Genomic DNA, 122,043 nt, shown 5'->3' with positions numbered 1-122,043 from the left:
TCGCCGCGAATAGCCGCCTATTTTCAACATACAGACGAACAACATGTTAAACCTAAATTATGGGAGGGAAGAAGAAAAATTAAGCCTAAGTCTACCTAAAAAAACTACAAAAAACCTAAAAAAATGGAAAAACCTAACAAACTTCTAAAACATCCTAAACATTGGTACCTACAAAACCTAAATATAGAAGATAGGGATGGGGGACTTACCCTCCGCAGGGCGGAGAGCGCATTAATCCCTGGGGGAGAGGCTTCTTGGCCGCGGGCTCCGTCCCCTCCCCCAGGCCCGGGAAGAGGCTTCTTGGCCGCGGGCTCCGCCCCTTCCCCGGGATCAGTCCCCTCACCTAACACGCCAGGTCCTCCTGTGGGATACAGGATCGGGACCCCTCCCTATTCTAAGCTAAACTAAGCTAACCTACCCCTGACTGCTATCCTAACCCTAACCTCATTGGAACCCTATGCCTAAACCTAACCACCCACGCCTAAACCTAACCAAGGCCCCTAACCCTAATGGGCCCTAACCCTAATCTTTGGCCCCTACCCCAATTGGACTAAACCCTATTGGTACTAACCCTAATTGGCCTTAACCCTAATTTTTGGCCCCAACCCTAAATTTTGGCCCCTACCCAACCCTAATTGGCCCTAACCCTAATTGGCCCTAACCCTAATCTATGGCCCTAACCCTAATCTATGGCCCTAACCCTAATCTACGGCCCTAACCCTAATCTATGGCTCCACAAATTGGCTAACCCTAATTTCAGAAAAATAGCTCATTTGCATATAAGTGAAATAACACTAACCCTAAATTTAACTAAATATAAGCCTATATAAGGAAGACACACACTAACAGAACATCACTTTGGCTGGGGAATTCAAGGGAACAACAACATTATAATTGAATACTTACCTGTATGGGGGGCTAAGCCTGAAGAAGATCTCATTCCAGATCGAAACGTCGCCGCGAATAGCCGCCTATTTTCAACATACAGACGAACAACATGTTAAACCTAAATTATGGGAGGGAAGAAGAAAAATTAAGCCTAAGTCTACCTAAAAAAACTACAAAAAACCTAAAAAAATGGAAAAACCTAACAAACTTCTAAAACATCCTAAACATTGGTACCTACAAAACCTAAATATAGAAGATAGGGATGGGGGACTTACCCTCCGCAGGGCGGAGAGCGCATTAATCCCTGGGGGAGAGGCTTCTTGGCCGCGGGCTCCGTCCCCTCCCCCAGGCCCGGGAAGAGGCTTCTTGGCCGCGGGCTCCGCCCCTTCCCCGGGATCAGTCCCCTCACCTAACCCCCTAACCCTAACCCTAACCCTAACCCCTAACCCTAACCCTAACCCTAACCCTAACCCTAACCCCCCTAACCCTAACCCTAACCCCCTAACCCTAACCCTAACCCATTTTGGCCCTAACCCTAACCTCGATTCTAACCCGGATCATTACCTAACCCTAACCAATACCCCCATTTTGGCCCTAACCCTAACCCTAATTTCGACTCTAACCTTAACCATTACCCGGGTCCTAAACCTAACCATTACCCTAATTTTGGCCCTAACCCTAACCTCGATTCTAACCCTAATCATTACCTAACCCTAACCATTACCCTCATTCAGGCCCTAACCCTAACTTGGATTCTAACCCTAATTATTACCTAACCCTAACCCTCATTTTGGCCCTAACCCTAACATTGATTCTAACCCTAACCACTACCCTTGTCCTAAAACCTAACCCTAACCATTATCATCATTCTGGCCCTAACCCTAACCTCAATTCTAACCCTGACTACTACCTAACCCTAACCCTTTTGGCCCTAACCCTAACCTGGATTCTAACCCTAACAACTACGCTTGTCCTAAACCTAACCCTAACTATTACCCTAACCCTAACCCTAACCACAACCCTAGTCCTGACTCTAATTTTTAAGCTCATGGACTACCCTAAATTTAACCACAATTTGGCCCTAACCCTAATCGTTATTTCAACCCTAATTTTGTCTTATTCTAACCCTACCCGTACACTTTTTCTAACCCTAACCCTAATCCCGGTTTTTAACCCTAGCTTGACTCTAAATTTTAAGTCAGCAGGTTGTGGGATTTCATTTGACCGTTTTAAATTCATTAAAAATAAATAAATAATTAAAAACACATAAATATTTTAATTGATTAATAATATTATTACAATTTCATTATACATTATATATTTCATGTTTATAGGGTTAAAATGGTTGATGGACTTAATTAATAAGGGTTTCTATCTTAATTCATTAGAGGTATAGTTAAAAACAAGGGAACACTGACATAGGGATAAAAACTTAAGTTAAACATTCACATTAAAAACAGAGGGTATAAAAGCAGTGACACAGGGGAAAGAGCTCATAATCACTTCGACCAGCAAAGGATGCAGAGCTCTTTAGCCAGCCAGACAGTTTTTTTTGCTAGCTTTTAGTTTTTAGTGTGCCTTTGTTTACCTGAAGAAGATCTGTTTTGATCGAAACGTCGTTTATTTTGGCACACCTTCCTTTGTTCTTTATTTTTATATAAACAATTTTTTTATTTTTTTATTTTTTTCTAAAAATAACTCTTTTATACTTTCCTCCTTTTTGGAAAGCTTTTTTAGTTCTTTTTTACACATAAACAAAACAACAGTTTTTTTCAAAACTAACAAAGAGACAGACAACATGGACGACTGGACTGAAGTCCGGTACGGACGACGCCGTCGTAACCGGCAAGTCCGCTGGGACCGGAGGGTCGGGCAGTCCTATGGGTGGAAGGACAGTGCACCTGCCTTCTCCTCCCGGAGGGGGTTTCCTGACCGAGATCCTAACCCCCTAACCCTAACCCTAACCCCCTAACCCTAACCCTAACCCCCCTAACCCTAACCCTAACCCTAACCCTAACCCTAGTTGGCCTAACCCTAACACCTTAATCTAACCCTAATTTGGTTCCCTACTCTAACCCTAAGACCCAAACCCTAATCTAGCCCGCAAATTAACCCTAGAGGTCCAAGTTGAGCCAAACAGGACAACTTCATTCAGTTTTTCCGTATATAGCCTATGTCGGTCTCCATAAGGCAATTATATATACGAGGTACGCTAAAAAGTTCATTGTAACTATCGCCGGTTAAGATAAAGGATGGATAAGAGGAAAAAGGGAAAAGGAAACAAGGAAGGACAAGGACAAGGGAATTAGGGTTCATAAATTCATTTATTTTATTGGCATAAATACATTAAAAACAATACATGGGAAAATACAATTGGATATAAGGGCATACATACAAGGCAAATTTATAAGTTAAATACAATACATAGGCTAAAAAACAACTATAAGGCACAATTCATTGGCATAACACTAAGTTAAAAACAACACAGTTAAAAACAAGACAGTTCATTACAAGGGTATAAAAGGGAGACAACATGTTAAAGACAATCAGTTTGGCACAAGTAGCTGAGGGAGCAACACCTCTCCAGCACAACTTAAAAACAATTAAAAACAATGGGATACTTACCAATACTTACCTGTAGGGAGGCAAATAGCCTGAAGAAGTCCTAAACTTGGACGAAACGTCGCGAGCGCCACCTGCAGGAACAAAAAAGAAGGTTAACCAAACTCAAACATGGGAGGGAATTTAAAAACAATTATAAAGCCAAACCTAAAAAATACTTAAAAAACCTAAAAAAAGAGAAAAACAAAAAACCTAAAAAAGGAAAGAAGAAAGGCGGTTATACTTCATATAAACTTTAATTTAAGATAAATATATACTAAACTAGAACTTTATACATTATTATATAAATACACCGCTATCATTAAAAATCCTAAGTTAAGAAGATGGAGAGGGGGGTTAGCCATCTGCAGGGTGGAGAGTGCACCTCTGGGGAACCACTAAGTGGGACCCCAGCTCAGTCCCCAAACCTAACCCCCCTAACCCTAACCCCCTAACCCTAACCCTAACCCCCTAACCCTAACCCCTAGCCCTAACCCCAGCCCTGCCCTAAACCCTAACCTTAACCAACCCTACCTTGTGGCCCTAACCCTAACCCTAGCCCCTTTGCGGCAATTAACCCTAATCCTAGACGTTTTCCTAACCCTAATCTATGTCTCCCAAACCCCTAATTAACTAAACCCCAATTTTTGCCAGTGGAAGGGTCCTAAGCACAATAATTCCCACTGAGGTACTAGGTTTTAATTATAGGATGAGTTATTTGGAGGACGGGTAGGAAGGGATAGGGTTAAACTAGTTTTGTAATTGATAAGGGTAATATAGTTAATTGGAAGAAGGGTTAAAAAACAAATTGGTTTTGGAACAAGGATAAGGAAAAAGGGAAGAAGAGTTTATTCATATAAATAATTGGAGTCAAAGGCAATTGGGTTTAAAACAGTTTATTGGATATAAAACACAATTTGGTACATCAATTGGCATTCATAGGGTTAATAACAAATTTAAAAACAGGTTAAAAGTACAATTCATTTAAATTTAAAAACAAGTTAAAATAAACAATTTACATTTAAAATACATTTAATACTTACCATCTGAAAAGGAAAAAAGGTTAAAATACTTACCTGACCTGTGGAAAGAAGAAAAACTAAATTAATTAATACTTACCTGACCTGTGGAAAGAAGAAAACAAGAGTTAAGAGGGAGAGTATAAAAGGGGAAGCAAGACAGGAACCTCAGTTTGGCTCTAGCATTCGGAGGAGCAACATCTCCCCATGGAAGCACAACTATGCTTACCTGCCACTGTGTCCCAGCCTGAAGAAGACTCAACCAGAGTCGAAACGTCGCGACTTATGGGCACATAGAGAAAACAATTGGAACAATTAAAAGCCAAACTCAAAAAAGAGAAAATAACTAAAAAAATAGTAAAACATAAAAAGACAAAATATAGTTTTTTAAGTTTTAAGTTTTATTTATGGGAAAACCTCTAACAAGAGCGCTTTAAGTTGTTTGTAACCCGACTATGGGGCTTAGGAAGCCAAAGGGATAAGGGGGAGGGGCCAACCCAATGGGAAGGACCGTGCACCTACCGGACTGGATCCGGTTTCTTTAACCCTTACCTAACCCTAACCCTAACCCTAATCCCAAACCCCTAACCCTTACCCGCAATTTGACCCTAGAGGTCCGACAACCCTAACCCGGTTACGATTGGTTCCGCATATTGCCATACTAAAGGCCATATATATATGCGAGGTACACGAAAGTAAATTTACTCGCCAGTTTGGTGTTAAAGGATGGAGGATAGATAAGGGGAAAAGGAAAGAAAAAGGGAAAAAGAAGAGGGAAATAAGGTTAATAACAAATTCATCAATACAATCAATAATCAATAATTAATTCATAGGGGTAACTAAGGGTTAAAAACTAATTAATGTAAGCTAAAAAGATAAATAGTTCATGGGTACATAATTATAATTGGGATAACACTAAATCTAAAACCAAAAAGCCAATTTGCATATAAGTTAAGAAGTTAAGAAATAACACTAAATTTAAGAACCACTAAATACAAGCCTATATAAGGGACATACAAGACAAGCAACAATCACTTTGGCTGGGGAATCTAAGGGAGCAACATCTCCTAATTATAATTGAAGACTTACCTGTATGGGGTGGTCTGGAGCCTGAAGAAGATCCGAACAGGATCGAAACGTCGCCGCGAGCCGCCTAAATAAACATACAGAAGACAAACATGTTAAACCTAAATTGAGGGAGGGAATTAAGAAAAATTAAAAGCCTAAGTCATAAAAAAACAATAAAAAACCTAAAAAATAGGAAAAATCTAAAAAAACAATAGAAAAAACCTAAATAAAAGGAAAAATACTTACCCAAATATGGAAGATAGGGATGGGGACCCACCTTCCATGGGGTGGAGAGTGCACCCCCAGCTTCCACTCAGTGGTCGCTGGTTCAGTTCCCTAAACCTAACCCTAACCCCCTAACCCTAACCCTAACCCCCCTAACCCTAACCCAACCCTGTGCTAACACAAATCTACGCTCACACAACCCTATGCTAACACAACCCTATGCTAACACAGCCCTATGCTAACCCTAACCCTACGCTAACACAACCCTATGCTAACACAACCCTATGCTAACACAGCCCTATGCTAACACAACCCTACGCTCACACAGCCCTATGCTAACACAACCCTACGCTCACACAACCCTATGCTCACACTTCAATTACCTTACATTAAAAACACTTTAGATGACACTAATATTTGGATATAAAAACAATTCATAAGAAAGTTGCCTCAGACACTATAAAAACATTTGCCCAACACAACCTCATTCACAACCACAAACAAACACAGAATACACACACTCACAACCCTAACCCACAAACATGGCTGCAGACGGGAAGCACCCCCTACCTCCTGATGCTGGGGAGGACGACTCAGCCAGCAACGAACCACAACCCTCAAAGTTCTCCAGATGGGAAACCCTCGAGGACGTCTCAGACTCGGACACCATCATCTTGAACCCCAGCGAGCTGACCGAGGACGAAAGTGATGATGACATCTCTGTCGGCGTGCCTCCCAACAGTCCCGTTGCTCTCCCGCATGGAGAAGAGGAACAAGGGGAGGAATATATCACCGCACCAGAAAGTCCTAGCTCTTCCACACCTCCGGGGGTACGTGAGGAGCTCGTCATTGTCACTGTCGGACATGGCAGTCCAATCGACGACGCACCTCCCGAAGCCGACGATGATGATGACGCCCCCGACGATGATGATGACGACCCCCGCATCAATGGTGAAGAGGACTAGAAGTCTCTCCTGTCATCAAAGATGAAGAGGACTAGAAGTCTCTCCTGTCTCCCCAAAACTAAATAAGTTCATCATTGACTTATGTCACTTATTGTTTAAAACACATGTTCATTGATAATGTAATGCTGTTGGCATCTTTGTATTCTTCCACACACACACACACACACAGACCCACACTCACACTTACTTACATACTTAAATACCTACATTCACAAACACTGCACCCACTCACATAACACATACACCCACTCACAACAAATTCATGTTCATTGGAAAATTAAAATACATGTTTGTTAAAAAGTTAAAAATCCTGTTTGTTAAAAAGCTAAAACTGACATTTTGACATACACCCACTCACAACAAATTCGTGTACATTGCAAAATAAAAACAAAATAAAAATCTAATCTACCCAGCTGGTGTACTGCTGTTTGGTGTTTGCCACTAGAGCTGGCTTAACTTTATATCTACTTCTGTTTGTAATCAGTGAAGATATTCTGGGTTTACTTGTACAACAACTGCTGTGACATTTTTTTGAAAAAGAAAATTAAGTACGCCAGCTGTATCCCATTTACTGATTTCATTCTTAACTTGCCTAACACCACAGACACACACACGCACGCAAACACATAAACAAATACATAGATCAACCCTTATCCTCACCCAATCAGGAGAGGAGTTCCTCTGAAACACAGTCAACACAATGGCTGATGTTGATGACATTCTGGATGCTGGGGTGTGCAACACCAACACTCTAGTGCGTGCCTTCAAAGAGTATGCGAATGTTGGAGACTTTCTGCATGCAGATGTTGAAATTGGTTTACATTCCACCACTGTGACTGACCCGGATTCTTTTGTTGAATTTACTTTTGACATTGACGGGATTGTAGTGGAATTTCAATATATGATCTCACTTCAAGGTGGGCTTCACTACCTGATTCTTCCAAAATTCAACTTTACACTAATGAAACCACATTACCCCTTCCTTAAAATACATGTGGATCTCACTACGTACAGCCCTGATGGGCTCGCTGCCCTGAAGAATGCTGTGGGTCATACGCTGGGCTACGTAGATGGTGGCTACCATCTCCTGATGACAGTGGTCCCAGCCAGTAAGACCAAACCGGACACTAGGTTGCTCAAAAAGGACTTGTACGTCCTGATGGCATCAGAGCTCCTGAATGATGTTACGGAGAAATTCAAGGGGTTGCTACGCAACCTCCCCACCAAGGACAAGTCTCAGCCCATTCAAAAGCAGACGACCTTTGACACTTCCCGGTTCCACATTTTGCTGCGAGATTTCACTTTCATAATGTCTTTGCTTGACAAATCAATGGAGGAGTCAAACAAATGTCATTTCATGCAAGTGCCAGTCACGCTGAATCAGTTTGGACAGAAAGATCTGGCAGCATTCGACGTGACTGACATCTTGGAACATTCTGGTGTGAGGTCTGTCTCTGTCCACTTTGCCTGCAACATTATGGCTAAAGATCCTGACACCCATCTCCTTTTCTCCAGGTATGGGTTGCAAGATCTCGTGGGTGTCAAAGGTGCACTGTTCACCACACTTGGGATGCATGAGGCAACAAATTTTCAGAGCAATCTGGACAACAGACAAATGGATGTGAGCAAGGAGTTGCTTTCTGTGCTTGCAAAAGACGGAAAACTCACCTTTGTACAGCTGTACGTTGACTCTCCACATGCTCACATCCAAATGCCGTACAAGCATCCCGTCAGCGGTGTGATTGTGACGTGTGGGTTGTCTCATCCCAAGTACCAAACTGCCCTTCTCTCACGGGCAGGGAACTACTTGAGGCACATGAGGGACCTTAAAGAGAGGATGGGGGGTCAGCTGGCTTGCAGGATTGAGCAGGTGGTGAGGTTTGAGGGTAGCATGCCGTGTGTCCTGGACGCACAAGAGACACTTCAATCTGTCCAGATTGAAGTTCTCTTGCCGTCCTTCTCCCATTCAAGGACTCCCCAACTGTGGGTTTGCTGACAATCCTCAGTGATGTGCTGGGCTTTTTGGTGGACGCACTGACACAGCTGTACAGTGACAATTTGGGAGTGGCACGCTACGATGCAGGATGGAAGGCGTTCCAATATGAGCTTGCACTTGAGGAGGTTATCTATGGGCATCCCATCTCGCCACTGGATAACCAACTCAGTGTTTGCTTAGGCACAAATACAGTCAGTGACAAGAGCCTGAGCAAACAGCGAGGGTTCATTGGCCTGGCACCTCACACAAATGCAAGCTCTGAGGAAACTCCACCCCCACTTTATCACTGGACAGAGCCTGCAGAAGATGCGCATGGAGCGTCTGTTTCCACTTTGTCAGACACTGGAAGCAGCACCATCAGTCACTGAGGAAGCGCTTGTGAAAGTTCTTCTGGGGGATCTTTACAAGCGCAACACAGACATTCCAATGGCTGCTCTGAGATCCACAAACCCACCTCCAAGGCTGATTGGTGCCTGGCCTCTTGACACTCTTTGCGAGGATCTTTCAGTCAAGGACTGCTTCCCAGGGCCAAACACCTTTGCCAGGGCTCGGATGCTGGTGGTAAAGTCTGGCAAAGATGTCAAGAAGTGTCTTGTGGAAGGCTTTGTGGCATCCAAGCTGAACTTCTTCCCAGCGTTCAAATTCCGGGATTTCAAGAGGACGAAAAGGGTGTGGTGGAATTTCAGGGACTATGTCCAGATCCACCGGAGCGGCACAGACCCTTTTCCCATTTCCACTGAGGCTGCCCTAACCCTGGAAGTCTGTGTTGAGATGGAGAGGCGAGGTTTGACCTACTCCAAAAACCTGGATAAATACAGAGAAAATGGCATGCCATGGATGGAGAAGGTCCTGGCTCGCCTTCCATCTGAAATGAAGGCACTTCCCAATAGTCGCCTGAAGGTAGTCACGTTTTTGACCTGTGTCGGCATGCTGATGAATAGGGATTACGTGGACTACAACCACCTCAGGGACTTGATTACGGAGATGAGCTACGTACTCCCCCAGGCGAAGTTGCAGAAGCTCCAGATCCTGTCAAGGTTCACAATGCCAAAGCTCTACAACATCATCATCTGGAAGCTGCACGAGGACATCCCGTACCGTCCAGTGCAGCCAACACACCCTCTTCTCAAAGTCCCAAAAACAGCCCGGGAGGAAAGACAGGAGCCTGAGGAAATGGAGGAGGACGTGCAGGATGTGGAACCACAGGACGACCTGAGGCCAATGGAGAGGTCTCAAGCAGTCTACATGCCTGCGAAGACAGGTAAGGATTGGACACATGAGGAGGTGTCACTTATTCCCACAAACAGGCACATGAAGGCGAAGGCAGCATACGAGAAGTACTGCCAAAAGTGCAAGGAGAAGAAGGTTGCCATCAGACCTTTCTCTGCTTTCCGGATGAAGCTGAGAAGACTGAGAGAGCAACCTTCTTAACTGCACTGACAATTCAGTGAAAGAAAAGAAAATGAAGGTGATAAACAACCCAAAATAACACTAAAACAACGACAAAAAACACAAAAACAAAAAAAATATAAAAAAACACAAAAACAACAAAAAATATATAAAAAAAACAAAAACAACAAAAAATATATAAAAAAACACAAAAACTAAAAAAAAAAAAACATAAAACCCTAAACAAAACACAAAAATAATTAACAAAATAGTTCTTACTTTGTTCATGTACATTTTTAAATATTACAATAATGATTGCAACAAGGCTTGCATTTTTCTTTTTTCAATCTATGTTGACTTTATCTGACAGAAGGAAGGTGAAATGTTGATTTATTGTCACCCAAGACTCTATGCTTTTCCCTCGGCACTTGGTTCATTATCATCATGATTGCAACAGAGCTTGCTTTTTTCTTTTTTAAAATCTTTATTCTTTTTATGTTAAATGAGGAAAGTGAAATCATAACTATAGTTCATTATAGTTACATATCATTTGTTATAATTCCATATATTTTCTTTGGTTACACTTACCTCCACATGGACTCTGCCGTGACGTGGCGTGGGGGCTTGAGTGCCACAGTGGTCCTAGGTATCGTATAGAATAAGCTATCCTGGGTGCAGCAATTCTATGGGATCCCTGGGATAACTGAGGCCAGACTTAAGAGTCCAACACTTGCTCACACAACCCTAGGCTCACACTAGGGTTACACTTGACCACTTACAGTCACACTTGACCACCTAGGGTTGATCAAATGTCATGACTATTGACAAGACTTGGATGCCAAGTGGTTAGGGTTAGGCACATAAGGCTTAGATGGTTAGGTTTAGGATAGAAACTCAGGGTTAGGCAACCCTAGCCTCATTTGGGCTCATACATACCATTACAAGAGACTACAACACAGTAGAATACAATGTCTTTATTGATCAATTTCCTATCTAACCCTTCTGTATGTGATATACATAACTTGTCTGCACTACTGATACATGTGTAAACTCGTCTACTATTAGGATTCATGTTTGTTAGAATGAAATTTGGGAGAAAATGCAGATCTTTTCTTTTTTGGGGTTTCGTTAGTTGATAAAAAACCTTGTTCCTAACCCTAACCCTTTATATGGACAACATTGATGTCCCTCGTGCATACTTCATCAGCAGACTGTTGATAAAAGCTTCAGTATGGGAAGGGAGTCCATCTGGATCTGGTCCCTATTTGTTTGTCTCTCTCTAGCCCTAACCCTCCCCCTTTTCTCTTCCCCTAATCCTAACGAAGTTTTCCTACTTCATCCTCACCCCTTACCTACCTCTACCCTCCTTTTGCCCTAACCCTCCCTATCCCTCCCTTATCCTAACTCTAACCCTAGCTGGCAAAAACCAGCCCAGTGGAAGTATTGGTGAGCAAAGGGCCTCCTGTGGGCGCCATCATCAGGGCCACAGCGGTTTACAAAAAGACCGAACACGTGGCTGAAGTGGTCCGAAGATGTCCTCCTCACCAAAATGAGGATGCTGGAGACATCTGTTGAAAACAGCCCGAAGGGAAAAGTCAAGGTCGTCGCAAGTGATGGGGGATGCTACCCCAACAGCATCAGGCATAACCTTTCGTTAATAGAGGCCTGATGAAGGTGCCGGGGGATGGCAAAACAGCATAAGGCATAATCTATTGCTGGATAAAGGCTTGATGAAGGTGCCAGGGGATGCTACCCCTGGCACCCTAACCCCTTACCCCTAACCCTCTGGTCCCGATTTCTTTCTCTCTCTCTAGCCCGAATCCTACCCCTTTCTTGCATCCCTAACCCTATCCCCTGTCTCTAGCCCTAACCTTTACCTTATCCTAACCCTAACCCCAACAGTACTTTTAAGCTTTATGTGCAACAGCTCCTGCATTAAAGGACGGCAGAACAGTGTTCGTAAGAAAGAAGGCAAACAGCATCAGGCATAACCTTTCGTTAATAGAGGCCTGATGAAGGTGCCGGGGGATGGCAAAACAGCATAAGGCACAACCTATTGCTGAATAAAGGTTAGGGTTAGGGTTAGGGGATGCTACCCCTGGCAGGGGGATGCTACCCCTGGCACCCCAACCCCTTACCCCTACCCCTTTTTGTTTAGCAGGCAGTGTAAGTCCCATGTGGCATCCTGTTTTTTTTTTTTCTCCTTTTACAAGCATTGGCTTCCGTTTTTGTTTTGGAATATTTGTAAATAGCTAGATGTAGTTAGTTATATAGTTAGACATAGGTAGTTATAATTAAATGTAGTTAGTTCAATTAAATGTAGTTAGTTATAGTTAGGTACCTCCACATGGACTCTGCCTTGACGTGGCGTGGAGGCTTGAGTGCCACAGTGGTCCCAGGGATCCAATAGAATTCTATGGGATCCCTGGGACCACTGAGGCCATACTAAAGAGTCCAGACAACAAATTATATACCTCAGCATGTGTGTCCCAATCGAATCAGAATGGCCTGAAACGTGCTCCTAAACACTTTCTGGAACTTTGATTTTTCTTAGTGACACTTCCCTAACCCACTTCTCTCACCTCAAACCCTAATTGGTGGAAAACTACAAAACCTAATTCTTATTTCTATTCTAGCCCTATCCCTATACTCTAAACTTAAACCTAATATTAGATAAAGAAGAACCAAAGTATTGGGAGAATTGATTATAATTGGATTTCTAAAAGGGGAGGGGCTTATACATAAGGATTGGCAAACTAAATTCAGACAGACAGGAGGGTATAAAAGGGAATGACACTGAGACACATCAGTTTGGCACAACACAACAAAGAAACAACATCTACTTACCTGTCCGGGGTGGCTTGCCTGAAGAACTCCTACTCCGGACGAAACGTCACGATGGCCACCTACGGACCAAAAAACAAAAAGCCATAGTTAACCAAAATAATGGAAACATATGAAAATTTCGACTCAAACTTAGGACTTTTTAAGACCTTTTTAAGACCAACCTCGCACCTATTCTGGCATACATTTATGAAATAATGCAAAAAAATTCTGTCAGAATAACTAAGAATACCAGCATAACACAGGGAAAAAATAACAATCACTTCTTTTAATAAACAATACAGTGTGTGTGCGCGCACGCCTGTGTGCAAAAGTATTACAAATGGAGCATACAGCCCTATTAAACTCTGCTGCAATCTCTCAACACTGTAAGAAACAAAACAACTGTGTGAGAAGTGTGTGTGTGCAGATACATTACACAAAAGAACAATGTCTTAACATATTAGACGCAATTATATACAAAACACAATAACTGCAAGGAATGTGTGTGAGTGAGTGAACGTCTGTGTGTGCATGTATTACAATGGAGCTGGAACAGTGTCAACACTGTATTAACAATCAAAACCATAAAAACAACACAAACAACTACAGTGTGAGAAGTGTGTGCATGCACCTGTGTGTGAATGCATTACACAAAAGAACCATTTCTTCATCAAACCATTTCTTCACAAACATTTCTAAAAAGAAAAACACACACTCTTTTGGTCAGACGTTTCCTACAACATAATTTGTCTTCACTGACCGCCACCGTTTTACAATGTAACTCCAGGTGGTGCACAGGCCAGAGAAGAAAAATGGAGAGACGCCGGATCCAGCAGTTGGGCACCCGAACACCGGGGGGTCTCAACGAGAGGATGGAGGGGCCTGGTTCGTTGCGCAGTTGATGGCCTGAGCCTGGGTCGTGCCTGGAGGGGCAAATGTCAATCTGGTGTAACCGTAAAAACATCATACCAAATAGTTAAACTTGTTCAAAAAAGGTGAAATTCTCAATAAAACACCGTATCAGCTACTTTGGCATAATCTTACATTTGTGTTGTTTAATAATGAATAAAATCAATGGAACGCCATTGTTCTGAATATTATAATTAATTTGGAGAATTGTGTCTGTCAAGTCAACTTCCTAAAGTGTCAAGGTGGTGTAACCAACATTCAAGGAGCCATTTTGTTAATTTGTGCAAAAAGACCATGTGACAGGAAATTATATCACAGAGAAGGACCCCTGATAAGCCTAACTGCTGCATGACGAGACTAGTAACTCTCTTGGCAATCTTGATAATTTGACATTTTTAGGGTATGGTCAGGTGTGCTTAGGGTTACATGTCAAATGGTATGACCCCAGGAAAACATTTATCATTCATAATAATTGTAAAAATAAATATTCATTTTAAAAAATGTGTTTGAAATCTTCACACCGAGGCCACGTGCTTACATAGGTGTCCATCATAATGCCTGTTAAATTTGAATTTAAATTGAAATGTCGAATGGTGTAACTGGTTACACCGTTTGACATTTGACGTCCTCAAAATTATTCATACCCTTGCTAATTGTTGTGATTATTTTTGTGATAAAATGACTGCACCTTTTCAAGTTTGTTTATTAATTATATGTGACCAATAAGTGAAATAATGACATCAATACACAATTCAAGAAATTCTTTATTTCAGGGGTATTTTATTCATGGATTCCCAAAAAATGCCATGTTCAAAATTATTCATACCCCCGACAATACCTCAACAAAAATGTGGTTATTTTAAGATGTTACAATGGAATAAATACCATTAACATTGTTGAACAAATTTTAAACATTGATTTAAAAAAAAATTGCATCTTCCCAGAAGAGTATGAATAGAGGAAAAGTGTTCTGGTCATTCTTAATTTCTGGTCATCATGGTCAAGAAGAAGGAGCTCAGTGAGGACCTACCTCAACGTCTTGTGTGTGCCCACAGTGAAGGAAAGGGTTACAGGGCCATTTCAAAGCAGTATGATGTCCCTGTGGCAACCGTCCAGAGCATAATCAACAAGCACAAGAGCTTCAATACTGTTAAAAACCTCAGCGGGCGTGGCAGGAAGCGTAAGATGTCCCCCAAACTTGCCAGGACAATCTGCCGAGAAGTCAACAACAACCCCCAGACCACAACGAAGGCCCTAATTGAAACGCTTGACCAGGCAGAGACAAAGGTGCTACGGCCCACCATTGAGCGAGTCTTGCACAGAGGAGGTCTCCGTGGACGTAGGCCTCGGAAGACACTGCTGCTCAGGAAGAAACATCTGGAGGATCGCCTGTCCTTTGCAAGAGGTCATTTGAAGCAAGATCCCAGCTTTTGGTCAACTATCCTGTGGTCTGATGAGACCAAGTTGTAGTTATTTGGCCATATGGATGCTGAATATGTCTGGAGGAAGAAAGGAGAGGCATTCAAACCGAAGAACACTGTGCCCACAGTCAAGTACGGTGGTGGAAGCATAATGTTATGGGATGCTTCTCTTCCAGTGGCACTGGGAACCTTGTCAAGGTCCAAGGAATCATGAGAAAGGAGGATTACATCAGGATCCTTGATGAAAATGTGAAGGAATCTGCTGAGAAACTCCAGCTTGGCCACAACTGGACATACCAGCAAGACAATGATCCTAAACATACTGCCAAGGTAGTGAAGAAATGGTTCAAGGACAATGATGTCAACGTCCTAGAATGGCCAAGTCAGAGTCCTGACCTGAATCCCATCGAAAACTTGTGGCATCGCTTGAAGACCAGAGTGAAGGCTAGGAAACAGACCAACCTGACCCATCTTGAGGCTTTCGCAAAGGAAGAGTGGGCAAACATCTCAGAGGAGACATGCAGGAAGCTTTTGGACACATACAAGAATCGTCTCGAAGCAGTCATAAAAAACAAAGGCTATGCGATTGACTATTAAAGAAAGACATGGGACTAGGGTATGAATAATTTTGAACATGGCATTTTTTGGGAATCCATGAATAAAACACCCCTAAAATGAAGAATATCTTGAATTGTGTATTGTTGTCATTCTTTCATTTGTTGGTCACATATAACTCATAAACAAACTTGAAAAAATGCAGTAATTTCATCACAAAAATAAAAAATCACAACAATTAGCATGGGTATGAATAATTTTGAGACTGGCTGTATATATGTATTCCATTCACTTACAATTTTAAGCAATATATAGTGCAATATATGTAATTTCATAATGTAGCAGAATGAAGTTGGTGAGCAGTGACGGTGTTGAAAATGAACAGCAGCTTTAAAAAGACTTCAAACTCCAATAATATGAGAAATGTTAGTCAAAGATTAAAATTTAGATCTGTAAAATTACATTTATTAACTTTCTATTGTTTCATAATTATTGCAATATAATAGAGCCTCTTTTCCCCCTATAGCTGCCATTATCAAGCAAAGAAAAAGTGGCTTGTCACAGAGCACGAGTCAGTGCAGATCCTGCTGCAAGGACCAATTACCTTGCCAAAAGGCTCGAAAGGTGTTTTTTACACACACACACACACACACTTGAAATACTGTGAAAGAATACTCCAGTAGCTGAGCTTTCCAAAACAAAGCAGGAGAAGTTGAGGGAAAAGTGGAGAAAGTACCAGCGAGACTGCCGCTGTTCTCAACTTAACCCCACAATCTATGGACACGTCAGATGAGCAAATTCAGCATCTCGACAATCCAGAGCATATGCATAATCATCTGGACGATCATGACTATGAGCAGCCAGTTACAGAGAGGCTGCAAGCATCCTCAACCCCTGCAAGGAAAGGAAAGGAAAGAAAGAACAAATACTATAGCTCAGTGCTGAAAGAGAGGGAAAAGCTGAGGTCTGAACTTCGCAAAGTTAAAAGGGAACTCCCGGCAGCAAAACAAAAGACAAAAAAAGATAGAGGAAACTGTATTGGCAAAAGACAAAAATGAAAATGGTCAGTGAAAAGAACAAAATGAAAAACAATAAGAGCCTCACAAATGAAAAGAGAGGAAGTGGCCAGCTTTCTCTGTAGGGATGAGAATAGTCGCATGTTATGAGGCAAAATGTATCGCGCTTGGGCAAGTGTTGCTATAATGACATTGAGTTTGAAGGACCTCTGGAGGAGACTGTTCTAACATGGCAGCAGTGGTCCAGAGTAGTCACATCTGAAGAAGGCAAAACCTTTGCTAACTTTGCAAAAGTCACACAAAGTGGAAAGTGTGATGATCTGCTGGCTTTGCTTAACAAGTAGCTAGATTCTCTAGCTAAGCACCAATTCAACTGGCTCTACCAAGTCAAAACACTCAGCAAGCTGAAAGAAATACTACGTGAGGATGAAGTCTGCATTCGTGTAGACTTCTGAGAAATACGGCTGTAAGCTCGGCAGTGAAATTCAGGCGTTCCGCTTCGGGGGCAGCCGCTAGCAGGTTACAATCCACGCAAGTGTGGTGTATACAGCCTTATCATCCTTTTCCTATGCCGCTCTCTCTGCCTCTCCCCGCCATGATGAACGTGCTGTATGAGCTCACATGGAGCCTGTATTGAAGGATGCCATAGGCAAATGTAACACACCCACCACTCTACATATCATAAGTGATGGACCAGTGACCCAATACAGAAACAAGAAAAAAAATGTTCTTCTCAACACAATGCCTTTTCTGAGTGGGTTTCAAAGGTTCACTTGAAATTACAGAGAGAAATCGCATGGGAAAGGAGCTCCTGATGTAGTGGGAGGGGCTGTCAAGCGTACTGCGGACACAGCAGTCCAAAGAGGCACTGACTTGCAGACAGCTGAGGAACTTTACAACTTCCTGAAGGATCAGCCCTCAAGCATCGAGTACTTTTGGATATCCGAGGAAGCCGTTTCCAAGTACGACGAATCGGTCCCAACAAATGTCCCGGCCGTAAAAGGTATGCTGAAAATTCGACAAGTGACCTCTGAAGAGTGAGCTGCGATTCAGTGGAGGGAAATTTCATGTTTCTGTGCAAGACCTGATATCTGCAAGTGCTATGATCCAACTGCAGTAGATCTCCGCAACCTGCAATCAGAAGACCTCCCCTCAACATCTACCAACTGTCAGCAGGATCTGAAAGGCAAGTTCATTCTGGTCAGATATGAAAGTAAGCCTTTCGTGGGACAGGTCATCCAGGTGGTGGGTGAAGAAGTAAAAGTGAGCTTCATGCAACAACTGGGTGGGAAGAATGTCTTCACCTGGCCTCATCTACCTGACATCCCTTTTTTATTATGCGCCAGAACCTTTGAACTCATGTAACTCAAAACTCATGACAGAGGACTGGAAACATTTCCAAGCACACACACAGCCCTAAACACACAATTCTCCCTCTCTCTCTATCCCTTCCACCACCACCTCACACACACAACTTTTGACATGTTTTTACACTAATTCGTCGCAGTCAAAACATGAGTTCACATGATTTTTGGGAGTTTGTTTTTCAAATTAATTCATAAAATACCACAAGTTCACATGATTTTTTGATGTTTGTTTTTTAAATTAATTCATAAAATAACAAGTTCACATGATTTTTGGATGTTTAATTTGTTAATTTTAATTAATTAATCTTGTTGATGTTTTTTCTTCATTGAAAATAATTTTAAAAAGTTCAATTGACCTTGTTCACTGTCATGCTTGATTTTTAGTGCCAGTTTCTTCAACAGACAATGGTCTTTGTAGAAGCAACATAGTCAAGTGGTGTAACTGGTTTGTGTCAATTGGTGTCACCAGTATTTTTCATAAAAATTGTATAATATACAGGAACATTCATGTGGAATAAGATGTAATCCTCTATTGCAATGTATTAACATGTGCTTTTACAGTTTATACATAATTTGTCAAATATTATTTACAAAACAGTGTTTTCAGCATTTGTCCTGCTCTATATTACAAAAACGCATACCATTTTAATTTAAAATAATCCTAATAAAATCTATTTTCATGTGATATTTTAAAATTAACTAACTGTTTTCATAAGTACACTTGCAGACATGAAACCAACATAAATACAAAATATACATTTTAGCAAACCTGATGCAAGCTTTTAAAAAAAAATGTAAACATTTTTTTTAATTGCTCATAATGCAAACCCTTATTTGTCACTGACCCGCCTCTGCCTCCTAATTGTGCTGCTGCCTGTCTCTCTCAGACTAAAATGTGAAATGCCCCAACGCCTGTGAGAAAAGACCTTTTTTGTTGTTGTCATAACCATTGCTTGACCCCACACATCAAACATCCAAGATCAAAGATGTTTTGGAAAGCAGTATGGTGTGACAATTTGCTCCATCGCACCACTTTGTGCTGCAGGGTCTTTTTTGACCCCAGAGGACAATTATTAAGGATTAATAATTAATTATTAAGTAATTTGATTGGACATAATTCAATCAAATTATCTCAAATTTATTTCAATCACAAAGAGCATAGTATCGGACAACCCCCATTATTTTCAGACCATTTGATGAATAAAAAAACAATTTTGACGGGAAAAGATTTAACTTGGGGTCAGAACCCCAGGACAACACAAGGATTAAGGTAAGTATGAATTGTTGTTTTAACTTTTTAAGGTAAGTATGAATTGTTGTTTTCAGCTTTGTAAGGTGTCCTGTTCAAGCCGCACGTGCGTGGTCAACTACTTGATGTGTGGTGACGTCTATGTGTCCGCACTGAGCAGTGGGGGAGGGGCGGGGGTTACAGACACAGCACACGCAGGGAGAGAGAGAAACAGGAGGGAGGAAGACACACGCGCGTGAGAGAGAGAAAATGAGTGACGGCAGGAAACCAGTAAAATTGAGTGTAAAGTATTAGACTTGCAGGAAGTGATACAATAGGCGGAAATCATGAAAATTAATTTTCATAGTGAAATAACATTTTACTTTTTTGTATTTAAAATTAAAAGGTTTTCAAGTAAAATTCCTTCTCAGTTAAGATTGTCTAGCCCTGCCTGAAAGAAATTTATTAATTCTTGAGTGTTTGTTGGGGGTATGGAACCCACAATTACCTCTGAAGGGCAATGTGGTTATGAGCAAAATAGAGAACCATACTCAATTGCACTAAGAAATGTTTGGTTGTTTTTCCATGCGTCTCCCTTGACAATTTTGATGCTCGCAAATGCCAAGCGCATCTCTGCTAGAAGGTTGAGATGTGTATATTGCAGTACTTTCAACATCCTAAACCTGAGTATTATGAGTGGCAAGTTATGATAAGCAACTTCACATAGGAATCCATTTTGTGCAGCGCTTCTCTGGATTCAGAGGCTTGTAATTCTAAATTCTAAAAACTAAATCAATTTATTAATACACTTTCTGTTTGAATGTGTAGAAGAGAGATTGTTCTGAATATTGAATTTGAGAATCTTATCAAAACAGATTTCCATTAATAAATGACGTGGTTTTATTTTGCCATTAAGTGTGGGGGCGGGGGAGGGGCGCCCCCTCTCCCTCCCTCAGAGGAGAGGGGCTGTGGGTTGAACTTGGCAGTTATTTTAAATCACAACATACTGCTCTCCTGAGTAGAAACATGGATTGTGCTGCAAACAAAAGAAACCACCAACCTAATGGCAAATACCAGGTAATACAAATGTGTAACTTAACTCATATATTTAAATAATATTATCTTTTATTTGCAAGACAACTTGTAAGTTTTAATCACTGGCGGCAGGTGTTCTGATCAAGGCAAACAGAGACTAGCATAAGCTACAAGCATAAGATAGCAAAGGCAATCTAATGTGTGTATGTGTGCATAACTGCGTGTGTGCGTATGTGTTTTTGATGGAGAGAGAGACAGACTTGGGCCAAGAATTGGTAACACAGATTTACTGTATTATTCCATATTTACCAGAGTTTACTCTCATAATGGAGACAACAGAGCCAGCGCAGTCAGCAATCCAGCCACACTCACAGACACTGGATGAAAAGGTGTGCTTCATATGTGGAAGTGCTCTCCAGGCAGATAAAAATAATCCACACATCAAGAACTCCAGGACAACACGAGGATTAAGGTAAATATGAATTGTTTTTTTCAACTTTGTAAGGTGTCCTGTTCAAGCCACACGTGCGTGGTCAACTAGGTGATGTGTGGTGACATCTATGTGTCCGCACTGAGCAGTGGGGGAGGGGCAGGGGTTACAGACACAGCACACAGAGAGAGAGAGAGAGAGAAACTGGAGGGAGGAAGACACACGCGTGAGAGAGAGAACAGCCCCTACAGAGACAACACGCTGGAAAGGTGAGAAAATGAGTGACGGCAGGAAACGCAGTAAAATTGAGTGTAGAGTATTAGACTTGCAGGAAGTGATACAATAGGCATAAATCATGAAAATTAATTTTCATAGTGAAATAACATTTTACTTTTTTGTATTTAAAATTAAAAGGTTTTCAAGTAAAATTCCTTCTCAGTTAAGATTGTCTAGCCCTGCCTGAAAGAAATGTATTAATTCTTGAGTGTTTGTTGGGGGTATGGACCCCACAATTACCTCTGAAGGGCAATGTGGTTATGAGCAAAATAGAGAACCGTACTCAATTGCACTAAGAAATGTTTGGTTGTTTTTCCATGCGTCTCCCTCGACAATTTTGATGCTCGCAAATGCCAAGCGCATCTCTACTAGAAGGTTGAGATGTGTATATTGCAGTACTTTCAACATCTTAAACCTGAGTATTATGAGTGGCAAGTTATGATAAGCAACTTCACGTAGGAATCCATTTTGTGCAGCGCTTCTCTGGATTCAGAGGCTTGTAATTCCCAACTAAATCAATTTATTAATACACTTTCTGTTTGAATGTGTAGAAGAGATTGTTCTGAATATTGAATTTGAGAATCTTATCAAAATAGATTTCCATTAATAAATGACGTGGTTTTATTTTGCCATTAAGTGTGGGGGCGGGGGAGGGGCGCCCCCTCTCCCTCCCTCAGAGGAGAGGGGCTGTGGGTTGAACTTGACAGTTATTTTAAATCACAACATACAGCTCTCCTGAGTAGAAACATGGATTGTGCTGCAAACAAAAGAAACCACCAACCTAATGGCAAATACCAGGTAATACAAATGTGTAACTTAACTCATATATTTAAATAATATTATCTTTTATTTGCAAGACAACTTGTAAGTTTTAATCACTGGCGGCAGGTGTTCTGATCAAGGCAAACAGAGACTAGCATAAGCTACAAGCATAAGATAGCAAAGGCAATCTAATGTGTGTATGTGTGCATAGCTGCGTGTGTGCGTATGTGTTTTTGATGGAGAGAGAGACAGACTTGGGCCAAGAATTGGTAACACAGATTTACTGTATTTTTCCATATTTACCAGAGTTTACTCTAATAATGGAGACAACAGAGCCAGCGCAGTCAGCAATCCAGCCACACTCGCAGACACTGGATGAAAAGGTGTGCTTAATATGTGAAAGTGCTCTCCAGGCAGATAAAAATAATCCACACATAAAGGAACCCCACCTTGCAAGGACTGAAAACAATAATCGAGGTTGCTGAGGAACGAGGTGATGAAGTTCGTAGAAGAATATCCTCCTACTCTGACGACATACTGTCCTTCAAGGTTAAGGTTTCATATCACAGTTCGTGCAGGGCCAATTATTCCAGTCCTAACAACTGTAAGCCTACGATCGGTGACCAAAAACCAGCCGAGGAACAGTGTAAGAGTGGACGACTGAGCAGAGACACTGGATTTGACATTCGTACCCAGTGTTTCATTTGCAGCCAGAAAGCCACAAATAGAGAAGGCCTGACCCCTATAAGTACTGGTACAGGTGAAAGTACAAGGTCAAAGGTACTCGGTGCAGCTTCAGAGAGGCACGATGAAAAAGTACATCATCGTATGCTGACCCGTCAGGATCTTTTTGCTTATGATGCCAAGTACCACAGAAGCTGCCTTGGACACTATATTTCAGAGAGAAACATTTCAGCAGCCAGACATAAATATCTGTCTAAAAAAAAGTTAAGTGAATATGAAGAAGCTTTCACTAAACCTTTCTGAGAATATGACTGTCACAACACTGAATGCTGTCACCGAGAGCTATGTTTCAAAACTGAGTGCAGCTGCAGGACCAAGCATGTATAAATCATGGAAACTCAAAGAGAAATAGATCCAGCATTACGGAGATGAACTGATTTTCATTGAACGTCCTGGAAAATCAGATCTTATCTGTTCTAGTGCCGTCGCTGTTGCTCACGCAATGAGAGAAGCTTCCATACTAAGAGAAAAACTAACAGAGGACAAGGAGCCAATGCCTCAACTGAGAACAGAGACTCTCACTGACAATCAAATCCTACACAAGGCTGCACGTATCCTAAGGAGAAGTATGGAAGAGGTTAGGCATGAGCCTCAGTTCTACCCAGGTGGTGACACGCTTTCCCTTCTCCAGTGCAGTAAATATGTACCAGCAGAAGTGTATGATTTTGTTAACTGGTGCATTACTTCTGATGCCACTCAGAAAACTGCAGACCTGTAATGATGACCCAGCCATAAAGAAAAATCTACGTGTGATAACTTTTTGCCATGGTCTAATTGCACAGTGCTGCGGCCTGCCACATATTCGTCACCAACATCAGATATTTATAAAAAGCAATAAAATCAGGCAACTACAAGGTCAACTACATTCCTGAGGACCCCATTTTCAAACCTTCAGCTCTACTGCATGCTTCAAGATCACTCAAGCTCCTATAAGTTTACCATTTTCCCTTAAACTTGTTCGTACAGATACTCTAGAGAGATGAAAGCTATGAAAAATACACTTCAAGAGGTAACTAAGGAAAGGAACAGAATGAAAAACCATTGGGTACAAGAACAAGCTTGGAATAAAAAAACACAAGAATCACCCTGAAAAAAAACAGAGCAGCTGCTGCGGGGAAGCCAACTCAAAAACCCCTCCATCAAGAAAATTCAGCTGTTCCACAATGCACTCATTCATGAAGTCTGCCCACAAGAACAAGAACTTGACGCTGTCAGGCAAGGTTCTGAAAAAATATTGGCTACTTCACCAGACAAGGCAATTTTGTTTTATTTTGTTTACCTGAACTTTGGTTCTACAGTGTTAATTAACATCTGTGAAAGAAACTGGAGTCTAGCATCCAATCAATGGGCGGCATATCATCTGCTCATCTGATCAAAATAGAGCATTAGGGATCAAAGTCTCTTTAGCCAGCCTGTTGTGCAGTGCATCATAGGTAGAATAAGATGATGCACAGAAGAGAAAAAAAATTGCAACAGTGACACTTTTGACACTGAAGTGGACTTAGCTTTTAAGCTAGAGATTTTAATGAATCCGTTGACACCAAATACACCATGCTGGCTTACTGGGAAAGGGGTGAAACGTTGCTCCAAAGTTGAAATGTTTTAGCACGAGTGAACTTTGAAGGGGGGAATCTTAATATTGCATGTCATGCTATGTGACTATCTCGCATGCGCACATCGCGATGGCGATGTTCAACCGATATAGCACTACTCAGAAGGTTCAGGATTTCTACCATAATGCAGCACGAATGACAAACAGGACACAATCACGCAGAAGGAAATAAAGCATCAGAGAATGATTCTGACTGATACAGTATTGAACCTCCACAAAAAGTTCACCAAGAAGGAACCAAGAGTGAAGCTCAGTTATTCATCCTTCTGTGCCTTACGTCCATTCTATGTCACAGCACCTAGACCGTCGGATCGTAAGACACGCCAAGTACCGTGAGAATGCTAAGCTGATGCTTGAAGTCCGAAGAGAAATGGTGTCATCGAGCCTATCAAACTGGAGGATAGTTTTGAACTCGTCTGCTGTTCACAGACAAGCGAGGCATGTCTTCTGCGCTCCTGCACCTGGTGTCTCCACAAACATACACTTCCCACACCACAGCAAGACCAGACCAATGTTGAATGCCAGCAATGGGAACGAGTTCAGGATCAACACAAGACTTGTTGGGAGAGCTTCTCCTACGATATGAAGACAAACTGAAGACAGAAACAACAACACACGTGTGCTCATTTCAGAACCAGACCAGAGAGTACAGCAGCATGATCGAGAAGTGCAATGATAGCACAGCAAGTGTGCGTGTTGACTTTTCTGAGGCGTGGAAATGCAAGTATACTTCTGAGGTGCAGTCATGCCATTTTGGTCAGAATCTCCCACAGCTCAACCTGCACACTGGCATGTACTATACAAAAGAACAGAAGACAGGCTTTTGCACAGTATCAGAATTCAAGCGACAAGATGCGTCTGCCATTTGGACTCACTTGGAACCAGTCCTGACAGATATTCATTTAAAGTTTCCAAAAGTTGATACTATTCACTTTTGGTCAGATGGCCCCAGCAAGCAATACAAGAACAAGAAGAACTTTTCTCTCCTCTGCAGTGTCCCTCCAACTCTAAGTTTCAAGAGAACAACCTGGGAGATATACAACCTGTCTGCTGAAGTCATGGATTTCATAGAGGAGAAACATATACACCATATACTTCCCAATAAAGCTAAATGAGTGGTGGAGTGATGTAAAACAGTCAGGGAATACTCACAGGAGTTCACGAATTATCATTATTATTATTTTTGTGCCAGATGTGTTTTGTGGCATTTACACAGAATGCTTTCTTTAATTTGAAACATTTCAGTTTATGGAAAAGAGACTGTAAGACGTAGTTATTCATTTATCTGTTCTTCACGTCTAGTTTACAGAAGAATATGATCTATATTATTTTATCAGTGGGGGGCACTACATGACAGTTAAATATGAGGTCAGTGATGAATTCTATCTTATTGCTACTGGTAATGATTTTTTTTTTTTACTTATGATGATTATTAAGGGGTACTTTTATTAATGATAGCCTATTGCTAATTGAACATGTTTCTTATTGAATGTTTGCCACATTGCTCACAATTGTTATTTGTTATCTGTTCTTCACTTCCAATATACAGTTTACAGAAGAATATAATGTATTATTTTATGAGTAGGGGACACTACATGACAGTTGAAGATGATGTCAGTGATGCATTTTACATTATTCCTACTCGTAATTACTTTATTTTTTACTATGATGATTTGATATTTGATGGTATGTAAGTAAACGTTGTATGATGTTAGATCTTTTAAAAGGAGTACACGTGAAACAGTATAAAAAATGAACAAAAGTGAATATTCGACATTTAACAGCATATGTTTACTAACGATGCCAGATAATGATTTAAAAACTCTAAATACATATTAGACAAAATAAATTAAAATGTATTTGCTTTTTATCATGTCTGCGGTGTGGACAAAAACAAAGTAATAACTGGAAGAACGCCTATTTTATGAAGAAAATACAAAATGAGGAGGTTGCACCGATACATTGCTCAACAGCCAAGACCTTGGTCTATAATGATATACCTTCAGATTTTGTTATTTAACTAACTTTTTATTTTCCAAATTAAAACCCGTTTTATTCAAATTCCCAAGAATCGGTGAAAGCCACTGGACCAGTTCTAGGTTCTGATGGAGTGGGGCGACAGATTAAAATTAAACCAGAGACCAGGTTCTTTAAAATTAAAGCCTGTACTTTACTTAAAGTAAACAAGAACAATAAACACAACAGTGTTCAGACAGTGTCTATCGTATCCTGCAGGTATGGGTTGGTATTCGCTTTCCCTTTTTCAGGTTTCTTTTCCTGAATAAGAAATATTCTTCCTTAATAATTCATCCAGGTAGGATGATTTAAATTATGTTAGACCGGTCTGTGACCAACTATCTCAATTTATGGTAATAGGTTGCACCTATTTTGGTTTCGTTATTTTTCTATTAATTCCATAAGTAGAAAAACCTTTTCACTATTTAAAAGCATCTAAATCCAAATAAAGTAAAACAATATGACACCTTAAATCACAATATTGACAATTATGAAACAATATGTAAACATGTAACACTTCAGTTCAAGTTCAATAAGGTTAAAGTTCAGTGAAATATCTCCAACACTCCTACCTCTCTGGCAGCGAGTTTACCAGTAATCCATCTGGCAAATCCTCATTGAAGCGATGAATATGAAGGTGAAGATGAAGATGTCTTTTAGGGACAAAGTCTGTGGGTTTGGCTCGCGATCTTGTGTCCCACGGTCGCGTGCGTATGTGTTGTCTCCCGCGCCGAGGAAGAGTGTCTCTCTCTGGTTTAGCTAAGGCGATTACCTCTTTGCTAGCGACCAGTCACTCATTCAAGTGCAAACAGTACAACGAAGCATCAATAAAACGAGCTGAAACTCACCAAAACCGCTGTGGCTTATTCAAACATGGTCCTCATGAAACACCAAGTACATGGGTATTATTTTCCAGGCGTTAAACCAACTGTCTCTGTAACTATTTCACTGTTAATTTCTCTGCTTCTCTCCCCTCCCCCCTCGCTCTCGGCTCTGCTCAGCTGAGCTGAGCGCTATGCGTAAACACGGCAACGAGTGTCTTAAAGGGGAAGCGTCATCACATTTCTTAAAGGCATGTTTTAAATCATTTCCATGCAATTATTGCCAAATCTGTGTTAACTGGCTCTTAATGAAACGTATGCATTTAATCCAAAAACATACTTATGCTTATAATTCTTTGTCATTTCCACATATTAATCCTGTGCTAACTCAACAAACCATACAAACTGAGGTAGAAACTATTCAAGAGGGTTGAGTTACTCCCTGCCTTGTAGGCTACACTATTTATTAATAGAAAAATTAAAGCTCAATTTCAACAAACCAAACTGATGAACTGAAGTGACTGACAGTAAATCACACACTGTTCACTTAATTTAAATTCCCACAGAAGACAATAATTTTCACAGAACTATATCAGGTTGCAGTGTCTCATGCAGCATTTTAAGCGGGGTTACCCATTGTTTATTTTACTCCTGAAACCTGGCATCTTTTAGCTTTCGCAAGTGCATCGATATCAGGTGTCACATCCTGACTGGCAGCCAATTTCAGGATGTTATTCAAGTGCTTGTGCGTGAGCCTTGAGCGCAGCTTTGTTTTATTGATGCTCATTACAGAGAAAACTTGCTCACAAAGACATGTGGTTCCAAACATGCTCAACACTTTTGCAGCAAGGGCTGTCGAGTTGGGGTGACCTGGCAAGAGATACTGATAAAATATGTCCAAGCCAGCTGTGGCAAATTAGCCCTTCAAATCTGAGTCACGAAAATGTGAAATTAACACCTTCATGACGTTAACACGTAAACACGTTTGACACCCCTGTTCTAAATCTAAAGGGAAATTTTGACACATTCGAGATTCTCCTCTGAAAATTGTGACACCACACACAATACAGTGAAATTCTATGAAATCAGAATTATTGCTTCAGTAATATTTGGCCGATGTATGTATATGTATATATTTATGTAGCGCTTTTGTTTCTATTCTGTCTACCAGTTACTACTTAGTTATTGTAGCCTACAACAGAGTTAGGAAGTCCCTATAACAGATATATTCCTGTGTTGCAGAAGAACCTCAGCGATATTGATGAAAAATGATGGGCTCTGACTGCCATTGTTTTACATACATTCAAACTTAAACTTACACGGGGTCAAACTAGCAGTAGCAGCTACAGGTAAACAAGCCGGCTGTCGGGGGTGCGCGCGCAGCTCAGAGATGACATCTTCCAGGTCGGAGGTAGTGGGTCAACCTACAGACCGCGGATGTTGATAACAGACAGAGGGGAATAGCACTAGTAACAAAATATTGGTGAAATGAACTAGTTTTGTGGCAGATAATGCTCATAGAGGCTGCGCTTCAGTGCCCCGAACACTCCAGTCCAGTCCGGTCCAGGTTGTAAAAAAACTGTAGTTCCCCTTTAAGTAGTTTCTGTGCTTACAATAATGTTTGTGTCTTAATTGAGAAAAATAACTTTTTCTCTGATCTAAAACAGAGCTCTGAGCTGATCTCCTCTGAAGATAAGGGGTCAGGTGATTGGCAGCCCCAAAAGAATGGAACAGAAGAAGAGGATTCTGAAGAGGAGGAGGAGGAAGAGGAGGCCAGTGTGAAGCGAAGGCTTCCCCAGCTGCGAAAGAAAAGGCCTGCACCCACACCCAGGAACAGTCCGGTGAGAGCTCCAATTTAATAAAGTTGGAATTTCTCTAATCCACCCAGTCATGGCCCATAGCCATGACAATAGCATTTCATGATGATGATATGATAACAACATAAACATTTCATTTTTAAGTATGATAACTAACAACAGCAGAGCTAGGGAGAGGAAGTGTTGGTAAACCTAAATTTGGTTGAAAAAATTTCCACATTGAAGCCACTGATACATAGAAACTTGGCATTCACTATTTTGTGTTTCTGATAATATGGGGTTTTCTGTCTGTAGGAGATGACAAAAAAGGCAAAGATGGCTGCACAAGTCCCTCCCCGGGTAGGTGTACTTGTATTAGACAATCTGGCTCTATTGACGCCTTTAAATCTAAACTCAAAACTCACTTTTTTGACTTAGGCTTTAATTAGTCCTTGACATCGACTGCTAGCTTCCTCGGTGGGTCGGTCTCAGTCTCGATGAGTAATCTATAGTATTAGATTCCACATTGTCCTGAAACAAGCTATTGTTTTGAAGAAAGTTGCATAACTGACAGGGGAGGTTAGAAATGGGTCTACAGTTCGCCAATACACCTGAATCTAGAGTAGGCTTTTTAAGAAGAGGTTTAACTACAGCTAATTTAAATGACTGAGGTACATAACCTGTAACTAGAGACAGTTTGATCACGTCTAAGAAAGAATCAGAATCAGAATCCTTTATTAAGAACTTCTTTAAGCAGACTGGTTGGGACGGGGTCTAGGAGACAAGTCGATGGTTTTGACAAAGAGATCGTTGAGGTTAATTGTTGAAGCTTGATTGGAGAAAAACTGTCCAGGTATACAGCAGGTTTTACAGCTGAGTTTAAAGTTCCTGTGCACTTGACACTAACAAATCTGAAGATCAGTATTGGTGTATTTTACTTGAGAACCTGTTAGTGTTTATTTTTGATTTTTTTCTCTCAGATGAATTGGGCAGGGTGCCTGAGGAGAAGAGGACATCATGGAGACAAAGAAGTCAAAGTGGAGAGAGGGCATCCAAGGAGAAAAGGAACAGTTGGAGAAGAAGCGGGATGTCCGAGGAGAAGAGGATGACATGGAGACAAAGAAGTCAAAATGGGTTTTAACAACAGTTAAACAGTCAATGGGTTAAACAGTCAATGGGTTTTAACAAATAAGGTGCGAGTGACTTTGGAATCTTACTATAAGCATGTACTTTTACAAGTTACAATATATCTGACGAGAAAAAAAGGCAATTACACTGATTTACCGTGTGCTCCCGAATTAGAAGTCCATCTTCCTTACCAAGGTAGAGGCAAAGAGCCTTGAGAACTGCTGCCTTTTTGAGATTAACATCACTTGTAGCCTGTGTGAAGAGATTCCACCGATTAAAACATTCAGAAACACATAAATAACTGCAAAGAAATTTTCCAATATCCAACCTGTGGTAACCTACAAACATTGACTTCCAATCAGCTTTGTCAAGTTTGATCTATATAGCTCAAAAATATGTCAAACATACTGTAAAAGGTCATCCTTTTTTAATTACAAAATAGCTGAAACGGGCCTAGTTTTTATTTTTTTTAAAGTGAGGTATGAATATGTTTTAACTCCTGTTTATTAAGGGATATACAGTACAACCAACATCTACAGCCCGATCTTTTTATCACCACCTAAGAAAACAGGATTGAACTGGCACCTGTCTGATCACATGGCTGCATCTCTCGCCCATATGGTATTATTGCCTTAAAAAGACAATATTTCTTTAGAAATTATTTTTGCACCTTGCAAATAATCCAGGCTGTTACTGATGATGCAAACTGGGGCTTCATATGGACAATACAATTACACAGTGATTGCAATTAACATTGTATATTTAATATGCCGTTCTGTTTTAAGGGTGACTTTAACATCTGTCTATTTTCTGGCCAGAAACATCTCCCTTCTTCTGGAAAACAGATGTCAACTGGGGTAAAAGATTGTCCAACTGTACCATGAAGTTTGTCTCAAGTGGAAGTGTTGTAATCTGCTGGAATTAGGCATTTATCTGTTAGAAGTTAGAAGAGTAGCTTGCCATAGAGTTCTTCTGCCCCCAAGTGGCCAAAATAAAGAACTGCTTCCTCTACAGGAGATTTTTCTCTCTCCAAATGTTGGTTGTTTTACCGTATCAGACTTTAAATTTTAACAGGTGCACACTGAAATTGCACAATAAGAAGAGAGGAAAAGGCAAGCATGTATTTACCTCATCAGTATGAAAGAATGCAGACCATCTGGCTTTAAACTCTCTGGCTGCTGGGTTTTGCTTCACCACCTCACTGTTTCTTTGTCTGACATCATTCAAAAGTTCAACTCTCACATTTTCAAGACTTTCATCTGTGAGGGTGTGATGGACAATTTAATTTTAATTTTAATTTTAATTTTAATTTTAATGAAACGCTACAGATTGGATGGTGCAGGAATCATGTTTGTGATTGCACTTACATCTCCAACCCAACGCCACAATGCAATACCACCCAAAATGAAAGCCAACCAACGCTGCTTCTTATAGGCCAGTCAGCAATCACAGACATTACCCTCGTTAATACCAAATTGAGTTAAAATGTTGAAAGTGCAAAAATTACCAGCATGGCAATTAATAGAAGCAAATAAATATAAGAATACTGTGCAAGTGGGCCTAAGTTTTCACACATTTTGTAGGATAATTTTAAAGTATAGCTTACTATTCATTTAACAGATATTTTCTTTTATGTGAAATAATATTTACAATTACACAGTCTTCAAAAGATTAGATTCTATGATTAAGTTTATCGATTTGAGGGTCCATCCTTTGCCCATTATCACCAAAAGTATATTTTTTATCTAGCTTTTAGGATCAACCAATCACAGCTTTTGTAATGATGACTCATACCTAGCAACGGGGTCAACCACACCTCCTCACTAAGATAGGAGTTTCTGTCCATTCCTTGCTCAGCATTGTCTGAGAATAATCTGGAATCACTCCTAAGCTAAGACTCCTTGCTAGGAATTTTTAGGTTAAGTTAGGAGCTCTCTGAGAGGATTCTCAGAATCTTTAGGAATATGGGCCCAGGTAAATATTTGTACTTAGATCTGTATCAAGACAACACAATGTCAACTTCACGGTTGACCTTTCCTCCAATACAGTAATGATGACATTAGTGTTCTGTTATTTTGTCACTTTTTGAATTAAATTCTTGAGAATTTGGACAAAACTGGTTTAAACTTTGAAAAAAAACCCAAGAAGAAATCTATACTCATGTTTATAGAACAATTTCTCAACAATTAAGTACAGTAATGTAAGTAAAGTTTTATGTCATTTGTTCATAAAATATGTGTTTTTCCTGTCATAACTTAGTTTTTGTCAACACCGTTAGACACAATAGAAAATTAATCATTCCTATTTGTTTGGTCTGCTATAGATTTAACCCTTGTGTCTTCACCTTGACTACACACATGTTAAATGTTGAATATTCCTTTTTATTAAATTTTTATGCTGTGTCACATGTGCTCTTTGAAAACTCTTACGTCACAAAAGTCTTATCATTTGCATTTAATACAAAGAATAAAAGTTCTGGACATAAAAGAACACATTATTTCATTTAAAGAAACAACTACATTAATAATTTGGCTGTTTTAGAGAAACAGTTTGAAAGTATTCAAAAATACATACAAAATACTAAAGATTTTCTCCACTCAAATACATTTAACTTTGCTCATCCACTTAATTAAACAATTTGGTACAACAAATAACTTATCATGTAAATTTTACTTTCTTTCACCACTGTCAGACAGAGAAAATGATGGTGTTGACAAAAATAACAAACCTATAGGAACTTTTTTGACCTTTTTATTTTAGCAGATGTGAAGAGTTGTAGGGGGGTCGTCAGGAATATAGCTGACTATGTATTTGTCTGATTTTACTGCTAAATTATAAATGGCTTTTTGCTGTGACGCTAGTTTGGATGCCTCTTTCCTTTTATTTTATTCCAGGCTGTTAAGGACAAACGCCTAAAGACATATTCGCCATAACGAACCCCTGCTTATGGTAAATATACCATATTTCAATATATTTCCATTGCACAGTCAGTGGTGTAGATGTCAGCGTTAGATGTTAACTACTATCTGATATTATTTTGCTTCTGGATTCTTTCTCTTCAGAAAAATTGGTCAGAGATTATCAAGGCCACGTTGCGGGTGCCAACCCCACAAAGAAAATGCTGGAGAACGCTAAACAGTGTTCAATGCACATCATTCAGTTTTTGCGGTTCATGGCCAACTCAAAAATCCCAAATGTGGATTTACTCTTTCTGAAGAATTATGGAAGAGTTCGAGAGTAAGACTACACATTTTTTAAAGATTTATCTCTTGGAATTGATGTGTAATTAAAATAAAAGACATGAACTTGAAAAAAATGTTCACCAAGGTTTGTGGCTGAACTCAAAGGGCGTGGATTCAAACCGAAAACACAGAAAATGTACCTCACTGATGTGAGGTGAGGTGTGATTGGATAAAAGTCTACAGTAACTGAAGGAACTTACAGCACCATGAGTGAGGAGGGCTTTGCTGTCCTTCAAGACAGTATTGAGGGCAAAATAGCTCCCCTGGAAGTCAAAAGATGTCATGATCATGATAATGATATATAGGAAATATTAAGGATATAGATGAAAAAAGACTTGACTTTATTGATCCCTTTGAGATGACTCCCTCAGGAAAATTGAATTTCCAGCTGCTTACAAAGTAAGGAAGCAGCACACAAGGCAGTTTGCAAACAACAACAACAACTACTCGCAAACGGGTGTATAAATATATATATACATATAAAAATAAGAAAAAAAATGAACAATAAACTCTTAGCTAAAAATAAACAATAAATTCTTGGTTAAAAATAGAAAGTAGAGATAAGAAGAAAATGAAAATAAATATAGAGGACTGTATATGGCATTGTGTTATTGTACAGTGGATAAATACAAGATACAGTTCAGTCACCAAACACGCTTAATTTTGTGGATTGTTACTCTTCATCTTGTGCCCTGATCAGGTTAATTAATAAGAAAGACAGATGATAAAGCTAAGATTCAACTACAATTCTCCTTGAGCATTAACATTCCAGGTCTGTCCTAATGTATACTTGTTAATTGATAGTATCAAGGATCAGGTAATACTGTATGTACCTTGCATGTACTTTGTCTGAGAGAATGTGGTAAAATGAATCCTTTATATTTTGTTTTTTGATCTTTTGTTTGTTTCAACTCACGCTTATGCACATAAATATGTATATATACTGTATATGGATTTGTATTATTCACCCCTTTGGATGTTTTCCTCTTATATATAAAAAAATATACAAAAAAAGAAACATTTTCAGAAATGGGGGAAAGCTGAAAATTCGGTATACAACAACTGTTGCCTGGGTTCTTCATCAGTCAAAGCTTTATTGTAGAGTGGCAAAGAGAAAACCACTGTTGAAGAAAGCTCATTAAATCTCAACTAGTGTTCACCCAAAGGCATGCGGGTCAACTGGAAGAAGTTTCTTTGAATAAAAAAATATTATTCATTTAATTTGCTGAGTAGCACGTTACCTTTCCTTCGTTAAATCGCCATTACATTGTGACTTCCGCCGGTATGCTTTTAATGTGAAATCTGACCGGAAGTTGGCTGTCATACAACCGCCAGCGTAACAACTCCGAGCCACAGCAACAGCTCCGTGCCACCGCTGAAGTCGATGAAACAGGGTAAACAAGCGGCGTGTTCAGTAAGTATTCAGTATTTTCTTGAGATATACAGTAGCGTAATGCCATGACAGTTTGATGCGTTGTGTAGTCATTTATTTATTTACTAAAACTGTCGGCTTTCTTGTTTAAGGGTCGCTAGCCGAACACAGGTGTATCACTAATTAGCACTTGCTAGAGTTAACAGTCAGCTAATTAAGACAGTTATCAGAGTTTTCGGGTACCATGGTGGACTGACTCGTTAAAATTAAGGTCATTTGCATGTTCGGGTGTCAGTTATCTTATTTATTTTTCTTTTTTATCTGTGCCAGGGTAGGAGTATAGCGGCCATATTCATCGAGTCCATCACACCTGGTGTGGGGGGATGGGTGATTGGTTTCGCAGCACAATGCACTTGACTCGATCCAAATTTAACCTGAAGTCATGCTTATGTGGGCGACGATAATCCAACCATGTTGAAGCAGGCAAAGTTTTTAGAGCCATGCTTTTCAGACAAGGCGCAGTTAATTTCGAACGATTTTAATGTTGGTTGGTTATAGTTATTAAGCAGTGTAGCAAGCCAGGTTTTGCTTGGAATATTACTTAAAAACGTAGTGGACGTGTAACCTAAATCATGCCAGTGGAAATCAAATTCAGAGAATATATATCTTTATATCATAGAAGAAAATAATAAACGAGCAATATGTTAAATGAAGGATTTAGGGAACCTACTGTTGGAGCCATATTGCTCATATATGAAATGTTTCTGTTTGAATACTGGTATTTATGCGTTTTATTTTTATGTTTAGAATTATTATATTATTGTAGGCTACATATTTTCATGAAACAGTGTTATGCCTTGGTTAGTTGAAATGATTGTTCCCCCTATGGTTTGCTTATGGTATCATCTGTGGCTTGATGATTAATTGTCAGGTGTGTTTAAACGGGAAAGCAGGAAGTGATTTCCCTTGGACATGGACGGGGTGATCATACAGTTTTTTAACCACCGAATACCATCAGTTTACTATCAGTTTCGTTTCATTTGTTGATTATCCATTGGTTGATCGTTTGGAATTGTGCATCCTGATTTATGGAGTTCGTTTGGGATCGCAATAAATTGCTTTGGATTAATTAAGATAGACTACTGGGCGATTGTTGGAAGGTGCGTCTGAAAAGGTTTACCCTGATCTAGACTCGACTGTACTGATTGATTTCATTACACAATAAACTCAATATTTCACAACTAAGTTTAGGTTGGATTTAACAGAAATTGAGTTGGCATAGCACAATAAAAAGAACAGAAGACCAAGTACTCTGTTGTTTGAGTCTCGTCATCAGTTTAAATGCTTCAAAAGTGGCAGGTGGAGAGAGATGGTAAAAATTGAATGTTTGCACTTCCTGTTTCTCAGTTTGCTAAGGGGAAGAGTCCATATGTTACTCAGGTAACATATTGTTTAAAACCCTGTAATCTAATTTAACTAGAAGTGATGCCTAAGCTATCTCATTTTTTATTAATTTCTTTGCAGTTTGAAATGCCACCAAGGATCAGTCTTCTTAAAGATGCCTGTCACCATGTTGTTTTAAAGACTGACAAAACATGGAGATTGGAGGTGAAGTACATCAATGCAGTGAAAGGTAAGATGGTGTTAGATTAGATTAGATTAGATTGTACTTTATTTATCCCTTGGGAAGGTTCCCTCAGGGAAATTGAGGTTCCAGCAGCATCACAAAGACCGACAGTACAGTAAAAAAGTAAAAAGAAAAGAAAAGCACACAGAGTTCAAATAGACAAAAAGTAGAAGTAAAAGCACAAAAAGAGCACAGTTGTGTGTAGGACAGGTACAGTGCAAGTATAAATATATAAATACAAAAATATAATAAATATAATAATATAAGAAAAATGGTACATTGCACAGTAGATATTGCACAGTTATTGTTGTTATTGCACAGAGATATTGTACAGTTATTGTAGTTACTGCACATTTACAGCACTACAGATCTAGGTGTTCAGGTCATGTTGAATGCACCTTCCCCACTCTCCTGCTACTCCTCCCCCTCCCACCAAGTGCAGAGTTATAGAGTTTGATGGCTCGTGGGACAAAGGAGTCTTTGAGTCTGTTTGTTTTGCACTCAGGGAGGAGCAGCCTGTTGCTGAGAATAAATGTTATTGTTGTTAGTGTTAAATGTGTTATTGTTTATCTGGCTGTCTATCTAGATGTATAGATGGACAAGTGGTGATACATTTCTTATCAGTACATATACTCCTTATCAGTTCTTTTGCTTACTATTTTCTTTTTCCAAGAATAGATTCAGAAACAGATGATGATAATTTTTTATTAATTTTTATGTTACATTATGTTGTTTCTAGAGCAGCAACAGTAAAGCTAACAGCAGGAAAAACCACTATATAAACTAATATATCACTAGAAATTAGTCAAAATGTCGGTAAAATAAATACATATTCTTGAAATCGTAATATTGAGTAAAGTTTAGAAAGGATACAGAATACAGACGTCATACAGTAACAGCCATTCATCCTGTCCTCCTCCCTCTGCTGAGGTGATGCACTGCCTGCATGTATCACCTCAGCAGCAGCTGCGTGGCTGAACCGTATACCAGCAGGGTCACCTTAATAGCTGGCAGTTGGCAGCACATCTCAATCATGCAGCCATGAAGTGAACTTAAATGTTGAAAAGGGAAAAAGCAGGAAGTGGAAGATAAAAATGATAAAAATGGATTTAAAATCCTTTATTCAAAACATGGCAAGGTACAGGAATGTGTTCTTGTGATGGATATAATAATGGATGCAATTTAATGTTTGGGTATTTCTTATAAGTGTAGGATGTACAGGAAGAACATGTGGGGGAGGTGTGTCGTCTTAAACGTGACTTGTATTGGGATGTCCTGATGTCAGCCTCCTGTATTCACCAGAGGTGGGAATTGTGGAGTCATCAAGTCATCTCCATGCCATGTATTTGTTCTGCTCAGTCACTGAACCAGGTGCATTCACTAATTAGCTCACCTTCCTGGCTGAAGAGCTGTGCTGATTGGACTCAGCTGGTTTAGTGCATGAAAAGAACAAATACAGGGCATGGAGATGATGTGATGACTCCACAATTCTCACTCAGTCAGGATTAGGTGGCCCCCCTTACCAAGGTTATAAACATTTTTGCCCTCTGTTCACCATTTTGTACCCTGATGAATGCCTTTTAGGTTGAAACAGGGCAGTGTTTTATCGTTCCATAAGTAGCCATGTTTTGAACAGAGGCATTTAAATCCAACTCAAGTATTTTTGTCCTGCTCCATTGCTTTTTTTTCTCATGTTGACCCTATTCTTTAAGAGCTCCAGCATTTTATTTAGTTTGACAGTATAAAGACAGGGCATGAGCACACCACTACCACTTTTTCATAAATTCTCGTTCTTTATCTACAGTGTGTGTTTTTATACATTTAGCTACAGATCAAAAAACAATTGTAGTGGACATAATTTGTTTTTTTTGTCCTTAATTTTTTTCTTACAGGACGTGGTTTATTCACCCGAGTTTCATTCTGCAAAGGATACTTTGTAGTTGAATGCAGTGGAGATTTGATTGATGATGACGAAGCCCAGAGGGGAAGAAGCTCTTACCACCCCTCATGCTCTACATTTTTGTTTGCATTCAAGTGGAGAGGGAAAACATGGTGGTAAGAGTTTCAGTTACTATACTGCTTTATAGTTATATACATTGTTAAATTTTTTCTTCAACAATATCTTTATTAGATTTTTTAACAACCCTAGAGCTGAATGAAAGGGCAATGTACAACAATATGACAAATAGGTACCAGATCAGCCCATCCCCACAGGTCCGACCATACATTCCTACAGAGTGTGTACCAAGTCAGATTAGTAAGAATAAATACAAGCCTTCAGTATATCATAAAAGAAAGAAAGAAAGAAACAAACAAACAAACATATATAGCCTAAAACACAACTGTTGCAGAGAGGGATTAAATGGCAGGGAGAGGTAGAAAAAAAAATTAAGACAAATAAAAATAAAGCTAGAAACAGCACCAAATGATGAATAAGCATGTTTAACAATCACATGACATTGTTTAAATATAAGAGGATTACTGTATTGTGGACTCCGTGTCCACATATGGTAGAAAACCACCCCAGATCTTTTGGAACTCTCCAGGTTTACCCTTCAAATTATACATAGTCTTTTCACCTGGTATGCATGATGCTAATACATCTTTCCAACGCATAGCTATACATTTGTTGGCTGTAATAAGGGCAATTCTAATAAATTTGAGTTGGTTTTTATTGACTTTCAACATAGATGTGTCACCCAGGAGAATTACTCTTAGCTCTGCGGGGATGGTTAGTCCTGTAATATCATTAAGCACTTTGACTATAGACATTTTATGTAGTCTGTCAGGGGTATAGTATGTTCTATGAATAAGATTGTATTGTGTAATTTTATGTCTAGAGTTAAAAGAAAAACACTGACTACTAGTACACAATGATCCCCTTCTTCAAAATTACACTCCAGGTCTTCTTCCTGTTTACATTTCACTCTTAGCTCTTCCCAACCTCTAATCTGAGAAATTCCTGAGTAAGAGTAGTATATTTACGCTGCCTGTGACGCATACCGGGACTTCTGTGAGATCGAAAGCTGTTGTTTACTGTGTCTCTCTCTTTCTCTATCCATCTTGGCTGTTTTTCTTCGATTTCTGAGTATTTCATAGTCAAACTGGTTTTGTACTGCAGCTAACGTTAGACTTTATAACTTGTACGTACTTTGTCGAACCGCTTTTCTGTTACTGGGTAGTCTGTTACTGCCCGGTTAGCTTCCTAGGCTTAGCCTAGCTCACTGCTTTTTGCCTTTCACCGCAGTCGACACAGCCTCGACAAACAAGTGTTACGATGGCTTGTGCTGACTGTTCTGCAGTTGCAGATAGGGTGTCTCTATTAGAGAGACGTGTCCGTGAGCTAGAACAGCTTCTCTCAGTTAGAAACACGGGCACTGCAGATAGTGTTAGCCCCAGGCCTGATAGCAGGCCTGCTAGCCTTAGCACTAGCTTAGTCTCGTCGGCAGCTGCTGTGGAATTTGTCCCTGCTCGGTCGCGGCGTGGAAGGCGCGGGAGCAAGCCACTGGTTGTGTGGTCTGAGAGCAGATGGCCTTCATCCTACTGGAGTCGGCGCTGCTGCTTTGTCTAGCAATATAGACAGGTGTTTGATGCAGGTTTGACATCAGGGATGTAGCATTTGGCAGGTCACAGGTGACTAGAGAGCCTGCTAGCGATACAGTCAATGCTGGTGTGGAGTCTAGTTAACATGGTATTGTAGTGCAGAGTACCAGACTGATACCCTAGTTTGCAACATTGAGACTGTCACCTTCCCCCGCCACTCTCTCATTGAATCATGCTCTAAATATGCGCGGGGCTTCTAACCGACGTGTACCCGGTTACACGTCTGAGATTTATGATCTCTTTCTATCGCAGTTGCCTCCATTCAACCGCCTCCTAATCCCATTAAATCAAAGCCATTCCAGTAGTTATCAGACAAAAACGTTTATTCAACGTTATTCTGTTATTCTTAACCCTGTTAAAAGAGCTTTTTCCTCACTCGAATCGAGGGTCGAAGGACAGAGGGTGTCGTCTCTGTACAGATTGTAGAGCCCTCTGAGGCAAACTGTGATTTGTGAATTTGGCCTATACAAATAAAATTTGATTTGATTTGATTCTTGTAGACCTATTTCAAATAGGTACTAAATTAAAGCCAACATAACAGATAAATCACAGAGCTTCATTTAACATTTTAAGGCTTAGGCCTACTTATGACAGAAAGTAAAATGAGTTGAAAATAAAATCTATCATTTTGACAGAAAAGAAAACGTGAGTGAAAGCTGAAAAAGGTTTAACCTTCTTCTTTAATCATTGTTTTAACTATTTCTCACAGTTGTACAATTTGTTTTTAAACTTATAGTTCAAACTGCATCCCTCTCTCGCAACGGAAGCTGCCTCTGAATTTTAATACGTCTCATAGTAAAAGTAATCTGGAATTGGCGATAGAAAGAAACTAAAAAAGAAGCCAAAGTATGCTGAAGTGAGAGGAAAAAACTTCACCTTTATATCCACAAAGCTAAAAAAGTAGAGGGGGAATCTCACAATTATTCACTAAAACTGTCCGGGGGGGGGGGGGGGATGTTTTTTTCCTCCTCTTTAGACGCGAGGATATGTGATCAGGTCGTAAAAAGCCGACACAGAACACCAACCAACAATATAATGTATACAACAACACGTAACAATAAAGGCTAAAATAAAAAGCCATTACAATTTTTTTTCGATTGCTAAGGAGCATTGGTCGAAACTGAAGCGACATGTTCAAAACTCTTAACACAGTCTGCATTTCCATCTTGCAGCTCAGCTCAACAGTTAATCTCATGCCCAAAAGTGTGTCTCACAACACACACAATCACTCTTAACAAACGGAACGGCAAAATACTAACAACAAAGAACATTACATCAAATACATCTTATATTTCAAGTTTGAATGATTTTTGTCAGGTAAATCAGTATTTTATATAGGATCTTTTGCACTTTAATGGTTCTAAATTATAGTATATGCTGTAATATATTGCAACAACACTGAATCAGGAATGCAGAGATTTATTCAAGAACATTTGTGCTTTTGCATAAGTACTTCAGGACCATACAAAAAATAAAGATTACGTAAACAGAATAATGCAGAATCTCAGAATTCCAGGGGTAGAATACAAATTACAGTAAGAGATAAAACTAAACTCCTTCCTCTCCTGGCTGCTCTTCTCTCTCTACCAACTTTGCCCGCTGCTCTTTGATCCATACTTGCACAGGAAAAAGAATCAGAAGCCACTCCTTTTGTATATGCTGTTATGGCTACTCTTGCATTCAAAAAAGGTCAGAGTAGTTTCTGAGGAGGAGGTCCACGACTCACTAAATAATAAGCACTCGCGGAGATGTTTCCAGTTTCAACAAAAAGTTTTGAATTTATTTACATAAACAGAAATATTCTCCGGGTTGACTTCAGACAATGAGCAAATAAAAAACGTAATTTAGTGGTTGATAAACTGTTTCACTCCTCACTCCTTCAACACAAAAAACAGACAAAAGCACAAACCAGCTGTCCTCTCTCCCTAATCACAGGAGGAGGATGGCCTGACTAGGAGGAGGGACCTGAGCAGCAAAACGATCATAAATAATAGTTCATGTACAATATATATCCTGAATAGTCATCCTTATCATTAGCATTATTTTATACCATTACCATATACCATTTTCCAAATAATTAATACAAAGAATCAATAGGCTCCAACATCCCGGCCCCTAATTGTTGGCTTTAGCAAAACAATTACATAAATAAGATTCAAAAGGAGCCAAAATAGAACAATTACACAAGGGAAATTAATTATGCTCTTTAAATTCAAAGTCCATTCAGTTACTTGATGATGACTATCTGTCTTCTCAAAGTTCATAATCGTGTCAGAATATCTGAAACGGTCCATAGTGAAGGCTGGAAAATCACGGCCTCTCTCCATTTATCCTGCTGCCTCCATTAGAAGACAGAGCTTATCTATTGGTCGTTGAATCGCACTGCTTTTGGTTTTAACCAAAACACTTCTCACACAGCCCTTGGCATCTGGAAATGTCTTTACAACACGGCCCATAATCCATGAGTTCCTTGGTGCTGTGTTATCAACAATGATGACCAGATCTCCAGGACTCAAGTTCCTTTTTATGCTCTTCCACTTACTTCTTTCTTGCATGAGAGGAAGATACTCTTTTGTCCACCATCTCCAGAAGAGATCTGTAAGGTACTGTGCTTGTCTCCACCTCTTCCTTGAATAATGATCTCCTGGTGGCATAGTTGTTTCGCTTTCAGTTGGAGCAAATGGTTTGGGGTTGGTGGTTCCAAATCATTGGGTTCACTTGACACTGTAGTTATCGGTCGGTCATTCAGGATGGCTTCTACCTCACACAGTGCTGTTGATAGAGTTTCATCGTCCAGCGTTTGTTGTTTTAGAACAGATGTGAGGATCTTTTTGACTAGTCTGATCAGTCTTTCCCAGACTCCGCCGTGGTGGGCTCACAAAGGAGGGTTAAGTCCATTTTACTCCCTCTGTTAAAAGGGTGTTTTGAATCTTCTGATGATTCAGCTCTTTCAAAGCTTCTTGTAGTTCCCTTTGGGCCCCGACAAAGTTTGTCCCACAGTCCGTCCTGATACTTATAACTGCTCCTCTCCTGCAGATGAATCTGCGTATAGCATTTATGCATGAGTCTGTGGTTAGGAAGTTTGCCATCTCCAGGTGGATAGCTGACTCACCAGGCAGTGTGTCTGACTCCTTCTTAGCTGACTTAGCAATTTAAGTAGTTTTTTCACCTTCAATATCCAGGCTACAGACCTCTGAAGTCGGTTCCATGATGAGTGATACTTGATTAATGTGCATATCGGATGTTGGTTTTCAATCCTCACAGTTAACTGTGATCTCCTTTTCCACACTGTTAACTGTGACCTCCTTTTTCACCTCAGGGTCATTTGCTGATATCTCTCCTAGACCTTGTGTGATCTTTGGCCATGTCTTTTTTTCCTCTGACCAGGTATTCAGGACCTCTCAGCCATCTTGATCTTAAGAAAGATTCCACGTGCAATCCTCGTGATGCGTCGTCAGCTGGATTGTCTCTTGAATTTATGTATCTCCACTGGCTTGTGTGAGAGAGATCATGGATCATTGCAACTCTGTTGGATACAAATGTATGAAATCTCTTTGTTTGATTGTGAATATACTTCAATACAGGTGTACTATCTGTCCAGAAAGTTGAATCTGTGAGTGGTAAATGCAGCTCCTTCCTCAGCATCCGATCCACTTTTACAGCCAATGTTGCTGCAGTGAGTTCAAGCCTGGGTATGGTGATCTGCTTGAGAGGTGAGAGTCTGGCTTTTCCAAATATAAAGGAGATATGGATTTTGCCTTGGTGATTTGTTAGTCTAAGGTAGCTTACTGTACCATAACCTGACTCACTTGCATCGCAGAAGTGATGCAGCTCAGCGGTCGCCACTGGGTCGTAGTTCTCAGGCTTTATACATCTTGCTGCTTGAAACCCACGTAACTGAATTAATTCCCCGATCCATCTCTGCCAGGGCATTGCAAATTCCTGTGGAATAACTTGATCCCATCCATACCTGGATTTGCAGAGCTCTTGCAGTAGTTGTTTGGCTTTCAGGATGAAAGGAGAGAGAAAACCTAATGGGTCATAAACTGAACTTACTGTGGAGAGTATACCTCTTCTGGTTGCAGGCCGGCTGTTGACAGTTACTTTAAAGCTGAAGGTGTCACTGTGGGTGTTCCAGTGGATTCCAAGTGCAGGCTCGACTGTGATTTGTTCTTTCAGCTTTTCTTTACCCAGGTCCAGTTCCTTGACTGCCTTTGCTCTGTGATGCTCAGGAATGCTTGCTAACACCTCACAGTTATTGCTGACCCATTTTGTCAATGTGAAACCTCACTGATCGCAGGCTTTAGTGAGATCTTTGACAAGCTTTATGGCTCGGTCTGCTGTTGCCACAGATCGGAGGCAATCGCCCACATAAGTTAGTTTTGATGGTTTTCATAACTTCATCAGAGTAATGCTTCTGGTTGTCATCAGCAGTTTGACGCAGGGCAAAATTAGCAATGCTCGGGGATGATACAGCGCCAAAGAGGTGAACTTTCATCCTGTAAACATCAAGCGGTTTGCTGATATCACCCTCTGGCCACCACAAAAACCTCAGAAAGTCTCTGTCCTTTTCATCAACATGTACTTGATAAAACATTGCCTCAATGTCTGCCATAACTGCAGTTTGTTCTTGGCGAAACCTTAATAGCACTCCGATGAGGGCGTTTGTTAAGTCTGGACCTTGGAGGAGCTCCTTATTCAGAGACGTTCCTTGAAATGAGGATGTACAGTCAAACACCACCCTCAGTTTGAGTTTTCGCTTGTGGTAGATGCCATCATGTGGGATATACCAGACCCGTCCATCCCCTCTGCGAAGCTGCTGAGGTGGAACCTTCTCTCCATAACCCTTTTTGAGAATGTCCTCCATGAAGGAGGTGTATTCCTCGGCATACGTCTTATCCTTCTTAAATTTTTTCATAAGGTGCAGTGTGCGTTCCTTTACCGTATCATAGTTATCAGGCATGACCTTGTCTTTATCCCTGAAAGGCAGTGGTAAATGACAGTGGCCATCTTTAAGGAATGCTGAGCTGGAATCAATCTCCATAAAACGTTTATCCTCAACTGACATCTCAATTTTCTCCTCATACATGTTCTCAGAGAAATCCTGGTTATATTGTCTGATGAGTAGATCCTTCAACTCAACAACAGAGATTCTGTTACTTGACACTGCAATGGGCCCAGCACGTTCTGCAGGACTATTAACACTGAGTGGTCCAGTTACCACCCATCCCAGTAAGGTTTGGACTGCATATGGTCCATTATCATGACTGTTTATTATTTTCCATGGCTCCATTGCTCGAGGAACATCAGTCCCAATGAGGAGTTCAATGTCTGCCTCAATTTCCTTTAACTGAGATAAGGCCACCTCTCCAAATCAGCTTCTGTGATTATGTTTTCCTTTGAGACAGGGATTTTGTTCTGCGTGTAAACTTTCGGCAGGTCCAGATATGTGCAGCCCTCCAAGTCTCCCACCTCCAGTCCTCTGACCTCATAGGTCCCTGCAGGGTTTTCCTGTCCCATTGTTCGCAAAAGTATCTCTGTTTTGCGTCCTTTCGCATTCAACAGGTTCATTAGATTTTCTGTGCAAAATGTTGCTGTGCTGCCTGGATCGAGGAAGGCATAGGTCTGAATATACCTGCTCCCTTTTGCCACCTTAACTCTGACTGGAACAATCGCAAGTGCACAGTCTCTCCCGGCCCCAGTTCCATCACCTGCTGAAACGAGCACTGCTTATGGGGTTATCTTCTGTCTCAGCAGTGGCTTTTGGTTGATTTTCCTGTTTTGGGCCTTTTGCACTTTGAATATGAAGTACAGTAGGATGTTTCATTTGACAAACTTGACACATTAATCTTCTTTTTTGCTTAGATGACCTTTTAGTAGGCAACCAAAGCAGTATCCATGGCTTCTTAAGAATTCAACCTTGTTGTCATGTGACTGTGTTTTGAATTGTGGGCGGTCGATCAGAGTGCGTTTTACAGCGCATTCTCTGTATTCACTGCTACTGAAGTAGCGAAGCTGCTGTTTTTGCCTCTTATTAATTTTGGTTCATTTTTACTTCTTGGGATAGACTTTTTTGTTGTCATTTGGTCTTGAATGTCCCCGAACAACGGATCCAAAAGCATCTTAGAATGTTTTTCCACAAAATCCACAAGGTGCTGAAATCTGATTCTCCTGCCAGTTCTCTGTTGTGTCTCATAGGCTGTGGTTCGCCACCTTTCCCGGAGTTTGTAGGGTAGTTTGGATGCTATTCGCCTTAGGTTTGATGGGATCTCGAGTTCCTCTAAATACTGTAAATCTTGCATTACATTACAACATGCTCTCAAATACATTGCATATGCATGCAGCGTTTTCCCATCCTCGGCTTTAATCGCTGTCCAGTTCAAGGCTTTTTCCAGGTAAGCTCCAGAAACTTTCATTTCATTCCCAAAGTGCTCTTTTAAGAGGTGTCTTGCTTCACTATAGCCCCTGCTCCCATCCATGTGCAAGTCTCTTGGTAAACCAGAGATAAACTGCTCAAGATAGTAGAGTCTGTCCTGATTATTTTTAGTCTTGTCTTCAATCCAAGTGTTCAAATGCATGGATAAAAGACTGATATGCCAATGGGTTACCATCAAACACAGAAATCTCTCTTGCAGGTAACAGACAGGTTTTGCTGTGAGACAATGAGTTCTGCTAAGTCATTTGTCTTTGTCTTTGAATAACCACATCCAAGTTATCATGAGCAGCATTAGTTATGGTGTGATTATGATTTGCAGTTTCGTTTTTATGTTTTTCAGTTAAATTCTTGTTTTGAGGTTTATTTTCTGGTGTGTTGGTACCCCTTGTAGGTGGAGGTCTGTGGAGACTTAAGATGGTTTGGTGAAGTGGAGTTTTGGGTATTGCACCTAACTGTGCAAATTCTACATTGCTCTCCATTGTTTCTGGTTCATGGTGAGAGTCATAATACTCCTTCATGCCATCACCCAGAGCTTCCTGATCCACCTCATCACTTTGAAGGATTTTTATTTTAGCAGTTGATGCTGCGAGGTCTGCTTCCAGCTCCATTTGCTCCATCTTTGATTTCAGTTTTGTTTCCTCCAGTTGCAAAGTGTGTTTTTCTTTCAATGCAGCAGCTCGAGCCATCACAGCAGCTTGTTCCGCTTTGGCCTTTTTTAACTCTGAGGAGACTGAGGAAGATCTGGAGGTTGATGATCCAGTGGAAGTGGAAGACTTTGATTTGTGTGACACATTTGATATGCTGTCCAGTGGTCCAACTTTTGATTGTGCAATTTCTCTTTTCCATGTTTCAACATCTTTCATGAAGTAATTCAGGTTAGTTATTCTGGGTTCATACCAGTCATAATAATCATTTTCCTTTTCCTCCTCTGATAAGAGCTCTTGCACAGATTTGTGAGCATTTTTAAATTCATCCACAGCTCCTTTAAACGCTTCAAATGTGTCTTTGACTTTATCAACATTTCCAACGTCAGTCATCAAAGCCTTTATTTCATTTGTCCTCCTCGTGCATGCTCCCAATCTGCCTCTGCGCGAAGCAATGCGCGATTTCAACATGTCCTCAGACTCAGTTGCGGTCTCAGGTGTGTCAGACATCATCACAAATAACCACACAAATTCCTTTAATTTCCGTTAAGTTCATTCTTAAACATCATTCCAACGTCCCCGTTTTATTGCAATCCACATCCACAATCCACAACTTTGCCTTCCATAGTGTTCGATTGTTTCTTTGTAGCGCAACGGCGCATTCGTTCATAGAGTCGATCAGCTGATTTTAGTCACGGCCCGCCGGCTGCTTTCTTCATCTGTCGGCGAGTGATCCGCCGACTTTCCACTTTCCTTCCTTGCATTCAAAAAAGGTAAAAAAAACCCTAGTTTCTGAGGAGGAGGTCCACGACTCACTTAATAATAAGCACTCGCGGAGATGTTTCCAGTTTCAACAAAAAGTTTTGAATTTATTTACATAAACAGAAATATTCTGCGGGTTGACTTCAGACAATGAGCAAATAAAAAACGTAATTTAGTGGTTGATAAACTGTTTCACTCCTCACTCCTTCAACACAAAAAACAGACAAAAGCACAAACCAGCTGTCCTCTCTCCCTAATCACAGGAGGAGGATGGCCTGACTAGGAGGAGGGACCTGAGCAGCAAAACGATCATAAATAATAGTTCATGTACAATATATATCCTGAATAGTCATCCTTATCATTAGCATTATTTTATACCATTACCATATACCATTTTCCAAATAATTAATACAAAGAATCAATAGGCTCCAACATATGCTTTCTAATGAGGCCAAACGCAGTGAGACAGTTAAGCCCACATGCATTTCTGTTTTGCAGACTGTGTTAAGAGTTTTGAACATGTCGCTTCAGTTTCGACCAATGCATCTTAGCAATCGAAAAAAACTAACAGTTTTTGTTTTCAGCAGGACGACATTTGCGCATGGAGAAGATGAGCGCCGCGCTCTTCTCAAGTCCTCCGCAGCCTATTCTACACAGCAGCTGTCTTGCCTTTAAGTGGTCTCGCGGGTCTGAAAAACACAAATAGCTGTGGCCGCGGGTTTTTTTTATATATCACAGAACATTGTGCCCTATGCATCTATTGTGTATGCGGATAACTGCACTAGTGGGAACATTTAATTGTATAGTTAGTTAATGTTTTTATCTGAAGCTTTTAGGCAACATTATCACCCCTAAAAATACTATAGGCCTATATATTGGTGAGAAATAAACGAGGAGGAAAAATGACGCGTAAACTTTTCTAAACGGTTATGATTTATTATCCGCGTACCCGTTTACACGTGTAGATGTTGACACCCCTATAAACCACAATAATTTAATCTTGATCTCCACCTCTGACAGTGGGGAAATGTCTTAGCAAGCACCTTACACAGTCTCGCATAATAAAATACCAAAGCTAATCACAATGGCATCCCGTCATCCCTACCTGCATAGGCAGCCAAATCTAACTACTAAAAGGTACCTTGTTCCAATTCCTTGGCTTTATTAATATTAGATCACTGTCAACCAAAGCCTTACTGATTAATGATTTGATTACTGATCATAAGCTGGACATGATTGGCTTATGTGAAACATGGCTGAAATCTAATACTTTTCTGCCATTAAATGAAGCCTCCCCTCCTGATTATAACTATGCCCATGTTGCTCGGGCCTCTAAACAGGGAGGAGGCGTTGCTCTAATCTACATCTATCTATTTTCAGTTTAAGCTCCAACCAGGAAATTAAATTTACTTCTTTTGAGGCCCTGGTGTTAAAACCATCTCCATCAAGTAGTAACAGGCTTTCCCCTGGTGGTAATCTACAGACCTCCAGGGCCTTATTCCCAGTTCCTAGAAGAATTCGGTGAATTTATTGCAGATCTTGTAACTAGTTCAGATAAGATCCTAATTATTGGGGATTTCAATATCCACTTAAATAAGCCTTCTGACTCTCCTAGTCAGTACTTCTCAAATGGTGGGGGGCGCGGTGAGGTGTCGGGGGGGCGTGAGAGGCAGGTCAGGACTTTCATTTCATTTTCATTTTCCACTGTCATTATTAGTAGCCCCATTCACACTGCTGTTTGCATGCGGGGATCCTGCGCCAATTCTCCCCATCTGCCTCTGTGTGAAAGTTTCAGATGCGGCGAGGGGTGAAATTTCCCTCTGCCTCTGATGCTCCTACGGAGGTATCAGAGGCACAGTATTGGCGAACCGAACCAGTGTGAGCAGATAAGCCGACGGTGGGGAGCGGGGGGTTGTCGATCTGATGGTGTTCACTGTGTGATAACTAAACAGGTCCGACACTCAATAAAATGTAGAGAAATGTCCCACAAAGCAATGTTACAGGACCAAACAACAGTAACGTGGTAACTGGTCGTGTCTTTGGCAACTTATGAGGAAAAAAATACAGCAATTATATGTGGAAAAGTGTCTGTCAGCCTGTCGGTCCAACCGACTCTTCGTCACATTTCTGCCCGAAAAACGGCGTCTGTCCCCGGCAAAAAACTTTAACTCGGCAAGTGTTTGTCGCGGTGAAAAACATCACTGCTAAGTCAGCCCTACTGACCGAGACTTCAGTGATCTTTCCTCCATAAAACAGCCTCCCTCCCTGCGAGTGACAGACGGCGTCCCGTTTACTGATGGTGATTATGTAATTAAGAGAAAAATGTAACTTTGTCATTTTCCAGGATGTTTGGTGGGTCAGGATCCCACATTAACTGCATCCATATGATGATAAGTGTGTACATGTTTAGATTTGTCAGTGCGTAGTAAAATAACGTTTAAAAAAAAGCAATATTGTTGCAAATGTTGCACAAAAAAAATTAAAAAGTCCTTTTTGAAAAGGAATAAGCTGATGAAGCTGACAAGTGACCAATGTTTACAGTTTAAAGTTTTGAATGTTAATGTGTTAAGTCTATAAAAATGCACATCCCAGTGAATCATTTGCGCTTTTTTCTCTGTTTTGAGAATCACAGTCTTGTTTAAATGTTACAAATTGAGTTAATAAACTAAACTTGGAAATTGTTTGAAGTTGTTGCAGATGTTAACAGATGAGATGAGATGCAGATGTTTTTAATCTATTTTGATAATCAGGTGATTGTATGCAGAATGCTGGTGCCAGCAACTCATACAGTGGTTTATACAGATAAATGAATAATTATTATCAGGTTCTCAATAATATTTCAATTCAGGGGGGGTGTGAAAAAATTTCTGTCCTCTAGGGGGGGCATGACAGAAAATAGTTGAGAACCACTGCTCTAAGTAAAGCTTTTTTGGGTCTGCTCGATATGTCTAGCTTTACTCAGCTCGTTCATGAACCTACTCATTCCAGTGGTAACACTCTGGATTTGATTCTTTCCCATGGATTAGATGCGTCAGCCCTAGGGCTGCCACAAACGATTATTTTGATAGTCGACTAATCACCGACTATTTTTTTCGATTAGTCGACTAATCGGATCATACGTAAATTGAATGTATAACATACAGTTTATCGCACCAGCATGCAGCTGCTCTTATATAACAATCATTAGCTTACAGCTTGAAGTGTTACTTACTAAAAATGAAGACAATTAAGATGATAGTTCATTAAACTTTTAATGAAATATAGGGGTGCAACGACTAGTCGACTAGTCGACAAATAGTCGACTGCTAAATTAGTCAATGACTAATTTAGTCGTCGACTAGTCGTTAGTGACGTCATCGTGTGTGTATCCCACGGCATGCAATGCCACGCTAAACAGTGTTTCACCATAGCCAATTGAAATAGCTCAGAGTGAGACATCTCATTTTCCCCAACTAAATAAGAGCCATTGTTTTTTGTGCAATTCATAATCTGACTACTTTGATAGTCGACTAGTCATCGACTACTATAACGACTAGTCGACTAGTCGTTAGTGGCAGCCCTAGGACTCAGCCCTGAATGTTGCTTCCGTCTCCTCTGCTGTGTCGGACCACTCTCTTATTACATTTGAAGCGTCATTAGCCTGTCCCTGTATCAATGACACAAATGTTTCCACCTCTCGTCATATCAGCCCGGCAATCATAGCGACACTCTGTGATAAATTGGCTGGGGTCCTGGCCCCTTTTGCGATTGCGACAAAGCCTGTGGAAAAATTCACCAATTAAGTTAACTCGGTAATCGTTTCTCTCCTCGATTCTGTGGCACCGGTCTCTACCAAGACAAGACGACCAAAGAAATCTTCGCCCTGGTTTACTAATGAAACCCGAGATCTCAAACAGGCCTGCAGGAAAATGGAACGTGCATGGCGAAAATCTAAATTAGTCGTTTTTCATCTTGCATGCTGTCATAGTGTACTTAATTACAAGCGTGCTCTTAATGCCACTAGAACAGCATATTTATCTGGCCTAATAAACAATAATAAACACAATCCTAGATTTCTCTTTGACACTGTGGCTAAACTTAATCAAAAAACCACAGTCTGTGAGCTGTACATCCTTTAATGCAAATGATTTCTTAGATTTCTTTTGCAATAAAATTGATGATATTAGAGCCAAAATTAATTCATCATCTCTGGCTTCCTCGTCAAAGTTGATTATAAAACAGCCTTCTGCCGATTCTCAGTTAGCCCCGGCTCTAAACAATTTTGAAGATATCTCCCCTGAGATATTGTCTAAAATTGTCTCATCCTCAAAGCCAACTACCTGCATCCTGGACACCCTTCTGGCAAAACTGTTTAAGGATCTATGGCCAGCACTGGGACCTACAATGTTAAATATTGTTAACTTATCGCTCATGACAGGTGTTGTCCCTGCTAGTTTTAAGTCTGCTGTGGTTAAGCCTCTACTTAAGAAACCCCACCTTGACCCAGGATCTCTAAATAATTATAGGCCAGTATCCAACCTTCCCTTCTTCTCCAAAATCTTAGAAAGAGTTGTGTCCCAGCAACTTTCAGGCTACCTAACTAATAACAATCTCCTGGAACCTTTTCAATCAGCTTTCAGAGCCTGTCACTCCACCGAAACTGCCCTTACTAAAGTGGTAAAGGACATCTTACTTACTTAATTTAGATTTAGACTCTACCTCAGTGCTTCTGTTACTAGATCTCAGTGCTGCATTTGACACCACAGGTCACGGCATATTGTTATATTGTATATATAAAAGTACTACATCGATATTTACTGATGTGAAGTATGGTGTTCCATACTCGGAGTTTGGGAATACAGAGTTAGGGAATACATTTCCACTATGTGGAACTATGTGGACGACACTCAGCTGTATGTGCCCATCAAAGCTGATGATAAATCTCAAATCGCCAAATTGGAGACCTGCCTGTGTGCCGTGAAGAGCTGGATGTCAGAAAATTTCCTGCTCCTAAATTCGGATAAAACTGAGATGCTGGTCATTGCTCCCCCTCGACAGAGACACCCCTTTGAGAAATAACACAACTGTCGAGAGTTACTGTCACGTGATCAAAGTTCAACTGTTAAGAATTGAGGTGTTACTTTTGACTCTAGCCTCTCTTTCCATCAGCACATAAAAGAAATTACCAAGATCGCTTTTTACCACCTGCGCAATATGGCCAAAATTAGGTCCTTCCTGTCCACGGCCTTTGTTTCGTCTAGGCTGGATTACTGCAATGCCTTATTTTCGGGTCTTCAACATGGGAGCACTAAAGGTCTTCAGATGGTTCAAAATGCTGCAGCTAGAGTCTTAACATGTACAAGAAAATTTGATCATATTACACCAATCTTAGCCTCACTGCACTGGCTCCCAATACATATGAGATCAGACTTTAAGGTGCTGCTGATGACATACAAAACTGTACACAGCCTTGCCCCGTCGTACATGTCAGATCTTATTATACTGTATTCTCCAACTCGTGCACTACGCTCTCAAAATTCAGGGCTCCTGATGGTTCCCAGGGTTAAGAAGAAGTCAGCTGGCTGCAGGGCTTTCTCCTATCAGGCCCCCTTCCTCTGGAATAAACTCCCAGCTGATATTAGACAATCTGGCTCTATTGACGCCTTTAAATCTAAACTCAAAACTCACTTTTTCTGACTTGGCCTTTAATTAGTCCTTGACATCGACTGCTAGCTTCTTCGGTGGGTCAACTCAGTCTCAGTGAGTAAGCTATAGTATTAGACGCCACATTGTCCTGCCGACGAGTAATAATCTGCTTATTCTGATTAACATTGCATTTCTATAACCTTGTTTTTCTTTCTGTTCCCACAAGGTGCAAGCTGTGTCACTTTCTCCCCCTCTTTCTCCTCCTACTCTCTTTTCATTCAGGCTCCCTTCTGATGAACTCAGGCCCCAGAGACCATCTACCTCTCCTGGCTCCTACAGCCCCACATACTGTCAGATCTGGATTGTCACACCCGGGCTCCGTTGGATCGTTCCTCTCCTTGTTTCGCTATCTCCTTATAACTGTATTCCTGTAAATTTTGAGGCCTCCTCATTCTGATCTCTCTCTCTACTACTAATTATCCTGTGTGGCCTGCCCTCTTCCAGGTCACCACGGTGGACAGGAGGTCGTGTGGCTCGGGCACCCCCTGACGATGCCTTGTCCTGCTCAGTCGTCTCCTGGATCCACATACTTTACATATATAATTTTTATCAGATTTTCTGTCAATGCAACCTGTAAACTGTGATTGCTGTTCTTTCTGTACATGCGACATCTATTGCATGACTGTCCGTCCTGGAAGAGAGATCCCTCCTCTGTGGCTCTCCCTGAGGTTTCTTCCGTCGTCTTTTTTTTCTGGTTAAAAGGGTCTTTTTTTTTTTTTTTTCCCCATCAAGATGGCAAGTTTTTCCTCACTCGAATCGAGGGTCTAAGGACAGAGGATGTCGTTCACTTTACAGACTGTAAAGCCCATTGAGGCAATGTGATAACTTGGAACAAAACTTAATAGAATATGAACAGGTTATAGATCCGGAACATAATCTTTTTAAAAACAAACACCAGTTGCTGTTGTTATACAGAAAACAGTTTAACAATATTACTGTTGAACATGGGATAAATATTATTCATTTTAACAGTAGAATTTATATGCAAACTTCCAAAGTATAAAAGAATATCTAATGCAGTTCAAAAAGCCTTTTAACATTATAGCCATCTTAGAAACATGGCTTGACGAAGAGAGAGGTACAGATTTTGTTTTGCAGGGATAGGAACTTAATTGCATTAATAGAGGGAGCAAAACTGGAGGAGACGTGGCTCTATTTGTTGACAAAGGCCTCACAAGGTTGTGGACAATATGTCAGTAATCATGGATGATGTAATGGAGTGTGTTACTATTGAAATATGTATTGGAAAAAAAGAAAAATGTCATTGTCAGTTGTGTGTATAGGAAACCTGGTTCAAACATTGAAATCTTTATAGAAAATATGGAAAGGGTATTCGCTAAAGAAAAGCAAAAAAGTCAATTATGTCTGTGGGGATTTTAACATAGCCTTGTTGAATCCCAACAACCATAAAATGACGGATGCATTTGTGGAAGCAATGTATAGTATGAGTTTATTTCCAACGATTACAAAACCAACCAGAATAACATCTCACTGTCACTCTGATTGACAATATTTTTACAAACAATATGGAGAGTAGTACTGTTAGTGCATTATTATTTAATGACATTAGTGATCACCTGCCTGTCTTTGCGATTCATGAATGTAACTACAATAGGAACTGGGGGTGTAATGAAGTTAAATACAGGAGAGTAAGATCTGAGGAAACTATAGCTGCATTTAGGAATGATTTAATTAATTATGATTGGAAAGTTTGTGAAGACACTGATAATTATTTTTAGACATATTCAAAAATGAGTATGACAAAAGCTGTCATATGTATATATATATGCAAACAATGTAACAAGAATAAGTATTCTGAAAACCCCTGGATGACTAAGGGACTGCAAAATGCCTGTAAGAAAAAGAATACTCTGTATAGGCACTTCATAAAATATAGAACAAAAGAGGCGGAGATTAAATATAAGAAATACAAAAAGGCATTAACTAATATTATGAGAGTATGTAAGAAGGGTTATTATAATAAAATATTAGAGAATAATAAAAACAATGTAAAAAGTATATGGAATATATTAAAGGTATAGTTGGTAATCCTGTTCAGAAACACTTTTTGTTATACTGGGTGAAATGGCCTTTCCATCCTGAGAGTAGTCCATACATAATGTGTTCAGAAAAATAAACAAAATAAATCATACCTCTGTGGCAGCTGCAGGCCTGTAAAATCTCTGACCAATCCCTCCCTCTCAGTCAGAGTTTAAAGAACCGTTGCCGGATATATTCAACACAGTCCACATGAGCTGTGTCCAAATTCAGGGGCAGCATCCTTCAAAGTGCGGATTTGAAGGCCAATCACAACGCTGCGCGAAGGATGTCCAAATTCGAAGGCTCCTCCAAATGCAGCCCACAAATGCAGCCTGCTTCTCCCGCTTTTTGGAGGACGGACCGCTACTGTCCTTCGCGGCCTCCCATATCCCAAGATCCTTTGTGCGCCGCTGCTCAGTCACGAAAAAGAAGAGGGAAAACTGAACAATGGCGACATCAAGTGGCGCGGACTTGACATTTAAATGTAAGTTCTGGGTTTATACTCGGTTTTTACTCATTTGATCATCCATTGCCAGATATGTTAAACTTCAGCGGACTTTCAGTTAAAATACGTGACCCTGGTAATGCATTAGCATACGGCATAAATTAGCATTATGCCGTTGGAAGTAAAGCTATAAAAGCCTTCGCTTTCAAAATGTTAGACGTTCAGAAAACCATAAAATCCATTCAGTCAAAACTCTTTCGCGGGCCTGGGCGGCATCAATCATGACATAACCGTAAGGGCGGGAACATCTGGTGACGCAAACCAGGAAATACGCCGAAGGCTGGACCGTCCAATTTAACTATGGTTGACGCAACCGTCAAAGGACTCTCCGAAGGACCCGGCCTTCGAAGGATGCGGCCCCTGAATTTGGACACAGCTATGGAGTTAGCAGGAGATCCACACTCCAGTTCAGAAGGTGGCGGTAATGCACACCTAAAGTTGTTTGCCAACAGCCATAAAACAGCAGCAGAAGAAGAAGCAGCAGAGTTACCAAGAGAGAACAATGGCAGAGAAAATGCAGCCAAAAGTAGCACTTCCAGAAGTGATGCAGAGGTTGCTGTCTTTCTGTTGGACAGGTAATTAGTTGTTTTGCTTCGGGGATTTGTTATTTTCATGAAATATGTAACGTTAGCCAAATTAGCTACTTTTGTCGCTTGTCTTAGCCCAATGCTAATGGCTCTCCTCTGCCCTGCTGATGGACTGGACAACTATTCCCTTAAATAATATAATTAGAAAAAGACAAACCAAACCAGATTACCCTGAATTGTTTACGGACAATGGCATAACAATTACTGATAGGAATGAAGTGGTTGACAAATTTAACAGTTTTTTTGTTAATGGATGGGTCCTAATCTGGCCAAAGAAATAAATCCGAGAAGAAATGTGTTGAGGAAAAATGTGTGGGGAGAAATCCAAATTCAGTCATATTGGGAACTGAAAAGTAAGGAAATTATTGATATTGTAAAAAAGTGTATAAGTAAAACGTCAAAAGATTAGAATGATATCGATATGAGTCTTCTAAAGAAAATAATAAATGGAATTGTGGGTCTGTTAACACATATATGTAATTTATCATTCATAACGGGAACATTTCCAGATAAAATTAAAGTTGCTAAAGTAATTGTATAAAGATGGTGATAAACACCTTTTCACCAACTATAGACCTGTATCCTTGCTTTCTCAGTTCTCAAAAATTATTGAAAAACTTTTTGTTACAAGACTGGATAATTTCATTAAAAAAAATAATATATTCATGGACAGTCAGTATGGGTTCAGATCAGGCAGATTAACTTCTATATATTTGTTGACCTAAAAAAAGCATTCGACACAATTGATCATGGGATGCTACTTAAAAAACTGGAGAGGTATGGCATCAGAGGGGTTGCATTGGATTGGATAAAGAGTTACATTAAAAACAGGCTTCAATTTGTGCAGATGGGTCTTCACAAGTCAAAGAACCTGAACATTACCTGTGGTGTCCCACAGGGGTCAGTCTTGGGGCCGAAGCTAGTTATTTTGTACATTAATGACATTTGTAGAGTTTCAAATGTACTGAAGTTTGTTGTCTTTGCGGATGACACAAATATTTTTTGTTCTGGGGAAGACTTGCAGCAGCTCTTGGAAGTGGTCACGGAAGAAATGTATAAATTAAAAAGTTGGTTTGATATAAATAAATTATCATTGAACCCAGGGCCGCCCCTGGCAAAATTGGGGCCCTAAGCAGAATTTTATTTTGAGGCCCCCCCCCCCTTTACAAAATGACTGTATCACGGAATGCCATTTAGGTTTACAACCTTTTATAAGTAGGAACAAATCAAATGAACGGCCTCTTTCAACAATGGAACAAGCCTTTTACAGATGCAGGCTGCTTCAGTAGACATGGTGCCTGATGGCCCTTGTGACATACTGGGTGCTGGCTCCGTGTCACCCTTAGTAACAAACTTCAGCATTGACCCTGTTATGACAAGAAATCCACCATACAAGCAGATTATTAATTTTTGTTTTGGTCTTAATGGTAAATTACACAATGAAATTAATGTAAATACTAGCCTCACAAAGATTAAAATGCAATTAATGCAAATACGACTACAGCTAATAATATTCATTATGATTTGATTTGATGATATTTCTATATCTAAATATTTTTAAATACTTATTTTTACATTTAGTGCTTAGGTTCTATATTCCTACACTGCTGTTTGCTGCTGTAACGCTTTACATTTCTCCATTGTGGGTCAAGGATTATCTTAATTTTTCTTATCTAATCTTATATGACTGTTATAAATTAAATTCACCAAGAGATGGCGACATTTTACCTCCATAAAAATAGCCCAAAACTTCTATTGATAGCATAGATTGATAGGCTATAAACCTGAGCCAACATACGACCACCAACTGGTCAATTAACCGCTCCTTTTTCAACAGAGCTGAATGTATATGCAGTTAACAAGACATTCAATAAATGATAATCAGGGCCGCTGGAAAATTTCATCTCCAGTCCACATCTAGACAGAATTATCCTCTCTTCTGTCTCATGATTAGCATGCTAGCAGCTGGGGTGTTTATGCCACAAAGTTTTCTTTTTTATTTCAACAACATACCCACCTTCAAGTGAAGCACGAGCCTCCTCTTGTTTAGACTTTGTCTTTCTTTTGCTTGCTCCCGATTCATATTGCCGTTGGGAGGCCATCTCTCCACCTGCATCCAACTGCCTGTCGGCGCATCTGACCGCTGATTGGTCAGATGCTGCGTGCTGTCAATCATTGCGGCAACGTGTGCGGCGTCAGATTACTCGTCTCTTTTTTTTTCTCTCCTGCCTTTGGCTGACTTGGTGCTCTAAGCGTGCCTCACGGCAGCGATGCGCATCCTTTGCGCATTTGCGGAGAATGCGTCCCCTTGTGCAAAATGGGGCCCCCCCACGGATCGTGGGGCCCTACGCACAGCGCGTGTTCTGCGTCTAAGGAGGGGCAGCGCTGATTGAACCTGAACAAAACTAAATTTATAAATTTTGGACATCGTAAAATGAATGAAGATGTTCACGTAGAAATGAATAATGTTGCAATAGAAAGAGTTTATGAAAACAAATTTTGGAGTGTTTTAATTTTTAATTTATTAATTTAGTTTTGCTGGAAGGCCCACATTAAGTATCTGTGTACTAAGATGGCAAAGAGCATTGGAGTGCTGAGTACATGTAGATATATCTTGAATCAAGCAACACTACACTTTCTGTACTGTGCACTCATTACAATATCTTTTTTTTTTTTTTTTTTATTATATCTTTATTTGGAATGGACATAAATACACCAGCATATCAACATTGGTAAGAGTGAAAACAAGTGTCCTTCCGGTTTTGTTTGTTTGAGTCCAGGAAAAACGCATCACCAGCCGTCCAGGCATGCGAGTCCAAAAAAGGTATAGTCATGGGTCGTGGATTAAATTACGTTCGGCCTTTGTAGTACCCACTTTCCTCTAATAACTTAAATTACACAGCAATTGTAATGGAATAATATCAGTGGATACAGGTTATCCTCTTAAAAGACAGTACTGATAATTTGCGTGAGGTACACAAAGCCAGATGAGATTTACATGCTCACTTAGAGAGAACTCTGGTACAACTTACTTGTAGATCTCATCTCTCATCTCACAGTTTAAATGGAACTATGTACAGGAACCAGGGTGGTCGCCCGCTGCTGCTGTCATAGAAATAATTAACAATAACCAGTCAGAAATTAAGTAAGTAATCTAGGAAGTAATATTACCAGTGAGATCAAATGAAATCTGCTCTCGTGGGGGTTATGAATGAAATCCAGTTGTTCCAGATTTGGTAAAATTTGTCCTTTTGGATTCTTAATTGATAGCTCAATTTTTCCATCCTAAATATCTCTAGGGTAATTCCAATCCAATCATCCAGGGTAGGCTGAATCGGGCTTAACCATCTCCTTGTAATTGTTTTCTTACTAGCCACCAAAAGTAATTGCAGCAGCTTTATCTCGGTCCTGCATTTCAAAAAAGAGACAAGACCCAGGTACAGAACATCAAAAACCAGAGGTATTTGAGTGTTAAAAAACGTGCTTAAGGAAGCCTGGATACCCCTCCAGAAATCATTTAACTTGGGACAATCCCAGAAGATATGATAGTGGTTAGCAACAGTTGAACCACATTGTCTCCAGCATGCCATATGTGTGGAAAAATTCTGATTCACGTTCTGTAAGGTCGGTCAATTTACATCCATAAGCAATATATGATCGTAATTGCAGGTATCTATGAAATTTGTTTCGTGCCAAGCCGTGATTATCCCGCAAGGTCTCAAAGCTGTGCACAGGCTTTCTTCGAGTAAGTGAAAGGAGTGTTGTGAGACCATACAATGTCCATGATTTAAAACTAGAGTTGTGCCTATTGGGAATAAAATCTGAGTCATAGGCAAACCATCTGAAAATTCTCAACATTCTATGCATCTCACAAATATTAATTACCTTCTGCCAGACTCTGAGTGTGTGGGATACCCAGGGGTTCGCCGACTTTTCCAAATGAGACGTTAGACCTTATCCGCTATTACACATATTACCATATCTGATCTATTGTGTTGAAATCTGGGGTAATACTTACAAGAGTACCTTAAAAAGGATATGCACATTGCAAAAAAGAGCAGTAAGGATAATAAATCATGCTGGGTATCTTGATCATACGAATCCTCTATTTTTTAAATTACAGACTTTGAAATTTATGGACTTAGTGAAAGTTAGAACAGCAATAATAATGTTTAAAGCAAGAAATAATGCACTGCCTGAAAACATTTTAAAAAATGTTTCAAGATAGAGAAGGTAAATATCATCTAAGAGGAAAATTAAATTTTAAAAAACCTTGTGTACGTACTGCTTTTAAAAGCATGTGCATATCAGTCTATGGGGTAACATTGTGGAATGGTCTTGAAGAAGAAATCAAAGTACTAGCTCTATACAGTTTAAAAACAGATACAAGAAAGCAATTCTTGACAAATATAATAAAAAAATAAGACCTCAAAACTATCTATTTTCTGGATGTAATTATTCTATTACATTTCTGTTCCTTATACGAAGCAATATGTATAATATAAATATAACTAATTGCAATCACGGCTGGGTTATGGAATACAGTACTTCACTTTGGTGGTATATGGGGAGTGACTGGGGAATTAACTTTTTCGAGTTTAGGATATTGTAGGAGGCTAGTTTAAGTATGCCTTGATTTTTTGTTAATTGTTTTGTTGTATTTATAATTTTGTCATTACTTTGTATTTTACTTTTATATATTTCTTTTTTGTTGTATTTATTTTATGATGTGAGGAAGTTGTGAAGAAGGGACAGGACTAAATAAGCTTTCTGCTTCCTCCTGTTCCCTCTCGAACAGATTATTTTGTTTGTCTGACATATCATTTTGATGGCTACTTGTTGTTCAAGATAAAATGAAGAATAAAGAATGAATTGTGATTTTGGGCTATATAAATAAAATTTGATTTGATTTGATTTGATAAACCCCCCCCCCACTCCCTGTTTACTACGCACAAGTTTATCTAGAGGCTGCTCTTTTAATGGTTGAAGATGGCCACCCTGTTCGGAGATAACAAAGTGCCTAACCTGGAGGTATTTGAAATAATGGGTGTGGAGTAGTCCATACTGAGATGAGAGCTCTTCAAAAGTCTGAAGGGTTCCATCTTTGAACAAATTCCCAAAAGTTGTAATACCTCTTGTAAACCATAGGTTTGTAATACCATCTCTAAGGGCTTTAGGTAAAGAGGGATTGGAGTGGAAAGGGGATTTGTCATAAATAGGTTGAATACAGCCCGTTTTCTTCCAAATTTGCTGCCATATCTTATAAGTATGGACAATAACTGGGTTTGTTGTTGTAACCAAAAGAGAGCTAAGCGAGCTGTTATATTGAACTGATTCCAGTTTGAACTCTGTTAAATGGTTCTGTTCAATTTGTTTCCACTTAGGTGAATGGGATTTGCACTGTTTGCCAGACCCACATTGCTGTAATTTGTGCTGCCCAATAGAAATGCTCAAAATTGGGGACTTTTCAGTCCACCTTTTTCTAGAGGGTTTTGCAATATTAACATCTTTATCCTGGGTGGTTTGTTTCTCCATATAAACTGTGTGATGCAAAGGTTGAGTTGTTGAAAAAATTGCTTTGGGACCAGAACTGGTAACATCTGGAAACCTGTACGCCTACAGGTGAGAGATTGACCATTTGGTGACCTGGTGCAGCCAGAACAACCTGGAGCTTAATGCTCTAAAGACAGTGGAGATAGTAGTGGACTTCAGAAAGAACCCAGCCCCACCCGCCTCCTTCAACCTGTGTGGCTCCCCAGTCAACTCTGTGGAGTCCTGCCGTTTCCTGGGCACCATTATCACCCAGGACCTAAAATGGGAGCCGAACATCAGATCCCTCACCATAAAAGCCTGGAATGGGAAATTGCATTACTATACCATTTTTATTCATTATGTCGTCTTACATTGTCTTCACTGTGTTCTTCCCACATCCTCGAATGTTTGTACTGTCAGCACAAAGAGAGATATGTGCTTCTTGTTATGGGAACGGAGCCTGGTACAGACATGAGAAGGACACAGGGCATTCCTTTCCTTTAACAAAAAGGGTTCTCAACTGTCTCATCTTGTTCTTCTTTCTGCAGACCGCATGCCACTCTGTTGATTGATGAACCTTTTTTATAAAGAATAAAATCCTTAAAAGACAACTGGTATTTCTTACAAGTTTGTTTCAGATATCTCACAAATAAGACAAATTTCCACAACAATTTGGTGTCAGAAGTGGGATTCCTTGTGTGACAGGATCTGGAGCCTGCAGCGGACTGTGACCGGCCAGCCTGGAGGAAAACTTCGTCCAGCCTCTACCTCGAGAAAAAATCTTAAGAGACGAGAGGACTGACCGCTGCGGCCCCGGACCGTCATCACTGGAATCCTTATTGAGGGAAAAAGGACCACGTTGCTTAACAAACGGTGAGATACTGAAAGAAACGAAACTTCTTTAAGAGGGAAAATAAATGAGTAAATAATTATAATTATGTTTTGGAAAAAAAAAAAAAAAATTAAGTAAATTAGTAATTTTTGCTGGATTTCTGTTGATCGTTGTGATAGTTGGGCGACTCGAACCAATTCAGGGCAGAGTAATACCGGGTTCTGGGAACACCGGCGCTAATAGGAAGAAAAGGTGTTTATCCTATTAAGCTGTTTTACCGCTGGATTGGGGGCCAAATCAGGGCCGAGTGAAACCAAGCAGAGACAAGGGGTCTCTTAAGGTTATCACCGCTGGTTGGCTGCTTTTTTTCAGAATTTGTAGCGTAATTAAACTGAATTCATGGTAATGACCGGGTCTTAAGGATAAATATAAAATGCACTGGGACAAGTGACAAGTAGAACAATGGGAGGCAAATCCAGCAAAAAAACAGGAAGCTGGCGTAGGACCAGACCTGGCTGCCCCAAACATAAATTACATAAAGGTTAATGATGGTAATGAGGCTATAGAGCCTTTACATGTCTGGGTGAGAGAGTTTGGTTTTCCCTGCGGAGGGACATTCAGCATGAGACAGCTGAATCTGTTGGAGGAGAAGATTAATTTTAGAATAAAAGAGATAAAAGCAAAAAGAAAAGTGTCACATAAAAAAAATTGGGGAGGTTGAAAGGCATTTGAAAGCCTTTAGGATGTGGAAAGTGGATGCAGGGAGAGACGTAAATGTGCTAGTCAAAATGAGAAGGAAAAGAAGAGTGCAAGTGATGAGAAAAGAACAGAGTTGTCTTCTCAGAATCGGGTTTCTTCTCTGTATCCCCCACTTCCAGGTCCTATGCCTCAGTGTCTCAGAGTGGACTATGACCTCGACGCGTCCCTCCTGTTCAACCCATAGCACCGCCGAGACCACCACCGCCAATACGGTCTCCAGCACCATCGCCATACCCGGACGACCAGAAACCGTCATCGTCTGCTTCCCAACCAGATATGAGCGCAGGTGGAGGTGGCAGGAGCCCGGGGCGTCCAAATGGTTTTCCGCCCCAGGTCTGATACTGATGTGAAAGAGGCCATGGCACACCTGCCACAGCCGAGTACATGTGGAAAGAAATTTGATGAGGACTTAGAACTTTTCTGTCGAGAATTCAGCCCAACCCTTCCTGAACTGAAACGCCTGCTAATCCTGAAAATGGGAGCAGCAGATTGGTCAAAGCTTTCAGAAAAGTTTCCAAGTGGCGACACGTGCTGCTCACATCATGACTGGGACGACGTGGAAAATGAAGACTATAGACATGCTGTTACCGCGCTGTATACAGTAATTACAGCTGCCTTCCCACCTCGGATGAACTCTGCTAAGATCTCTGACTGCGTACAGGCGAAAGGTGAAACTGAGGCTGCATATCGAGGACGAGGTCGCAGAGGATACGGTGACTGGAGACGCTCTTATTGTGATCCAGAAGTGTGTCTCCGATGTGAACAAAAAGGACATTGGGCCAAGGATTGCACCAAGACTCTAGCTGCGACCTCCAGCCAGGCGGACTGAGAGAAGGGAAGGGGGGTGCGGCCGGACAGCTCATTCTCTACTCTGACTCACCCGACGCATCTGGAGCCTGGTAACACACCCACATCGCACACTACAGATCACACGTTTGAATTGTTATGTGATGCAATAACCTTCCTTGAAACAAAATGTTCACCTCCAGCTGGTACATATGTGAAATATGAAAACAATGCCTTTAAGAAAATGCCAACATATTCTCTATCTGTGAATGACAGAATGGTTTCTTTCCTTGTTGTCTCTGGTGCCACACACTCAGTGATCAAAGGAAAGGAGTTTCTGAGCTCTCCTAAAATGTCAGTCTGCTTTGTCAACTCTGCAAGTGCTTCTGGTGTAGTAGTACGTGAACATTTTACTGTTCCTCTTAAATGTTCCGATGATAACAGCACCAACTTCAAACATGCATTTCTGTTGTCAGACTGCTGCCCTATAAATTTATTGGGCAGAGATCTCATGTGCAAACTGGGAATAACTCTTATTCCCACACCAGATGGTGTTCAAGTCATAAAACCTCATGAAAATGCACAGTTGTTTGTGAAATATTGCCCTGATCAGCTGTTGTATGCTTATCAGTGGAAGCTACCGTAGAGCGATATCTGCAGTCTATTTTTGGAAGAGGCCAGAAAACACACACCCCCTGGCCCACCACACACGCACGTGCAGTGCATGCCAAATGACTCACTTCAGTGTACATCTTTTGTTTCAGTGGGTCCAGATAGACAGTATGAAAAGAAATGGTATGATGACAAATACAAAAATGAACGGTTGTGTATCACACACCTATGTTGGACAGAAAACAAATGCATTGCATCTGTGCAACTTACACCCACTCAAAAACATCAGTACTATGTAAATAACTCTGCGCCGCACATTGCACTTGAAAAAGCAAACACTGATAAATGGGAGGATTTGGGTCTTTTTGCACATGCATGTAGATCAACCACTAAGTGGGACCCCACAGATGACCCACATGTGTTTTACAATCCAAAACTGCATGCATTTAGAAAGGTTTTTCTGCAACCACTCACACACAACGAACAGTTCAGTTAGTTCCACCTATAACATCCTCGCACATTTTTCTGTCAGAGACTGAGGCTGCAGCCATCCCAGCCCTCCAGGAAGTCCTAAGACTCTGTGGGCTCGAGGAAAACATGATGTTGGTCTAATTAAAACAGCAGAACCAGTGGTGATCACCCCCAAATCTGATTACAGACCTTGCCAACACCTTGCCAAACCTGAGGCTATTGAAGGTTTTTGAGTCCCTGAAAAAGGCAGGAGTAATTGTGCCTTGTGACACTTCTCCTGTGAGGACTCCTATTTTTTCCTGTGAAGAAAATAAGAGACAAAGGTCAACCAACTGAATGGCGTTTTGTACAAGACTTGCAAGTCGTAAATGATGCTGTACAGCCGAGAGCTCCTCAAGTTCCTAATCCTTACACAATTTTGTCACAAGTGGTTTTCGGTGGTGGACCTGGCCAATGCATTTTTCAGTGTTCCTGTTCATCCAGATAGTCAGTTCTGGTTTGCGAGTCCCGTACTGTTTACGATGCGTTGCGGAAAAGTCTAGAGCCTCTGGCTTTGTCCGAGGGCTCTGCACTTTTGCAGTATGTGGACGACCTTGTGATTTGTGCGCCAACAAAAGAACAATGCGAACGCGATACGATCCGACTCCTAAAACATGTCCGACAAAAGGTCACATTTTTGGGTCATGAGATTTCCAGCGACGGGAAATCCCTTTCACCCAATCGTGTTGAGGCAATTCAGAACATTCCCAGGCCTAGAACCAAAAAACAAGTTCTTTCGTTCCTGGGAATGTGTTCTATGCAGTGTTAGAAGCACCACTTGGTGCCACGGTGCATGGTAAAAGCCCACAATCACATGATTTAGTGACATGGACTCCTGAGGCTGAAAAGGCCTTCACTGACCTGAAACTAGCTCTACAGACAACACCTACTTTAGGGCGACCTGACCCGAGCAGACCATTCACACAGACTGTTGATGAGAGGAATGCATGTATGACATCAGTGCTGCTCCAAGATCATGGGGGGAAACTTAGACCTGTGGCTTATTTCTCTGCTAAACTCGACCCTGTAGCTGCTGGGTTGCCACGTTGTCTCCGGGCTGTAGCAGCAGCTGAGAAAGCTGTTATGGCTTCAAGGGATACTGTAGGTTATTCAGATCTGACTCTCCTTGTTCCTCATGCTGTTTCTCTAATTTTGCTTGAACAGAAAACCTCACATCTCTCCACAGCACGATGGCTAAGACACAATACTGTTTTGCTTGACATGCCTAACATCAAGATCAAAAGATGTACTGTTCTTAACCCTGCTACATTGCTTCCCATTCAGGGGGAGGGTGAAGATCACAACTGTGTTGCTGTGTTGGACGAGGTGTGCACCCATTGCACCGATTTGTCTGAAACTCCACTGATTAATCCTCACTTTGTTTTGTTTGTTGATGGCTCAGCATCCCGTAACCCAGAAACCGGTAAAAAAACAGGTTGGTTATGCTGTAGTCTCACTACATGAGACTTTGAAATCAGGTTCTTTGCCGCCTCACTACTCTGCTCAAGCTGCAGAGTTAGTTGCTCTCACAGAGACCTGTAAACTAGCAGAAGATAAATCAGTAACGATCTGGACCGATAGTCGTTATGCTTTAAGCGTTTTGCATGATTTTGGTGCTCTATGGAAGCACAGGAAATTCATAAAATCTGATGGAAAGCCTATTCTGAATGGTGACAAAGTTTCTGCATTATTGGATGCTGCGTTATTGCCCAGAGCCATTGCTGTGTGTAAATGTCAGGCTCACACTAACAACAGTGATTCAGTTTCTACAGGGGGGTATTTCAGAAAGTGGGTTTTGTGAAAACTCTGAGTTTGTTAACCCTGAGATGAGAGAAACTCTGAGTTTTTAGTTCCAGAAAGAGAGGTAACTTAAACTCTGAGTCTGTTACTGCGGTAACTGACTCTGTGAACATAACCTGCTCACTGGCAGGTTTACCTGAAGAAACCCTGAGTCTGACGGAGCTGTCTGACAGCAGCTGTCCTTTCCTTCAGTCCGATCGTGTTGAAGCAGAAATAATTCACATAGTTTTACACCAGGAGGAGAATTTAGATTCATTTAGATGAGCTCTCACTCCCCGACGAGGACTGAACCGAACAGTAGACCGCTTCTCATCAGTCCGTCATTTATATTCTCCGGCCGCACAGCGAATATCAGGCTACACATCGCTGACGTGCTCTCAGATCTGAACAATCCTCTTTGTTTTGTTTTTTTTGTTTGTTTGTTTTTAATCACTTCGCAGGTTAATCAATCACCTTCAGCAACCAGAAAAAGAGAAATAACTCACATTTCATTTGACTTTCTTTATTTCCCACAGATAGCTACAAAAGTAACCATCAGTAGAGCCTATTGTATTTTTTCCAACAACGTAATTTCAATGTCCGTGTTTCTAGTTTGCAGCCGCATTGAGTATAAGATTAAATGACTTCTAGTTAAATCTGTAGACAGTAGGCTACGTGTGTGTCTGACTCCAATGTTGGGTACTGGGGGAGAGTGACGCCCTCAGCCTCTGGTCACCCAGCGACCTGACTCAGGACCAGCTCCTCTGTCTCTGGCGGACGTGGTGGAGGTGAGCACCACTTCATGTTCATCTACTCAGCAGGATGTTAGGACACAGATGTGTGTTAAACAGCATCTGTTGGTGGTAAAAGCTACTACAAGTTAAAATATCCACTGAATAAACTTTTACTTTGTTTAATATGTGAAATAAAACCAAAGTGAGGAGCCATCGTGAGACTGTTTTTATATTTTCAGCCGATTTGAATTAAATAAAATAGCCTAAAATAAAATAAAACACTGAACAACATTCAACCACTTCCTCAAAGGCTAATATAAAAGAAAGTGATGTTAAATTCAAAATGAAAAGACGGCCGCATCTAAAACTCTGTCAGTGATTTTTATTACGGCTGCAGCCGTGTTACTTTTTTTCCCCACAGAAAATGTCTGCTTCCTGTTTTCTCCCCTGTTGCCATGGTGAATCACAGTATCGGAGCTCCATTGATGATGGCTTTTTACTAGTCGTCAGGCACGAGCTCAACTCAGAGTTAACGTACTCAGAGTCGACTTACCTAACTCAGATCAGCTATCCTGGAACTGAAAACTCAGAGTTTCACTTCACAGGGTAAGTCAACTCAGAGTTCAGGGATAGACTCAGAGTTTGTTGAACCTCCTTTCTGGAATACCACTCTGGAAATGCACGAGCAGACGCAGCTGCTAAAGCTGCTGCTGGAAAACATGGAGTAAGACACACCCACACCCTGCTTCACTCTGACCCTGAAAAACACACAGACACTAGTGCTTCCAACTCTGACACACACACACAGATATTAGCGCTTCTGCTGATGAAAAAGGAATCTGGCGATCACTCGACTGCACATACACTAACGGCATCTGGCACGGACCTGACAGTAAACCATGTTTACCAAAACACTTTTTTCCACATTTTGCCAAATTTGGGGGGGAATGGGGGAATGTTTGATCTGATAAAAAAACATTGGTTCACAAAAGGCTTTACAGCCTATTCTCAAAGATTTTGCCAATCCTGTCATATCTGCACTACACATAATGCAGGTAAAACTACACGACAGCCACAAGCAGCACATCCACAACCAGAGGGACCTTTTGAACATGTCATGATGGATTTCATTGAACTAACCCCAAGTGAAGGCAAGAAATATTGCCTTGTGATGGTTGACATGTTTTCCAAATGGGTTGAGGTGTTTCCCACCTCAAAGCAGGACAGCGCTGCTGTGGCCAAGGCCCTGATGACGTGTGTGATACCACGATGGGGTATCCCCAGGAAAATAAGTAGTGATAATGGTACACCATTTGTGAGTGAAGCTATTAAACAGCTAGGAGGTTTTCTTGGGATTGACTTGAGACAACACTGCTCCTACCATCCAGCGAGTGGGGGTGCAGTGGAAAGAGAAAATTGCACTTTGAAATCAAAACTTGCAAAGTGTTGTGAAGAAACAGGTCTCTCATGGACTAAAGCCCTGCCGATTGTGCTAATGTACATGAGAATGAGAAAAAGAGCGCGCGCAAATCTAAGTCCCTTTGAAATCCTCCTTGGCAGGCCTCCCGAACTGGGAGTAGGGCCTGTTAATAGACCACTCCCTGAGACCTGTTTCTATGAAAATGATATGTTGCAATATTGCCAGACGTTGTCCTCTGCTTTATCTCAAATCCACAGACTGGTAAAGGACGCCCTTCCTGCTCCGGCCAACCATCCTCTCCACAGCCTTACTCCAGGCGACTACATCGTGATTCGTGACCTCAGGCAAAAACACTGGAGGTCCAAAAAGTGGAGCGGCCCGTTCCAGGTCCTCCTCACCACCCACACTGCCGTCAAAATCGCTGAGAGAGCCACCTGGGCACACGCCAGCCACTGCAGGAAGGTCCCAACTCCACAACACGCTGAGGACCAGGAGTGTTCATAACGCCAGGAAGAGAAGCAGACGGTCACAGTATTGACATACTGTGGGAGGAAACAACTTTCGGAGCGCCGATTGATCAAAGCACTGATTCACCTGTGTGCAACATGGAAAGACGTCAACGTCCGTGGCATCCATTCAGGCAGCCAGGCATGTGCGGTCTCCGAGGCACCTTGTGCTGTCTTGTGGGGATCGCTGTCATCATAGTGGTACCCATATTATGGCCTTCGTCTCATCCCAGCAAAAGTGTCTCACAAAACACTACCACTCACAACAACACTGCACTTCTACACAGAACCAAAAGACACCTGACCTCTGACCCCTATGGACCAGACAGGGCCCCTGAAGAATCTGTGGATGCAGTATGTCAATTATACTGCACGCACAATGACAAACTCATCATGCCTCATCTGTCAAGGCTACACAGCAAACCTGTCACTGGTCAGTCTGCCTGGAAATCCTCATTGTCGCACTGAACCCAAACCAAGAGTGGGTCCCTTTGTAGTGTGTCTGGTGGACTGTTTGCTCACTAGAATATCTACACAACCTCACTGGAGGTACAGCCACTCACTGTTCAAATCTTGCCCTCCGCTGCCCCGTTTCTCAGTTCCTTCACCACCATTACCAGTTGCAGGACAAGTTGAAGTAGCATCGGGTGCTACCTTTATTTGTTTCAACCGCACCTATGGCAGTATCAGTGTTGGACAGACACGTCTTAAATGTGCAAAAACTCATATCCTGTATCCTCCTGACAGCAGCAGGCAAAGAACTAATCGAGGATGGCTCTTATGGTCGGCGCTGGAAGCGTGATGCGTTTGACTATAAGATAGAGCCATACCCAGACATCTACTGGGATTGTGGTAGAATGCGAAAATCTCTACCTGCTAATTGGACTGGTTTGTGTGCAGTAACCGTGTTTGCTTCGCAGGTACACCTGTGGCCGGTTGGAGAATACCATCACTCCCAAAATTACAGGGTGAAACGTTTCTCTAACCCACTTGGCAGTTTTGACAAAACAGTGTACATCGATGCTATAGGGGTGCCTTGTGGTGTCCCTGATGAATTCAAAGCTAGAAATCAGGTTCTTGCAGGCTTTGAAACAGCTTTTTGCTGGTGGTGTACACTGAATAAAAATGTGGACTGGATTAATTACATCTATTACAACCAACAGAGGTTCATAACTACACACATGATGCCCTCACTGGACTAGCTGAGCAGATGTCAGCAACATCTCTGATGTCTTGGCAAAACAGAATGGCGCTTGACATGCTGCTGGCTGACAAGGGGGGCGTCTGTGTAATGTTTGGTGACTCTTGCTGTACTTTCATTCCCAATAACACAGCCCCAGACGGATCTGTCGCCCAGGCTCTTGAGAGACTGAGGTCTCTTCGTGGAGAACTTTCTGGTATTAACAGCACCTTTGGCTGGTTTGATACAATGTTTGGTAAATGGAAAGCACTGATCTTGTCTCTGCTCACTGGGCTCATTGTAGCATTAACTCTCATGGGACCAGGGCCGCCCCTGGCCAAATTGGGGCCCTAAGCAGAGTTTTATTTTGAGGCCCCCCCCCCCATTACAACATGACTCTTTCAACAATGGAACAAGCCTTTTACAGATGCACACGTCTGCATTTTCTGGATGCAAAGTCATCAATGAGGTCATCATATGACAGCTGCTGTGCCACTTCTGAGTTGATGCTTATGATAGCCAGGCCACTAAAGCGTTCTTGCGCCATTGATGAGCTTCAGTTTTTGCTCAGCAAAGGCAACTGTAACAGGGAGAGTTCCTGCAATGGTGCTAGCCTCCTCACAAAGATTAAAATGCAATTAATGCAAATACGACTACAACTAATAATAATATGCATTATGATTTGATTTGATGATATTTCTATATTTAAATATTTTTTATATACTTATTTATACATTTAGTAATTAGGTTCTATATTCACACTGCTGTTTGCTGCTGCAACGCTTTAAATTTCTCCATTGTGGGTCAAATAAAGGATTATCTTAATTTATCTTATTTTATTTTATCTTATATGACTGTTATGAATTAAATTCACCAAGAGATGGCGATATTTTACCTCCATAAAAACAGCCCAAAACTTCTACTGATAGCATAGATTGATAGGCTATAAACCTGAGCCAACATACGACCACCAACTGGTCAATTAACCGCTCCTTTTTCAACAGAGGTGAATGTATATGCAGTTAACAAGACATTCAATAAATGATAATCAGGGCCGCTGGAAAATTTGATCTCCAGTCCACATCTAGACAGAATTATCCTCTCTTCTGTCTCATGATTAGCAGGCTAGCAGCTGGGGTGTTTATGCCACAAAGTTTGCTTTTTTATTTCAACAACATACCCACCTTCAAGTGAAGCACGAGCCTCCTCTTGTTTTCACTTTGTCTTTCTTTTGCTTGCTCCTGATTCATGTTGCCGTTTAGAGGCCATCTCTCCACCTGCATCCAACTGCCTGTTGGCGCATCTGACCGCTGATTGGTCAGATATTGCGTGCTGTCAGTTGTTGCGGCAACGTGTGCGGTGTCAGATTACTCGTCTCTTTTTTTTCTCTCCTGCCTCGGACTGACTTGGTGCTCTACGCGCGCCTCACGGCAGCGATGCGCATCCTTTGCGCATTTGCAGAGAAAGCGTCCCCTTGCGCAAAATGGGCCCCCCCCACGGATCGTGGGGCCCTACGCACAGCGCGTGTTCTGCGTTTAGGGAGGGGCAGCGCTGCATGGGACTGTGTGGTTGTTGCATCATTCCTTGCATTTTTTTTTTTAATTTATTTATTTAGCACAAACAATATCATATAAAGAAAAAAACCAACATGAACAATCAACATGACAGGGATGTGCAAAGGGGAGGTATGAAACCCAAAAGGGCTTATATGAAAACCTCACCCACATATTCAAAGATCAAATTTAATACAGTTTAAAAACAATAACATAGGAAAATAATTAAACAATAATGAAAAATAAGTAGAAAAGTAAGTGATTAAACAGTAAATGTAAGGAAGTAAGGGGAAAAAATACATACATAAATGAATAATACAAAACAGAAATAATGAATGAGATGATAAGGAAAGAATAAGAAGTGTGAGAGAGAGAGAGAGACGAAGGAAAATCATGACAATAATTGTCTTATGTTTGATGGTACATGGTTTGACTGATTAGGTACTTTTTGAGAGCCTTTTTAAATGACGATAAATGAATAATTTTTTTCAGATTGTCGGGTAGCTGATTCCAGAGACGTAATTGCATTAGAGTCTTAATTGTTGGAGCCATAGATAGGTCCATCTCAACGTCAACTGGAATGGCATCACTTGAACCACCTCCATATTCAGAAGATAATTCCCTTGATCTGTTCCCTCACCCTGGTTGGTCCCCTCCTCCTTATCCTGACTCTGACGATGAAGACGTGTAAGGTGTGGTGAGTTGAAAGAACACACAGAGACTAATGAAGTCACTGTGTGTGATATCAGTATTATTTTTCTCAAGCTTATACTATTATGAAAAGTTTTGACATTTAGTAACAAGTTCACTAATCATTTTTTCTCAAATGTTTACAGCTATACTTTTATGATTATTGTTTACTCATTTCTAGTCATAAAATATGTGATGAATAAAGATCAGGGATTTGCAGCAGAAGACGACATCATACTACCTTGTGCTCGTGCTAGTAACCTCTCCAAGGTAGTGGCCCCCTCTACGCTTGCAAAACGCAGGGGCTGGAGAGGAGCAAGCCTGCGTCCCTGAATCTATTTTAGCATAATAAATTGAAAAATATTCTTTAAGACACATAGATGATTAAGATGTGTTGGTCTATTTTATTAGTTGATGTTTGCTTAAGAATCAAATATATGCAGTGTTCTATATTTTTGTTAGAAATAATCACATGACATGATCAGTAATTCACATGTGTTTTGCCTCCTCCCAGCTTGCAATGAATACTAGTAATGTCTATGTTCCACAAAAACAGCTATTATTGATTTTCAACTATACAATATGTGATAACTTAAATTGAATCCAGAGTGAATTTTTAAGTTTGATGTCTAGTGTGTAGTTTGTATATACTTAAAGTGATCCATAAATGATCAAAAGGGAGGAGTGTAATGGGAAATTGTATTACTATACCATGTTTATTCATTATTATGTCTTACATTGTCTTCACTGTGTTCTTCCCACATCCTTGAATGTTTGTACTGTCTGCACAAAGAGAGATATGTGCTTCTTGTTATGGGAACGGAGCCTGGTACAGACATGAGAAGGACACAGTGTAGGAGATACACTAGTAAAAATTGTAATTTATTAATCAGGGGCGATTAATAAAACACTCGTTAATGGGGCACCACCTCCGATGTTTTGTCTATTTGAATAATCCGGAGGTAATTAATCAAATCCGACTAAACAAGGTTAACTTGTATCAATTCTAATCAATTTTAAATCAATTTATTCAATTTATTCAATCTCATAAATGAAGTAGTGAATTCTACACAGTTTCCATCGGTTCTCCACATTAAAAACAAACCTGCACAGACAACGACATACGGTTAAATAGGTTTATTGACTAAATAATTCAGATTAAATAAATGAAATGGCAATTTAAATGAATAGCAACAGGTAACAGGAAATGTGGAATAACTAAGTAATGGGTTATTAGTGGAATATGGGCTGATGGTGAGATCACGAGTTAGGTTGAAGCATTTAAATATTACGAGAGTAATTTTAATACTAACAAATCCTAACCAAATTTTCTCTTAAACTAAAAGATCATAACCCTAAGACACCACTCATTTATCATGTGTGAATCCAGCTGTTATGGGTGATGGAGAGCCTACTTTCTTAGCAGAGTGGCGGAGTCAGCGACGGAGGGTTTCGCTCCAGTGGTTTGCGACTCTAGCCGGAAGTCCCGGTCCAATGGCCGAGTGTCAGCTCATCCGGTATCAGCCGGTTGGGGACCACGGTCCGATGTCTTAGGAAGAGTGTGGCTGGTCCAGTACCGAGCCGGTGACGATTCTGGCTCACTGCCCAGCGGGGAGTTACCGCTTGAGAGCGTGCTGTCTTTCACAGGAACTCACTAAAACTAAACTATAGTTTTAAACGTTTCAAAACCGTGCTTCACCTTTCACAGAATCTCACCATGGCTCAATAGATGAACTTTGTCTATCATGAAAAAGGATTATGTCATGATTAAAAATCACTGAACAATTAAAGGAAATTAAAACAGGATCAAAATAAAAACACACTTGAATATACCGTAGAACTAGTAGAATTGATCACTTATACTTATTCCTCCTGGTTCTAGCTTAATACTTGTTAAAACAAAACATATCAGAAACATTTACTGGTTATCAAGGAACTTATTACACAAAAGATCTCCTGAAGGTCTGTCCCAATCGTACCAGGGCTTATCATCAGGAGGTGCTGTGGTTTCACCGAACACAGGACACATTAAACATTAAACTTGATTTTAATCAAATTTCATCACAGAGACACGGGGAAAAGTTATCAACTTCTTTAGCTGTTTCTTAATCTGTTAACATTAAGAGCATAAGTTCCTGGTTTAATGACAGTTAGAACTTGCTTAAAATCTGGATGAGTGCAGAAACCATTATAGGTTGGAATGTGTGATAAGAGAGGCATAGTCCTAAACCATTTGGGCAGGAGGGCTAGGAAAACAGAGGAGAGGCCCAGAGTGCTTTTACTCTGGAGGGTGTACTTGATAATTCTTGTCACAAGAAGACAAGAAGACACAGAACATCAGAGTCGTTACCTAATTTACAATTGCAAAGAAATAAGTTATAACACATGATTATGACAGTTCTTCTGTTCCTCTTCATCTCTGAAAGGAGATTCATTTGATGATGAACTCGACCGACCTGAGAGAAAGGAGTTTTCATTTTGAGTGGGGGAAGAGGGCAAAAAGGGTTATTCAAGCTGTAAATAAGGAAGAGGGGTTTTTCCTGTGATGCGTCAATCTGACGGTTTCATTGGAAGCAAAACAAGTCAGGTGAAGAGGTGAGAGACTTCATAGCGTGTCTTTCCTGAAAACAGTCAGCTTGCAGATGAGAGGAGTAATTAATGCAAGAGCAGAACCTCAACGGAATGTAGAGGCGATGGACATGTGTTCCTACAACAGGGCGTTCCTTTCCTTTAACAAAAAGGGTTCTCAACTGTCTCATCTTGTTCTTCTTTCTGCAGACCGCATGCCACTCTGTTGACTGATGAACCTTCTTTATAAAGAATAAAATCCTTAAAAGACAACTGGTATTTCTTACAAGTTTGTTTCAGATATCTCACAAATAAGACAAATTTCCACAACAAGCCCAACAGAGGATGTTCTTCCTGCGGCAGCTGAAGAAGTTCAACCTGCCAAAGACGATGATGGTGCACTTCTACACTCCATCACCGTCTGGTACGCTGCTGCCACTGCTAAGGACAAGAGCAGACTACAGTGTATCATACGCTCTGTCGAGAAGGTGATTGGCTGCAACCTTCCATCCCTTCAAGACCTGCACAGCTCCAGGGCTCTGAGGCGTGCAGGTAGGATTGTGGCCGACCCCTCCCATCCCGGTCACAGACTATTTGACACTCTACCCTCTGGCAGGAGGCTGCGGTCCATCAGGACCAAAACCGCCCGCCACATGAACAGTTTTTTCCCCTCTGCAGTTGGGATCCTCAACAAGTCCCGGGTCCCCCACCCCTACTGACACTGACACTGACTCTTTCACTCCTGCACTCAAACCCACCTCTGCCCTTGAATCTTTGCATTACATTAATGCAGAATTTGTACATCCTGTATTTTTAATATCTTCTATATTTTATCTTCCGTCTTTATTTATCAGCCATCCCACACTTTTTGCCTCTGTGTGTTGATAGCGTTTATATTGTATATATTGTATATGTTATAGTCACTGTTTGTTTGTTTATTGTTTATTGTCTTCAATGCATGCACCTTATTCACCAAGAAAAATTCCTTGTCTGTGTAAAATCCCTCTTGGCAATAAATCTGTTTCTGATTCTGATTATTATGAATGCAGAATTGACTTCAACATAACACTGTAATGTATCTTATATTAGCGACAGGGGGTTGTAACTGCATGTGTTGGCATGTGTTGAAAGGCGTGCAAGATTACAAATTGTTATGTGTATGTGGATGGATTAGTATTTTGCACTGCATTGCTTTAGGCTCAAGTTCACATAGAATTGTTACGTTTATGAAATAAGAAAAAGTTTGGGAAATACTTCATACTTCAAGTCTCATGTGCTGATCAGAGTTGTGATTAAAAATAAGGGCGGGCCCCAGATGATTTCCAAATACAAATAGGGTCGCGTCATTCTTAAAGTAGGGAATGACTACACTCCCATTAAGTGTAATTGTTGTTTTTGTACACTTTTGTGCAGTTATGGTTACACATACCCTTTTTCCACCCTCCCACTGTTGTATTTCGTTTGTTATTCATTTGACATAAAAGAGAAAAACACACAGTAAACCATGCAGTGAAAAGCTGACAGCCCTATGCCAAACACATACTTTATATGACTTGTTAATATGGATTCAAATGGGCAAGCTGAATCATCAAGATACACATTTTGTAAACAACCCTAACCTGAAGCTGCACTTGTACTACTGGGATTGCTTTGAGTGTTGCTGTATATAATCTGAAACCATAGACAGCTGTTCTTGATCACGAAGACAAAGATCACAAACAACAAAGCATCAGGGTACTGTCAGTCCAATGGCCATTGTTCTCGAACATTTTTCAAAACAATTGAAGCACCCAGCCTTTACACCCACTGACTCATCCTCAGCATTTTTTTAATGTACCACAGTAATTTAATTTTTTTTAATGTAAAGTATACACTTACTTACTGGACAAAAAATTATGAGGTGCACACTCCACAGTAAACTGCACCCCAATAGACCCTAAAAATTGCTTCTTTTTTTCTTTAATGCCACCTAAAGATGTGCACTGAGCTCAAAACTCATATCTGCGTATTTTGTTGTAGCCACACAGATATTGGCCGCGTTTCCCAGATACCATAATTCTTAAGGACTTAAGAAGGCTTGTAAATGACCTTTAATATGAGCATAGTATTTCTATAAATGTGTTTTTATGTTTACTTATTAACATTCTTTAAAGCCAGGCTTTTATTTTTTATATATTAAGCAGACGTTACATTCAGTGCTTTTATTTTGAAAGCGTCTCGCCGAGGCCTCGTACACATCCGGTGCTTCGGACTTTACCTGCAGTAGGAAAAGTGTGTCTGCAAGGCTAAGAGTTTGTCTTCAATGCTAAAGTGTGCCTAACTCACATGAAACGCCCTAGCACCTGGCTAATAAGGGGCACAAGGTTTGTTTTGTTACCTTTTCATGCCATATTTATGTCCGGCTCGAGTTTGGTTGCCGTGGATATTTTCATGTATAGAACGTGTTGTGGTTAACGGTAGCTACTATTAGCAACGGCCAAGCTGTCGTGTCGGTCTGTATTGGAAATGAGATGAAGCTATAAGCTAACTCGTAGGTTGATTTATTAATGCAACAGGATGTATTTTGTCTGTTTTATGTGAGGTCTGCTAAGGTTAAAAACTGTTTATTGAGTTAGAAACGAACGGTTAAAAATGCTAATTTCATGTTAAATATTGTTTTATATTTCACTCTGTGGGAGGTTGTCCTTCAGTTAAAATGTGAATTTTCCTTCATGATTGTTACATCAATCGTAGCAGTTAAAATATATATTTAAATTCATGGAGTAAAACCTGTGAGTCTACAATGAGTTTATTAAAATAGATAAAAGGAGAGTCAACTTACATGATTGTTTATGGGATAAAAGCAGTTAAAAGTAATTTCATTTAAAGGTAACTGTATTTTGTTTTCTTCTTTCATAGCTCTTACGGTGTGTTTACATTGAATATGGTCCAAGGAGTAAATCATTGTGAACCATAAGTTTGAGAGTTCGACCATCATTTAGCCGGGGATGCTACAAGGCTCTTAAGAAGGGTTCGGCTAAGAAGGAGCGCTAATACACGGGTGTTTCCCAGACGCGTTCTGAACTGCCTTCTTAGGAGAACCTTAAGATCAAGCAAAAGAAGCTCTTAGTGGGAGCTGTCCACCGCAGTGGTGCTGAAACTGAATCAATCGATGCCAGGCAAATTGATCACCCACCTCTTTAACAGCACAAAAGTCACACACAGCGCCCCGTGGTCCCCCCACACAGTGCAATTAGGTTACGCATGTATCGTGTGTGTGTGTGTGTGTGTGTGTGTGGGGGGGGGGGGGCGTTTGTGTGTGTGTGCCAACAGGTGTATCCAAGTAGTAATCAAGCCCATTAGCGCATATATACCCCCGTGGATATAGCCACACACATGTGAGAATGGAAGAAACTGGCAGCAAAAGAAACAAGCGGGCACCGTCGTTTACCGCGGAGGAGATGGGCATCTTAGTGGACGAGGTCTGGCAGCACTGTGATGTTTTATTCGGGGGAACAAGGGGCAAAAAGAACATCACAGTGAAGAGCAGTGTTTGGCAGACCATAGCCGAAAAGATCTCCCCCTCCAGCCCATGTGGCCTGCGTGAAAGTCCTCTCCATCATCGAGAAGACGGCCTCTGAATGCATTAGTGGGGGCATCGATGTTCAGGGGGACGAGGGGCTCTCAGAAAGTGAGGATGAAGAGGAGCCATCCGGGAGCGGAGCAGGGGTGTGCCCGCCCCCAGGAGAGGACGACCCCCCACAACAGTGCCCTGTCCCTGCGCGCCAACCAGCAGGGCCTGCTGTCTGCATGCGGGGAGGCTTAACAGGGCAGCCCACAATAACGACCTGCGCCTGCAGCGAGATGCTGGTGGAGAAGCTGGTGGTGCTGCGGGGGATAGAGGGCCGACTCGAAAGGACAAACTGCCCTGCAGGAAGAGATGGTCCGGATAAAGCAGGAGAGGTTGGAGCTGCACCGGAGACAGCTGGCGCTTGCCGAGGCACAGTTCAACCGTCCCTCCATCTCGGTTCCAATCATCCTTCCCCAGGATTCAGGTACGGGGCATTTCTATTTTGTATCTGCATTATGCAATGTATCCTGTTCAATTTTACTAATCAATCTTCCTTCATTGCAGGTGATGCAGACGCCCAGTAAAGACAGTGCGGAGCCATAATGCTATCCGCAGCTCGAACATCTGCATCCCAGCTGACTTTGCTATCATTAGTAAGAGGATTTAGTAAATCTAACGCTGGGATTCAAAGGAAAATATCTGTGAATGAATGTTTAATTTTCATAGTTTTGGGGGACCATTTCGATAAATTATAATAGTCTAAATAATATAATATAATATAATATAATAGTAGTGACCAAAATAATTTTTGAAATTAGCGCTAGCTAAAAGTAAATAAAGATATTTTACTGATACTTTTCTAAGTTTGATATATTCCAGGTATGTTGTGCCGTTGTCACTACTAGTGAGTCAAATACAGCAGCCTGGTCAGTTGTCCTATGCTTCTGAGTACGACACTGTAGTTACCCCTCTATCCCATTGTACAGTGATTCCCGAAGTGTGGGCAGCAGCAGGCTGTGGCCCCTGGTGGGCTGTGAAGGTAATTCACAGTAAATAAATATGGTTTAAAAAACAAAAACACACAATAAAACTAAAATCACAGGATCGTGACAAGAAATTTCATTAACAGTCTGATGATTGCCTTAATAGATGTGTTCAAAATACACAAATCACAATTTCCCTCAAGATACAGTCAAGGACACCGTCTGTCCGCAGACCCTTGATTTGGATAATGAAAAACTCCCAGCTTTGAATTTACAACTGACAATGTAAGAGCTATTTGAGAAGGTGGTTACATGCTAAAGTTGATACACAAACAATTACCTTACCAACATACAGTAGGCTAGCAAGGGATATTGAGCGGTAGGATAGCAGATAGGGATGCTGATTATCAATCACTGATCGAAACACCGTTAAGAATTTTTTGTCGTATTTAGTTTATTTTTCATGTAACTTGGTGTATACCTTGTCTGTTCCTTTAACTCATAATGTAGCCTTATGTTGGGACCCACAGATGAAGTCATTCATTGTGGATTTCAAAATGGACTCTGAACTGAACTCTGAACCCAGAATTCCCCATTCTTCACACCTAGGTGCAATATTTAGCTTTGAGCTACTATTGGTCAGGGTGACAAACCCCCCTCTGATCAGAGAGTCAAAACTCCAGCGCCTTCCTTTGTTCTCTCTCTTCTCCTCAAGCCTCTCCACTCCTTTGACTTCTTATCCTCAAGGGCTCCTCTCCATCTCCCCCCCACCGGGCTGCCTGCCCTCAAGATCTCTTCTTCCGGGCTTAACAGCTGCGGAGAGCTGCAAGCTTCATTTGCAGCAGGCCCAAAGAACTTCTCCTCACTGCAGCGGCACGAGGTCCTGCCAGTATTCCTGATCAGTTAGCACCAGCAGCTGCGACACAAAGCTTGCCAGCTAACTTCACCATCTGAGGAACACCAAGCAGGTTAGCACTGAGCTGCTACCCTCGCAAAGGACAGGAGCGAACCTTTTCCTCCTCTGCTGACTTTCATCGGTCCTTGCACAGCAAGAACAGCATTCATTGGAATCCCAACGTTCTCCTGCAACCACCAACACCTTTTCTTCAAAGACTGGTAACATTGAACTGGGCTTAGATAGCATAGCATAGCACGGCTAAGCACAGGACTTTAAACTCTGATTGATGTAATGCATGTGTGTTCAATTTATGTGTGTCCACTGTGAGTGTTATTGTAATCTCAGGTCAGGTTATTGGTAGTTTGCTTTCCTAGACGGCTAATTCTACATTAGTCGATTGATGCTTCACACAGACTCAGGGTCTTTGCATGCAACTAACCATCTTCTATGGCTACCTGGCATCCCGTCACACACACACACACACACACACACACACACACACACACTCACACACACTCCTTGAGCCTGGAGCATATCCCACCCACATGTGATATCAGTGACCACCATTGTTTCTTTGTTCTGCCAGACACACACTCTCACACACACACACACACACACACACACACACATACACACACAAACCTGTATATAGTACATGGAAGTTAGTGTGTTTCATCTTTGTAAATAAAAGACTTTTGAACCCACATGTTGTCTATTTAATATTGTACAAGAGTGATTGTTGCCAACCTCTACTTTGTCAAGAGCTCCAAAATCCTTCAACCATTACTAGCTGTTATGGTAATTGGTTGTAGTTATTAAGTTAATTATTAATCAGAGTTACAAACAGTTTAGTACCTTTTCTGAGACTGATTTGGTGAATTGGCTTTTTTTCCCCTTCTTCAAGGGTGGTGCCCCGAGGTGATCTAATGTAAATTGGATTAGTAATCATAATTTATAATTATCCCTGATAATCATTAATTATTATTGATAGCCAAATTTAACCCCAAACTCCCTATTACTGTTGCATGAAGCACTACATTATGGTGCCTCGTGTGTTGTGAGCACAACACTTATGAACATTGTTTTATGGAAAACACTTTAAACATATTTCATATATTATTAATGATTAATTGATAATCAGCAAAGTATCAATTAAAGAAATTGTTTAAAATGTACATCCCTAGTAGCAGATACTAAGAGCAGTGTACTTCATTATTAACAGTTTTGTTGTAACATTCTTTTCTAACAGACTATGAGCGTTTCTCAATACCAAGAATGCAAAGAACGGACTTGTGTTCTTGAGGAGAATGTTCTTGCTAGTCGTTCTCCGAAGAATGAACTCCGGAGATCACAAGAATACAGAATGCTCCGTTTTCAGTTTTGAGACGATGCGTTCTTGTGGTGCCAGATGCAGCCTGCACTGATTAAACAGCTGGGCGTTATCATCCAAAACAAGTGCTCTCTCTCTCTCTCTCTCTCTCTCTCTCTCTCTCCTGTGTATGTGACATGTAAATAAATAAATACACACGTACATAAAGCAGCAACAACCTTCATTCGTTGTACATAAGTATGTTATTTATTTTATTTTTAAGTGCTTCTCAATCTCACGAGCCAACAGCGGGAAAAAAACCCCGCGAAAAGGCTGTTGTTTGTAGATGATCGCCATTGTGGATTTGTGGATTGTGTAGTTAGTAGAGTATTACCACCGTTAAATATGGACCGGCAAGTGTTGCTAGCTGTCGCGGTCGGTATTCTTTACTGGGAGGCTGAGGAGGAAGCTGCTGAGCTGAGGGGGCGTCTTCAGCGGAGGAGAGCCAGGATGAGGAGGAGGAGTCTGGAGAGACCTCGCGCTATCCTAGCCTTTGCTGGATTCGTAAGTTATCTTTTCTTCGGGAGCACTTGGTTTTCCATTCATATTAAAGTTAACAAAATAAATATGGTACGGTTTAGAAGTATTATTATAAATATTAATGTATGAAACAGGATTAACAGGGTCCGCCCCAAACTGTTTAGTAATAGTAACGCTATAGACCCACCCCTTTCATTCATACATTTCCTACTATGCTACTATACTTGATATGTGATACCTAGCACCACCTACTGGTGAAATCATGGGGGGACCCAACAATTACAGGTGAAATAGAGGAGCATATTAAGTTGTATAATTTCTTTATTTCTGATATCTGATACAAGTCTGATAAGTCTTGTGTAATGAATCAAGTGAAGCTCATTTGTATAGAACACAAAACATACATTAAGTTTCATGAGAGAACTATAAATACATTTTTACAGCATGTGTTTAAATTCATCAGTCTATTCAAATATTCATAGTTGATAGTTAAAAGCAAGTCATTAATAAATAAATAAATACATTCAAATATTATTTCATAAAGTAATAAATAAATAAATAAATTCAAATATTATTTCATAGTTTTACTAATTAAAAAATATTTTTTATTTTACTACAGGATCATTCTCCTCGAATGTATGCACAAGTTAACAACACTGTGCCCATCCTCTGCGCCTTCTTCTCTGAGGAGGCTGACCTCAAACCAGCCTTCAGGCTGTCAAGGGAGACCATCAATCTGTTGGTCCAGATGTTGCCCCGGCTAAAGCCACATGGCTGGAGCCACGAAATTGAGGTGGCTGTCTCTCTTTACTGGCTGGCATGTGGCACTTCCTACAGGGTCACGGCAGACATATTTGGAGGCCATGATGGGCATCCTCCACAAGGCTATCCATTTCCCCAAGCCTGAGGAGATGGAGGAGGTGGGAGCAGGTTTTGCTCGGCTGGCTGGGCATGAGGCTTTTCCGGCGTGCAGTTGGAGCCATAGATGGATGCCACATCCGGCTTGTCCCACCTGCGGAGCAGAAGAAGAGCAACAGGGGATTTTTGCATTTTTGGATGTTTACATCGGCAACACGGGGTCAGTCCACGATGCCCTTGTCCTCCAGAGGTCTCCTATGTACAAACAGTCCCTCTACTCACCAGCTGGCTTCTTCCTCCTGTGAGACGGGGGGTACCCTTGCCTGCAGCATCCGGTGGCCCTCATGACTCCCTACCGTCAACCTGTAGCAGGTGAGAGAATAAATTATTTATTACAGTTGTTACTTTGAATTTGAATTCCTGGATGTATTCTACATTACCTGTATTTTAATCAACAGGCCAAGTTGAGGCCCGTTTCAACAGGCATCACGCCAAGGCCCGCAACATTATTGAGCGCACCTTCGGGTTGCTCAAAACCCGCTGGAGAGCCATCTTCCTCCGGGCTTTGGAGATCCGGGCTCTGTTCGCCCCCAAGGTTGTTGGAGCATGCTGCATCCTCCACAACCTTTGCCTGTTAGCTGGTGACATCCAGGAAGAGGAGGAGGCAGAGGAGGATGACTGGGAGGATGAGGAAGCTGGGGGGAATGCTGCCCAAGGTCAGGAGCTGTCGGGAGTCAATCTCAGAGGCAGACTTGCTGCCGAAGAGTCTGCCCCTCAAGAGCTCCCGGCATTTCTGAGGGAGCATGATTACTAAAGAAAAACCCCAAATTCATAATCAGTTCAATAATTATTGTAATTTTAATTAATGTTAATTGTAAATATTGTTTTGCTGATTAATTAAACATATAACAATGGTTAATTGTAAATATTGTTTTGTTGATTAATTAAACATATAACAGTTAGTTAAACATATAACAATGGTTAATTGTAAATATTGTTTTGTTGATTAATTAAAAATGATTGTATAGTTTATCTCAATTAAAAATGATTATATTATGTGTATAGTTAAACATATAACAATGGTTTGAAAAAACACCTGTAAGTAAAGTCAACCTCCCAATCAGATTTCAGTTTCAGAAGCGTTTGTTGTGACCACCGTTACAAGCCTTGGTGCCTCGATTTGTCTAGGAAGACGTTTTACCTCTCATCCAAGAGGCTTCATCAGTTCATGTTCGCTGACCAGGCTGAGACTGGTCCAAGGTCCGAGGACCAGTCTCAGCCTGGTCAGATGCGAACATGAACTGGCAAATAACTGACAGATAACCAAGTCCAGTTGCGTTTCGAATTTCTTTGAGACCACTTCATTCACAACTCAATACTCACACTATTTAATTGACAGAATAACAATAAAACAACAACAAAGAACTACATTTAAAAATTACCTACAACTACTACGTATATACACTATTTACATTTTCTCCACAAGCCTCTCAAAGAGAGACAAATACTTGTCAGCTCTCTGACTTGCTGCCCTCTCCCTCTCTTCTTCCCTCGCCTCTGCCCTCTTCTCCCTCTCTTCCTCTTTTTCTGCCTGCTCTCTCAGAAAGTCCATCAGCTGCCCACTGGCCCTGGCCCTCTTGGGACCTGGTGGCTTTTCCCCTTCTCTGGGAGGGGCAGAGGACGGGAGGGTGACAACACCACCTGTAGCGGGGGTCAGATTGGCCGCAACTACCAGGGGCGGACTAATGGAGTGCTGCCCCTGGAGTGCGGCATCCATCTGACCATACCATGGCCAGGTGGCAGCTGTCACCCCTCCTGCCTCCACCCCTTTCCCCGTTGGTGGGTCCCTAAGCTCCTAAAAAAATAAAAATTCACTGAATGAATGTTGCCATGTCCAACTTGTTTACTGAAAAGTAGAATGGTGGTACCTTGTACTTTTCTTTCAGGTTATTCCACTTCTTTTGCGCCTGTTTGGGGGTGACAGGCACAGCACTGTCTCTCACAAAGACTCTGGATAAAGCACACACATTCACACAAAAAAGGACAACTTAAACATATTATTACACATTGAGAACACGTTAACAAAGATATTACAGTGACTAACACACAAGCTGACAGAGACTACTGAATGCACTTACATGCATGCAAGGAAGAGAATAGAGAATCACTATTCTCTTCCTTGCATTCATGTAAGTGCAATCATATTATATAGTGAATGTCTGTGTAAATACAAATACTTCATCAATAGTTATATTGATAATATATAGTTAATATTGTTAGTACAAACTAGTATATCACTTAGGTTGATAACTACACCTGTACTATTGCTGTTGCCCTTCACTTGTACTTTGTGGCACTTTAAGTCATTTTTGTTCACCAGGTTACAATTCACACTACTTATTTGATTTGTAGTATTATAAACATTTAGTTTAGCTTTATACTATATTTTTCTTTTATTCATTTAGGTTGCATCAAACTATTTTAAGAGGCTGTGAAGTCTGGCACAAACAAACACACCACCGGACCACTGCTCCTCGTATAAAAACACATAAAAAGCTTACTCACTCCCATCCGGTTTTAGACGAATTCCTCCATCTGGTGAAGAGGGCTTCGTTAGCGGCTCTCCATTTTATGAGAGCCGCGGTTTCGTCAGTTGTCCCTTGATTGAAGTTAAAACAATACAAAAATCAACCAAAATACAGGTCGTTAAACATTTGGCTAGGCTAAGTATAATCTCTTGAACTGACGTTAGTTTACATTATAATTACTCGGATATTAATTTGACGGAATGGCAGCTGTACGAATATGAATTGAAACCGGGGAGAACGGAGGAGCCTGATCCGGGGCCGGGGAGCGACTGAGCAGGAGAGGGAGACCAAAAAAAAAGACATAACATACACACACATGCGGGGCCGTAACACCATGCATGATGTACACTTATTTACGTTTGAAGGCACGGACCACAGCACCAAGCACGCAGCACGAAATACACAGACCACAGTTCGAGTGGACAGACCACAGAACGAGAGCACAGTATACAGTACACAGCATACACACACAGACCACAGTGTACCGTGTAGATAGATAGTTTATTTCGAACATGTAAAAACCAAAATTATCATGTACAAAGTAAACATAAACTGAAAACTATAAATTCTGTTTACATATCCGAAAAGGAATGGGAGGAAGGATAAACTTATTTTATTCCACCCCCTTTTAATAAATAATAACACTGAAATACTTAAAAACAATATACCCCTATTGATTATCAAACACCTGCCTCATTTCTGTACCTTGTAAAAATCATCTCCTTATTTTTTTAAAAAAACTGGTCTATGTTTGGACATTCCCTGAGCGTCCCCTCAGGGAATGTCCATACCGTTCCATACCGTTCTAGTTTCTTGAATAATATATCATGGTTTATTGTGTCAAAAGCTTTTTTTTTTTTAGGTCTATGAATATCTCAACTGTATACTCTTTTTGGTCTATTGAATTTGTTAGTTCCTCAACTGAATCGATTAATGCCAGTGATGTTGCTCTGTTCGATCTAAATCCATATTGACTTTTAGTGAGTAATTTGTGTTATTTATGAAACTGTCCAGTCGGTTATTGAAATGTTTTTCTAGAATTTAAGAGAATCTATAGTAATGACACAGGTCTGTAGTTTGTGAATTGGTGTTTGTTCCCAGTTTTGTACAGAGGTATGATCTTTGCTATTGTCATTTTGTCTGGAAATGTCTGGATCTGGGATTTCAGAATCAGAATCAGAATCAGAATTCCTTTATTTGTCCCGCAAATGGGGAAATTTCTTTGTCACAGCAGCCAAAGGACAGTATCACACTTAAACAGTAATAAAAGTAAAAAATAAACAATATAATAAGACATAAGAAATAGAATTTAACTGGTATATACATAATATCTACAATATGAAATTGGTATTTACAATATGACATAGTATTTATTATTTATAATATGGACAGTGTAAGTTTAAACAGTTGGTATTTTTATTTACAAACAATAAATAATAAATATGGATATTAAAAATTGTCCAATTTGTGCAAAACAGAAAGTGTGTGGATATGTGCAGAGTTTTTTATTGCACAGTGCACAGTGAGGTCTACTGGGAGCAGTGCTGGTTGTAGACTCTGACATCAGCAGGAAGGAAGGACCTGCGATACCTCTCCTTCACACACTTGGGGTGTATCAGCCTGTCACTGAAGGAGCTGACCAGTGCTGTGATAGTGGCCTGTAGGGGGTGGGACTCCTTCACCAGCAGCGATGATAGCTTGGCCATCATCCTGCTGTCTCCCACCACCTGCACTGGGTCAAGATTTGTTCTGCTAGGTCAGGTCCAACACTAACAAAACATTTATTAAAGCTGTTAACTACTTCATTCATATCGTACTTTTCAGTGTTATTGATAATAAAATACTTAGGATAACTTAATTGTTTAGAGCTATTTTTTATTACGGTCTTCAGTATGTTCCATATACCTTTAATGTTATTCTTATCATCTAATAGTTTGTATACTATTCTTTCCGAGCTCTTATAAAAAATATAAAAACAAGTTAACTAATATTATATTTTTTTTCTGCCTCCTTGATTCTCTGTCTCATACTTTCTCTGTACAGTATATTTCTCTTTTTGCAGGCATTCTGCAAACCCTTTGTGATCCAAGGATGATCAGCATATTTTAGTTTCCTATTAATTTTTATCATAGTGTTTTAAATATTTTTAAGAATTCATCATATGCACTATTTATATTATTGCTATTGTATACAATATCCCAGTTTTGCACCATTAGGTCATTTTTGAATGCCGTTATCAATACTTCTGTTCTCACTCTCCTGTACACAGTTTTATTGTCAAGTCAAGTCACAAGACAAGTCACAATTTATTTATAAAGCACATTTAAAACAACCTCAGTTGACCAAAGTGCTGTACAATTGCAAAAGCACAACAAAGTTAATCACAAACACTACAACAAATAATTAAAACAACACAAGGGATAGTAGTCAATTTAAAACAAATTTAGATTAAAAAGAGAGAATAAAAAAGGAGTAAAAAAGAGAGAGAGAGAGAAAGAAAAAGAGAGAGCCAAGATTGCTTGCTTAGCTGGGAGTGAACGCCAAGGAGAAAAGATACGTTTTTAGGAGTGTTTTAAAATGTTCAACAGACTGTGCAGCTCTAACATGGAGAGGTAGGCTGTTCCACAGCTTAGGAGCCGCGACTGAGAAGGCTCTGTCTCCACGAGTGGAGAGTCCGGACCTGGGTACTGCCAGGAGCACCTAAGTGCCCTAGCAGTGGTGTGCAACTGTAAAAGCTCAGATAAATAAGGTGGTGCCAGACCATTCATACATTTAAAAGCAATTAATAAAATTTTAAACTGAATCCTAAAATTAATAGGCAGCCAGTGCAAAGATGCAAGGACAGGAGTAATGCGCTCGCGTTTTTTCCTTCCAGTCAGCAGGCGGGCAGCCGCATTTTGAACAACCTGCAAGCGGCGCAGTGCTTTCTGGTCAAGGCCAACAAACAAGGAATTACAATAATCTAAACGTGATGTAATAAAGGTGTGAATTAATCCCTCAAATACATTTTTTGGGAGATAAACATTTGCTTTTGCCAACAGCCTTAGTTGGAAGAAGCTTGTTTTGACTATGGAGGATATCTGCTTGCCTAAAGTCACTCTCTAAAATAACACCAAGGTTCCTTGCAAAAGAATGACAGTAAAACTTAAGGGAGCCAATGGCGCCGTCACATCCATCAAGCAGATTTTGTTGACCAAATAAAATGATTTCAGTTTTGTTTTTGTTTAAAGACAGAAAATTAACTTCCATCCAAGTTTGGATATCTTTAAGGCAGTCTAGTAGAGTCTGAACAGAGGCTCGCCCATTTATCTTTAGGGGTAAATAGATTTGTACATCATTGGCAAAACAATGAAAAGAGATGTTGTAATTTCTAAATATGGATCCCAGAGGCAACATATATATCGAGAAAAGGAGTGGGTCCAAAACAGAACCTTGGGGCACTCCACAACTTAGAGGGGAAGTGGCTGAAAAATGCTGGCCAAGCTGAACAGAGAAGCTCCGGTCTGAGAGGTAGGACTGAAACCACTTAAAAACAGTGCCCCTAATGCCCACACAGGTGTTCAAACGTGACAGAAGAATTTTATGATCCACTGTGTCAAAGGCAGCTGTCAGATCTAAAAGGACCAGGACAGCAGAGTTACCAGTCAGCTGTCAAAAGAAGGTCATTAAACATTTTTAAAAGCGCTGTTTCTGTGCTGTGGCGTGACTTAAACCCAGACTGGAACTTCTCTGAGATACCATTTTGATCAATAAAAGACTGAAGCTGTTCATATACCACCTTCTCCAAGACCTTAGAAAGAAAAGGAAGCTTGGAGATGGGCCCTAAAGTTTGATAAAACTGTTTGGTCAAGGTTATGCTTTTTGATGAGGGGCTGGACCACAGCATGTTTTAAAGCAGCTGGAACACAGCCGGTCATCAAAGATAAATTCATCAGGTCCATAACACGAGGGCCAATGATATGGAAAACCTCCTTAAAAAGGCGGGGGGGGATGCTGTCAAGAGGACAATAGAAAGGCCTGAGGTGCTGTACAATATCAGTTAAAGATGGGAGGGAGACTTGCTCAAAATTCTCAAAGACAGCAGGGCATATAGGAGGGACAGCAGGATCTGATGCAGACGGCAAAAGAGAGGACCTAATAACAGAAATTTTATCAATAAAGAAATTCAAGAAATCTTCACACAGTTTGGATGAAGGAATAATAGCACTGTGATCACAGGGGTTCAAAATATTATTCAAAGTACTAAAGAGAAACTGAGGCTTATGGTTGTTAGCTGACACAAGATTGGATAGAAACTGACTTTTAGCAAATTGACAGCATTTTGATATTTGATCAGACACTCATTTAATATTTCTATGGAAACTTGTAGATGATCTTTTTTCCACTTTCTCTCAGCAGGTCTGCATGTGCGTCTTAACGTGCGAGTGGTGTCATTAAGCCAAGGCTCTCCTACTCGCTTAGAGCGTTTGCACCTAAAGGGAGCCACACGGAGCACCGTGGCGCACAATTTAACCGGGGGATGAGGCAGTGTGATATTGAATAAAACAGCAAAGTGGTCGGAGATGTGTGTGTCAACAATCTCAATGACATTTAACTCCAGACCGAATGACAATATGAGGTCCAGTGTGTGTCCCTTTTCATGTGTTGGGTCAGATACAGACTGAGTAATATTAAGGTAGATTAGTCTTGTAGTCATTGCCATACACTGTAAAAACTGGCAGATGGTCACTGATGTCACTGATGTCACACACACACACACACACACACACACACACACACACACACACACACACACACACACACACACACACACACACACACACACACACACACACACACAAGCAATGATATATACCTATAAAGTCTCCCTAAATGTCCCACCCACAGCACTCTTTGTATATATATAAACTGTATACACACAGTCCACATACACAGTATACGTATACAGTCCACAGGATATGAAAAGAAGGATTGGCTGACTGTGGCTATCCTGAAGAGACTGTTGCCAGTGTGGGGAAACGAACCCACCATAGATGATCCGTCAGATTCATAGTCCAGTATTTCAGTTTCAATTAAATTCTTTATTGGTGATTGAGCATGATTGCAAACTTAATTAGGTGTGGTTTTCCTATAAAAGGAAATAAAAAACAGAAATAATAGCGAAGGCTTTGACCATCTGGAAGCCCCCGGCAAAGGCACGGACCGCCGGCGGCGAAGGCTCGGACCCTCTGAAGCCGGCGGCGAAGGTGGCTAGAACCCTCTGGAAGCCGGCAGCGAAAGGCGGCTGGAACCCTCTAGAGGTCGGCAGCCAAGGCTCAGACTCTCTGGGAGCCGGCGGTGAAGGCAGCTGGAACCCACTGGAGGCCGACGGCGAAGGCTTGGACCCTCTGGAAGCCGGCGGTGAAGGGGGCTGGAACCCAATGGAAGCTGGCAGCAAGGGCGGCTGGAACCCACTGGAAGCTGGCGGCAAGGGCGGCTGGAACCCTCTGGAAGCCGGCGGCCAATGATCGGACTCTCTGGAACCCAATGGAAGCCGGCGGCCAATGATCGGACTCTCTGGAACCCAATGGAAGCCGGCGGCGAAGGCGGCTAGAAACCTCTGGAAGCCAGCGGCCAAGGCTAGAACTCTCTGGAACCCACTGGAGGCCGGCGGCCAAGACACGGACCCTCTGGAAGCCGGCGACGAAAGTACGACCTGCAGCGTGAAATACACAGACCACAGAACGAGTACCCAGTACAAATGCCGCATACACAGACCACAGTACGTACACCGAATACACAGAATAGAGTACACAGACCACAGTACATAGTATACAGCATACACACAGACCACAGTAAAAATCCACGGTATACAAAACAGTCCACGGTATACGTATCAATCCGAAGTGCACATACATCGTATACACAACAGCCCACAGAATACATACAGTCCACATAATAGTCCACAGTATGAATACAAAGAGTATATATATATATATATATATATATATATATAAAAATAACAGTCCACGGTATCAATCCACAATATACATAACAGTCCACGGTATACACAAGAGTCCACAGTGCACAGACACGGTACACATAACCGTGCACACAACAGTCCACAGTATGAATACAAGGTATATACATAACAGTCCACAATATGAATCCACAGTACACACAGTCCACATAATAGTCCACAGTATGAATACAAAGTATACACAACAGTCCACGGTATAACTCCACAATATACATAACAGTCCACAGTATGAATACAAGGTATATACATAACAGTCCACGGTATAAATCCACATACAGGGTATACATAACAGTCCACATACAATATACATAATAGTCCACAGTATGAATACAAAGTATACACAACAGTCCACATACATAAAAGTGCACACAACAGTCCACATAATAGTTCACAGTATGAATACAAGATATATACATAACAGTCCACGGTATAAATCCACATACAGGGTATACATAACAGTCCACATACAATATACATAACAGTCCACACAGTCCACATAATAGTCCACAGTATGAATACAAAGTATACACAACAGTGCACATAACAGTCCACGGTATAAATCCACAATATACATAACAGTCCACGGTATTAATACAAGGTATATACATAACAGTCCACAATATGAATCCACGGTACACACAGTCCACATAATAGTCCACAGTATGAATACAAAGTATACACAACAGTCCACAGTGCACGTACATGGCATAATAGTGCACACAACAGCCGACATAATAGTTCACAGTATGAATACAAAGTATACATAACAGTCCACAGTATAACTCCACAATATAAATAACAGTCCACAGTGCACATAATAGTCCACAGTATGAATACAAAGTATACACAACAGTGCACATAACAGTCCACGGTATAAATCCACAATATACATAACAGTCCACGGTATTAATACAAGGTATATACATAACAGTCCACAATATGAATCCACGGTACACACAGTCCACATAATAGTCCACAGTATGAATACAAAGTATACACAACAGTCCACAGTGCACGTACATGGCATAATAGTGCACACAACAGCCGACATAATAGTTCACAGTATGAATACAAAGTATACATAACAGTCCACAGTATAACTCCACAATATAAATAACAGTCCACAGTGCACATAATAGTCCACAGTATGAATACAAAGTATACACAACAGTGCACATACATGGCATACATAACAGTGCATACAACAGTCCACAGTATGAATACAAAGTATACACAACAGTCCACAGTGCACATACATGGCATACATAACAGTCCACGGTATAAATCCACAATATACACAACAGTCCACATAATAGTCCACAGTATACACAACAGTCCACATAATAGTCCACACACAGTCTACATAATAGTCCACAGTGCACACAACAGTCCACATACATGGCATACATAACAGTGCATACAACAGTCCACAGTATGAATACAAAGTATACACAACAGTCCACAGTGCGCATACATAACAGTGCACACAACAGTCTACATAACAGTCCACGGTATAAATCCACAATATACACAACAGTCCACATAATAGTCCACAGTATACACAACAGTCCACACACAGTCCACAGTCCACATAATAGTCCACACACAGTCTACATAATAGTCCACAGTGCACACACATGGCATACATAACAGTCCACATAATAGTTCACAGTATGAATACAAAGTATACACAACAGTCCACAGTGCACATACATGGCATACATAACAGTGCACACAACAGTCTACATAACAGTCCACGATATAAATCCACAATATACACAACAGTCCACACAACAGTCCACAGTATACACAACAGTCCACACACAGTCCACAGTATACACACCAGTCCACAGTATACACACCAGTCCACATAATAGTCCACACACAGTCTACATAATAGTCCACAGTGCACACAACAGTCCACATACATGGCATACATAACAGTGCATACAACAGTCCACAGTATGAATACAAAGTATACACAACAGTCCACAGTGCGCATACATAACAGTGCACACAACAGTCTACATAACAGTCCACGGTATAAATCCACAATATACACAACAGTCCACATAATAGTCCACAGTATACACCACAGTCCACATAATAGTCCACACACAGTCTACATAATAGTCCACAGTGCACACACATGGCATACATAACAGTCCACATAATAGTTCACAGTATGAATACAAAGTATACACAACAGTCCACAGTGCACATACATGGCATACATAACAGTGCACACAACAGTCTACATAACAGTCCACGATATAAATCCACAATATACACAACAGTCCATATAACAGTCCACAGTATACACAACAGTCCACACACAGTCCACAGTATACACACCAGTCCACAGTATACACACCAGTCCACATAATAGTCCACACACAGTCTACATAATAGTCCACAGTGCACACAACAGTCCACATACATGGCATACATAACAGTGCATACAACAGTCCACAGTATGAATACAAAGTATACACAACAGTCCACAGTGCGCATACATAACAGTGCACGGTATAAATCCACAATATAAATCCACAATATACACAACAGTCCACATAATAGTCCACACACAGTCCACAGTATACACACCAGTCCACATAATAGTCCACACACAGTCCACATAATAGTCCACACACAGTCTACATAATAGTCCACAGTGCACACAACAGTCCACAGTGCACACACCAGTCCACAGTGCACACACATGGCATACATAACAGTCCACAGTATGAATACAAAGTATACACAACAGTCCACAGTGCACATACATGGCATACATAACAGTGCACACAACAGTCTACATAACAGTCCACGGTATAAATCCACAATATACACAACAGTCCATATAATAGTCCACAGTATACACAACAGTCCACACACAGTCCACAGTCCACATAATAGTCCACACACAGTCTACATAATAGTCCACAGTGCACACACGGCATACATAATAGTTCACAGTAGGAATACAAAGTATACACAACAGTCCACATAATAGTTCACAGTATTAATACAAGGTATATACATAACAGTCCACGGTATAAATCCACATTATACATAACAGTCCACATACACGGTATACATAATAGTCCACAGTATGAATACAAAGTATACACAACAGTGCACATACATTGCATACATAACAGTGCACACAACAGTCCACGGTATAAATCCACAATATACATAACAGTCCACACACAATCCACATAATAGTCCACAGTATACACAACAGTCCACATAATAGTCCACAGTGCACACACATGGCATACATAACAGTGCACACAACAGTCCACACACATGGCATACATAACAGTCCACAGTGCACACAACAGTCCACATAATAGTTCACAGTATGAATACAAAGTATACACAACAGTGCACATACATGGCATACATAACAGTGCACACAACAGTACACGGTATAAATCCACAATATACACAACAGTCCACACACAGTCCACAGTATACACAACAGTCCACACACAGTCCACAGTATACACAACAGTCCACACACAGTCCACAGTCCACACAACAGTCCACATAATAGTCCACAGTGCACATACATAAGTCCACAGTGCACACAACAGTCCACATAATAGTTCACAGTATACATATAGTCTACATAAATTGTATACAGAACAGTCCAGTCCACATACAGTCTACAGACCACAATAGACATAGCACAGTCTACATACCACCAACCATAGTATACATACCACAGTACGAGGATCTTCTGGAAGCCTGCGGTGAAGGCGGCTGGAACCCCTCTGGAAGCCAGCGGCAAAGCAAGCAGGAACCCTCTGGAAGCCGGCGGCAAAGCCAGCAGGAACCCTCTGGAAGCCGGTGGCAAAGCCAGCAGGAACCCTCTGGAAGCCGGCGGCAAAGCCACAGACCCTCTCGAAGCCGGCAGCAAAGCTGGCTGGAACCCATTGTAGGCCAGCAGCGAAGGCTTGGACCCTCTGGAACCCGGCTGGAACCCACTGGGGGCCGACGGTGAGGGCTTGGACCATCCGGAAGCCAGCGGTGAAAGCAGGGACCATCTGGAAGCTGGCAGCGGAGGCTCGGACCCTCTGGAAGCCGGCTGGAACCCACTGGGGGCCGACGGTGAGGGCTTGGACCATCCCGAAGCCGGCAGTGAAAGCAGGGACCATCTGGAAGCCGGTAGGAACTCGATGGAGGCCAGTGGCGAAGGCTCGAAACCTCTGGAGTACACAGACCAAAGTATGAGTACACAGCATGCAGACCACAGCAGGAAATACATAGAACGAATGCTGAGTACACAGTGCAAATACACAGTACCAAGTACACAGACCCTCTGGAAGCCAGCGGCGAAACTGGCAGGAACCCACTGGAGGCCAGCGGCGAAAGCTCGGAACCTCTGGAATACACAGTACGAGTACACAGCATACACACAGACCACAGTACGAATACACAGTATGAGTATACAGCATACATACAGACTGCAGTATCAATACACAGTACGAGTACATAGCGTACATAGCATACATGCAGTCCACAGTATACATACCACAGTAAAAAAGGATTGAATCCTCTGGAAGCCAGCGGCGAAACTGGCAGGAACCCACTGGAGGCCAGCTGGGAAGTACACAGATCACAGAACAACTACACAGTACGAATACAGAGTAGACAGGCAGACCCCAGTACCAACAAAGAATACACAGTACGAGTACATAGACCACAGTACATGCAGTCCACATACCACAGAAGATAGTATACATACCACATAAAAAGGATTGAATACTTTGGAAGCCGGCAGCAAAGGCGTGGACCCTCTGGAAACCGGCAGGAACCCACTGGAGGCCAGCGGCGAAGGTTCGGAACCTTTGGAATACACAGTATGAGTACACAGCATACATACAGACCACAGTACGAATACACATCATACATACAGACCACAGTACAAGTACACAGCATACACACAGACCACAGAACAAGTAAACAGCACAAAATACAAATTATTATTATTATTATTATTACTACATAAGTTTATGATGAAACCTAAATGCAGTTTAATTCATGGTTCTGCCATCAGACTTTATTGAAATGTTTAAGTTAAAATAGTGGTGAGAGATTACTTCCTGTCGGACTAATGTAAGACGTGAGCCGGAAGTTGTGAGTGAGAATTGAGGAAGAGAAAAAGAGACGAGAGAAACTACTGGCTAATCAGGCACACACGTTAATTATTCTGTATATTTGTGTACGTTTTGTATGGTAAATAATTTCTGAGAGTGATGTATGTGAATTGTGTTTGTTGCAGTTTTCACAGTGCTCCGTAACTTTCAAAGAGAGAAAATAAATTGATTGTGGACATCAGTAAGAGGCGTGATTCCTTTAACCAGAGTAGATACAGTGAAAATGTGTCCTAATCCATCACAAGGCTTCAGAGTTTCTCATCCGACTACGGCTAAGACGAGTGGCAGTGCTTACATCCTGCAGCAAGCTACAGGCAGTGGTGCTACACATCCTGCAGCAAGCTACAGGTTTCGGTGGGCAGCAGTGCTTCTCATCCTGCAGCAAGCTACAGGTTTTGGCGGGCGGTGGTGTTTCTCATCCTGCAGCGAGCTACAGGCATCGTTGCTACACATCCAGCAGCAGCTGCAGGTTTCAGCGGACACGCCGTGGAGCAGTTTCGGGCTACAACGTGAGTCCTCAGGTCAGACTGCAATTATTATGCCTCAGGAAATCGATGGATAGAACATAAACTACCGTTTAATCTCGACAAACAGGAGTAAAGGGATCCTGAACATCAAGAAAAAAAAAAGGGGTCTATTGAATGCTTTAAAAATAACTGCTATTGTTTTGCCGAAAAGACTGCTCAATATTACTTGATTTCATCAAGTTGGGAAAGTTAATTTCAGGTACTAACTAAATATTAAGGTGTCACTTTTGAGTGAAAGTTCAAAATGTCTCAAAATGGTGATAGTCTAATGTCATGTCACAAGGGCAAGATGCAGGAGAGTTAGAGGAAAAAAGGAAAATCCTCTCGTGAAAGACGATTAACACCTAAAATGCAAGAACTGAAAGAGTAACAGTTAATTCAAAATAAGAAATTTAAAGTAACATGCGAAATGGAAAAATATAAAGGAGGTATTAAGCTGGTTTAGATCCTACCTATCTAACAGAACTCAGTTTGTACATGTTAACGATGAATCCTCTTTGTACACCAAAGTGAGCTATGGCGTTCCACAAGGATCAGTACTTGGTCCAATTCTATTCATTTTATATCTGCTTCCTCTTGGTAGCGTTATTAAAAAATATGACATTAATTTTCATTGTTATGCGGACAATGTTCAGTTATACTTATCCTTTAAACCTAACGCAACCAACAAAATTTCTAAACTTCAAGCTTGTCTGCAGGATATTAAAATATGGATGACTCATAACTTTCTGCTGCTCAACTCAGATAAGACTGAAGTTATTGTACTGGGTCCTAAACATCTTAGAAAACATCTAGTCAATGATACTGTTATTTTAAATGACATCTCTTTAACTTCAGCCCTCACGGTCAGAAATCTTGGTGTTACTTTTGATCAGAATTTATCATTTGACTCTCACATTAAAGAAATCTCAAGAACTGCCTTTTTTCATCTGCGTAACATTTCCAAAATCAGATCCCTTCCATCTCTAAAGGATGCTGAAAAATTAATTCATGCATTTGTGACTTCACGACTTGACTACTGTAACTCTTTACTGTCGGGTTGTCCGAGTAAGTCACTAAGGACACTCCAATTAGTTCAAAAACACTGCTGCCCGTGTCCTGACTGGGACGAGAAAAAGAGACCATATCTCTCCTGTCTTGGCTTCTCTACACTGGCTCCCAGTAACTGCTAGAATAGATTTTAAAGTTGTCCTCCTAACATATAAAGCACTACATGGTCAGGCACCCTCATATCTTTAGGACCTTATAGTTCCCTACCACCCAAATAAGACTCTGCGATCCCAAAATGCAGGCTTGCTGGCTGTGCCTAGAGTATTAAAAAGTAGTATGGGAGGCAGGGCTTTTTGCTATCGGGGGCCCAACTTCTCTGGAATCAACTCCCAATTCAAATTCGTGGGACAGATACTCTCTCTATTTTCAAAAATCGACTTAAAACATTCCTTTTTAAAAGAGCATATAATTAGGGATCTGAGTATGGTATCTTATCTTTTTATTTTTTCCTCAAATTGATTTGTTTTTAACTTGGCCTAATTTTATTTGTATGATTGTTTTTTTGTTTTATCACTGCTATTGTTTTGTTGTCACTGTGTATTTTTACTGCCTGACTGTTGATTAATACTGTTTTTAATTGTTTGATGATTTGTTTAAAGCACCTTGAGATGCATTTCATGTATGAAAGGCGGTATATAAATAAAATTATTATTACTACTCGTACAAGGTTGAAGCAAGAGTGCTCTGAGGGCGCCATGTATGATATGTTGGATGGAGCTGAGAAGCTTGGTTCCCAATTAAAGGAGCTGTACGATACCATCCGACTCCAAACTACACCAAGTCAAGAAATTTGGAGGAAAGTTGATGCATGCTCAGCTGTGACAGCAGACTTACCGCAATTAATGAGTACGCCTCACTGGAGGAGGAGATGAGTTTGATGCTCAGGCAGAAAGATCAAGGTTACGCATGCTACTTGATAACGACTATGCTAGGTCCATATATGGATCCGCAGCCTCCAGAGTTACTGCACGCAGCTGCCACCATTCTGATCATCTCTCAGAGTCACCTAGCATTTCGGCTAAGAGGGCAGAAACAGCTGCTCAGTTGGCTGCAAAGAGAGCTGAAATTGATATGGAAGCTGCCATTGAAGCAGGTGAAAAAAGTGAAAATCAGAGAGACATTGATGTTATTCAAGCAAACTAAATGTTTACACTGAAGAAGAGACAAAAGGAAAGGATGGATCATGCAGTCCTGTATGCAGCAAAGTTAATGATACGAACCCACTCACTCACTCCATCCCAGGCCAAGAACAGCAAGCTGTAAAAAAAAATGAGACATCCCTAGTCCAGGCATTACAAGAGTCATTAGCTCTCACTCGCCTTCCAACCCCAGAACCTACCGTATTCTCAGGTGATCCTTTGAAGTTCACAGAATGGAGTACAAGCTTTAAAGCTCTTATAGAAAGACGATGCTCTAATCCTGCAGATAGGCTGTTCTACCTGCAAAAGTACATAGCAGGGGAAGCTAAATCTTTTCTTGAGGGCAGCTTCTACAGAAAAGACGAAGAAGCCTATCAACAAGCATGGAATAGGTCGAACGCCAGATATGGCCATTCCTTTGCAGTGCAACGGGCTTTCAGAGAGAAGCCAAGGATCGGTGGAAAAAGAGTGTCAAGCTGAGAGAATTCTGTGATTTTCTCCAAACATGTAGTAATGCCATGTCCCATGAAGAGTTTACAGGTTCTGAACGACTGCGAGGAGAACCAAAAAGTGCTGGTCAAGCTTCCTGAATGGGTGACATCCAGGTGGAATTGCGTCACAGAGCAGCTGGATCAAGGCCGTGACTATCCAAGCTTTCATGAGTTTGCTTCATTTGTCGCTAAAGAGGCACATATTGCATGTAATCCAGTGTCATCCTTACATGCTTAAAGGCACTCTGCAGAGACACCAGCAAGAGAGATGAAGCGCTCAAAAGCGAATACGTTTGAAACAAATGTGAAGGCCCCAGTTTCATCGAGCTCCACATCCAAACCAGACCTTAATGAAATCCGGTTGAAAGATGCTGGAAAATCAAAGCAATGGAGCACACCGCTACAAAACTCAAACATAAGCAAGTGCATTTGCTGTGGAGAAAACCACTCCATACATAGATGCAAAAAGCTAACAAATGTCTGCAGGAAAAGAAAAAAAATTATACATGAAAATAAACTGTTTTGTGTGTCTGAGAAAAGGTCACAATTCTAAAGACTGTAGAAACAGAGCCATGTGTGGAACAGGCCCGGACTGGCCATAGGGAGAACCGGGAGTATTCCCGAAGCCCCGGCCTATGATTGGCCTGCTGGCCTGCATCTCTCTCTCTCTGGTACCTGCTGCGGTGTGTGTGTGTGTGTAGCGAGTGGACCGGGAGAGGAGATGAGGCTTCGTCGATGATGGACCCTAACCCGGGTAAAAAAAAGAGGAAAGGCAGTGCCGAGAGGGAGAGAGAGAAGAAAAAGAAAGGCGCTGGAGGATGACGCGGCCAAATGCCTAAAATTGACTAATTTATCCCCCCCCCCCCCCCCCAAAAGCTAAGTTATCTAAAAAAAACACTGGTTCTTGTCAAAAGCTACAGGCAGCAATGGAACCAGTAAAGCTGAAGCTCTCCACCATGATGGGGAAAGATTCAATTGTGCAGAGTCAAAGAGTATGTGATCTCAAAGTCAGAGGTCTCTCCTCAAACATTTCCATCAACTTACCTCCAGCCTACACGAGAGACTTCATTCCTCTTGACCGCGCACATATCCCCACTTGTCAAACAGCCAACAAATGGAAACACCTGGTCAACATAGCCCAAGAGATACCCCCATTAAAGGACTGTGGTGTCGGATTATTGATTGGCTATGACTGCTCCAGAGCGCTAATTCCAAGGAAGGTCATCCCTGGGTGTGACTGAGCCCTACGCTATTAAAACTGACCTTGGTTGGAGCATTGTGGGAAGCGCACCACAGCGTGCGACTGCTAAAGAGGTGACTGGTCTCTGTCATCGAGTATCTGTCAGAGAGCTACCACCTATAACACCATCTTCTGAATATTTGCTTCCTGCAGATTTTAAGAGGGAAGAATCAAGCAAAACAAGCATGGTCACCTTGAGATGCCTCTTACCTTTAAGGTACGTCCTCACCTCCCAGACAATAAGAAGCTGGCTTTGGCTCGGCTGAAGCACCTCAAAAGGAAGCTGGACAGGGATCCCAAGTTCAAAAACGACTATGTGAGGTTTACGGAAGGCGTTTAAGGATGAGGATGCAGAGAAAGTAGACACCCAACCAGAGCCTGGAAAAATCTGGTGTATCCCACATCAAGGGGTTTACCACCCCAGGAAACCAGACAAGTTTTGGGTTGTTTTCGACTGCTCTGCAAAGTACAAAGGCACCTCATCAAATGATTATCTGCTAACAGGACCCGATCTTACAAACGGTCTCACAGCTGTACTGTGCCGTTTCCGTAAACATCCCATTGCAGTCATGTGCGATGTGGAAAAAATGTTCCACAGGTTTCATGTCAGCAAAGAAGATAGACTATTTGCGGTTTCTCTGGTGGGAAAACGGGGATACAAACTCAGAACCCACAGAATACCGTATGAAGGTGCACCTGTTTGGAGCATCATCTTCCCCTGGATGCGCCAATTATGGCATGAAACACCTCGCTAGTCAAAATGAGAAAGAGTGCCCCTTGCAGCTAGCTTCATCAGGAAGCATTTCTACGTCGATGATGGCCTCATAAGCGTGAAATCGGTTGGTGAGGCAATTGAGTTAGTGAAGGAAGCCCAAGTTGTGTGTGCTAAAGGACAGTTGCACCTTCACAATTCCTTTCAAATAGCCGAGAGGTACTAGATTCCATTGACATTGCAGAACGCGCTGTGGAGATAAAAAATGTTGATCTCAACCATGATGACTTACCAGTGCAAAGAGTGCTAGGTGTAAGATGGAACATTGAAAGCGACAGCTTCTCCTTTAAGGTGATACTTGATGAGAAATCAGCGACATGACGAGGGATTCTTTCAATCGTGGCCTCTTTATACAACCCTTTGGGGTTTCTAGCTCCATTTATCCTTGAAGAAAAAAAAGAGTACTGCAGGAGATGTGTCAGAGGTATGGGGTGGGATGAACCACTACTGGATGAAGGATTTGGAAAACCTTGAGAAGATCAAGATTCCAAGATGCTTCATACCTGATAGCTTTGGTGAGGTCCAGAGAGTTGAACTGCATCATTTTTCTGATGCGAGCAGTCAAGGATATAGCCAGTGCTCTTACATCAGGTTGTTGAGCAAAGAGAAAGTGCACTGCTCCTTGGTCATGGGCAAAGCGAGAGTCGCGCCAACCAAAATAGTCACAATACCAAGGTTGGAGCTAACTGCCGCAGTAACCTCAGCAGCCGTAAGCAACATGTTAAGGGAGGAGCTGGAGCTCACGATCGATGAGGAATATTATTGGACAGATTCTCAAGTGGTTCTTGGCTACATCAATGAAGCACAAAGGTTTCATGCTTTTGTTGCGAACCGTGTCCAGAGAATTCGAGAAACCACTAACAAGACAGTGGCACTACGTCGACACAGGAGAGAATCCGGCTGACGACCCCTCCAGAGGCCTCAAGGTGGCCGACCTCATCAACTCAAATTGGCTCTCTGGTCCTAAGATTTTATGGGAGAGCGATAACCACAAACCAGGTCACATCAGAGCTGTTGGTGGGAGATCCGGAGGTGAGGATTACACAGGTGCTGAAAACTGAGGCTATAAGGCAGTTTGACATCCAAGGACACCTGTCAAGGTTCTCAAGATGGACCACAGCGCTCAATGTCATTGCTTGTATCTAGCGGTTGGCTAAGAGAATCAAGACCACGGAACCTTTAAAAGGTGGAAGAGAGAAGGCAAGCCGCACTGACTCATTAAGCTTGCGCAACAAGATGCCTTCCAAGAGGAGTTGGACATGCTCAGTGAGAAATCAGGAAAGCTGCCTTGCAACCACCAACTCAGCTTGACCCGTTTCTCCAAGATGGTATAATGAGAGTGGGAGGAAGACTGAGAAAGGCATCTGCGCCTTTTGAGTTGAGACACCCAGTAATCCTTCCTAAAGATGGCGCTGTCACAAACCTCATCATTGCACATCATCATGATAAAATACAACACCAAGGCAGAGGACAAACTCTCAATGGACTAAGAGCCAACGGTTACTGGATAGTGCGTGGAAGTAAAGCTGTAGCCTAATACATCAGGCAGTGTGTATGGTGCAGGAGGGTGCTTGCACCGCCAGAGGAACAACGGATGGTGGACTTACCGAGTGACCGTGTTGATCCTACACCACCGTTCACTTACGGTGGCATGGACTGCTTCGGTCCCTTCCATAACAAGCAAGGTCGTAAGGAACAAAAACGGTACGGCCTCCTCTTCACATGTCTTTGTTCCAGAGCAGTGCATATAGAAATGTTGGAGGATATGACGACCGATGCGTTCATCAATGCCTTCCGATGCTTTGTCGCTATCCGTGGAACTGTTAGACACATTAGATCGGACCAGGGCACTAATTTCGTGGGAGCAAGAAAGGAAATGGCAAAGGCTCTGAAAGAACGCAATAAGGAAAGAGTGGCTGCATACCTGGCAGACAATCAGTGTGACTTCCAGATGAATACGCCGCACTCAAGTCATGCTGGAGGCGCCTGGGAGCGCCAAATCAGGACAGCGAGAAGTGTACTGAGCACAGTCCTTGCCAGCAGTGCTGGAAGGGTGGACGATACATCCTTAAGGACATTCCTTTATGAAGCTATGTCCATTGTAAACAACCGCCCACTCACTGTCGACAACATCAGCGATCCCACAAGTTTGGAGCCACTCACGCCAAATGCGATGGCATGCGCCAAGCCGTAACATGGATGTGGGTGATATTGTAATCATCAAAGAAGAGGACGTCCCTCGCAATGAATCGAAAATTGCTAAGGTTGTTGAAGCACGTGGAGATGATGGTGGACTGGTACAAAAAGTGACAGTGCAAGTTGGAGAACGAAAGTTAGGAAAAGGGGGTGAACGCCTCAACCAGCCATCCATCGTTCAAAGACCCATTCAGAAGCTAAAAGGGGGAAAGATTAGTCATTGATTAAATGTCTCCTTTAAGCTAAAAGTGGTCATTAGCCGCTTCAAGGGACGTCCCCTTGAAGCGGCTGAGCTGCAAGCAGCAACAGAGCGCAGCAGAGCCAAGTTTGAGATAACTTGCACTACAAGGAAAGTGAAAAAAGGAGAAAAAGACAAGTGAGAGGAAATGGGGAAACCTAGAACAAACACCAGGTCGGAAAATAGCGCCGAAACTGAGTCAATGTTGGACGCTATGAATGAAAGCCTGGCGGCGATGAGAGAGGAGCTTAAGGAAAGCATGACCGAAATCATGAAGAAGATGGAACCTCTCCAAAAGGTGATAGCTGAAATCAAACAGCTCCAGGAAGAGAATGCAAAAAAAGACCAGCTGCTAAAGGAGCTGGGGAACAGAGTGGAGGAGCTGGAACAGCAGGGAAGACTCAATGAGGTGATTGTGACTGGCCTCAAAATTAAGCATCAGACATACGCAAGGGCGGCTGCGGCCAACCGGTCGTCGGAGCCTGATGAATCGGATACCAAATCTGTGGAGAAGCAGGTGTCTGAGTTCCTGGCTGACAAAGACATCGATGTGGATTTCAACAATGTGGAAGTATGTCACCTCTTACCCCGGAGGAAAGAGTCTGGAACGCGAGCTGTCGTGCTGAGATTCACCAATAGAAAATACAAGACAGCACTGCTGAAGCAGGGCAGGAAGCTCAAAGGCTCGGATGTCTACATCAACGAGAATCTCATCAAAAAGAATGCTGACATCGCCAGAAAAGCTCGCCAACTGAAGAAAGGGGGCAAGATTCACCACACCTGGATGGCAAACTGCAGAATCCACATCAAAACAAATGGATCTTCAGCAGAAGAAGTCATAATAATACAAATCAGGAGTGAGGACGAACTGGAGAAATTCAACAATTAAGGTATGGCTCACGAACACTCCATAACTACAGCACAGCAAAGGTCAAGGGTTTTTACACAGACTAAAAAGATGATGGAAATATCAGAGAGGATTGCTGAGCATGAAAGTGAGGAGCTGATTACAAATCAACATGTGAACCACACCTTAACAGACCCGAATGAAGGAATTGACCCGGATAATCACTTCTACTTTAACATGACTGAGAAATGCCAGTGCTACACTGAAGATCAATACAACGAGAGCATTGAGATGGATGGGAAACTGTCTAATTCACTTTAATAGCAGGAGTCTATAGACCAACTTCAACCACATCAAGGAATACCTAACATCACTTCAAAAATCCTTTCATCATTGCGGTGTCGGAAACATGGATTAATGAAGACGAAGGCACAGATTTTTGCCTGGATGGATATAAACTTGTTTGTGTTAACAGAAGAAACAAAGGTGGAGGAGGAGTGGCCCTGTTCATTGACAATAACATCAAGTATGAGACTGTACAAAATATGTCTAAAGCTGTTGAGCACTTAATGGAATGTGTGACAATTGAAATCTGTGACAAAAGGTAGAAATATAGTGGTAAGCAGATTCAAAAATAGAAGATATCAATGAATGTGTGGGAGGAATAATCTCAGAAACTAGCCAAAAGAGGGTTTTTATCTGTGGTGATGTAAATATTTACTTACTCAACCCAAAACAAAATACAGTGATTGATGAGTTCACTAATATGATGTATACGATGGGCTTACAACCTCTCATTACACGACCAAGCAGGATCACAACACACAGTGCTACTCTAATCGATAATATTTTCACTAATATTATATTATGTTATATTATATTATATTATATTATATTATATTATAGGGAATGACATAATAAGAGGACTACTGATAAATGATACAAGTGACCACCTACCAATCTTTGCCATCTATGACTGGAAACACACTGAGACAGACACTGAACAAAAACACATATAGAAGGGTCAGGACTGAAGAAGGAATGAATACACTGAAAAATGAACTACTGAGGCAAAACTGGAACAATGTTTACAATGAAACAGATGTGAATGGTGCATATGATTCCTTTTTGCAAGTATTTAAAACGCTGTATAACAAACACTGTCCTGTGAAAAAAAGACAAATCAAAATAAGGAGGGGAAACCATGGCTAACAAACATTGCTAAATGCCTGCAGGAAGAAAAACACCCTGTACGGACAAGTACATAAAATTAAGGACGGACCAGTCAGAAACGAGATACAAACGATATAGAAACAAACTAAATAGCATCCTAAATGATCACAAGAAAGAATACTACAGTAATCTACTAGCAGAAAACAGGAACTATACCAAAAAACTATGGGATACTCTAAACGATGTGATCAAGAATAAAAATACAAAACCTAGCTACCCTCCCTACTTCAAGGATAATACCATGAAGGAAGATAACATGAGAATCATAGCAGAAAGATTCAACAACTTCTTTGTTAATGTGGGGCCAGATCTAGCCAAGGACATTCCTGACTCATCCCTACACTGGGACCACTTTGATAAGGACAGAGGCAGAAATCCCAGCACAATGTTTCTCACACCAGTGAAGGACATAGAGATTAGACACCTGGTCAACAAATGCGTAGCAAAAACATCCACTGATGTCAATGACCTCGACATGAAGCTAATTAAGAAAGTATTAGATGGAATCATTTCACCTCTAACACATCTGCAACCTGTCATTTCAAACTGGGACATTTCCCACCAAAATGAAGTTGCAAAAGTTGTGCCACTGTTCAAGAAAGGTGACATACACAAAATTACTAATTACAGACCAGTCTCAATACTGCCACAACTGTCAAAAACTCTAGAGAAACTATTTAACAATAGGCTAGACAACTACATCAACAAACACAATCTGCTATACGATAGCCAATATGGATTCAGAAGAAACCACTCGACTGCTCTAGCTTTAACTGAGTCTGTGGAAATCATTACTGATGCTGCTGACCAAAAACTACATTCAATAGGAATTTTCATAGATCTGAAAAAAGCATTTGACAACATTAACCATGATATTTTGATAGCTAAACTGGAGAGATATGGTATTAGAGGTATAGTACTGGAATGGGTCAAGAGCTACCTACACAAGAGATCCCAATATGTTAAAAAGGGTGATAACACAATAACTTGCTTGGACATAGTTTGTGGGGTCCCACAGGGGTCAGTTATGGGTCCAAAGCTGTTTATACTATATATAAATGACATATGCAAAGTATCCAATATTCTGAAATTAATATTATTCGTAGATGATACTAATATTTTCTGTTCTGGGGATGACTTGAACCAATTAGTGGAAACAGTCAATAATGAAATGGCCAAGCTTCATATGTGGTTTAATATAAATAAACTATCACTAAATCTAGAGAAAACTAAATACATGCTGTATGGGAAAAAAGGCTACAAGAAGAGTATTAACATTCAAGTTAATGGAGTGAATATTGAAAGGGTTAGTGAGAACAAAGTGCTGGGAGTGATTATCGATGACATGTTAAGTTGGAAGCCATACATAAGACACTTAAAAAGTAAGCTGGCCAGGAGTGTGTCCATACTTTGGAAGGCACAAAAACTACTAAATCAGAAAGCACTTTATCTGTTGTATTGCGCACTAGTCTCTCCACACCTACAATACTGTACAGAGGTTTGGGGACACACTTATAAAGGCAACACACATGCCCTGCTAATACTCCAAAAAAGAGCTTTGAGAATTCTACATTATGCCAATTACAGGGAACATACAAATCAATTATTTATCAAATCAAAAATACTCAAATTATATGATTTAATAAACCAATTGTACCCAAACAATAGCTGACATTGAAAAGCACAAATGTCAACTTGTGTGAAGAACTCAGCTGACTCCTGTAAATCGAGACACTAAGGAGAATCAATTGGTCCATGATGGAGTTGCTAAGCTGGTCACTGAATGCGATTGACAGACTGTTCTCAACAAGGCGTGTGGGTTCTGGTGAACCTACATGCCCGGACGGGACTTTCCTACCTTCCTATCGGAGTCAGGAATTGAGTCTCTAAACGACCCGGACTGATTTGAATACTCCAGCCCTCGCGCTGGGTATCTCCTCCCACACTATGCCAGCTACCTTACTCGCTTACTTGTAAGGTAATTGGCATAGTGTGTAATCTTAGCTGCTGGCATGAGAGACCAGACCTGAGAGCACCAAAACGTTATCTGCAGTAAAGCAATCACTACTTTGTTTTGGAGCCGGAGACAGGGGTTACACCTGCTACATGTCTGCTGTGCTACTATCAGTTATATGCAGGCACGGACACAGAAAAGTTGCTTTGCGTTGTGTATTGCTCGTTGCCATGGTCATGCGATGCCATCCTCACGTCTTCCTCCTGGCAGGAAGAGGTGGGAGGCGCATGCAGTAGGGAAAGGCACTCAAACCGGCCGCTTAGAGCAGGGCTGTGAAACTGGTGTGTAAAGAACCCTGCTGTGCTTAATCCTACGTTTTTTTCGACCAAAGCATGTTACTATCATTTCATTTAGACCATTTAGTCACCTTTAAAGGACACAACAGAACAGTACTCAGAAATCACCATTAATCATCTAATGAAGAGTGTAAGTGTATTTCACATCTCCATTTGTGCTAATCAAAGGTAATTTGGTGGGAGTGTAGCTGACACTCGCCATAGCATCTATGTGTTACCATGGCAACACCGAAGTTGGGTTGATATCACATTTGACTTCTGAATAATAATAATAATAATAATAATAATAATAATAATAATAATAATAATATTATTATTATTATTATTATTATTATTATTATTATTATTATATGATGAAACCTAAATGCAGTTTAATTCATGGTTCTGCTGTCAGACTTGAAATGTATGAAATGTTTAAGTTAAAATAGTGGTGAGAGATTACTTCCTGTCGGACTAACATAAGATGTGAGCTGGAAGTTGTGAGTGAGAATTGGGGAAGAGAGAAAGACGAGAGAAAACTGTCTACTACTGGCTAATCAGGTGCACACGGTAATTATTCTATACATTTGTGTACGTTTTGTTTGGGAAAATAATTTCTGAAAGTGATGTATGTAAAATGTGTTTTGTTGCAGTTTTCACAGTGCTCCGTAACTTTCAAAGAGAGAAAATAAATTGGTTGTGGACATCAGTAAGAGGCGTGATTCCTTTAACCAGAGTAGATACAACAAGTACATAGCATACATACAGACCACAGTACGAGTACACAGACCACAGTACATGCAGTCCACATACCACAGTATACATACCACGGAGCATAGTATACATACCACAGTAAAAAGGATTGAATCCTCTGGAAGCCCGCAGCGAAGGCGCGGACCCTCTGGAAGCCGGCGGCGAAACCGGCAGGAACCCACTGGAGGCCAGCTGGGAAGGCTCGGAACCTCTGGAATACACAGTGTGAGTACACAGCATAAATACAGACCACAGTATGAGTACACAGATCACAGAACAAGTATACAGTACGAATACAGAGGAGACAACACGCAGACCACGGTACAAACAACAAATACACAGTACGAGTGCACAGACCAAAGTACGAGTCCACAGCACAAAATACACAGCAGGAAATGCATAGAACGAATGCTGAGTACACAGTGCAAATACACAATACCAAGTTCACAGACCACAGTACGAGTTCACAGCATACATGCAGAGCACAGTACGAGTATACAGCATACATACAGACCACAGTACGAGTATACAGACCACAGTACACGCAGTCTACATACCACAGTATACATACCACGGAACATAGTATACATACCACAGTAAAAAGGATTGAATCCTCTGGAAGCCCGCAGCGAAGGCGCGGACCCTCTGGAAGCCGGCGGCGAAACCGGCAGGAACCCACTGGAGGCCAGCTGGGAAGGCTCGGAACCTCTGGAATACACAGTATGAGTACACAGCATACATACAGACCACAGTATGAGTACACAGATCACAGAACAAGTATACAGTACGAATACAGAGGAGACAACACGCAGACCACGGTACAAACAACAAATACACAGTACGAGTGCACAGACCAAAGTACGAGTCCACAGCACAAAATACACAGCAGGAAATGCATAGAACGAATGCTGAGTACACAGTGCAAATACACAATACCAAGTTCACAGACCACAGTATGAGTTCACAGCATACATGCAGAGCACAGTACGAGTATACAGCATACATACAGACCACAGTACGAGTACACAGACCACAGTACATGCAGTCCACATACAGTATACATACCACGGAACATAGTATACATACCACAGTAAAAAGGATCGAATCCTCTGGAAGCCGGCAGCGAAGGCGCGGACCCTCTCGAAACCGGCAGGAACCCACTGGAGGCCAGCGGCAAAGGCTCGGAGCCTCTGGAATACACAGTAAGAGTACACAGCATACATACAGACCACAGTACAAGTACACAGCATACACGCAGACCATAGGAGTACACAGACCACAGTACATGCAGTCTATATACCACAGAACATAGTATACATACCACAATAAAAATGCACAGGCCACAGTATGACTACACAGACCGAGTACACGGGTACGAACACCAAATCGCAGTACAAGTAAACCTACCACAGAACGAGTACACCAACCACAGTAAACAGTACACCGCATACCACAGTGTACATACCTCAGACCACAGAACAAGTACACGGTACAAATACCGAGTACACAGACCAAAGAACTAGTACACAGTATGAATATCGAATACACAGTACCGAGTACACAGTCCACAGCACGAAATACACAGACCAGGGACCACAGTAGACAGACCAAAGTACAAATATACAGTAAGAGTACACAGCACGCAGATCACAGCACAAAATACACAGTACGCGGACCACATTACGAAATACACAGCATAAAGACAGAGTACACAGCATAAACACAGACTGCAGCTTGTTCTTCATGTGCAGCTGTTTGTTAAACAGGGAACAGACAGAAAATCACAGGTGCTGTTTAAACAAGTCCACAGCACAAAATACACAGCCCACAGCACACAATATGCAGACTGCAGCACAAAATACACAGCAAGCACAACAGTCAAGCAAAACTTTGTCGTCTTTTCAAAGATTTTTTAAAACGGGTATAAAGAACAGGATTGTAATGTAGGACAGTAGCTGAAATAATGCAAAGTACCAACTGGAAAATAAATCATATTTTAAGCCATCCCTGAATCAAGTTGATTTCCAAGTGCAATGTTATGCCCCTGGTCTAGGGGAACCCAGGACATAACTGGATGGGAATCTACCCATTCTTTTCACTCCAAAAGTCAGTGTCACAGAGGAGTCACATTAAAGAAGCATTTATTTTGCTTCAGAGGGAGAACAAGGCTAACACAACAAACAAAATCCGTTTACCCTAACTTCCTGCCTCAAATCAAAAATATAAAGACAAAATCTTCCCTCACTCCTAAATCAGTATAAACAGGAGAAAAATGGGTTATCAAAAGAAAAAGGCTTCTCCCTCCTACTATGCTAACACACAAGTAGTCTATTAATGAATTAAAAAGGACAGGTAAAACCAAATTCAACCAGTTCAGGCTATGAAACACCTTGAAAAACCTTGAAAAACCTTGAAAAACCTTTTTTCAGTCAAATACAGCTTATGCTACTGTACAGTGCAAAAAGAGACTTCTCTCGCTCAAAATTGACATAAGCCAGTTTTCACCCTTAATGAATTAAAGGACAGGTAAAACCTTGTTTGTCATGAAATGGATCCAAATTCAACATTCAGGCCAGGAAACTTGCTTGAAAAACCTTTTTTCAGTCAAATGCTACTGAACAGTGCAAAAAGACTTCTTTCGCTCTGAATCACTCAAAATTGACATAAGCCTGTTTTCACCCTTAATGAATTAAAGGACAGGTAAAACCTTGTTTGCAATGAAAGATCCAAATTCAACCAGTTCATGCCAGGAAACTTGCTTGAAAAACCTTTTTTCAGTCAAATACAGCTTATGCTACTGTACAGTGCAAAAAGAGACTTCTCTTGCTCTGAAACGCTCAAAATTGACATAAGCCAGTTTTCACCCTTAATGAATTAAAGGACAGGTAAAACCTTGTTTGCAATGAAAGATCCAAATTCAACCAGTTCATGCCAGGAAACTTGCTTGAAAAACCTTTTTTCAGTCAAATAAGCCAGTTTTCACCCTTAGTGAATTAAAGGACAGGTAAAACCTTGTTTGTCATGAAATTGATCCAAATTCAACATTCAGGCCAGGAAACTTGCTTGAAAAACCTTTTTTTCCAGTCAAATACAGCTTATGCTACTGTACAGTGCAAAAAGAGACTTCTCTCGCTCTGAATCACTAAAAATTGACATAAGCCTGTTTTCACCCTTAATGAATTAAAGGACAGGTAAAACCTTGTTTGCAATGAAAGATCCAAATTCAACCAGTTCATGCCAGGAAACTTGCTTGAAAAACCTTTTTTCAGTCAAATAAGCCAGTTTTCACCCTTAGTGAATTAAAGGACAGGTAAAACCTTGTTTGTCATGAAATTGATCCAAATTCAACATTCAGGCCAGGAAACTTGCTTGAAAAACCTTTTTTTCCAGTCAAATACAGCTTATGCTACTGTACAGTGCAAAAAGAGACTTCTCTCGCTCTGAATCACTAAAAATTGACATAAGCCTGTTTTCACCCTTAATGAATTAAAGGACAGGTAAAACCTTGTTTGCAATGAAAGATCCAAATTCAACCAGTTCATGCCAGGAAACTTGCTTGAAAAACCTTTTTTCAGTCAAATACAGCTTATGCTACTGTACAGTGCAAAAAGAGACTTCTCACTCAAAATTGACATAAGCCAGTTTTCACCCTTAATGAATTAAAGGACAGGTAAAACCTTGTTTGTCATGAAATTGATCCAAATTCAACATTCAGGCCAGGAAACTTGCTTGAAAAACCTTTTTTCAGTCAAATGCAGCTTATGCTACTGTACAGTGCAAAAAGAGACTTCTCTTGCTCTGAAACGCTCAAAATTGACATAAGCCAGTTTTCACCCTTAATGAATTAAAGGACAGGTAAAACCTTGTTTGTTATGAAATTGATCCAAATTCAACATTCAGGCCAGGAAACTTGCTTGAAAAACCTTTTTTCAGTCAAATGCAGCTTATGCTACTGTACAGTGCAAAAAGAGACTTCTCTTGCTCTGAAACGCTCAAAATTGACATAAGCCAGTTTTCACCCTTAATGAATTAAAGGACAGGTAAAATCTTGTTTGCAATGAAAGATCCAAATTCAACCAGTTCATGCCAGGAAACTTGCTTGAAAAACCTTTTTTCAGTCCAATGCAGCTTATGCTACTGAACAGTGGAAAAAGACTTCTCTCGCTCTGAAACACTCACGATTGACATAAGCCAGTTTTCACCCTTAATGAATTAAAGGACAGGTAAAACCTTGTTTGCAATGAAAGATCCAAATTCAACCAGTTCATGCCAGGAAACTTGCTTGAAAAACCTTTTTTCAGTCAAATACAGCTTATGCTACTGTACAGTGCAAAAAGAGACTTCTCTTGCTCTGAAACGCTCAAAATTGACATAAGCCAGTTTTCACCCTTAATGAATTAAAGGACAGGTAAAACCTTGTTTGTCATGAAATGGATCCAAATTCAACCAGTTCAGGCCAGTTCAGGCCACTTGCTTGAAAAACCTTTTTTCAGTCAAATGCAGCTTATGCTACTGTACAGTGCAAAAAGAGGCTTCTCTTGCTCTGAAACGCTCAAAATAAGCCAGTTTTCACCCTGAAATGCCAGATTGTAGTGCAGCTGAGTTACTTACAACTGGTTTACGTCACAAACAAAACACTGGTCAAACCAGACACTGGTCCATGTTGGAAGTGGAAGATTGGTGGAAAGGGAGATTGCAGTAAGCTGGTGGTTTAAAAAGGGCTGCTCTCCTCCCTCTGACCAATCCCATGTCAGCAATCAAGCTGAGCAAGCCAATCAACAGGTCCAACCTGCTCTCAATCAGAAACACACACAATCACACAGAGACTGCTCACACACAACACTGAGGAGGAGATTAAGATCAGCAGCAAATGAAAAAAAAACAAAACACAATCATGACTCAGGGTCACAACAGTAGGCCTAAACTATATTCACAATATATTTAATCACATAAATGTCTGAACTGATTACACTTAAATTGCAGACACGTGTTTGCTTTTATCACTATTGTCACTACTATTTGATCACAGGTAGGCCATATCCATGGACACCGCAGGAAATCGGTGTTGGGCTGTCGAGGTCATAAAACAGCCGTCATCAGAAACGGACATTGCTTCACGTGACGCTGCAGATGAAAGGACGTCTCACTTGTATTCAAACAGATTTCTTTGGTCCTCTCTCCTCCTGTGGTTTCCTCGGGTCTCTCCCTGAATCCTTGGGGGCTGGACTAAGACACAAGGAAAGGACGCAAGAAAGGACGCAAGTGAGTGAAACGTGGATGCAATTTACTGGCCAAATTGGGGCCCTAAGCAGAATTTTATTTTGAGGCCCCCCCTCCCCATTACAAAATGACTCTTTCAACAATGGAACAAGCCTTTTACAGATGCACACGTCTGCATTTTCTGGATGCAAAGTCATCAATGAGGTCATCATATGACAACTGCTGTGCCACTTCTGAGTTGATGCTTATGATAGCCAGGCCACTCAAGCGTTCTTGCGCCATTGATGAGCTTCAGTTTTTGCTCAGCAAAGGCAACTGTAACAGGGAGAGTTACTGCAATGGTGCTAGCCAAATGCAATTAATGCAAATACGACTACAACTAATAATAATATGCATTATGATTTGATTTGATGATATTTCTATATTTAAATATTTTTATGTACTTATTTATACATTTAGTAATTAGGTTCTATATTCACACTGCTGTTTGCTGCTGTAACGCTTTAAATTTCTCCATTGTGGGTCAAATAAAGGATTATCTTAATTTATCTTATTTTATCTAATCTTATACTGTTATGAATTAAATTCACCAAGAGGTGGCGACATTTTACCTCCATAAAAACAGCCCAAAACTTCTACTGATAGCATAGATTGATAGGCTATAAACCTGAGCCAACATATGACCACCACCTGGTCAATTAACCGCTCCTTTTTCAACAGAGGTGAATGTAGATGCAGTTAACAAGACATTCAATAAATGATAATCAGGGCCGCTGGAAAATTTAATCTCCAGTCCACATCTAGACAGAATTATCCTCTCTTCTGTCTCATGATTAGCATGCTAGCAGCTGGGGTGTTTATGCCACAAAGTTTTCTTTTTTATTTCAACAACATACCCACCTTCAAGTGAAGCACGAGCCTCCTCTTGTTTAGACTTTGTCTTTCTTTTGCTTGCTCCCGATTCATATTGCCATTTGGAGGCCATCTCTCCACCTGCATACAACTGCCTGTTGGCGCATCTGACCGCTGGTTGGTAAGATGCTGCGTGCTGTCAATCGTTGCGGCAACGTGCGCCATGTCAGATTACTCGTCTCTTTTTTTTTCTCTCCTGCCTCGGGCTGACTCGGTGCTCTATGTGCCTCATGGCAGCGATGCGCATCCTTTGCACATTTGCAGAGAATGCGCCCCCTTGTGCAAAATGGGGCCCCCCACGGATCATGGGGCCCTACGCACAGCGCGAGTTCTGCGTTTAGGGAGGGGCGGCGCTGGCAATTTAGGTGAAATGGGATGCACTTCTGCTGTGAACGGTTGTTAAGCTGTCTAGGGAGGGAACTCAGAACTGCATTGTAGGTGGGTGATAGGTAATGTCGTAGACCACCTCCTCTGTTCAAAGATGGTTGTTCCAGTTTGACATAGATGGACTCTTTTACTCCTCTTTCAAAACATCTGTCTTCTCTGGACAGGATGTTTACATTGTTGTCCTCAAAGGAATGATTTTTCTCCTTCAGATGTAAGTGGACAGCAGAGTCTGGACCTGAGGAGTTGGCCCTCCTGTGTTGTGCCATTCTTCTATGGAAAGGTTGTTTTGTTTCCCCAAACAGTATTATTTAGTTGTAAAGCCTGAAGCTGCTCCTCTGTCACTAACATAGTTTATAACTCCATGGTATCATAAACTGTTTGATATAAATAATCTAAATTCAAATATACTGTTATATCCCACATTGTTATTTATTCAACTGAACATCACCCTGAAAGTTTTAGTGTAGCACAGAGTGTAGAAGATCAATTGACTACTGTGTTGTTGTTTTTCTTTACTTTTTCTACAAGTGGAGTTTTGTAGTGTATTCCTGTTAGTCATTATATTTCATATGACTTTGTGCTCAGAATGCCGAAAGGCCTTGAAATTGTAATTTCCTAGAGAAAGATATCTGTATACAGTAATTGATCAAATAAAATAATAATAAGTATAACCAGTATAATAATACTGGACCAGTACTGAGTGATAAACCTACACTTGAACCACAGATAATGATGATGGAATTAGTAAAGCTCATACCAACAATTGGAAAGTGTGTATGTTGCAGCTGCAGGTGTGCCACTGGAAGCACAATGACATCATGACTTGTAACCAGGCCACTCTTGTCCAGGTTCCCAAGCCTCCTCTGTACACCTCACAGCTCAACCGAGAGAGGCGTCACCATCAGAAGCAACGCTTAGCACAAGAAGCTCAGGTGTGATCCACATTAAATATTGATCGTTTATATTGTTTGCCTTGATGACAGGATGAGATATACGGTGTTTTGTAGGCTAATGCTCACTGACAATGGACCTTAAATCTAGGCAAGCAGAAGTTCAAGTTTGTTATTGCTCAACACCTGTCATTGTTCACAGAGGGAATTTTGTTTCTGAGTCACTTTCTCTGTCAGGATGTAATTGGAATTCCAACTGATGGCCCTCTAAATTGATTAATTTGGCTAAAGTTTAACAAACTTTTCTCCCAGCACATTTGTTTCACATGTCAAACAAAGAAGAAAACAAATGAGTGACATGAGTTTGTTTGTCTTGCTGTTATTATTGTAAAGTCTGTCCACTTTGTCCATGCAGATGGTCCAGACTTAAATAGCCCAGTTTGAGATGAACAGGAAGAAACTGGTTACTTATGGCTTTGCTTCCTCATCAAGGCGAAAGAGAAAAAAAACATTTCCATGTTAACATTTAAGTAGAATTATGTATTTTTTAAATTTAGTTTAAGGAGTTTTATAGCAATATTTACAATCATACATTAGAAACATGACATTATGTTTGATTAGAATCTTTTTTATTCCAGTGGTCAGCCCTTGCCTGGAGACTTTGCTCTTCCTGGCAGCAGTCAGGGCTGTGACGCCTGTTCAGAAAGCAGCTGTACCAGGAGCGGAGAGAGAAGGATTTTCAGGAAGCTCTGGAGAGAGAGGTGGTGAGATAGGATGAATAAGGAGGAAAAGAAATCCTCTCTATTGTCACTTCGTATTAAGCATATTAAGCACAGGCTTGACTTTGTTAGTTTGTGCAGTATCATCAACAGGGTGTTAGGTATTATGAAGAGAGAGAGAGGGGCAGGAGGCGTAGTAAGACTATATGACCCATTACATGAACAATTATATGTTTATGCTATGTTTATGTTTAACAGCAATAACAAATTTAGTTAAGAATGCACAGATACTTGCATAAACACTGTTGGGACCCACAGATGAAGTCATTCATTGTGGATTTCAAAATGGACTCTGAACTGAACTCAGTGTCCCAGAATTCCCCATTCTTCACACCTAGGTGCAAAATTCAGCTTTGAGCTACTATTGGTCAGGGTGACAGACCCCCCTCTGATCAGAGAGTCAAAACTCCAGCGCCTTCCTTTGTTCTCTCTCTTCTCCACAAGCTCTTTTCTCCTCGCGCCTCTCTTCTCCTCCAACTTCCTATCCTCAAGGGCTCCTCTCCATCTCCCCCCCCCCACGGGGCTGCCTGCCCTCAAGATCTCTTCTGGGCCTAACAGCTGCGGAGAGCTGCAAGCTTCATTTGCAGCAGGCCCAAAGAACTTCTCCTCACTGCAGCGACACGAGGTCCTGCCAGTATTCCTGATCAGTTAGCACCAGCAGCTGCGACGCAAAGCTTGCCAACTAACTTCACAATCTGAGGAACATCAAGCAAGTTAGCACTGAGCCGCTATCCCTGCAAAGGAAAGGAGCGAACCGTTTCCTCCTCTGCCGACTTTCATCAGTCCTTGCACAGCAAGAACAACATTCAACAATGGAATCCCAACGTTCTCCTGCAACCACCAGCACCTTTTCTTCAAAGACTGGTAACGTTGAACTGGGCTTAGATAGCATAGCATAGCACGGCTAAGCACAGGACTTTAAACTCTGGTTGATGTAATGCATATGTGTTCAATTTATATGTGTCCACTGTTTGAGTGTTATTGTGATCTCAGGTCAGGTTATTGGTAGTTTGCTTTCCTAGACGGCTAATTTGACATTAGTCGAATGATGCTTCACACAGACTCAGGGTCTTTGCATGCAACAAACCATCTTCTATAACCTGGCATCACGTCACACACACACACACACACACACACACACACACACACACACACACACATTCCTTAAACCTGGAGCATATCACACCCACATGTGATATCAGTGACCACCATTGTTTCTTTGTTCTGCCAGACACACACTCACACACACACATACACATACACACACACCTGTATATAGTACATGTTAGTTAGTGTGTTTTCATCTTTGTGTTGAATAAAATACTTTTTAACCCACATGTTGTCTATTTAATATTGTACAAGAGTGAATGTTGCCAACCTCTACTCTGTCAAGAGCTCCAAAATCCTTCGACCATTACTAGCTGTTATGGTGATATTGGTTGTAGTTATTAAATTAATTATTAATCAGAGTTACAAACAGTTGAGTACCTTTCCTGAGACTGATTTGGTGAATTGGCTATATTTTCCCTTCTTCAAGGGTGGTGCCTCAAGGTGATCTAATGTAAATTGGATCTTATTAGTAATCATAATTAATAATTGTCCCTGATAATCATTAATTTATTGATAGCCAAATTTAACCCAAAACTCTTGCATGAAGCACTACATTATGGTGCCTCGTGTGATGTGAGCACAACAACACTTTGCAAAGGATGATGGCTACAGTTAAGCATGGTTTCAGTGTTAAATACAGAGTATGCTCGTCTTCATTTGTCCAACAATCCTAGAGCAGATTGTCGAGCAATTAAGTGTCAGACTCTGCGGTTATTTTCCATTTTCCAACTTTTTTAGGAGATTTAGGGAGAAAATCAAACGTACATCCATACTAGCAGTTTAGTGAGTTATTAATTATGGTGTGTCCATTGACAAACTAGGGAGATGATAAAAATATTCCTTTCTTTTTACTGAAACCTTTAAAGGAAAAGTTCACTCTAAGTCCGGTGTAGTTTCTTTTTCCTCAAAGTGCAGCTGGAGACCCGCGGGGGTACCCTCTGGCAGCAATAATCCATATAACGAGCGTTAATGGCGTCCGAAACGAAAAGGTCCATAAAACTACAGAAAAACTTTGTAATATTCCTCCATACTGCTCTTCCGCTGCAATCCAAGTGTCCTGAAGTGGTGACATCCAGAGTTTACTCGAAACAACGTCATTTAGTAAATTTTTCTAGCCTAAACAGTCACTATACTATATTTGTTTGGAGGCATGCCCCTGTGTTCACGCGAGTCTCCCTCACAGCGTTTGGACTACGGAAGCCGTGCCAAACAAAATCAACGAGACTCGCGATAGATACACACCTGTAGTTACATCCTCCATTAAACCTCAACTAGTGTTCACCCAAAGGCATGCGGGAGACTCCAAGGTCAACTGGAAGAAGTTTCTTTGGTCTGATGAGACCAAAATGAATCAGACTAGATGCTATGTTTTGCAGACACCAAACACTGAACATCACCACAAACATACCATCCCCCCTGTGAAGCATGGTGGTGGCAGCATCATGCTGTGGGGAGAGGGTTTAATGAATGAAGCAAAATATAGGGAAATCCTGGAGGACATCCTGATGCAGTCTGCAACTACTACTTGGGAGAAGATTTATTTTCCAGAAAGACAATGACCTGAAGCAAACAGCTAATGCAACACAGAAATGGTTTAAAGATGACAAGGTGAATGTTCTGGAGTGGCCCAGTCAAAGCCTAGACCTCAGTCCAATAGAGAATTTGTGGCTGGACTTGAAAAGGGCTGTTCACACCCGACCCCCATTCAACCTCACAGAGCTTGAGCAGTTTTGCAAAGAAGAATGGAGTAAAATTGCAGTGTCCAGATGTGCAGGCCTGATTAAGATCTATCCACACACACACACACACACACACAGACTCGGTGATTGTATTGAGGCCAAAGGTGCATCTACTAAATACTGACTTTAAGGGGCAAATACTTATGCAGTCACTTATTTTACATTATATATATTCAGTTAATTTACATCAATTTGTAGAAATCTGTTTTCACTTTGACACTGAAGAGGTTTTTTTTGTTATATATTTTTGTTTTGTAT

General features: G+C 41.1%; 1 protein-coding gene and 2 long non-coding RNA genes across 5 annotated transcripts; all 3 read left to right on the top strand.

The window, feature by feature from the left end:
• Positions 1–34,660: 34,660 nt before the first annotated feature.
• On the top strand, positions 34,661–70,960 carry LOC311253680. Of its 2 annotated transcripts, none has more exons than XR_014621794.1 (6): positions 34,661–34,749; positions 36,232–36,340; positions 38,227–38,389; positions 53,631–62,742; positions 62,834–63,001; positions 69,818–70,960. It is a non-coding gene; the product is annotated as an uncharacterized lncRNA (long non-coding RNA). The 2 variants fall into 2 exon arrangements; XR_014621795.1 differs by having other exon boundaries at positions 53,301–62,742.
• An 8,380-nt stretch (positions 70,961–79,340) lies between these two features.
• On the top strand, positions 79,341–81,944 carry LOC311253681. Of its 2 annotated transcripts, none has more exons than XR_014621796.1 (3): positions 79,341–80,091; positions 80,172–80,260; positions 81,306–81,944. It is a non-coding gene; the product is annotated as an uncharacterized lncRNA (long non-coding RNA). The 2 variants fall into 2 exon arrangements; XR_014621797.1 differs by having other exon boundaries at positions 81,338–81,943.
• A 2,216-nt stretch (positions 81,945–84,160) lies between these two features.
• On the top strand, positions 84,161–85,014 carry LOC311253686 (uncharacterized protein). Its single transcript, XM_084384184.1, has 2 exons — positions 84,161–84,567; positions 84,654–85,014. Exons 1-2 carry the CDS (start codon positions 84,540–84,542, stop codon positions 85,007–85,009), a joined length of 384 nt encoding a protein of 127 aa, XP_084240310.1. The 5' UTR covers positions 84,161–84,539; the 3' UTR covers positions 85,010–85,014.
• Positions 85,015–122,043: the final 37,029 nt, after the last annotated feature.

The sequence above is a fragment of the Pagrus pagrus genome (genome assembly GCF_965226575.1).
Source record: "Pagrus pagrus genome assembly, contig: HAP1_SCAFFOLD_32, whole genome shotgun sequence".
Taxonomy (NCBI): Eukaryota; Metazoa; Chordata; class Actinopteri; order Spariformes; family Sparidae; genus Pagrus; species Pagrus pagrus.
This window is presented reverse-complemented; position numbering and strand designations above follow the sequence as displayed.

Bases quoted from the DNA above. Each gene is read 5' to 3' on its own strand.
- LOC311253686 (XM_084384184.1), top strand. From the start codon at position 84,540: ATGACTCCCTACCGTCAACCTGTAGCAG. The intron at 84,568-84,653 runs GTGAGAGAATAA...TTTAATCAACAG, and splicing joins CTACCGTCAACCTGTAGCAG to GCCAAGTTGAGGCCCGTTTC.